This window comes from Euprymna scolopes, chromosome 3, assembly GCF_053919585.1.
Source record: "Euprymna scolopes isolate OS-2025 chromosome 3, ASM5391958v1, whole genome shotgun sequence".
Classification (NCBI taxonomy): Eukaryota; Metazoa; Mollusca; class Cephalopoda; order Sepiida; family Sepiolidae; genus Euprymna; species Euprymna scolopes.
The window spans coordinates 12,890,737-13,034,915 of record NC_136484.1 but is presented as its reverse complement, the minus strand read 5'-3'; the positions used below and the strand labels follow the sequence as shown (position 1 = coordinate 13,034,915).

Sequence of the window (144,179 nt, the reverse complement as noted above, 5' to 3'; positions counted from 1 at the left end):
CTGTTTGGCTACATATGTTTCAGATGTTGTACCATGTTTACAATCTGCGAGACCTTGCGAGGCTGTTGGATCGTAAACATAGTCCAACATCTAAAACATAGCCAAACAGATAAAACGGCAATAAAAAATACAACATATATATATATATATATGTATATATGTGTGTGTGTGTGTGTGTGTGTGTGTGTGTGTGTGTGTGTGTGTGTGTGTAGGCATCCCGGAATGTACCGTTCGTAAAATACGATTACATATGATATTTTGATTAATGATTAATGCAAATTTTGTATTTATTATTACACAAGCAGGACCCGTTTACAGGTGTAGTCCGGTGGAAGCAAGCTCCACGTCGTAAAAATATTTACTATGGTTGTTGTCGGTCGCCAACGTTTACAGTGCATAATGCATGTTGTTATATCTCGAAAACTATTTGTCTCTGCCAAAGTTAACATAGACTGTTTTATTCAGTATAGTCTTAAACCTATGGAATTCGTCAGTTGAAAGGAATGTCTGATCAGTGTGGAAACTGATTGTTGAACAGAGAACTAAACCAAATGCGTCTAACGTACGAAAAGAAAACAATAAGTATATCTGTCGGCAATGTAATCAAAAGGAAATTTTTACTTTAGCGGAATGAAATATTTGGCAGACAAAAGAAGAAAATAAAACTGAGTGAAACGTAAGGAGAAAGCTAATTTATTGGTACATAATTCATGCTTAGAGTGTAAGAATGTGGTTTATATAAAAAGAAATAGTTTTTATGATTTCGAAAGTGCAAAATATGTTTATGTTTTGTTGCCTAATAATCCGAATCTTGGCTACGGAAGCACTCTTTTATTTTGAGATTCGGCGGTCGTTTATGACATTGTTTCATCTACAGGGTGGTCAAAAAGTCAGGTAACATGTTAAAGGTAGAAAAAACAATACGATCCATTATAATCTCTATTCGTTTAATATTATTTCTTGGATGACATTTTTCCACAACGATGGATTGGTCGCCGTGGCCCAGTTGAATGGCCAGCCAGATCTCCGGATCTTATCCCTCCTGATTTCTGGCTTTGGGGCTATATAAAGGATAGCGTTTATGGCAAGAAGCCTGATACAATAGCGTCTTTAAAGTTATTATTGAAGAAGAGATTGCGCGGATATCAGCTGACATGATTACACGTGTTACACAATCAGTGGTTAATCGCTTCCAGCGATTGATAAAGAGAAATGGACGACAATTAACAAAATAAACATATTTCATGATTGTTTCATTTTATATTTCAATGAATGGTACTTAAATATACGTGTATTGCTTATATCGTTTTTCTTTAAAATGTTACCTGACTTTTTGACCACCCTGTACATTCCACAATTAAATGTTTGTATTTTGTCTTTGGTGCGAGAGAGAGAGAGAGACAGACAGACAGAGACAGAGAGAGAGAGAAGGACGGGGAGAGAGAGAGGATTAGAGCGGAGGATAGAGAAAGAGTGAGAGACAGTTGAAAAGAAAATATACATCAAGAGAATCCAGTAAATCGCGCAGGTATAAATAAAATATATATAAGTAAATTACCTACGGAAAATGTAACAGTTTTTGTAATAAGCATAATTAATTACCTAAATAAAGGTAAAAATTGAGCGCGCGAGCAATTTACTCATAGGGCACAGATAGGTATCATTGCGACACCATTTTTGAATGGTACATCAGCGTTCGTTTAGCATGTTTTGGAATATAGGAATGGCCAAAAATAATCCAATCAGAAAGAGTGGAACAAGCCTGGGGAGATTTTATTATTTTTTGTAACAAAAAAGAGAAAGATTAGGTTATGTCAATGGGTTTATGATCCAGTATGAAGGGTTAAACCCCATATATATCCCAAGTGCAGAATTACTCCTGCTAATGACTAGGAGCTGTATGCGTACTTGTTATTAAGAGAAAAAAATCAAAGATGGTTGCGATTGTTATGATGTTGCTCTTGGATGTAATGTAGGATTTATTATAACGACAAAATGTACCTATATTTTCGTGTAAAAAGTTACATAAGATATTGGTTAATAGTCTAGATAGAATAAATTTGTATGCAGCATACGTTGCTTGAAACTTACGGTACTTTGGTCCAGGGAGAAATTTTTGCAACAAACATATTATATATATATATATATATATATATATATATATATATATATATGTATATATATATATACATATATATATATATGTATACATATATATATATATTAAATATCACATATATTTCTATTTGATTGTTTTACATAATCATGCTCCTTTTTAAAGAAATGATGTTGCTTTATCTATACACGTGTGACTTTTCTTTTTGTTTAAATCAGTAAGTTGTCCCATTTCTTTAAGGTGTATACACTTCATTTTCGAAGAACAAATTCAACACTTTATATTTTTAAGGGTTTGATAATCAATAAATGCATAAATTTTGAGTTTTTTTTATTTCTATATTCGTTTTGATAATTTTGTGCGTGTAAATTCTTATCGCATAAGATGTTCTGCCAAAATGACATATACATCTACTTAAACTTCAATTGTATTTGTAGTTGATCGATATTTAAAAGGAATATTCCATGGTATTAGATATTTATATTTTTGTAACATTAACATAAAAAGCGTTTAGAACATCGAACTCCTGCACTGTAAAATTTCAAATATTGTTCAATAGATATACATAAACTGTAAGATGATGCTGGATTGAAAGAGTTACATGAAAAATTGAAAAAAAAGCGAAAGCATAGATGTAACTACTGAAAAATGTGTTAAAACATGAGCGACAACAAACTCACAGAATTTTTTTTTTATTTTAAAATATTTTATTTTGATTTGACTCACTAAGCATGTAAGTACATGTCATCTTGAACACTGAATCTAAACAAAAAATTGATAAATCTGAATAGTGAGAATTTGCTATTATTTTTTATTTAAAAGCCTTTGGACTTTATTTATACACTTTTGAAAGATCTTAGTTCCGATCAATTTTCAAATAATTTAATAAATAAAAGAATATTAGCAGAGATGAAGGCGCGCCCGACCTTGTCCGGTCGTAACATATGCTAAAATATGATATTTTTATTTGTCTAGATTTCGTATATATTATTATAGAGTTGTTATTTCTAAAAGTAAAAAACAAGTATTTGGTTACCATCATCCGGAATCGAAACCGATAGCAAAACTTAAGTATTCAAAGTTGGTGACGTTACCACTTTACCTACATGACACACATATAAACTGATTCAAAATTAAGTAAAATAGATATACAAAATGTATCACGAAGTTTTTCAGTTTCAACTCTATTTTGATCCCGTTAAAACTATTTTAATCGGCTAAAGATCCATACAAGCACGGTATATAACAATATTCTAATTATTTGAGTCCCCTAGCGCCGCTCTGCTACTTTTAGTTTCGGAAGAGATAGATTTTGAAAATATGGAGACGGAGAGACAGGGAGAGACATACATACATAGACAGTTTTATGAATTAGATTTATATTTTTCTGGATTTTTGAGATGAGAAATGATTATTAATTTTATTCAACTCATTCGAACTAGTGTTCTAATCATGACTATTATTTTCACGACATATTGAGATGTAACCTCCCGGTGTTTTCAGTGTCGAATTTGGGAATCCATCTGTCAAGCTCGGGAATATTTCTCTCACTACTCTAATTTCAAAAATAGTATAACAGCAACAGCATTTTACAATGTACCTTATTCATTACGCCACGAATCCTTTCAAGATGTTAGCGAGTTTGTACAAATTTAGTCACGAGTTACACTCTTCTAAAGATTGAAGATTCCAGGACCAATAGGGCGAGATTAACGATACAATTCCGACTTACATAAGACGGCTACTGAGTCATGGTTGATAGGATGTAACTCTCTTGTATGAAATAACGTGTAATTGATGTGCGAATTAGTAATTACGTAAGAAATAATTACATAAAGGGTAATTTATGAGCAATTCAAAATTATGTGCAACAGAAATATTTCAAAGTTCGATATCCTAAGAAAGTCGAAGGTATCATCCGCCGAAACCTTGTGAAAACGACACTAAAGATTACAACAAGTCTGAAAAATTAACATAATTCACATATTTGTTTATGCTTTAAAGGATAAGGTTTACTTTAGAAACGTTTCAACAACTTTTAAGATGTCATTGACAATTTCACTGTTAGTTTGACGGGATATGCATAACACTGAATGTTTATCAAACTAGTGCAATTTGCATGCTCATTAGAAATAGATCTAAGATATTAAAACATTTTGAAATACGCAATTAACGAAAGAGACATCTGGAAACTAAACGCATTGGAATATGAAACATTTAAAAAATAAAAACGAGCCATATATATATATATATATATATATTTATATATGTATATATATATATATATATATATATATATATATATATATATATATATCGTTATATATTGCAACGTAGACCCTTTTTTTTTCGAATAAATTAGCTTTAGTTAAAAAATTCTTAAGAGAAATAAATTTCCGGAAGTATTTACAATTTTTTGTTGATAATTAATTTTAATGCAATACTTTAAGAAGACCGCAAGCAATGACTGCTTTATTTATGTGCTTATAATCGTGTCATTTATGTTGTTTAAATATTTTGTTGTATCAGCAAACTAATTAAAGGCTACTCAACTGTTGCTCAATGGAGAAATTCTTGCAATTTCACTGAGAAATTTTGTCAGTCTATCTCATATGTAAACTCTGCGAGGTGACGAAAGTCTAGTGGCTAACGAAGCAGACTGACGGCTAAGCTGTTAGAACTCAGTTCGTTCCACAAAAATCATATTTAGTTAGGATATTGGCAATTTTCACGTGTCCTCTCCCGTGAGAACCTAATATTTTTTCTTAAAATAATTCCGACTAGAAAAATATCGCTGAATCAATGCCAACGATAAAATCTTCGAATCAATATGATCACTATTCCTTATTCATTATTCTCTGTTGGCATAATTGAACGATTCATTAAAATATTTCATTGACAAAATTATTGTAAACTCGAGAAAATATATAGTTTACATTTATACAGAATACAATTATTTCTTATTGTTACTATAAATATAAAAACAATAAATTTATAACAAATTTTATTTCGCTTCACGTTAAACATAGATCGCAACTTGTAAATAAAGTCCGTTTATCACTGCGTTCAAAATTCATAATGATAAGCCAATTTGTTTAGAAGAACACCCTGTACGTACAAATAAAAAACAAACAAAAAACACTAAACCTAATTTTACTTATTAGACGATAAATCACACGAATATGTTAGTAAGAATTAAATAAGAATGATTATATTGTTTATATAACGCTTGACATAGGAAAAGACACTTCAAGCAAATTAAAATAGGCTACCAATGTATGCGTAATGCTGGGTTATTTTTTTAATGAACTGCAGTACACCGTTATGATAGCCTACTAAAATATGTCCACACAATTTAATTGTCTCGTTTTATTAAGTGCTGGGGAATTTGTCGCATTGATGGAAAACCATACTTTAAAGTTATAAAGTGATTTGGATTTGTGGTTCAAATCCTTCGGTCGGCAGAACAATCATCTTACATGCTGACAATAATGACCCACATATGTATTAAATAAAATATATTGTAGCTGAAATATAACAGAAACTTAATTTTGATATCGCTTTTTACAGCTCACCCATGAAATAATCGAAATACTCATTAGGAATATAAACTTTTCACCTATAATAATGTTGTAGAACATAAACATAAACGGTTTCTTTAATTAAATAAATGAAAACTTACTTTTTCGGAATTTCGATGCAAAAATACTATCTATTACATTTGACCATAAAGATTAATAGAATAAGAGAGGTATCAAATTCTACTCCATTTTAGTAGATTCCAAGAGTAGATGAAAACTTTATATCAATCGTTCCCTTTAGCGACAGATATATTTGAATATATTTGAATATAAATGTGATATTATTTGTCCAAAAATAAAACAGTATTTTGAAACAGAATCCTTTGTCATATTAAAATAAAGACAATTGTCTTAATCGTAAACAATAACAAATAACAGTTAATTATAAATATCATTTTAAAATACATTATGCAAAGTAGTTTATCCTTCAGCTTATAGCCCATGAGCATAATCAGTATAAAAGTATATTCATGTGTAATGTTAAATTAACTGAAACTTGACATTTTGACTTTACGGTTAATACGAAGGTCTGTAAACACATTAAGAGCTTTGGTGAAACGTCTCGACAAAAACTATCTAGTTATTGAATATCAAACCACGTTATCCCAGCCATCCATTATATTCTGTGAATCGTGATTTAAATAAACTGTTGAAGGGTACAAATCCGAAGCTATTTGTATCAGTGCGCATTCTGCACTAAGCTCTGTTCTTGATCTCAATTAATTAATCCGAAAATATTTTAAACTCTACCAAGAAAACGCAACTAAAACCAAACCGTTCTCCATGAAACACCAACGCCTCAATCATTGTTTCAATCAATTCATCATAAACGCTTTTTTTTAGAAAACATGTGTACTCATAAGTACCTTGAAATTACTGTCAGTCAATATATAAAATCTGAAACACGTCCATTATTTTCGCTCGAGAAGTTTTCCTGTTCTTTAATGCAACCATATTGCTTTATAAGTTTGTTTTTTAAATAAATAATTGGACTAAAACTTCCATCGAACTGGTTAAATAAATATTACATTTCACTTTTAAAATAGCGTTGTATACTTTTCCAGAGAATTCATTGTCAAGCCTGAATATCAGACTGTTTTTTTGTGTTAAATACAAATTAACATATCTTTCCACATGAACTAATGGGCAATAAAAAACATGTGAAATAAATTGATAAAGTAGCCAAAAAGTAAGTGTTCACTGTACAATAATGTCTTAACAAAATCTAGTTATCTCCCTCAGAGCAGTGATGATATATGATAGAGTCCCGGCAAAAGCTTTAGCCATTGATTTTTGATGAGTGCTTTCGTTAAGAGTCGCACTTTTACTTGTATTAAGCCATCCGGCGGAAGTGACGTCAGACTCATTTTAAGTTTCGGATGGCCGACACTATAATGTAGCTCTTTTTTTATTTAATATAAAAATAGAAGTGTTGGTCATTATTACTTGATTCCCGCCTTGTATTATACTTAAAAATGACGACCATTTAAGGTTTAGGTGTACGCTGAAAACGAATATCGCATTTAAATTTTCCGCAAATAAGTAGTTCTCCAGATATTTAGCAATGTAATCCCTTATGTTAAAATTTGTGGTCATTGTTGCACGCGCAACCACTCATATTTTGCCATACTTAATATTCTCCTTATTCCATAGCTAGCCATAACATATACTGAACCAACTGGTCACATGTAGCTAGTATTTTTGAAAGCGCTTTGATGTGTTATTTCGATTTCTGAGTTTTATTACATATATTGTTTTGTTAGTTAACATTCGCAAATTACTGTTTGTAAAATACAAATGGTGACAGGAGAGTTCTAAATATAAATATACAGAGGTGAATTTACTCGTTAAAACTTTATTTTAATATCTTGGGCATTCAATTGTGATTTTATTATTAAAGAAAATAGTATCTTACGCTTATATCTGTTCAGCTAATTCTTTGATTACTGGTGATTCTTTTCAATCATTAAAGTTAATATTGAGATAAATATTTTATTGTGTTTGTTTTTATGACGTTTAACGTTAAGCAAAAATGAATAATTTTAATTGTTATTGATTTACACAAGAGTGTCTACAGTTGACGCTTTATCATATACTTTAAAATATTATAATGATCGGGGCATTATATAAGGTACACAATAGTTACTTGCGACATTCTCTTCTTATTTATGTATGTTTAAAAATATATATATTATATTAAGAAGCACCAATCCAAAAAACATTTATTGGCATATATATATATATATATATATATATATATATATATATATATATATATATATATATATATATATATAAATACTAGCATGGGTGCCCGGCGTTGCCCGGGTGTTTGGAGGTGTATGCTGAGCAAAAAAAAGGGGGTAATTTTTTAAACTTTGATCCCTATTATGACCCCTGAAAATTTATTGTTGTGGGCTCAAATCAAGTTATTAAGTTAGATCCATGTCCACGGAAGCTATATCTAAAATTTCAAGTGTGTAGACCCAAAATTGTCGGAGAAGTTTGGTAGAGTTCTCAAAGCTCAAATCGTTGAACTTTGACCCCTTAATCGCCAAATTTCTGGCTAAAAACCGATCACATAGATTTTTCCAAATCTCAGTACCCTGTATATCAAATTTCGAGTCTGTAGACTAAAAATTGACAGAGTTATTTCGTAGGGAAATGTACACAGACACACACACACACACACACACTTTCACTTTTATAGATATATAGATTTAAAATTTGAGTCTGACAGAATGACAAAATTATATTGCAAACCGATATATTAAACAAACGAACTTCAAAGAGAAAAATGGACACATAAGTAAAAACAATTTGTATTAGAAAACATTTATTATTCCACGTCTTTTTTTTACAGACCTGACGACTGAGGTTCGCTCCTGATAAAAATTGTTTTTTATAGTCTTAATTTTGACTTCCTTTTTCATAAAAAACTAAAAAAAAATCAAGAAAGAAAAGAAATTTAATTTTATTTTTTCATTAATTTCTTTCTGTGCAAAGCAATTCTTTCAAACTTACTCTGTTTCCAAAATGTTTTTATTTTATTCCCCTCCCCCTTCATTCATTTTCCTCCGCATCCTGGCAAGTATTAAAATAAACCATTTATAATATTTATTTATGGATTTATTTACTTATCATTTCTTTTGTATCGGTAAATGAATTCCATTTAAAAAAAACTGTAAAAGTCACGTTAAAGGTGATTAAGTTGGAAAGTAAGTAAAAATTTACCCTTTTTACTTTTATACGATTTCTGATCACTTTGAAAAAGGTGTGTGTGTGTTTTAAAAATGTTTTTTAACTGCTATAATCTCATTTATATATATATATATATATATATATATATATATATATATATATATATATATATATATATATATATAACAACGTGAGTATTCATATCGTGGGTTTGTATTACTGTACACATAGATTCGAAAAAATAGTCAAAAACAAATATATAAATAAATGTTATCAAAGGCAAGATAAGTTACTTTTCTACCTAACTGGATATATTTTTTGTGTTTTTATTCAATGTAATATATTTATTCAGCTCGAAAAACATACAGTGTTTACCGATGTGTTGGAAAATTCAAGATGGCGTCTCACACCCTTTTTAACACCGTAAGTTTGGGAAAAGGTGTTATAAATAAAAAAACTATACAAAATACTATTAAAAACCCGCCGAATATATGTCAACCTATGTCACGGTAACATATATTGAGCGAGTTTTTAACAGTATTTTAACAGGGCACATCGTAAAAACTGACCCATTAATTTTCCTGAAGTAAAAACTATATAGTTTTTAAACTTTTAAAACTGTACATTATAAAAAGAAAACTGTTCGAGTGATTTTTTTTTTTTACATGGGTGTCACTCAAGGATAAGGGTTAATAGGTATACATTAGTCATTGTGATTTTAGCATAGTAAACAGTGGGAATTTTGTAACTTGGATTACTTGAAAAAGAAAACTGTTCGAATGATTGAAAATGAAAACAAAATAACAATGTAAATATATTGATAAGAAAAAAACAAAAACAAACGAAGTTTCCGTTTCAGGAACCCGAGTTTAATTTTATGTCGTAATCATTCAACTCGTTAGCGGTTTTATTCAGCGATTAGGGATAACCATACGACATATCTAATTACCAAAGCGATTTTTTTTAATTTTTTTTTTTTATTAAAACTAAACCTGTTTAGTTTTAATGAACCAATTTTTTTTAAATCCAACACTTTAGTTATTTTGAGAGCGTGCAACTGCACCCGAAAGGTTGATTAGGAAACTCCAAATCCTTTTATGACTCGAAAAAAAAAAGGGGGCTTTTTATCGGCTTAAATGATAAACTAATGTTAAATATTAGTATTTAATATAATGAGATATCAATCTACACAATTTGCCATCGATTCTGAAATAAAATGAAATCCTGACATTGTGATCATTTTTGCAGGTGTTATGTGCCAAATATTGAAATAAGAATGTTTAAATTCAATTATTGTAATTTAAGTCTTTAATTTTAAAGTCGATTTTATTTATAAAATATCTTTTTAGAAATCAATCTCAAAAACAATCTGAACAATAAATCTTTTTTGTTATGGCTAAGTTTTTGTCAAGGGTAGAAATTATAATAGACAAGTATTCATCCATGATGACATTTTACCGATTTCCTGGTTTACAGGTATTCTTGCTAAATTTCTTCGAAAGAATAGTTTAACATTCTGTAAAAGTACCTTCCGTTTTTTTGTACTTCTGCAGAGAAGGTAAAAAACCGATAAAAACTGGATATATTTTTCGTGTTTTTATTCAATTTAACATGTTTATTCAGCGCGAAAAGAATATAGTGTTTACCGATGTGTTGGAAAATTCAAGATGGCGTCTCACACATTCTTTAACACGGTAAGTTTGGGAAAAGGTGTTATAAATAAAAAAACTATACAAAATACTATTAAAAACCCGCCGAATATATGTCAACCTATGTCACGGTAACATATATTGAGCGAGTTTTTAACAGTATTTTAACCGGTTTTTTATTTATTACACCTTTTTCCAAACTTACCGTGTTAAAGTGAGAATCGGCCGCCATCTTGAATTTTTCAATACATCGGTAAACACTGTATGCTTTTCGAGCTGAATAAACATGTTAAATTGAATAAAAACACGAAAAATATATCCAGTTTGGTAGAAAAGTAATTTATCTTGCCTTTGATAACATTTATTTGTTATATATTTGTTTTTTGGCAACTTATTCGAATCTATGTGTACAGTAATACAAACCCGAAATAAATTTAAGACCACGAGTGAAATGAGAAAATGAAGAAAATCACATTTACTGTGTAGTCAGCGGGTTTGGTTGCCATAACAACGTGACGGTAGTGAACGTGTGTGTGCGCGTGTGTGCGCGTTTCGTGTAGTTTAGTTTGGTATAATAGTTTCGTATTTTTTTAATTTGTAAATAACAAGTTATTAAAAAATTACACCGTTCCAAGATGGACAATAAATAAAGCCATAATATTTTATGGTAAAGGTAAGAGCGTAGAAACGATTGTTTTTTAGGAGATGTGATTATTGGATTAACCAATCAGAAATCGTCTGTGGCACACACATCTCTGTTTTTATAGATATATAGAAGATATAGATATATATATATATATATATATATATATATATATATATATATATATATATATATATATATGTGGGGGGGTATATCCGTGTACGTATATATGTAAATATATCTTTATCACTGTCTCTCGCTTTCTTATCCACACACGTGTATATATATGTATATATATATATATATAAATATATATATATATATATATATATATATAAATATTAAGTAATGTGATCTATAATTTAAAAGTTTTAAAAAATTTTTAAATTTAAAAATCAAAATTTAATTAAATTAAAAATCAGTTTCATAAGAAGGAACAACAACAAAGTCAATTATCTGTACGATCGTTTCGGAAATCCGTGCTTTTTATTTGTGGTATACATGAAGTCACGTAGAACAATTATACATAGTTTTTTTGGTAAGCACGGTCTCCTCATCAGCAAATTTAGGAGGATTTCTATTGAATTGAAAAGACACCAAAAATAAACCTAGCATTAACAGTAAGGCAGATGAATCTGAAAAATTGAAGTAAAAGGTTTGGATTTAAAATTTATAAGAAAATTAATAAGAAAATTGGTATAGTTTAGAGATAGAAATGAGTAGAAAAATATATATATTTTGAATTTACATAATAAATTTGATTTAAAAATATATAGATATATAATTACCTTTTGGTTTTTCTTTTTTTGAAATCAGGAACTGTATTTAAAGTAGTCATTTAGATGTTTGCTATAGCTTTTTATTTTATTGAATGATGAATTTTAAAAAGGGTGACGTCGTGCAGTAAATTGTTTCCGTTAGCGTATTTTGATTTAGAGACACTACAGTTAATATCTATAGAGAGAGAGTATTTTTATTTTTGGCAAGTTTTTAAGGGGAGATAATTGTCAGGCTTTATTTATTATTTGATTTACGAGTCTAAGGGCGGTAATTGGTTTAACTTAATTTATTAGAGAAAAAATATATATATGATGAGGAGACCGTGCTTACCAAAAAAACTATGTATAATTGTTCTACGTGACTTCATGTATACCACAAATAAAAAGCACGGATTTCCGAAACGATCGTACAGATAATTGACTTTGTTGTTGTTCCTTCTTATGAAACTGATTTTTAATTTAATTAAATTTTGATTTTTAAATTTAAAATTTTTTAAAAACTTTTAAATTATAGATCACTTTACTTAATATTGAATTAGCTCTTGGACATTTAACTATCGAGCTTATTATATATCTAAATTACAACGAGCATTTCCTGTATTTTAATTAAACTAGTAATTTCACTATTACATTAAAATACACTTAGCTCTTTAGACTATTATTCTAATCTCCTTTAAATTATATATATAAATATATATATATGTGTGTGTGTGTATAGGCAGAGATATATAGAAAGAGATAAAGTGGTATATATACACATATATATATATATATACATATATATAATACACACGCACACATATATATATATACATATATATATATATATATATATATATATATATATATATATATATATATATATAAACAGCTATAAAGAGGGAAATCGATAGGTATGAGCGAAAAAATATGTAGCTCACAAGTAAATAATTAAATGCTGCGACCATTATGTAAAATTTAACTCCATATGATAATACATACACACACACACACACACACCCACATATATATATATATATATATATATATATATATATATATATATATATATATATATGCGAGAGAGAGAGAGGGAGGGGTTTAAATTATTACATGCCCCTCTGTACGTAAAGACGTAGAACGAAGAAAATGGATAGGGTTTGAATAAATCGGGATATATTCAAAAGCTTAAAGGGGGGTCGGAGATGGAAATGAATGTCTTTCTGAAATCTGACCTGGCTGAGAGGTAGGCAGATTGTGCCATGGGCAGACCACCCGTCGCCATTATCACCCTAGAGGCCTAAATGGATATGGGCAGTGCCTTACAATGCCGACATCTCTGTGGTATCAGCTTGTTTATCCGTGCAGCCAAACGACACTCCGTTATTCTAATGTATCAGCATTGGCGCGTGGGAGCCATCGCTTTAAAGAGCGTTAAGGGTTTTTAAGCGTCTCGATGGTTGAGATTTACATTTTACTTGGATGACAAACAGCTTCACACACAAGCATCAACTATTGTACAATATAATGCGGATGAACAACGAAACAGGGTGTTCAGTTACGTATATTGCAGCATATATAGTTCGTCAATTTGTAATACAGCATTCTACATTGATACGCTATATACCTAACTATTTTCGGGGTTATTTTGGAATCACACCGAACAAATTGATACGTTATATCATCTGACGAATCAGTCCAGATTTTCGACGATGTTTTTCACATAGTAATTAATTTATGAACCCTTATTATATCGCATTAGGTAATGGTTACAACATTAAACAGTTAAATTTCTTTACTAATACTGTTTTACAAAAAAAAATCATCTCATATTATGTAATTTATTCAACACATTTAAACATGTTTTTTTTTTAGAAGTATCATTTTTATATTTGACACTTATAATTATACTAGACTACCCGTGGCCCGTTAGGTCATTGTGTTAGATTAGCTATGGAATTAATGTATGAGCATAGCACTTGTGACATAATGAAAATAGTTTTTGTGACATAACCGAAACATTTCAATAAAGTATATAAAAATGAAAAAAAAAGAAGATTTCCATGAGTCGTTCTGTTTATAAGTGTTTATTTTTGAAAAAAAAAAGTTACATCTATTCAACTGTAAGTGGGTTTGCCATACTTATAGGTAAATGTTTACTGAACAAATACCATAATATTTAAAGTTAAATTCAAATGTTGATATATCTTTTAATTTAAATGCGAAAAAAACAATTGGGACACTGAACACCTCCACAGTATAACAACACGTTTTAATGTCGCGTAAAAAAACATATTTTCGGGGTTATTTTTTATGTTGGTAGTGTAGAAGAAAATGCATGAATGTTCTTTAAGAAAGGTGTATTGAAAAAGTGAGAATATATTTTTTTAAAATGAAGTTGGTGGGTAAATCGCCGTTGTAAAATGCTCTTATGGTTGTCAACGGGATAAAGTAGATTTATTTGTAAGAAACTTCGTTAAAATATCTTAAACGTAATACAGAAATGAATGATGTAAACAAATTTGGATTATTTAAACGCGAAAAAACATTTTGGACGCTGAAAACGTACACAGTAAAACAATACGTTTTATTGTCGCATTGATTATTTGTTTACGAACGCATGCGCAACCGGAAGTCGTAAACCGGATGTTGGGGTTAAACACCCGGTATAAAGTCCTTGGAGGTTTACAATTATATAGAGTTATCATATTTAGTAATTAGAGTTATTCTTACTTCATTATTCACATATAATTTTATACTTTTCTCTTTTTCTATTATAACATAAAATTACTTCCGATTTTATTTAAATTGGTTTACTCTAATTTGCGTAATAGATTTTCGTTTTGGAGTATATTTTCTATTTTTTAAATTAAGAATTTTTTTTTTTACACGCTATATTCGAAATGGAACGGTTATTGGTTTTACAATCATAATTTATTGATAAACAAAAAACGTACCTTAGACAATATTTATTTTTTTATTATTTATTTATGGTTGAGTTGCTTGAACTTGTGGTAATATGGGTAATGTATAAAAAAGAACCTTTTTTATCTTTAACCACAAACGTTCTGATTCAATTTTGGTCCCAACTGGTATGTGGCTTAGTCTCGAGAAGTAGTCTTCTTTGACAAGATTCTGGGAGTGATCTTCCCTCTTGACCACAAATCGAAGACTTACATCGAATGTGTTGCTAAGAACGTTAGAAAGTAGGTAGTTCACTGCCGACGCAATGTAATGTCTGTACAATAGACTAATACGTCCTAAAACAGAGTACCCTTGCCACATCTGAAGTGGAGGTACTTGACGTACTTTATCCTGCACAGGGAATTTTCTAAACCGGCTTGGAATACTAGTATGTAATATATTCCCACCCTGTTCCCCGCTATATCTTTATCACAGAAGAGACTTTACCAGTCTCCAACCTATCGGTCTTTTCTGTGGCAAGTGCTTATATTACTGTCAACCTAGATAGCTACTGTAAAACATTAATAAGACACACTTTTCTAGCTAGAAACAATTTTACGATTCTTCCAATCTCGATCTCAACGAGAATTTTATGTACAACGCGCTTTCCTTAAAACTAACCGCTGACTACATAGTCAATTTCGATGTAAATAAGTTTCTGTTGATAGGCCGCTGAAATTAAAAAAAAAAATCCATTTATGCCCAAGTCACATCAGTACGCTATGGTCCCACTGACAACTTAAAACTCATTCGCCCTTATATTTGGGTGACGTTTATAAGGAGTAGCTCACTTGATAAATAAATAAAAATGTAATCACATAACGTGTGAACCGACAAGTTCAGGGTAGACCGACATAAATATGGACAGAGGAGAGCAACTATAGTTAGCCATTGTTTAGATTTGAAATTGACAGTCCCGATAATTTCCTGTTTTTTCTGTTTAGATATATTTTTCCTGTACTTTTTCATTTTTAATCCATTTACATATGATTTTTGATTTGGTCTGTATGGAAACCTCTTATTTCCATTTTGTTATCGATTTGGTTTTACCTTGATAAGTAAGGATCCATTAAACAAAAAAATCTAGAGGAATTAAAACCTCCATGAGACGAAGTCAAGTCTATTTAAATATTAAGTATTGGAGAACAATGGATATTGTTTATTTCATCATGATAACATAAAGATCGATAGTGAAAGCAACCTCGAAATTCTAAGAAAATATATCAAATAAGATGTGATCCTTTTAATGTGTGCGTTCCATTATTGAAATACGATTTCATACTGTAGATTAATCCTTACAAATACACGGTCAACATATAAATCTCGTCTCATTTGAAAGAAGGCTACAAGGTCACTGCAGGGGATTGAAATGAAAGCTTGCATTCATACATCTGGCCTTGTTTAAAAAGAGAAAAAATGTTTTTATTGAAAGATTAGATATCTTAACCTACTGAGTACGTGCGTTCCACAGCGTTGCTGATAAAACGAAAATATTTCACACATGTAATACAAATTAAATTAATTATCCCCCGTTTTTTCATTTCTGTTGGATAGCTTAGCAAATTGAAGATGATACCTTAACAGGCCCCTAAACAACCACTTCGTTACTAAGAATAATGTTACACATTTAATCTCAAACACTGTGTTAAACCACTATCAAATATGCTGAATCCTTATAATCGAGAACCAATGAAATATTCACAATAAAATCTAATGGATGTATACTTGATAGATTTTTCATTCTGCGAACTTTTTAAAATTCTTTTTTACCTACACTGACATAATACTACCTAACTGTGGATGGTGTTGCAAGCAGGATTTCTGTAGGTTACCTTAAAACGTTGAAGAGAAGAGGGCTAAATCTATGTAAATAATGCATGGACTACATCAATCAGAAACCTTCTCTGTCTTTATACCAGCTGTAAGGTTATGCTTGGGAAAGCTAATATACAATGCTACACATTTAAATATCCCCACCGTAAAATATTGTATATATATATATATATATATATATATATATATATATATATATATATATATACTAGCAGTTCCGCACGGCTTTACTCGGGTCCTGTGTACTATCCATAAGGTTATGTGTATATGTATATATTAAAAAGTGTGAATATGTAAAGTAATGCCTTTCTGTATAATAGGCTTCCTTAACTACCATAGAGAAGTGACAGACATACGTTTTCACTTTTATAGATAAATAAATAGATAGATAGACAGATAGATTGGATTCAATATATAATAATGATTTAAAAAGTATAAAAAACAAACGCATGCGCCACCAGCGAGAACCGAAACCAACACTTTCAGCTTACTATATATTTTACCTCTGCCGTCAATGACTGGGCTATAAAAACATGCTTACTTCAAAGCTAAAAATTAAAACATGAATAATTAGCTACTACGTTATGCATCTGTAATGCCGGTGTTCGACCTTCACCTGTTTTTTTTTTTAATTTTCACACTTTTGCACCGATTTCTCCGGACTAAAACCCAAATATTAAGTTTTGCATGGATTCAAATACCTTATATATGAAGTTTCATATCTTTAAACACAAAAACTCTAGGAGGAGTTTGGTAGGCAAAATTTGTTAAATAGAAATATATACGCATACATAAATATATATGGAAATAATTTTGTGTTTACTATAAACATTTACGCAAATATTACGCACGTAAAATCATGTAGAATATCTGCATGAATATAATTACATGTAATATTTAAACGATAGACGATTATTCCATTAGAAAACCGAAGCAACTAATAAGGAATTAATTAAAATGAATGTTTAAAAGAATATGCAAATTAGCTAAATATGTTGCTAGCGAATGCAATTCCACAACCCATATATATATAAGAAAATTGTATTTTCTTTTTAAATAAATAGAAAAGAGGGTTTTTAATATGAACATCAATACACAAAAAAGAAACAAATAATTTATAGGAGTATATATATATATATATATATATATATATATATATATATATATATATATATATATATATATATATATCCGTATTCCTGCTTGTTTTTGTGTTCACAATTTGGTTACTATATATAAAAGATCCGTTATTTTCTCTTCATTTATTTCTATATATAGTATGATTATTGCAAAATGTACAATAAATACGTCACCTCATTTGCATATTACATTAAAGAAAATTGGTTTTACCAAATAGCAATATGTTGGTTCATGTTTCTAGTGAGATACTTTTTTAAGTGTTCTATTTAAAAGTGTTATTTAATAAACTTTAAATAGCAATTATATTGATAATATATTTAATTAAATTTATTTAGAGTTATTTTTTTCCAACATTCTCTTTCCTACAAGCTGCTCCAGAGTTATTTCCTCCTGGAAACATCGGAGAATAAAATGTTAAAACCAACTCTTGTCCAAATAAAATAATTTGGTAATCTCAATAAGTTTCCAGTGTGAAAATATAATTCCGTGTTGACAGAAAAAACTGTTTTCCTTTTTTTCTTTTTAAAATATTTAAATAAACAAAAACACATTGAATATACTGAAAAGACTTGATTTGTTTCTTTGATGTTGTTGTTTTTGTTGTTTTACCTACAATTAAAACTTAAGCAACACTTTTAGAAACAAAAAACAAAACTTAAAAAAAAAGCAAATCGAAAATGCCCTTTATTTACGAAAGAAAAACAGTTAAAAAACAGCCTTTAAAAATAAGCAGACGCAAGTCACGAAGGTATTGATATTTATAAACGTTATTTTTCAGGGTCACCGAATCGTAGATGAATGGGTACAATACTTCTCTGAATGCCTTTTCCTTTCATTCGCATTTGAGGTTAGAGCCTGCCTTCGTCGCTATTTTTTGCGGTGGCTCGAACACTCGGTGCTTATTTTATTGAAACAAAAGTTGTTTTTATTTGTTTCTTTATTATTTTGGGGGTCTTTCCAGCGCACGGGCAACAATAGTACTCAATATCCGGAGAATAGTTTCTTTTCTTTGTATCCCTTGTGCCGAAATATCTGGTGGAGAGGGTATCACGCACTTCATTTTCTTGGGGGGGGGCGATTATGTTTACATGTTTTTATCCGTACTATTATTTTGAAATTGGTATGGAGGTATAGACATTGCACATGATAAAAATCATTAATATCTTTAGGATAGCAGGTGTGTTTCAAATGGAACTTCATATCCACCCGGGCAACGCCGGGTACCCATGCTAGTATATAATATAGCAGAATGTCCTGAGGACATATACCAGCAGGAACAGTCTAAAACAAGTCATACACCATCCACAATGACTATGTATACCTACAGCTACCTACCTAGTAAACATTGTTTTTAAGCCAATGATACTGGGTTGAACAGAGCTGATTGGGAATGGTAACGAAATACCAAGGTCTTATGTATACCATGACATCTTAAAAATGATTTTTCGCTTGGAATTTATGAGAGGCGGTGAGTATCTGGCATATGATAGGATGTTTTATCCCCAGCTTACACAAAACGTTTAAAAAAATAATAAAAAGTAATGCTAAGGTCTTATGCACAACAGGGAATGAAATTGTAATCTTAGCGGGCTCTTCATCATTCTAGTAGTTACAGGATCCAAAAGGCTTATGAAATACAATATAAAAAATAAAACACTTTATTAGGACAAAATATGTCCGGTTAAGCAAGGACGAGAGCTATAAAAAAATCCGATTAAAGATACAGTTAGGATTTTAAATATTTCGCAGTTTGAATGTTTTAAATAACAATTGAATATTTAGCATCTAGCCCGGAATATAAACAAATTATAAGAAAACTGAAAATAAAGTAGATTTGAACGTTGCATATTGAGAATATCTCCATATATCTAATTATAATTATAACTTCACTTATTTAAATATACAAAACGCATATGATATTTTATGGGTAAACAGGCAAATACAATCGTTGCTTTTATAATCTAAAAATATTGATTATTGTTAACGTAAGTACACTTACAAAATGTGAATAAACTAATCTAAAAATAAGACGTGCATATATTAGGTTTTTATGACATCAGATTTGTTAAACGAACGTATAAAATCCATGAACACGGGGGATGAATTTGTAAAGTTTATACGAATAAAATATCTACTTATTATCTGAAATGAATTAGTGTTCAGGGTGGAAAGACAAAAAGTGTCGCCCTAGAAAAGACGCTATGATTCTTTTTCAATTTAATGAAAACAGGTTTTCTTTTTTTTTTTTTTTTTGCTGACCATTTTCTGGCCTATTGTTTCGAAATCCCAAGAGCGATAAGAGTCTACTATCGTGTCTAAAAGTGACACAATGTTCATCGAGCGAGATCGAAGATAGGCAGCTGTGTAATCATGCTCTATACCGATACAAGTTCTGGCAATAGGGCCATTGCCAGCGCCTTCAAAATGAATCCCTGGATTGCCATGAATAACAGGGACGATCCCAGAGTAATGAAAAAAAGAGTTTTCGGCCACGGTTATGGTCTTTGGTGTGGTTTTAAGGGAGGGTCTCATCATGCAAGCTCACATCTTCGAAGTTGGCTTGAAAGTCATACCAAAGTGTACCTGCATGTGCTGAAGAGCGTGGTGATATTTTGGTGCAACCAAGAGGTTGCTGGCAGAATCCGGCGGAGAGCTATGACTTTGTACGCTTCTCTCACTGGTCCGCTTCTACTACGACCTTAACTCGCTGGACTATTTCGTATGGTCATACGTCGAGAACATCACCAACATGATCTCTCACAACACCAAAGCCAGCCTAATTGCAGACATCCGCCGATTATACGCCGAGTTCCCACTAACGCTTGTGGAAAAGGTATGTTCCCAGTTCCGGACCCGTATCGAGATGCTGATTGAGGCTGAAGCAACTACATTGAATAAATATCAGATCTACTACACAATCAAGTCACCAGAATTTACTTTTTTCAAAAAAAAAATTAAATTAAACGTTTAATGCTTTTTTTTTTAGGGCGACAACTTTATCGTTTCACCCTGTACACAGTGCTTTCAATAAGTACTTTCATTGATTAAACGTATCGAGAATTCGAATCACATTCAAAATATGTATAGCTTATCATTCATTCACTCGCTTTATACATGCCATAGCCTCTATAGTAGCATCTTCCTTTTTGCCTATAACAATGGACTTAGAATATTTAAACAGCGGAATATTTTCGCTTTATTCCATGTGATATTAATAAAGCAAGTGCATTCTAATGAATTGCTTCTATTTGTATATTAATATGAAAAATTATTGTTACTATCACTAGTAACATTATTGTTATTAATATTACTAATCAACTTATTATTATCATGCTAACTATTAATACTAGTATTACTTATAATTATATCTATACCAGTATATATTTTCCTTCACGGTTCATATATATATATATATATATATATATATATATATATATATATATATATATATATATATATATATATATATATTGTTAAAGGAATATGCAAATCAATTTATCATATCAGACATGAAACACTGTTGTCAATTGCTTAAACTGCAGGTCAATATCACAAAAACAGTGATTTTGTCATTCTGCTCTTTACATATTTAGAATATTGCGGAATCGTTCCATGTCGAAATATCAGAAAAAAACTATCAATAAAACAAACTAAGAAACTTCGTTGCGTAACTACCAAAATATATTCAGAACTCTGCTATTTGACTTGGGATTTTATTTTAATGAGCCAAGTTCGATAAACAAACCATTGTTCTTTTATCTGAATAATTTGCTTTAATGTGTTTAAAAAGTGGAAATAAAGGAGGCGCTTAAAATAGCGTGTTTTAGCCGCCTGATGATCGATTTGAGCGGGAACAGACAGACAGAAAGATGCACACACACATATATACAAACACACACATTTATATATATATATATATATATATATATATATATATATATATATATATATATATATATATATATATACCAGTATATTTGACACCCCCACATAAACATGTTAAGATAAACTATATTAAGTGTTTTAAAAATGGAAAATGTTGTATAGAGATATAAGAATTGTTTTTAAAAAGACGGAATAGGAGAAAGAAACATTTTCACAAGACATACATTAATTAAATGAAAACTAGAATCGCAAAAGAATAAAGGAACAGGAGATATATCAAATGGAATAAACATTACTCTTAAAAAGGCGAAGATTCACAACCCGCTCCTCCATTAAATGTTTGTCTGGGTTTCGTCTGGTTTTGGTTTAACTTCTGACCAATCAAACGACTGCATTTTCCAATTCATTAATTTGTGTTGTTTTAGAAGAATTAGAAACACCATTTATCCATTACATGAACGCAGCAAAGACAATCGGTAAAAGGCAGGCCTAACCGAAGACAGATGTGGCAATGGCCAACATAATACATACGCAATTGCTAGGACAGACATTACGGCGTAAAATAATAACTCGAAAGAAATTTCTAATATCACCAGTCGTCATATTAATTCAACCTGCTGATGCGATGAGGTAAAGTGTGACGGTGATAGTTGTTGTCAACGTTGTAATTGTTGTGATGTTAAGAAAATGCTAGACTGGAACTAATATCATAACTAATGAGAGTCGTAATGAGAATTACATCTATGCAGACCTCTATTTTTTCCACTTCAATGCAATTCACGCTCCTTATTACTTTCAAAAGCAAGTTTGAGCTTTCACACGAATGTGCAAACTCAATATTTTTAACTCATGAAAATCGTCTAAACTTCAAATCTACCATGCCGATGCGAACCTAGAGACCCCTGTAAACACGTGACAATAATTAAACACGTTGGCGTCGTCGAAAATAGCTTTGTTAAGGTCAAGAATCACGCCATGTATTTCTATCGCTTACGTTCTGTCACCATAGAAATTGTAGCTATTTTAAATCTCATGTTTTTTTATTAATAATAATAATAATAATAATAATAATAATAATAATAATAATAATAATAACAACAATAATAATAATAATAATAATAATAATAATAATAATGCACGGATCAGACGAAGAGTAGATGATAAGCAAAGATATTAGCAGCAGCAACAACCGTTCGAACACTATGTATATTAGCAAGTGTGCGCGGGCTCGCGTGACAAGAAATATCAAAAAGATAGCACTTGCCTAGAGCAGTAAAGTACAACCGCGGAAAATGGACGTGCAAAGTAGAAGCAAGACATGTCAGTCCGTAGCCGGCGTAAGGTCGAGAGAGAAATACTGTTTAAAGCCAATGTGTGTGCGAGGAGAGTTAGGAAATGCGTTGTTTTAGAAAAGTCACTAATAAATGCATTTTATTTACCATTTAAAAAAAAATGCTGGGTTGGATTTATTTATTTTTGTTGTTTGCATCTGTGCGACGATTTCAGATGGCGTATGGGCCCGAGAAAATGTTGAATTTAACGATAAGTTCGAGCGTAACAACCGCCTTAAAATAATAATAATAATAATAATAATAATAATAATAATAATAATAATAATAATAATAATAATAATAATAATGTTACGAATTGCTTTCAGTAAGTTTCCAGACGTTTTTGTACAAGCATTTAAAATTGTAAACACTTGAAAATTCAGTGTTATTGCTATACATCTTATGAAGTAATTGCCTAATTTTCATGATTTAAATTCTACATGAACAGCCACAGCAGGAATCGGAATACACTCGACTAAAGTCTGATTCTCACATCTAGTGAATTTTAGAAATGCAATCTGGATGTGATGATATTTTAGAAGGACGACATGCAGTAATATTACGTTTTAAACTTGGAAAAATTGCCAGAGAAACGTATGGGATGCTTTAGACTGCTTTTGGGCCATGTTACATTAAATGAGTATCAGTTTTTGAGTGCTATAGGAGATTCAAGCAAGGCAGGGAGTTTTGTGTGAGATCATGAGAGGTGTGGTGAGAGTAAAAATTTCAAAACACCGGACTTGGTTAGCCAAGGAAAGAATTTAATGAATAAGAACCGTCGTGTGATTAACGAGACAATCGGTGCAAAAGATAAGAACTGTGCACATAATTGTTTGCAAGTAATTAAAGATGCGGAAAATCTGCGCGAAAGCACCAGACCTCAATTCCATCCTTGTCACAGACTATTTGCCAAAGTGGGCATTATAACAGTTCCTCACCCCTCTATAGTCCAGACCTTGCTCTCTGTAACCTTTGCTTATTCCCTAAGCTCAAGAAACACCGTATACACTGTCGCCATGAAATAATTGAAGAGATGAAAGAGGCTGTGACGAAGCTAACTGACAGCTCACACAGTAAGACATCCATGGTGTCTTCCCGAGGTTTTAAGAACTGTACAACAAGTGCATTTCAGCCGGAGGATATTACTTCGATGGGGACTAGAAATTTTTCTCAATAAAATTGGTCATACAAAAAAGATGTTGGAAAATTATTGAAGGCCCATCTGAAGTCCTAATTGTAAAAAAGACGTGAAAATCTTGCCAAATCGTGGATTTCGCCGAACCCGCAACGCAGATGATGAATACCATAATTCTATTTTATTTTTTTTTATTACATTTTCACCCCAAGCAAGGCACATTGCCACTTTGGTGTAGGGGGCTACCATCAGGGGAAACATCTACTGGGGATCTATGTAGGGATTTGGGCAGCAAGATGTTGGTTCACGTTGCATGTCAGTACAGTTGGGGAAGCAGTGACCTGGAATGGAATTCCAAAGTCTAGCAGTTCTGGGGAAGAAACAACTGGAGTAGAAAGATCTTTTACATCTAGGGATCTCTACAGTGTGGGGGTGGGATTTTGCAGCTTGTCGGGTCTGTCGAGGTTGTTCACGTCGTAGGGGCACAAGTGCTTGCAGTTTATCAGAACATTCACCATTGAAATACTTGTAGAACAGGCCGAGGGATGCAACGTTTCGACGATGTACAAAGACTGAAGCTTAGATGCCAGTTTAGGGCCTATCAGATTTGTGACTCACTTTTGAATCCTGTCAAGGAGAGAGAGACTAGTAGGCGATGCACCAGCCCAAATATGACAGCAATACTCCATACATGGGCGAATGGTTGCCTTATAGAGATACAGGATACTTTCGGATGTTAGAAGTTTTCTAGCACAGTAGAGAGAGCCCACCTTCCTCGTAGCGGCCCTGGCAATGCCCTCGATGTAATTGTTCCAACTCATGTTTCCTGTGAACGTTAGGACAAGAAGCTTGAAAGACGTACTCTCAGATAAAGAGTCGTTGGCCATTGCTATAGGTGGTAGAGAAGGTTTCTTGTAATTATTGAATGAAACCAGTGTAGTCTTGGCGGCATTGAACGTGACCATCCACTTTTGTCCCCATTCCACTACTGATTGGAGGTCATCCTCTAGTGTTTCTGCCATTACTTTAGATATATGTTCATTTGTTTTCCTGTCGTGCCTGCTATAGAGTGTGGTGTCATCAGCATATATACCCATCTCAGAGGCAATTTTGTCAGGGAGGTCATTTATGAATATCAGGAACAGTAGAGGTCCAAGGACAGATCCCTGGGGCACTCCCGCATTTATATCATATTGTTTAGATGTACGACCGTCGAGGACAACCTGGATTTTTCTCTTATCTAAGAAGGATTTAATTATGTTAAGTATTCTACCAGTGATACCGTATGATCTAATCTTCCTGAGGAGACCCTCATGCCATACCCTGTCAAAAGCCTTAGATATATCTAGAGCTACCGCTCTGCCCTCTCCCGCTTTGCCCAGTGAATGGTATATGCGTTCAGAGATTACAGTGAGGATGTTTGCCGTGGAACAGGCTTGTCTAAATCCACATTGTTGGTCGGTCAGAAGTTTAGCATCTGTAAGGTGCTGGACTAGAGCATGATTAATTAAGGTCTCAAATATTTTGGCAAAATGTTAGGGGCTTTCATAAAACTATGAAGAAAACAATGAGAGAAATGCAGGACGATAATAAAAAAACTGAAATTTAATGGAATATCCACGAATTTGTAAATCATCGCTCATAAACTTTGATTGATAACTAGTCAAGAAATATTGCAAACACGAACACAAAAAAAAATAATAATAGATCTGAAATCGAACATTTGTAAGTTAACTATGTCCCCTCCCAAGAAAATAACAAACTATGCATTAGGTGGCACCACGTCAAACACGTCGAGAAAATTCAGGGGGCGTAGAAGAATCGATGAAGGAGAGCACTAACACAATCGCAGCTGGGAAAGTTCGAAGAACACTGGAAATTTAGGGGGGTTATTTCCAACTAAAAATCCAGGAATAACAATGGTCGTTGTAATTGACAAACGAACGATAAACGGCTTTTGCGAAAACGCGAAGCTATCTGTAATGTATATCAAATGAGGTTGAAAAATTAATGAACGTTCGGAGACTTTTCTCACTCCCACTCCAGGAAACACGATCGTTCATTGCCAATAAATAATCGCTTGTGATTGCATATGTGAGATTCATTAGTCAGTAAATAATAACATTTATTATTATTGTTATTATTATTATTATTATTATTATTATTATTATTATTATTATTATTATTATTATTATTATTATTAGCTCAAAAGGAGCTTCCACAAAAGTCATCAAAGAGCTCTCCTTGAAAAAAAACACATGTGGTGTTCACTGGAAGCTGCGTAAGAACAAGTCTCCCCAGATTGCCAGTACTCTCCACCTCTTTCGATAACACTTGAAAATGAATTTGTGTTATCGCAACAGACACTTATAATTGATTTCTCGCTAGCAGCGGTCATCGGAATTTGAGTGGCAATAACTTCCGCTAGGTTCCAGTTCTCTCCACACTTGTGCATTATTATTATTATTATTATTATTATTATTATTATTATTATTATTATTATTATTATTATTATTATTATCTATATATTAATTTGCTTGTACGTACGGTGTCACGTCATCATCATCGCAAACATTGATTAATGAAACGCGTCATCATCATCGCAAACATTAATTAATGTGAATTATCTCCCTTTATTGTTCACTCTTTATTAGTTAAAAAATCATCAACCTCTTTTATTTTCCAAAACTTCCCGAACACCAACAACAAATATATATATATATATATATATATATATATATATATATATATATATATATATATATATATATATATAAAATGTAAGTAATACATTTTTAACGATGTCTTCTGCTTATTTTTGTAGTGAATACAGAACGCTTATTCTATTTCATTCAGTAACTAGCGGGGGTACCCGGCGTTGCCCGAGTGTTTGTTTCCGGGACGGGGGGGGGAGTTTTAAGAAATGTTATGGTAGGTAAGTAGGAAGGATCAAACCTGGAGTCATGAGTAAAAGTAGGAAAATAAAGTCTGAAAAAAAAAAACAAAAAAAAACATCTGCAACGTTAACAGTTCGGCCACCAAGAAAAGTCCATTCCAGTTGTTTAGGAAAAAAAAAACGACTACGGTAGGTCGGCGCGAACGTGAAAATATAATGTGAATTGTCCAGCACGCTAACCACTACGCCACAGAGCACTACAGCTAGTTTAGTGATTTTAAATAACTTCACATGAAAGAACTAAGAAGCCAAACCGGTGTTCTCTTCTCAACTGTTCCTTGTGAACGATCCACATACGGTGTTAAGTGATGGCAGGGGGAGGAGGAATTTATTAGAGAGAAAATATTTTACCACTTCCATTGATCTTAACCGATTTTGGCCGTGACTTCTCAGCAGAAAAAGTATAGAAATCTAAGATTATCGAGGAATTTGAGAAATAATAAGCCTATAACACACCTCAGATATTGTTCTGCCGTTTGTGCATATTATATTTGCATGAAATATCTTGATTTTTAATCCCATTAATGTCAAAATCCCACGGGAAAAATGAGTTCATTTTATTTATATATAGAGAGAAGAGAAGATAAATATATTTTTTTACATTTAACGTTACGAGTTCGTTTTTTTTTTTACTGTGCCACTTTATTTTTTTTTAATTTACTTTTGAGTAAGCCTTACATAACAAAAAATATGTTTCGAAATAAATGTTACAAAAGTCAAGAATGACTTTATTAAATAAATCGGGTTTTCGCCAAAGTCACCATTCACAAATACACTCAGTAACACATAGTCAAAACATATTTTACGTCTTGTTCTGTTTTGCTTTTGTTTTACGGCATATCAATCCTTTTTCGTGTTATGCCGAATCGAGTAATTTTGTAACATTTATACATCTTCACGTTGTTGACTGACTGTTTATTCAGCTCGAAAACAATACAGTGTTTACCGATGTATTGGAACATCCAAGATGGAGTCTGATTCTCTCTTTAACACGGTAAGTTTGGGAAAAGATGTTATGAATAAAAAAACCGGATAAAACACTGTTAAAAACTCGCTCAATACATGTTACTGTGACATAGGTTGACATATATTCGGCGTGTTTTTAATAGTATTTTATATAGTTTTTTATTTATAACACCTTTTTCCAAACTTACGGTGTTAAAGAGGGTGTGAGACGCTATCTTGAATTTTCGAATACATCGGTAAACACTGTATGTTTTTCGAGCTGAATAAACATGTTACATTGAATAAAAACACAAAAAAAATATCCAGTTTGGTAGAAAAGTAACTTATCTTGCCTTTGATAACATTTATTGGTTATATATTTGTTTTTGACAACTTTTTCGAATCTATGTGTACAGTAATACAAACCCAATTATTTGTTTCCTATTTAAAGATTATCAGTGTATTTTATTTAACTAAAGAATTTTTCTATTATTTTTATTACATTGTTAGGTGAAGTTTCAGAATAGTTAAAATCATATTAAACCATATTAAGAATGGCTTTCAGCATGATTCTTACAATAGCGGTATCATAGATTTTTTTCCTTATTTTAAAACAAATTAAAAAAAGATACAAGACCATTAATTTTTTTTTATTAAATCGCTATTTAGGTCAAGGTACACAATAGGAATTTAAGAAAACTCGTCCCTTATTGAATAAATATCGATTGAAAACACATTTTATGATCGTTCTTGAAGGAAATATTGTTTTTTTTTTAAATAGACTATAGCCCCCATAATATTTTTTTAAAATAGTTTTACTATTTTAATGGTTTTTTTTTGTTATTTTTTGTTTTGTTTTTTTTAAATAAAATCGATTTTCTAAGTGTCCGTTTTCTATCTAACTGGCTAAGTTCTTAGTGACTTCACTTATTTTAAAGCGTTTATTATGTTCATAAACGAGACCGCATATTTTTTTTCATATTAATATCAAAAGAATTTACTTATTTACTGTTGTTTATAAAAGGGTAAAATCGATTTTTCTACCTCGCCGACTGTTGTTTGTTGTTTAATTTATTTGGAATCGTTTATTCGGTAAAGAAAAAAACCCACAGAAAACAAACAAAAAACATGTCGAGTGTTACGTGAGATCGAGAAATAATGTCCGGTATATCGCATCTTCTTGATAATCGCTAAAAAATAGAAAATTAAAGAAATTACTGAGGGAGATTTGGTTTTAAAAAGAAAATAATAAATTTTAATATTTTTTAAAATATAATTTAGGGAGGGGGGGTAAAAACTATATCTCCCTCCGAAAAACAACCAACAAAAAATGAAATTAAAAAGATTCTTGATAAACGATAGCGGAGTTTTCAATAAAATTGATTAATAAATTTATTTAGTGATTACTTTTTCTCTTTATGATTGATTTTAGAATTTTGAAGTAAAAATTAACAAAATTAAAAATGAGTTAACGAGAGATTGTTAGCACATGGCATCTATCGCGCCCAAAAAATATTTCGCTTTTAATTTATTAGTTAATTTTTGCAAAATTTGACAGGACGACAATAAATCTTGTAATTGATAAAATTATAATTTTAAATAACGTATGAGTGTATTTGGTATGAGAGAAAACAAAAACATAACAAAAAAAAACTATCATAATTAAAATCCAAAACAAAAAGTAACGAAGAATCGAATCGCTCCCTGTTTTTTTAATTTTTTGGTTTTGTTTTTTATTATTGTTTTTATGACTGTAAAAAATATCGTTAAAATAAGAACAAAAAAAAATGTGTAATTAACTTTGTATGAACATAATAAACGCTTTAAAATAAGTGAAACCACTAAGAACTTAGGCAGTTAGGTAGAAAACGGACACTGAGAAAATCGATTTTATTTAAAAAAAAAAAACAATAAACAAGTAAAAATATGTTTTTATAATATTATGGGGGTGCTATAGTCTATTTTAAAAAAACAATATGTCCTTCAAGAATGATCATAAAATGTGTTTTCAATTGATATTTATTCAATAAGGGACCAGTTTTCCTACCTAGCGAAAGGGGACGAGTTTTCCGGAGTCGAGTTTTCCGGGGTCGAGTTTTCCGGAGACGAGTTTTTCGGAGACGAGTTTTCCGGAGACGAGTTTTCCCGGGACGAGGTTTCTGGGCACCCCAAAAGTGTTAACCCTTCTCCCCATAACCGTTTTTTTTTATGCAGTAAAATACTTTGTTTCAATAATTATGGTTTAAATAAATATTTATTCCTTATTAAAAGATTTACAGAATATTTTATTGAACTGAAGAAATATTTATTGTTCATACATATATTTTCCCTTATTTTTTTACATTGTTAAGTGTAGTTTCAGAATAGTTAACCCCCCTCCCCATATTAAGAATAGCTTTCAGCATGATTCTTACAATAGTGCTATCAAAATCTATTGAGAGCTGCTCAATATTCTGGCTTAATGGATCATTTAGCAAGGAAAGAAGATGGTTATTCTGGTGTACCAGTTATTCTACCATCTACATTTACAGGAAGTCCTAGGAATCTACAACAGCTTTATCAAGATGCAATGGCAGTTTTCTGTGACCTATTCATTACTCACACGTGTAATCCAAAATGTCCTGAAATATTAAACAAGTTGGTGTCATCAGAACTATCACAAAATCGATGTCAACAATGTCACACAGTTTTTTAAAATTCACAGTCTAACTCCCCAGAACCTGCTGACTGACCACTATTCTCACTCCAAGCAGCTGATCGACGTCACTGTCACCGCCTCAACCATTACCAGCACTTCCTAACAATATCAACAGCATAAGTTACGATCGCATTGACCTTCAATAAAAGTTTAAACTAAAGTTCTTTGTTTGTTCTACTTGCTTCCATACATTAATTTTTGTATTATAACAATAAGGAATTTCTTACTGATGTATTTTAAAAGATTTTAACTACCGTGGAATTTCCACGGGTCCTGCTAGTTATTATTATTATTATTATTATTATTATTGTTATTATTATTATTATTATTATTATTGCTGTTTTTGTTGTTGTTGTTATCATCACTATTATTATTGTTGTTGTTGTTGTTGTTATCATCACTATTATTGTTGTTGTTGTTGTTGTTGTTGTTGTTCCTATTTACAATGCCTCCCAACGGGACAGAGTTTGACACCAGGGTCGTTTTTTAATGTGGAGAAAAGGAACAAAAATAAAAATTGTCTCAGTCGTGAAGGATTTCTCCTCCACTGACAGAGAACAAGAAATTGAAGTGCGGCATCTGAAGAACAGATACTACGCTTTGATCTTGTCCCGAAGTTATTACTATTATTGTTGTTGTTGTTATTATTATTATTGTTGTTGTTATTATTGTTGTTATTATTATTGTTGTTATTATTATTATTATTATTATTGTTTTTGTTATTACTATTATTGTTATTATTATTGCTGTTGTTATTATTATTGCTGTATTATTATTGTTGTTGTTGTTATTATTGTTATTATTATTATTAATATTAATATTATTATTATTATTATTATTATTATTATTATTATTATTATTATAATTATTATTAGTCGTCGTGGAAAAATAAAAAAAATAAAACAAAAAGCGTTTGTTACAGTCTCAACGTTTAAATCATTAATAAGGACAAAAAAGGGATTTGCCGCGTATATATATATTTTTTTCGTATTGTATGGATATTTTTATTTCATTTACTCATGAATATGTTCAAGATAAAATATTAATTAATACGGTAATATAAAGAGATAAGAAAAGGGAGGAAATAGAAAACAGGAAAAGAGAGAGAACATCGCGAAAGAAGAAAAAAGAAGAAAAGAGGGAGAATGAGGAGGAGAGAAGCAAGGAAAAGGAGAAGAAAGAAAAAAATCACATAAACATTATTATTATTATTATTTTTGTTTTTGTTATTGTTGATGTAGCTGCTATTGTATTACTATTGTTATTGTTGCTATTATTGCTATTGTGTTGTTACTACTAAAATTATTGCTACCGATATAAGTGTTACTATTATCATTGTTAATTGTATTTTTGTTGTTTTAGTGGTGGTAGTGGTAGTAGTAGTAGTGGGGTGGAGGGGAAAGGTCGCGAGGGGATCTTTAACCGTGGTGGGGAAACCTCCTAGAGATGATGTATCAATAAAACTATCGGTGGTTGTGTAACCAACCCCATTTATAGGAGAATGTCAAATCAAAATATCGCAAATAACGATGTGAATGGGACTGAAACATCTTGCAAAGGTCTCATGTCCGGCAGGTGTCCCACTGGTCAGCAGGGTGGGTTTTGTCGTCATCATACAACTGTTCGAAATTCTGAGGATGTGGGCGGGTGTAGGGGGAGAGAGGATCCCAAGACAAGAAGGGAGTTGGAACAGGATATGTTAAAACCATAGTCAGATGGGCAAAGAAGAGCACCGTGAGAACGCTTTGTAAGAACTGGAAGTAGCAAAGTGAAGGAAGAGTGGAAATCCAGAGGAGGAGGATCTAGGAGTGTCGCAAGTTTAGTATCCCAGTTAAAACAGATTAAAAATAACAACCTAATTTCAGTGATTGCAAGAGAAGAGACTGAACGAATGGTTAGGAATGAAATGAATAACGAAACTAAAATTTATGAAACTATCTCTGATGAAAGAACTGAGAGTGTGGAAGTGCAGAAGGGAAATCTAAGCGATAATGTGAGGCGGGCAACTGAGGAGGAATTAAATGTTATGGTTAGGGGAAGTGATGATAAGAAGTTTGAAGGATTTAAGGCAGATGAAATCAATGACTCTTAGACAATGGACCAGTGGAAGGACCAGATGTATAGAGAAGTTCGAGCTTTGATTGTTGTGGAAGAAGAAGTACTTCAGAAGTTATCAGAGGTTATCCTTGGAGACGAGATCATAGATATTCTACACACGAAGAGCAGTAATAGGCGGAAGGTGAAAAGCGAGGTAAAAATAGTTCAAGCCGTATTTCACATCATAAGAAAGAACATATCGATTACGGAACTTAACAGGCTTCTGTATGCAGCATCATAGGTTGTTGTGAATCGTCTTGGCTTAAGAGGGAAATGAAGGATAAAAGCCCATACTGGCAGAGGCGGCTTGATGAAAGTATTAAACGGTGGCGGAAAGACATCGAAGAAATTAGAAAAGGAGTTAAAATAGGACAGAAAGTCTAGAACGAGTTTGAAAGGAGGTATAGATTGGTGGAAGATGGGACAAAAACGTGGTATGATAATTAGAAACTTTGTTGGAAAGTGTGTTGCGTTTCGGCAGAACAAACGTTTCCGGGTCAATCAGTCTCAGCTATATAAAGAATTAAATTGTAGTAAACAGGCGAGAAAAAACAGTCAAAATGCAGATGATGTCAGGAGGTTCTGGAGTGGGATTTAGTCTGTCGAAGGGCGATATAATGAGAAGGCTAGCTGCTTGAGAGAGGTCAGAGCAAAGTTATCAGGAATGCAGCAGATGGAGAACGTTGAGACTACTATTGATGACGTGAAGGCTGGCATATGAAGGATGACAAACTGAAAGACATTTGTTCCAGATGGAGTGATGTGCTCCTCGTTTAAACAGTTCCAATGTCTTTATTCACGTTTAGCTGCTGCCTGTAAAGGGTAGTAGAGTCGGAAGATGTATCTAATTGGCTTGTAAAGGGAAGGGCGATACTGATTTGGAAGGATCCTGCAAAGGGGGCAGCTGCCAACAATTACAAATCAATTACGTTGCTACCACTTACCGGAATCTTTACAGAAAAAAAAAATATGGATATCTTGATTAATGGTGTTCTCCCTGATGAACAGAAAAGGTGTCGAAAAGGCTACAGGGGTACCAAGGAGCAACTAATGATAGATAAGGCAGTAATTCAGGACGCAAAGAGGAAGAGGGTGAATCTGCGTAGCATGGATCGATTACAGAAAGGTTACGACATGGATCCGTGAAACACTATCGATGATGAATGTTGCTGGGAATGTGATAGCGCTTTTGGAGACAAGTATGGCTCAATGGAAAACGCTGCTGGCAGAAAATTGATTTTGTAATGATAATGATGTCACTGCGCATTCTTTTGAAGAGATAGAAGCTGGTGTATAACTTTGGATCTGTTTATTGATGATTTGAAGATATTCGGTAGAAATGAGAATGAAATGGAGAGATTAGTAGAGCTCGTAGGGACATATTCGCAAGACATCGGGATGGAGTTGGGGATAAGTAAATGTGCAGTGCTGGTGATCAAAAGGGGGCTAAATGTTCATTCGAATGTAATAGTTCTGCCAAATTGATAAATTATTAAAGAAATAAAAGATACAGGGTATAAGTATTTGGGAGTGCTGAGGGATGCAGAAATCATGAATGGAGTGATAATAGAGAAAGTCAGACAGGAACGTCTTAGAAGAGTGAAACTAATTGCGAATTCGAAATTGTATGGAGGAAACATAATGAAAGCAGTGAATGCATGGGCAGTCAGTGTTATGAGATAGAGTGCTATATTTTTAGAATGATCTGACACAGAGTTGCATACCTTGCATATCAAAACAAGAAAAATTTTAGCAATGTTTGGTATATTTAACATTCAAAGTAGCATAGCGAGGCTGGATCAAAAGAGGGAAGCCGGTAGAAGAGGATTGAAAAGTGTAAAAGATTGTGTTAGAACTTAGGAGATGTCGTTAAAGAAGCATGTGGTCAGAAATGAGGAGTGGTTGCTTATGGCTGTGGGCAATGAAATGGAGGTGTGTAAAACGTGCTGAGTGTGTAAAACGTATGGATAGAGAAAGGGTAGAGGAACTGGCTTGTAAGAAAATGCATGGGAGGTTCTTCCAGGATATAGCAGAAGTGGCTGATAAAAGATCATGGCAATGGCTTAGAGCTGGGTATCTGGCAAAGAGTACTGAAGCTTTTGTTTGTGCACCATAAGAGAAAGAATTAGGAATACGATTGTTCAAAATGTGATTCTAGGAGAATAAGCGTCTGCAGAATGCCAGATTTGTGCTCAGAATCAATTGCGCACCTTGCAGCAGGGTGTAGCTGATTGGCACAGAGAGAGTACCGTAAAATACACGATCGCATGGGGCTCGTTATATATCACGGTTATATCTCACAGGATTAGTGAATCTCTTGACAAAGGCTTCCTCTCTAGGGCAATTGCTATTGACACATCAAAAGCCTTCGACAAGGTATGGCATAAGGGTCTACTTCACAAGATTTCCAACTATGGTATTACTGGAAATGTTTTCTCAATCATTAAATCATTTCTTTCCGATAAGCTCATAAGAGTAGTGGTCGATGGACAAAAATCAGAGGCCTGCAGTATTAATGCTGGAGTCCCTCAGGGGTCAATCCTGGGCCCAACTCTCTTCCTGATCTACATCAATGACCTCCCTAAACACCTACTTAAATCATTCGTTGACATCTATGCTGATGACACGACCATCTACAGCAACACGTCAAAGGCTGTAAATGAAAAAGTTTTCTCTGATTCTCTCTCCTCTGATCTCGAGCGCGTGGTTCAGTGGGGGAAGACGTTGCTGGTTACCTTTAATGCATCTAAACCCAAACTCCTATCCTTAAATCATCAACGCTCTGATCCCCATCTGCCATCAATTGGGATGGGTGGCTCTCGTCTGAGAGAGGCCCCGTGTTTTTACAAGCTTCTGGGATTGACCTTTACTCCTGATCTGCAATAGAACACGTAAATCAAGTCTGTTGCCAAGGTCGCTGGAAAGATGGTGGGATCCTTCTACCGCTCCAGAAGATATCTCACTACTGATGCAATTCTCTATCTATATAAAAGCAAAGTACATCCAAGGATGGAATACTGCTGTCATATCTGGGCAGGAGCTGCCAAAACCAGCCTATCCTGCCTTGACAGAATACAAAATAGACTTCGTGGCTTGGTGGGGGATGCCCCTTTCTCTACCCTGCAACCTCTCTCCCACAGAAGAGACGTTGCGAGCCTATCCTTGTTTTATTGTTATTTCCATGGCAGGTGCTCGTCTGAACTCAAATCTCGTGTCCCCCCCTCGCCAATCTTTCACGAAAAACACCCGTCTAGCCGAATCCACTGTGAAAAATTTCCCCCACTCTATATCTGTGCCTAAATTAAAACGTGGATTCCATGAACAAAGCTTCTTTCTTAGAACTGCACGCCTGTGGAACACTGTTTCGTCTGCCTGCTTCCGACCGGACTACAGCTTGGATGTCTTCAAGTCCAACGTTAACAAATTCCTAATTGACGGCCCACTTAAGTAAACACTTCATCAAATCTCCACACTAACGTAATGAACTTGCAATAACTCTTATCCCTGAGTGGCTTCCGGGCCTTGAAAAGTGGTGACCACTGTGTAAAAAAAAACTCTGGCTATATTAGGAGGTTTGTAAGAAGGTTGAGGTGAATTATGCTTGAAAGTCGTTTGCGGAAATGTCTCATTCAGTGAGAACAATCGATAATGTAGACGGATGGTGGGATAAAGGTGTTATAACACCAAGCAATTGTTATATAATCGTCCGGATCCGGTGGTCATTGACAAAGTCTAAAAAATACTGGCAGATTGTAGACTTCTCTATACCCTGGGACAGGAATGTGTAAGAGAAGGAGAACGAGAAGTGGGGCAATTATGCTCCATAGGCCTGGAGGATAAGGAGTATATACGGGGTTAAAACATAAATAAGTCCAGTCGTACTTGGTACGCTAGGAGCAGTATCAAGTCGTCTGGAAATACAATTGAAAAAAACTATGAATCCCCCGGCTTCCTGGTCTCTGTTATTATTGGTACCACTGACATCCTTAGGAAATCCCTTGATCTTTTAAGCTCCGGGTTTGGAGCTGGGATTGAGGGGAATTCCTCTTGAAATGAATCCCATCTATGTTCAGAAGGACGTTGATAAACGAAATGATTATTATTATTATTATTATTATTATTATTATTATTATTATTATTACTGTTGTTGTTGTTGTTGGTGTTGTTGTTTTACGTGGTGCATTCAAATTATTATGCTTCAAATATGAAATATTTTGTTCATGTCTAAATCCACTCAACGGGCATCAGTGATCGCAATTTTTGTAGATCAGGTGTCAACCCGACTTCCTTAAATACCAACCATCACAACACATCGTATGTAAATTCATCATTCTCACTCAAAATATGTTCAGAGACCTCCCTTTGATTCCCTTGTGGGGAATTTGCTGGAAATAAATGCGAATTAAATTACCTTGATATATTTTCTTTAAAGAAAACATGAATATGCTGTCAAAGAATTGCCGTGTCTGTCAATGTCGTTTAGATCCTATAACTTGAAGCATATTTAATTTCAACAACTGCGCTTTTAACTCCAGACTCAAACAGGCTTTTCAATTTCTCGCCTCGAATATAATATATATATATATATATATATATATATATATATATATATATATATATATATATATATATATATATATATATATATATATAAAGGAAACCAAACATGTATTTCTTCCAAGATGCTGTCAGGTTGTTTGTAAAGACATTTTAATTAATCTTTCCTTTTTCCGGTAATCAGTAGATAAAAAATACATTCAATCTCTCGGGAGACATCACCCATGGACTGGTACAACGTTCAAATGACTGCAAGCGATAACTTCACATGTAGGTCAACCACACATGCGCACACCTACCACATTTAGGTGATGTATCAATTTACAATTCACGTGGTGAGAGTATCACGAATACAAATCGAAAATACCGAATCGACATGGGACTAATCAGTGTATTTTCTTCTCATGCACCAAATGTTCTAAAAAATGACGAAAATTTACGCAAGTATATATCTAATAACGCACACGCAAACAATATAGATCCCTTACTATTTTTCTAAGCTTTTATGTATTAGCAACGTTTTACAATGATTTTACCCCATTAATAGTACAATTCTTCACGCGGAATATCGCTCATCAGCAACATCGCTTTTTCCTCCTATAATCAAAGTAGCAACCGGTATCCGCTTCTCCTGGTAAGCGTAGTTTGCGTTTTCGCAACAACCGTTACCAAAGACGAATCGCTGATAACAGCTGTTGACTTTCTCCTGAATTTTACTCTCCGCAATGCCCAGTGCTTTCCATGCTTCTTTAGTGGGAGTCTGTACGGTGCTCTTTTCCATCGATCTTTCAGTCCGCCTTTAGCATTCCTGGGGAGATTTGAAAGAGGATAAGAAATGCTGATGCCACTAGATCTGGCTTTACATATATTTAGCTGCAGATTATCATTAATATTTACTATACTTATTATAGACTATAGTCTTATTATTCGCCATTTGCTATTTGTTTATTGCTTTTAAGGACGATTGGTCTTCAAAGAAATCTGGGGTAATTGCTATGCAAATGTTTCCACTATTCTTCGTGCGTTCCAGTAAATGTCTGAACTTTGATCTACATTCTCGATCGGTTTACTCTGATTTAACCATTCGCAACTCTTTAATGCCCTTCAAGATGTGTATGCCGGTCCATGGAATTTCTAGCAGTTTCATTTCCTTTCGGTTCCTGTATTTTTAATTTGCATGCAATGTATTTAAATTTCAACTCACTCGCTACTGGTTGCTTTTTGAATGTTATGTTTGCTGATGTCAGCATTCGAAGATTTTCCCAGAGATTTTTATTGTTAATAGTAAGTAATAGTATTTGCACTCACTGTAACGTTGTTTTTCTTTTTTACTCATATTCAGTACTTACAAAGCATATCGTTAGTTGGACGTAAGGTGCTACTATGTGGGGCCATGTCTAGGAAAGATTAACAAGGTATTTGTTTATGTAACATTTTAAATTCTGCATATCAGTACAGTCAAGGAAGATTCCCCCCTTCCTTTTTTCCATCGTCTTCTTTTAATATCGTCTTTCTAAATCGACGTTGCTGGATCGTTGATACGATTCGGTAACAGAAACATGCATAACTAAACAGATACAACGGCAATAAAAATATATATATATTATATATATATATATATATATATATATATATATATAATAAAAAGTTGAATGTCTATGTGTGTGTGTGTGTGTGCGTGTGGTCACGAATAGGCTCCAATATGGTTGACTATTTTTTTAAAAAATGATTATCTATAATGATAGAAGATGTATCGTGACACAGGAATGGGTATGTTTGATCTGGCAGAACGGTGGTTCATTAAAATTGTGGGATCTGGGTTCGCGCCTGATCCACAAAGTATGAAAATAAAAAATTAAAAAAAAAAAAAACGTTTACAAGTGTCTTTGATATAGATGTACATAAGATTACTTTGATAAGTATGTTCTGCGCCTGCCCTCCATACGATGCAAACAGGCACATACTTTAATAAAGACTTTTCATATCTATCTGCGTAATAATACTTTGATAATTATGTTTCAGTTTGAAGAAATATGGTATAATAAAATTATGGGGTTTTCGTTCGCACCTGACCTCCATAGAATGGAAATATGTCACAAAGTTTAACAAGGTTTTTTTTTAATATAGATCCACAGAATATTGTAATAAGTATTTCAGTGTGAACAGGTATGGCATAATAAATTATGGAGTTTATTTTATTTTTACTTTCATCATATTCTGCTATTGTTTTGATACCCCCAAATTCGAAGCCATCTCTTTAAAACTCTTCCTTTTCATAACCTACCATACTTTCATGAATCAGAGTCCGTTTTCTGGAGGCTGTTTTTGAACCCAGTCAATGACGGGTACTTTTGCTAATATATATATATATATATATATATATATATATATATATATGAGATGAAAATATTTTTGTGTATGAGAGCGAGAGAGAGTGAAGGGGTGGGAGAGACTATGCGTATGTAAGTATATGTCTGAATTTATATAAATGTGTGTGAATTTATCAAAGACAGAGAGTGAGACTGTGCGAACGACAGAAACAGATACGCAAAAGAAAGTGTAACAATCAAAGGCACAATGTGAAATGACTTTTAAAAAAATGCCATTTAATCTGGCCAGATGACGATTGGGCAGATGCCATTTCATGGATATTCATGATGCTATAACTGTATAGGTGTTCTTGTATTTGCATATGCAACCGTATTTAACTTCTTGCATTAGAAAGAACGCAAATGCTATAAGCGATACAGAAATAGACACACTTGGAATATTTTTCTTTCTTTTTTTCAATCTAGCTGTGTATTTTTTGTTTATTTAGATGCATGCCGGAGTTGATAGCTAGGCTTCCAATTGCTATCATCTTTTATATTGTGCCACTCCTCGTGCGTTTATGCGTGTGCGTGTCATATCACATGGTACACACATCGAACTGACGACCACGTTTCCAAATGGCAGGGCAAAATTCATTTCACAGACAAAATTAAAACGTTCGTCAAAATTTGACCGGTACAAAGTTTGTAAATTAAAATAACGAAGTAATTGATAGAAAATGAAATATTGAAACCTAATAAAGTAACACCTGTTTCTTCTTGCAATAACAATTTTCGGAAAATACAGTAGATTTGCGTTTTATGACAAATTATATAGAAATTTTATTCTGCAGATTTAATTCCCTTTCATGAGAACCAGCGTCACTTTTGATGCGACAAAATTTACCATTGTCCCGGACCAGAAGAATCCCTTCAACTTAACCGCTTGGAATGGATACTACGCTCTCATCCTAACAGAAAAAGTATGAATAACTAAATTTTTTTTTTTTTTTAATTTTATACTTTGGAATTTGACGGAGTTGCGCAACCAAAAATATTTATGAATAAATATAAGAGAGTCCAAAAGGAGTCCTCACTCAATAATGCTTACATCAAAATTATGAAATTTGAATTTTTTTCTTCTAGTATTAAACTTCGCAAAACACTAGCGTTGTGCACGTATTAATATTGGTGGATTTTTACATGTAAATAAAAAATAAAGAAACTAATAACGTATGTCATAAAATTATTGTATTGTTTTTGTACAAAGGAGTAAGGAATTACTTATAAAGGCCTGAAAGCCCCCAAGATTAAGAGTGAATAAAATTACATTGGCCACCAAGAAAACAGCGTATTGGTATGTTGGGTATCATTTTGCTTGCTGCAAAAAAAAAGCAGTACGTAACCTTGGATACGCAATTGTCAAGCTGTCCTGACTACGATCCGAACCTGGATTACCACGTCCACAATGCGAAGTATTAACCGCTAGACGATTACGGCTAGCAATCGACACGTAAACAAAATGCCAAATTTAAGATAAATTTAAAACTGGCAGTTCATGTGAATGTGAACACCATCAAAAGTAATAGAATAAACACTATATATTTAATGACAAACACAATTTTGTTATTATGAGAACACCAATAAGATCTCATTTAAAAATACTAAATTCTTTAAAATTGATGTATAACCTGGTTATCATCAGAAATAAATGTTTGGTTGAACAAACAGCTGAGAGTTCGAAGTGAAACTAAATAACGTGTATCTGTTGTCATTTTTTTTTAAATTGTGCATTAACAATCATAAATATGAGTATCATGTAATGTTTTAGCATATCTGACTTACTTACCTTGTCGCGAGTTCAAAAGTAAATGTGGCGAGTGTTCTTTTCATGAAAATGATCGAATATTCGTATTTTTATAATAATATGGTAATATTTAAGTACTTCTAACATGTCAATTAAGTAGATATACTTGTTTTCTGTTTAAATTGATACAAAAGTCATTTTTTTTGTAATCGATTTTTTTATGTTCCAAATTTCGCTATGATAATGTACTTGAACTATTTCATTTTCATTTTAGCGTAACGTTTATTGACAAAATATATGCCACCCCATTTTAAATGGATAAGATTAAACCGTTAGTTCGATTTACTGATTCACATTCGGACATCGATAACACGTGTACAGCTTTAATATGAGCAGTCATCTCACTACTCAACTCATTATTTAGAAAAAATATAAAAATTATGCGCATTTCAGAGACGACACACTGTCTCAGTTGCAATAGGTTTTATTTGGGATACATTTGAGGAAAATGAAACAGATGAAAGTCATTATAACAACAACAACAATGTGTTCATATTTAAATAAATGGTTCATTAATTATACACATTTTCATTTCTAAATATATTGATCGAATCCATTCTGAAAATTAAATATGTAACGGTTAGTAAATAAAGGCAAACTCACAATCAGATTTTAACTCGTCGAATATTAAATACAAATAGTTTAAAACCTCGTCAGGAAGAAAAACATCCGCGTGTTATTTCGGTCAAAGTGACTATAGTTATAAAATACATTTCTAATCAATAAAGTGTTTCCGAGCCCAAAATAATAATATGGAAAGGTCACTCTTTTTCAAGCATACAAGAGCATCTAAAATCCCTGGCTTGTTTTGTGAACCCAGGAAAGAAAAGAGAAAAAAAGAAATCGGTTGAGTGAAAAATCAGCCATCGATGTACAATCCCATCGATCTCACTCCTTAAAACAAGTAGAACAATATTTTCTAAAAGAATGTACATTCATAACGCTAATATTTTGACATATATTCATTATTTAAAATACAGAATACATTTGTCTATTTTGATTTAATCTAACTTGAATAAAAATGAAATTAATATTTTTTATATTAAATTAATAAAATTAATATTAGAAATGCTTTAAATATTATGAGAAAATATTTGGAAATAATGCCTTACAACACGAATATTTAAAAGGACATTTTTCAAGTGTTTAAATTTAAAAAACATTATTTTTGGAATAATATTTCTAAGGATATATTTTAGGAAAATACTGTAGGAAGAGGGAATTGTTATATGATAAACACAGACAAAATAAATAATGAGCTAAAAAGCATAGGCTAACAAAATAGATACGGCATATGCATTTTAATATGGCAGGTTACCTATAATATCAAGCAAGGTAGCTCAGTTCAAAATATAACGGGTCGATACGGAACAAAGTGACACCATATGCGGAGACAATTATGAGTTTACTGAAAGCGTTGAATGCATGTGTATGTGTTTTTTTTATCTAAAATTGTTTGATATTAATGAATTAAATGGATATGAATAATGCTTTAAATATTATGGAAAAAATAAAATATTTTTAAGTACAGCCTCACGAAGTTTACAAACTTATTGAAGCAGCTCGTATATCGTTTTTTGCTAATGAAATGAATTTTATATTATAGATATATTGAGTAACTTTCATAAATAAATGTTAAAAATTAAATTAAGTTGAATTATTTTTGGAAACAAATTAGAAAAATGTCGACCTATTGTGACTAAGATTCGACCCTGGTTACCTCGACCACAACGTGTGTGTGGGAAGGGGGTGTCCTAACCACTAGACGATCGCGGGTAACAATCGGTGCTATGTACATCTGCTGCTAACATATTGTAGAAAATTCTGATCTACATTTTAAAGAATCATGAATGATAGCAATTATAAGTGAATCTCATGCAATACTTAATTACTTTTTTTTTACATGGAGTTCACCACTTATCAAGGCCCAGTGGCCACTCAGGGATAAGGGTTATTGTGTGTACAGTAATCAAAGGGGTAGTGTAGCATTAGTATTGGAGAATTGGCAAGGTGGCATTACTTAGTTGAGGGGCGGTTCATCAGGATTTTGTTTGTGTTGGACTTGAATACATCCAGGTAGAAATTGGGAGGGAAACAGGCAAGCGGAACAGAGTTCCACAGGCGTGCAGTCCTAAGAAAGAAGCTTTGTTCATGGTATCTACGTTTTGATTATGGCACAGATAGGGAGTGGGGAAAATTATTGACGGTTGTTTCAGCTAGTCGGGTGTTTTTTGAAAAAGATTGGCGAGGGGGGACCAGACAATGGAGCTCAGACGAGCACCTGCCATGGAAATAACGATAGAACAATGACAGGCTCGCTACGTCTCTTTTGTGGGAAATAGGTTGCAATGCACGATATTTTCTGTCTGTTACTCGTACGTACATCATGCTGGATTTTTTTATTGTTTTGTTTTTACATGCAAACGAATTCTAGCCAAGCTTACAATTTTATATATATATATATGTCATAAAACGACTGTGTGAATGCATTAACACTGTCTGTTATTAGGCGAATATCCGTTAGCAATAGTTAATAAAACGTGTTATAATGGCTTTTAATTAATGACTTATATTATAATTGTCGCGCCGAAATCATCTTAGCTGAAAAAGTGTCTAATTGCCACGAGTTCACGAATGCTAACATTTAATTATAACTTAATCCCATCGCTACTACACTTTGCTCGTTTGTCGCGATAGCTTTGTTGGTAGAGCTGAGGGCGGTAGATTTTAAAATACGATCGATATCCCTAGGGAGAACGGTCGAATGCGTCTCGAGAGAGTTTTCTCCTTTATGTATATACTAGCATTTCAGCCCGGCGTTGCCTGGGTGTTAGGAGGTGCACGTTGTGCAAAAAAAGGTGGTAGTAGGAAGGCAGGCTCCAACCCGTACAACAAAGGAGGAAAAGAACGGAGAAAACCTGACGTCTTTGCTGTTACGACCATCGCCAAACTGAAGTGACGTAGGTTAAAATTAAGGCTAGACAATCGAAAGGAGTGGATGGCTTTCGAAAATATCGGACAAAAAATCGGACTTCCCCTGTAGAAAAGTGTCCAGTTGAAGGTGAAGATATTAATGTTTTTAGGCAATGTTTAGTTATTTGTCGTCTGAAATGTTGAACTTCAAAACAATACTGATCTTGTATAAATCCCTCGCCTCTATCGAAAGTTATAATCAGACATACAAACATACGTACATACATTTATACATTGGTAACTAAAAACTTTCGGCCCAAACCGATTAAAAAGCGTGCCCTATCTCTCAATACCCTTTATGTAAAATTTCAAATGTTTAGACCAGAAATTGTCTGAGTAATTTGGTGGATACCGCAGAGGTCATTTTGTTTTTATTTGAGCCCTATTATGACCTCTTAACATTTATTGTATTGGGCTCAAATAAAATTATTAATTTAGATCCATGTCAAAGGAACCTATATCTAAATTTTTTTGTAGAAGCAAGTCGGCACTAGAAAATAATGTAAGCTTAAGCCAACGAGGGTTTAGCAATAAAAAAAACAAACAAATTAGCTCATTTCTCGAATCCAGTAAAACTAGAATCGTGTCTTTCGAAATCAAAAAAACAAGATTCTTTTCTAAAAAGAAAAAAAAACTGAATATTAAAAATTAATGCATCTAATCAGACATTTTGTACGTCATGATTTAAATACAAGTAACACAAGCTTGCTTACATAAAGTGAATTACCCAATAACGTTGACTTTATTTGTAAATAGATTTTATCGTTCATACATTCAATAAAATGCTTCTTAACTCCATTTATGAAAGTTATAAAATGATTGACAAGTAGTAAGATTAAAAAATAACGGAATCTAAGAGATTTGCTAAATAAAACACGTATGACATTTGTATAATTTTATTATGTCTTAAAGTTAAATAAATCGTTTTCGAAAGAAATTGTTTGAATTAAATAAACTTAGAGAACTGTTCATTTAATTACTGTGGAATTTTGTTTTATACATGCAACAAATAAAACAGTACGAGAATGTCTGGCGATTAAAATACCCCAAAAACTACAAGTTTAAAATAACATCTCGCGAGACGGATTCGAACCATCGACCTAAGGATTACAATTATGAAGCAACATCTACAGTCCTCCGCTCTACCAACTGAGCTATCGCGAGTGACTTAACGGTGTTGGCAGCCAAGGATATAACACAAATAAATGTCGACTGACTTGTTGAGCTACTAGTTCTGTGATTCATAAAATTAGGTCAAAATTAACGTTCGGCGAGAACTAGTAACATTCCATACAGCGTTTAAAAAAAAAAAAAAAACTCAATTTAAAAAACCTCAAACTCAATTAATCTTGCGAAAATAGCTACGCCGTACTTAAATAAAAAGGACTTATATATAAAAAAAAAAGAAAAGAAAATGAAGTCTAATCTATTTTCTGATAAAAATAAATTAATGTTCGTCATAACTATATATAATGTAACAAGAGAAACACAGTTTATACTGCTACTTCAGTCGCATGCTTATCTATCGACTGCTAATGTTAACAATATAGGTCGTACTTTACTTAATTGCTATATGACGTACGCGCTTCAACGTCGACTATTAGCCGTGATCGTCTAGTGGTTAGGACCCCACGTTGTGGCCGTGGTAACCCAGGTTCGAATCCTGGTCACGGCATGTCGATATATTTTAAAATAATGTGCTCTTTATTCTGTATTTGCTATGATTTACAATGTAAATATGCGCAGTTCTTACAATAACAAGAATTAGACTTTGATAATATAAATGAGCAATGCCAGCTTACATTTAGTTAATTTCGCAATTAATGTATTTGTTATTAACTTATTACTCCCATGTATTTAATATCATAATAGTTAATTATGAGTATAATAAAAATAATTAAGTGATTTTTAGGCAGTAAAAAAAAATAATGTGCGTTTAAAAACAGCACAAATAAATACAAGAAGTTCGCTAAACCACAGTTTAAATTAAACATGATCAGAATTTGTAATTTTTTTTTATTTTTATGTTAAATTTACTTTTAAATTGATCGTTTTAAGTGATAGAAAAACTAACAGACCGTGTAAAATTGGTTTCGAATCAAATCTTCCTTAGGTACTTATGATTTCTATAAAAAAAAGCAAAATATTAAACAAAATGTATCTGCCATAGATTACCGGCGATTAACCCTGCGGTGCGCTAGCTGCATGAATAAAATAAAATGCAAATTCCCACGAGACGTATTTGAAACACGAACCTAATGATAGCTACCCTATAACTTCTACAGACCCCGGGTTACTAACTGCTCATCAAAGTATCCACGTGTATTAGTTATAGATAAATAATGGCAGTAATATTGTAGTATTGCCTTTGAGATTAATTTAAATTAAATTAAAATTTACTTAGGCAATCAGTCACAAGAATGAAATGCTTCACTCAATTATAACCAAACTTATATTTCATGAATTACTCATATTTCATGAGGTTACGATTATTCACGTAATTACTACATAATACGTCATAAAAATTAGTTTTTATCTCAAAATTATGTTTAATCGTGTTCTGATAATAACTAGTTCTGTTCGTCAATAAATGTGTAGCGTAAAAAGAGAAACAAATTCATTTTATTACATCAAATGTGTGCATATACATTAGCTGCCAGCCTGGAAAATGTAGGTCATAGTTTAGTAGAGTGTTATATGTAAATTCAAGCTAAATCCATTGTTTGCCGTGATCGTCTAGTGGTTAGAACACCACGTTTGAATCCTGGTAAGGGCAAGTCGACATTTGGTCTTAAAATTAAACATTAAATCGTCTATATTTTTCAACTTTCATATCTGTAGTTGTTGTTTATTTACAAGGATACACAAAACCATAAAAAAGTTACTAACACAGATTTAATATACAAACAAAATTAAAACGAAAGATTAGAATAGTTGGTTACATAATCATTATGATCTTTTCATATTTCTTTTCCAAGTGTTATGAACTGATGAGCTGGGTAAGCCCGATAAATAATACTGCACAAAAGATTATAATAATCGTAACCTACAATGATTCATGAAATATAAGTTTGGTTATAATTGAGTGAAACATTTAATTCTTGTTACTGTTTGCCTAAGTAAATTTTAATTTAATTCTAATTAATCTCAAAGGCAATACACCAATGTTACTGTCATTATTTATCTAACTAATCCACGTGGATGCTTTGATGAGCAGTTAGTAACCCGGGGTCTGTAGAAGTTATTATAGGATAGCTATAATTAGGTTCGTGTTTCAAATACGTCTCGTGGGAATTTACATCTTATTTTATTCATGCTAGAGCAGGGAATCGCCGGTAATCTATGGCAGATACATTTTGTTTAATATTTTGCTTTTTTTTTTATAGAAATCATAAGTAACTAAGGAAGATTTGATTCGAAACCAATTTTACACAATCTGTTAGTTTTTGTATAACTTTAAACGATCAATTTAAAGGTAAATTTAAGACAAGCATAAAAAATGTACAAATTCTGATCATGTTTTAAACTGTGGTATTACTAAAAACGATCAATTTAAAAGTAAATCTAAAATAAACATAAAAAATTTACAAATTCTGATCATGTTTAATTTAAACTGTGGATTAACGAACTTCTTGTATTTATTTGCACATTATTTTTTTTACTGTCTAAAAATCACTTAATTACTTTTATTATTTATTATTTATTATACTTATAATTAACGATTATGATATTAAAGTCATGGGAGTAATAAGTTAATAACTAATAAATTGATTGCGAAATTAACTAAATGGCATTGGTCATTTATATTATCAAAGCCTAATTCTTGTTATTGTAAGAACTGCGCATATTTACATTGTAAATCATAGCAAATACAGAATATGAGCACATTATTTTAAAATATATCGACATGCCGTGACCAGGATTCGAACCTGGGTTACCACGGCCACAACGTGGGGTCCTAACCACTAGACGATCACGGCTAATAGTCGACGCTGAAGCGCGTACGTCATATAGCAATTAAGTAAAGTACGACCTATATTGTTAACATTAGCAGTCGATAGATAAGCATGCGACTGAAGTAGCAGTATAAACTGTGTTTCTCTTGTTACATTATATATAGTTATGACGAACATTAATTTATTTTTATCAGAAAATAGATTAGACTTCATTTTCTTTTCTTTTTTTAAGTACGGCGTAGCTATTTTCGCAAAATTAATTGAGTTTGAGGTTTTTTTAAATTGAGTTTTTCTTTTTTTTTTCTTAAACGCTGTATGGAATGTTACTAGTTCTCGCCGAAAGTTAATTTTGACCTAATTTTATAAATCACAGAACTAGTAGCTCAACAAGTCAGTCGACATTTATTTATCTTATATCCTTGGCTGCCAACGCCGTTAAGTCACTCGCGATAGCTCAGTTGGTAGAGCGGAGGACTGTAGATGTTGCTTCATAATTGTAATCCTTAGGTCGATGGTTCGAATCCGTCTCGCGAGATGTTATTTTAAACTTGTAGTTTTGGGGTTTTCTTTTTTTTTAATCGGCAGGAACATAGGACACAAATTCTCTTACTGTTTTATTTGTTGGATATATAAAACAAAATTCCACAGTAAATAAATGAAAAGTTCTCTAAGTTTATTTCATTCAAACAATTTCTTTCGAAAACTTTAAGACATAATAAAATTATACAAATTTCATACGTGTTTTATTTAAGCCATAGTTTAGCAAATCTCTAAGATTCATTATTTTAATTTTACTATATCTTAATCTTTTTATAACTTACATAAATGGAGTAAAGAAGCATGTTATTGAATGTATGAACGATGAAATCTATTTATAAATAAAGTCAACGTTATTGGGTAATTTACTTAATGTAAGCAAGCTTGGGTTACTTGTATTTAAATCCTGACGTACAAAATGTCTGATTAGATGCATTAATTTTTAATATTCAGATTTGTTTACTTTTTAGAAAATAATCCCCTTTTCCGATTTCGAAAGACACGAAAATTTCTCGAATTCCAGTAGAACTAGAAGTTCTACTGGAATTCGAGAAATGAGCTAATTTATTATTTTTATTGCTCAACCCTTTTTGGCTTAACTTACATTATTTTGAGTGCCGACTTGCTTCTCCAACGAAGCTCTGTTACGCCCACTGACATTTATCGTAATGTTGTTTACATTACATCATTACTTTATGTAAGAGTTGTGGGCGTTTAATATTTAGAGTACATTTAGGTATTGTAAATTTACTTATTTTATACCGTACTGTTGTTGGTTTAGGAAATTTTGAATGAACATACACATTATGAGAATGAATCTCACAAACTTAGTACTCCATGGCTGAGGCAAAATAATTCCACAATTACTGTGACGGGTCTCCCGTTACTCGGGCCAATAACCGACCTCTTGCTTCTCCCGAAACTACGGCTCATGATGGGAAGTCTACCGAGAGTCCTTCACATGAATTCTCAACGCCTCTGAGTTGAATTCTGCAAAGCCTTGTATGCGCCGGAAAAGAACGGCACACAAAATCAAGATTTTCTAACTACAAAAGGTTAATCTCAGAAAAGTTACAGATTTTTTTTATATATGCACATCCTTCAGTTAACAAAACCATTTTAAGTTTCACAAATCCCTTTCTTCGCAACTGGATGGCGGGTCAGGATAGGCGGAGGGAGGACGTAGAGTGTAAGGAGCTTATTTATTCTCGAGAATTCGGCTCAATCTGTTAATTTCGAGCGGGTATTCGTTTTTTATAGAGGGTCACAGGGTGGGTCAGTCGATCCACTCAACCAATCATAGTTCAATACGTTCTTCTAAAGGAATCCCCAGCAATTTTCGCCTGTGCAATTTAGCCATACGTCCAGAGTTTTGTAATCCAAGACCAAAAATGAAATCATTTTCACACGATCTCAAGGGGTCAAAACCTATCATTCAGAGAGCTAGTCTGAACGGGTGTTCTCCAGATTAACCAGTACAAGTCTTGTTAACCATTAAAATATATATATATATATATATATATATATATATATATATATATATATATATATATATTTCTTTTCAATTACAAGCATATCACTTTTGATACCCGCCGTTGTCCGGGATTCAATTAGACAATCTTAGCATATTTGCCCGGTCTTCCTCAGGTCCCAGGTCGAATTCGTTGTCCCCGCTTACAGGAAGATGATACGGAGAGATGCGGTCCTGACCGAGAGTATCGACCGAGGTAGGCCAAGAAAACTCCCCGTCGGGGAAGAGGGGGGCTTAACGGATATCAGAGAAGAAGGGAATGACAGGGTGCCCCTACGCCCCTTCAGGGAAGGAGAGGAATGGCTCGTTTGGCCTGTAGATGAGATAGAAATGGGGTAGAGAGTAACCCGATCTGTGAGAAGCGGGGCTACTACAACCAAGTGACTGGTCGATATACGGACGCGGCGAAGCGTAGGTTGGGAAGAAGAAAGGATAAAGTAAGACCACCCCCTGACCCACCAGAGAAGAGAATGGCAGGTCAGGGTGTCAGATTGGAGATCGCCTCCAACCTGCGCCGGAGCGGCTTAGGGAAGAGACAGATAGAGTAACGACCTGATGGCCCTTACAGACCAAGGACCCAGACCAGCCGAGAGAGGAGAGGGCGCCTGAGTTGCTGGACCTGTGATCAGTTCAGTCATATGGCATGAAGACCAGTCTTAGGAGGGGGAGAATCAAATTCCTCTATCCTTATTGAACGAACGGCTGTCAAAGCGAACGGAAGGGACCAGCGGAGCGCTGCTTCCCAAGGAAACGCCTCTGAAGGGCATGCTTAGGGGGGCACGGCTCGAGAGAGAACGAAGGAGAAAACGTTTGACTCCTAAACTAACTCGGATAATAACCCCATTTTATTGAGAATATGGAACAGTCATTCCTAATTGTGCAATTACGAATATCAAGCTTTGACGAGTCAATCTAATTAAAGAAAAGATAGATAAAATAATCGAACAAAGAAAAATTGAACAGAATAAAAGTATTATTCTAACAGGTTTTGTAGAGATATTACTTTGAGAATTGGATTGATTTTTGAAAAAAAAAATTCTTTTCTTCCTCCTCGGTCTGGAAAGATTTCTCATGAATAATTAAGGGCATTATTTTCAGCGATTAAATTGACTTTGAGAAGAAAATATAATTTTACCTCAGTCGGGCATGATTTCTTATTCGAGAAATAAGAGTTAAGAAGCTGCTAATTGAGTGGGATTAATTGAACATAATTATCAGCATCACTGAGCTAGATAATAAATTAATTGTACCGCATCCAATTTAGCTTAAAAGCGAATTACACTTTCTTTTAGATAGGTTTTTTATTTCGAATAAATCGTGTGCGTGCTGTTCGTATTTGGAAGACAATAGTCAAGAACAGAATTTCTTACAAGATATCGGGGCGTTAACTGACCCTACGTAACTGCTCGGCTTGTGAAGGCCGTTAAACTTTAGTCATTTTAGCATTAATTAATGGAGGGGGGCGTTTTAAGAAAGGTAGGGGCTGACGGCGGGTAAGGGGCGTATGCCGTTGTAATCATTGTCGGGTGGCTCTCGGTTTTTGGATCTGGCTAGAGTGACCTGACCCCGATGGCGATGCCTCTGCCCTTTAAAGACTCGGTGGTCATTCATAGGTGTGGTGTACGAGAATGAGTGGGGGAGTAAGCGTACTTTGAATGATACGTATGCTGGTGATGATGATAGGTATTGTTGCCTGCAATTATATGGTGTGTAAAAAGAACGAATGTGATGAGGAAACGAGGCGATAAGCATCTCGAGGTTGGTTATGCAGACGGCAAGAGAGACTCTGGTCCGAAACCGCCTGTGATTCCGGAGAATGCGATTCCTCGTGCTGACATAAACGAGATCGGTGTGCATCCCAAAGACCTTCCCGCCGAGATCCAGTATGCTTGCAGGACGTTGAGCTGTGAATTGCCAAGAGAAATCCCATCAGTAACTTGAAGGAGGTGAGAAAAAGTCCTCAATTCAACAAATGCTTATGAGGGGATGAACTGTAAATTTTAAGGTGAAACCTCAACTGCAACCGGTGAAGGTGAGAGAAATCCTCCTAGCTTAATAAAAAGCGGATCCTTAAATAGCCCGTTAGGGTTGTATACCTTCTATTAAGAGACTGTGCTGTTAATAACAAAAAATCTTATAGATTGTGACTGAATTTCTGAAAAAAAATGATGAGAAAGAGAAAATAACTTTTATAGACCCTTGAGAAAAATCCGAGTGCCAATTTGAAAAAAAAAACACAAAACTTTTTTTAAACAGGGGAAGATAACTCTTATGAGTTTAAAAAAGAATGGCAATTTTAAATAAGTAGATAATTACAAAATACAGGATTCACGAACTGAAAAAAAATTGTGAGTGACATTTATAAATGCTGATTTTTGTTGAGTTATTATTGTAAATTGTAAAAAAAAAGAACAAACAAACATTTTAATAATGCATGATGAAAAGAAAAAGAGACTTAATAACCCTGAATGGGACCGTAGACTTCTGCATTTTTTACTTCCAATGAACTTTTGATTTTCTTTAATCCTTTGTAAAGATTTTGATGCTGAACTTTTATATTGAAAAAAGGGGGGAAACTATTTACATGTTATCTTTTAACCAACAATGGAGAGAAGGGGCGTGAGAAACCTGGTGGCGAGCTGTAGAAGGGCGGAGCGGCATGTTGAGATTAGACCTATTGGTTATATACGAAGCAATACGTCTAAGGGGGGCGGATGTTACATGACTGTCTGGAGGGAGAGATTTCCTCACCATTGGGGAGGTTGAGACCCCCCACCCACTGGGGGGCAAATAGCTCCCGCAAGACGGGCATGTTACAGTTGGATTAATCAACATAACGCAAAAAGAAGTGTAATTTTTAATTGTAAGTGAAGCCGTTCACCGCGGGCACACACACACATAATTGAACAGATATTGTTTTCTCATGGTTTTCCCTCTTTAGAGTTTCATCTTTAATATAATTTTATGTGTATAAAATTATAAAACAGTTCAATTTATCATGAATTTTTTTTTGTGTGAAATAATAGAAAAAAATTTGTTTCATGATTTTGTACAAATAAGTTCCTGGGGCAATGTTTATGATTCATCTTTTGAAAAGCGGAAGTTTTTTCATATACCTCGATAAGACAATCCTTAAGTAAAACATATAAATAAAAAATTAAAATAAAATTTATCTGCAAAAATTCAAAAGAAATATGATAAAAACAATATATGGTGATTAATTGTAGTAATATATGTTACAAAATTATTCTGAATAATCTTTCTAATTTGGTTTTGTATATTTGTTCTTGTTAATTATTTTTTTTCATAGTTTTAATGCATATAGCCAACAACTGAGTACATATGAGGCCATTAAGATTGTAAATCAAAACAAAATATAGGAAATAGAGCTCTAAAGTTTGTTAAAACCACAGGCGCCGATCTGCCGTGACTAGGATTCGAACCTGGGTTACCACGACCACAAAGTGAGGTCCTAACCTCTAGACGATCACCACAGATATCGACGTTGCTTTGGTTAGCATAAAGCTATGACCTCCATTTTATACAACCAACACTACATTTCTAAATTATAAATGACTTCTTTATCCACACACGCACACACATACAAATACATAAACACACACACGCACTAATTAACTGACATGTTTCTACCCTATTATCAAATGTGTAAATTAACTATTTAATTTATAAGTATCTGTTAAATTGTGTGAAAGTTATTTTGCAGTGTTACACACAATTTAATGGGTGATATTTATTTTAAGTTTTGTTGAATGTATACACGTACACAGAGCAGTAGTGCTCAGTCAAACCCAATGGTAATTTGATAAAACCATAAAATCATGAATATGGGTAATATATTACGGAAATATTCAAATAACACCCGAAAAAATATACTGATTAATTGAATTATCATATGACCTGTCGTTAGTTGTGTTTTTCTTTAATTTTGAATTCAGTCTTAATATTAATTTCTTTTTTGTAAATATATATACGGCTAATGTCCCGCTAGTTAATTGAAATATCATATGACCTGTTTTTAGTGTTTGCTTGTTTTTTTTTTTATTTTAGTTTTTGAACTCCGTCTTAATATTCATTTTTTTTTTGTAAGTATATTTTTAAAATGTTGAATTCAGTCTTAATATTAATTTCTTTTTTGTAAATATATATACGACTAATGATAGAAAAGTCATGTAGATTGTCAGTGATAGATTTGTTTTACAATAGACAGAACTACGAAAAGGTGGCCCCAAACCAAATATATAACAATTAAATGCAATCAAAGACAATATAAGTTGCTCTTGTATTTAACAGGTGTTGTGTTTTTACTTTATAACGTTTGTATTTTCGAAAAACAAGTAGTGTCGAGCGCTACGTGAAAGAAGTAAAAATGGCCTCGAAATGGCTCTTCAATATTTGAAGTCATATTAATCGTAGCTTAATTATTGTTACCGTGATATTTATTGGGTTAGTTTCCTGCCATTATTTTGTTTAATTTTCTAGCTTTGGGCAATTATTGAAACTTAAAGATGAAAGAATTACACTAAGGTCTTCTCTCTTGTTCTCACGTATAACTAAACTTTCGAAGCAAAGCATTTTTTTAAAACAATAAAAAAAGCAACATGAAAGAGTATCTTAAAGTTCTTTTGATAGTTTTTTTTTATTTATTATACATGTCGAATATTTTGTAGCTCTGTCTATTGTAAAAGAAACCGTAATTCATTAACAAAAAGGAAAATAAAAGGGCGCATTTTGGGGGAAAAATCGACAACATGCCGTGACCAGGATTCGAACATGAGTTACCACGGCCACAACGATCACTAGACGATCATAGCTAACAGTTCAAGCTGATACTCCTCCTCCTCCTAAAACATTTTATTAAACTCTGACCTATTTATTCCCGAATGACAACGGTAATATATACTCACTGTTGAAATAATAGAATAGACCATGTTTCTCTTATATTATATTAGCAGGGCGTCCGGCGTCGCCTGGATATAAAATACGCTTAAATATTATATTTTGATTAATGCAGATTTCGTATTTATTATTATACTAGCGGGAGGTACCCGGCGTTGCCCCCGTGTTTGGAGATGGGGGGTGTTAATGAAGACTTAAGAATAAGCGAAGTAAAAAAAGAAAACAGAAAAATGAACGTTAAAACTTATCTGAAAAATAAACCGGGGGTACCCGGGCGGTGTGTGGTGTGGGGGGAATCAAAACAAAAAACAAAAAAAACTAACGTAAGGCAAACGAACGATGTTAAATATAAAAATCTGAAAAACAAAAACAAAAAAGAAAACAGAAAAACCGAACGTTAAAACTTCTGAAAAAAAAAACACGTGAAAAATGGCTTAAATAAGCCTGTTTCAATATTAGAATTTAAAAAATCGGTGAGTGCCCGGGTGTTTTTGAGTGTGTGTGGTCGGTCCGAGGTGGGGGGGGTAATGAAAACCTAAGAATAAGCGCAGTAAAAAAAGAAAACAGAAAAACGAATGTTACGTGAAAAATGGCTTAAATAACACTGCTTCAATATTAAAATTTTAAAAATAAATAAAAAATCTCACACCACGATTGGAACCCAAAACGCGCAGATAATGAACCAACGCTATAACCAACTGACCCAACACAACACACATGAAATTATGTCAGTTCTTCAACTATTTAAAGTAAATCAGGTCATTACGTCGTCTGACGCATGCGTAGAACTGATCTCGTCATGAGAGGGTGTTTTTTGCTGACCCCCCCCCCGTAGAAAAGTGTTGATTTTAGGGTGAAAAAATTATTATTTTTAGCCAATTTTTCGATATTTGTCGCAGGAAGGACGGGGCTTTCACCTAAGACCAGGTTTGTCAATTTTTGTTCAGTCTGTCGAAAGCTTTTAGCAGACACACAAACATACACATACATACATACCTTTTCGCTTTTATATTTATAGATAGAAGATTATATTTAACCCAAAATATAGTAATGATTTAAAAAGTTTAAATAATTATTCGTGCGCAACCGCCGAGAATCGAAACCAAACGTTTAGCTTACGATTTACTTTTTCCTTTGATGATAATACCTCTGCGAGAGAAACACGTTTTTTGCAAGAATAACAATTAAAACATGACCAATAACTATTATGTTCCGCATGCATATTCGTAATGCCGTGGTTCGACCTTCACCTAGTAATTGTTTATTTTTTTTTAATTTTCACAATTTAGCACCGTTTTTTTCTCTGCTAAATTCACAATATAAAGTTTCTGCATGGGTTCGAATAACCTATATATTAAGTTTCATGTCTGTAGATTGACAGAGGAGTTTCGTAGTTAATGTTTTAAACAAATATATATATATATATATATATATATATATACACACATATATATATATATATATATATATATCTTTTCAAGGGAAATAAGGTAAAAAGACCCGATAAAGGTGCTCGATGTGTTAATAGAGCGGTATATGATTTTTTTATTTTTTATTGAGCCCATAATAAATTTACATTACTGTTTCCATTGGATTTTCACCCCAGGAGATGAGGTAGAATAGCAATTTCATCGGAATTCCGATGAAATTGGTACTCTACCTCATCTCCTGGGGTGAAAATCCAATGGAAACAGTAATGTAAATTTATTATGGCCTCAATAGAAAAGTATATATATATATATATATAAATATATATATATATATATATATATATATATATACACGTACATAAATATATATATATATATATATATATATATATATATATATATGTATAAAGAGGTTGGTATTTACTATAATCTTTTTACGCCAATATTGCTCAATTATAAATCATGTACAATATCTGCATTTATATAATTACGCGTAATAGTTAACTAAATATCATACTCCCATTCGAAAACGAAAAAAAAACTAATAGGGAATTAATTAGAATGAATGTTTAAAAGAATAAAACTTAGCATGGCTCTTTTGCTAAAAAAAATGCACTTCCGTTACCCATATAAAACAAAATTTATGTTCTTTTATAATAAACAGAAAAAAAGGGGCATTTTTTTTCTTTTTTTGGTCTTTAGGCCAAGCTGAAAATATAGTGTCTTTTCTGATGCTCCACTTAAATTAAGTTAATTGCGCCTTGGTCAATGCAGGGGAAAACTTTAATACTGGGACAATTACTACTTGTTTTTGGATACTCCCTTTTTACCCTTGTTTTATGGGAGCTTCCCACTTTCACATTAAAAACGACCTTGTGTCATATTTGCTTTCGTGGAGAAGCAAATAAATACCTAAATAATGAGAAAAAAGGAGTGTTAAATATGAATATCAATACACAAAACAAAACATATTTATAGGAGTATAGATATTTATAGGAGTATGGATATTTATAGGAGTATAGATATTTATAGGAGTATGGATATTTATAGGAGTATGGATATTTATAGGAGTATAGATATTTATAGGAGTATAGATATTTATAGGAGTATGGATATTTATCTGAGTAAAGAGAGATATTTAAAATCAAGACAACTGTATTATCACAAAATCAATTTTAACTGATTTTAATCTCAAAAATGTATTTGATTGAAGAATATTTATGCAGTTCTTTGTGAAATCGTTAAATTTAATACTTTATTACTTATTATTTGTTTTGAAACGCCGTTATGCATTTTACTCGTATTCGCCTAAAGTAAATTTTCACCTACTTTTTAAAATCATAAACATAATAACGTCACCATATCTGTTCACATTTATTTCTAATTCCTTTATGTGGTACTTAATACGAACTTGTAATTCGCCGCAGCACGGGTGGTAGATGTGTTGAGGGCATGCATGAATTCTATGAAGTTAATAAATAAAAAGTAATACACTACTAAATAATATAAAATAAACTTTTTTATTTCGTTAAAAGAAATTGTTTTTTTCGTGTGCGGCAAAGTGGCAGTCGAAATGAAAGAAGGAAAGGAGGAAGAAGGTGAAAACTTGCGAGCGTGAGTAAAAATGTCCGACTATGTGTTTTGGCGAAGTGAGACAAAGAGAGAGTCAAGCAATGTTCTTTTGCGTGCGAGAACAGTTGTCATTTCAGCTACTGAATTCGCTCGTTGAGCGTTGCTGTTGGTGTCGGTTATCCCTTTCTTTGACGAGAGTTCACCGTAGCTTTTATATTTCCTTAGCGGCTCCCAGAGGCTTGAAAAGATATGTGTTTTTTTTTTTAATCGAGTCCTGATTCGTCACAAATTCATATTTTTGACAAAAGTTAAACAACAGAAAGGTGCTTTCAGCTACGTCGACCATTTCTGAAGTGTCCTGCTTTTTACCAAAGAGGTTTGGTATAGGTGAGTGCTGTAATTCCCACGCAAACGAATTTATAATTTTTTAATGAAAAAATATTTTTTTTAGAAAAATAAAATAAGAAACAGCACAGATGACAGTACTGCAGAAGTTATACGATGGCTATCCTTGTCAATAATTCTAATTTGTATCGCACGAATTGACTTTTTAAGTATTTTCATTTTTGTCTAACCATCGTCGCAAGAAATACAACATAGAAACCTGTTTTTTTAATTTGTTGATTCTTTTTGCCGATAGCAACACTGAATAACGGAAGTAAATGAAACTCTGTATTTATTTTCTGAACACTAATTAGTTATCCTTCACTCTTAAATACAAAATATAAAATAAAACGTATACGTATTTCATTTAAACTAGAGTTTAGTTAGTAAACTCCTCTAATTATTGTCTATTTGTAAATTGTTAAATAATTTACTTGAAATATCGGTCCATTATACCTTACAGTGGCACAATGTTCAGCGAGGGGCATCGCTGAGTCGTCGCTGTACAACTCATGCTCTCTACAAATCCAATTCATGAGTACAGGACCATTGCCCTCACCCTCAAAATGCAATATCGGATGGTTTAACGCTTGAGGGGACGGCTAAAAGCGTCAGACGACCAACGTCTTTGATATAGTTTCAAGTGAGAGCCACATCATACCACCTCACATCTTCAAAGTCGGCTTGAAAGAACACCAAAGTCTACCCGGATGTGCTGAAGAGTGTAATGATCTCTTATGGAAATCTGTTTATTTCTGGTAGACCGTGATTGTTGCAGCAGGACTCGGCGCCGCCCCACAAGTCTTTGCTTCAGAAGGAATGCTACGACTTTTTAATATTCTTTTACTGCCCCCCTTCCCTCACCGAGCTGGAACCGCTAGATTACTTCGTTTAGCCATACGTGGAAAACATACGAACATGACTTCCACAGCATCAAAGCCGGCCTGATCGCTGAGTATTCGTGGAAATGGCATGCTCCCAGTCCCGGACTAGAATCGAGGCGCTGATTAAAGCTGAAGGCGGCTACATTCAATAGATTAAGCTCTACTACATAATCAAGGTCCCTGAATTAATTTTCTCGATAAAAGTTTTAAAATAAAGCTGTAGTGTTGTTGTCTTTAGGGCGACAATCTAAAAGTCTTTCCCCGTTATTTTCCTACTTTGCTGTACGGGTTCGAGCCTGCCTTCCTACTACCACTTTTTTATTTTTTTGCTCAACACACGCATCCAAAGACCCGGACAACTCCGGATTGAAATGCTACTTACGAAATAAAGTAAAGCAATGGGGAAATTTAGATAATGGAAATAAATTCAAATTACTTGTTTTCAAAACAATGGAAAGAGCCTTTTATGATTATATTCCACTGACAGATACGCAGGCATAAATAAGCTCGTCAATGCTTAACATGGTGCGAGGCATGACGTTGGTAATCTCCCAAATAATGTGTGGGAATTTCTCTAGCTGCATCAAAGAAAATCGGTTTAATCGCTTAGTGTTCAATAAAGTCGATTGAGTGTCTGTTTAATATTTCAATCAGCATTTGTGTTCAAATGATTTTTACGGTATTTTCCTTAAGATCCAGGTCTTGCTTTATATTCAGCAACCGGTAGTATACGAAATTGTAAGCGAATTATCTCCCCCCCCCCCACACACAGAGGCACACACCCACTCTCACACACATACAAACATACATATACAAACATACACCATTGCCCTGATATATTATATTATTCCTTCTTTCCTTAGAGTCAAGGTGTGAAAATGTGTATAAAACGTATAAAACGGTGCAAGTTGATCATTCAGTTTGAAATTATGTGAAAGTTATTGCATCATTATAAGAATAAAGATAATACCTGCATTTTCTTATTTAAACGTTGTTTACTAATAAACGTTTAAAATGCTCGGCGAGCCCAACTAGTTATTATATAAGCTAGACAACATCATTATGTGCGATATATATATATATAAATATATAATATATAATAAACAATTTGTGATAAATTGTAATACGATAATTTATGAACATATTCTTATCCGCTTTGAAATAATTTATTTTATTCCATGTTAACTAGTTTAAAAAAATATTTTTGTATACTTTAGTAATTATAGAATAGCAACTCATTGACATTGTTAGTAAATTACAAAAAACAGAATATAAAACGTTTAATTAAAAGAGAAAAAAAAGCATACGTTAACCTGCCGTGACCAGGATTCGAACCTGGGTTACCACGGCCACAACGTGGGGTCCTAACCACTAGACGATCACGGCTAACAGTAAACGCTGTCAGTATTAGCTCAAAGTTGTCTACTAAACTCTGACCTACATTTTCAAGACTCAGCTGATGTGTATACACACACAGCCGCTGTAATAAAGAACATTGTTTCTCCTTCTCATTAAGGCTGTAATGACGATCATAATATAATTATTACAAGAAAATCAATGTTTTTTTAGATGCAAACTAAATTTTATTGAAGTCTAGTGTCGTAGTTATCGTTTATAGCCATTAAATAAAATCATCAGTTACTTTCAAACGCAAAGCAGCACTCTGCTTATGTGTGACTAAAGTTAATTTCAACCGCATTTTGATGAATCAAAAACGCAAGCTGATGTCGACATTTATTTATAAACAGGCCATATGTTTGTAACTCGCGATATCTCAGTTATTAGAGCGGACTGTAGATGTTATTAAACAATGGGTATCTTAAGGCCGAGGGTTCGAATCCGTCTCCTGAGATTTTACTTTTAAGTAGGTGTTTTTCATTTTAGCATGATATTTGTTGCCAAAATATAGAAGCACACATTCGGCTGTTGTTTAGGTTGTTAATAAATTTTGAGACTACGATTCCGTGTAAACATTGTTAATCCGACTGTATATTCCTTTAATCCAAACGAATTATTTCACCTATACTTTTAAATAAAAAAACATACTAAATACATATATGGTTATCTTTAACTAGTTTAGACACGCTCTCTTTTAACCGCTCGTTTGAAAGAACATGTCAATTATTTACTTCAAGGTTCTATTATTTTATTCTACATGTTGTATTTTTAAATATACATTGTTTCTAATAAACCTTTTTTATTGTTAATAATGTTCAATTCATTTCAAATATAGAAATTGTGTATATTTCAACCTACTATTTCTAGCTGTTTCTTAATATATAATTTTTCTTACGCGAGATGTTAAGATTAATGTATATCGTTTAATATCAGCAAATATGAATAGTATATAAAAAGTTCCTTAATTTGATTTAGCGTATGTGCTTATTATTCTGTATGTTATAAAGTTAGTGTGTGTGTGTGTGTGTGTGTGTGTGTTATTTATTTCGTGGGTAACGCTTATAGTGGCAGCCGTTTAATTCATTTCTTGTAATGAATATTTTTTTTTTAATTCAATTTTTACCCCAAACCAAGCACAGTGCCACTTTGAAGCAGGGGTCTACTATCAGGGACTTAATTAGCAGGATATTTATGAAGGGAGCTGAGTAGACAGATGTTTGTTAACATTACACTTGAACTTCTGCATATCAGTGCAGTTGGGAAAGCAGAATCCCGGAAGGGAGTTCCAAAGATCCGCAGTTCTGGGGAAGAAACTATTGGAGTAAAAGGCTTTCTTGCACCTAGGGATCTCTACTGTAAAGGGATCAGACTTAGTAGCTTGTCGCGTTTGTCGGGGGTAGTTACGTCGGGGGGGTACAAGTGTTTGCAGTTCGCCAGAACATTCACCATTAAAGTATTTGTAGAACAGGCAAAGCGATGCAATATCTCGCCGATGGCACAGAGGCTGAAGCCTAGATGACAGTTCAGGACCTATCAGGTTGCCGACTCTCTTTTGAACCCAAGAATTATTTATCAGTTTTGGTTTTGGTTTCGATTATAGTTGATGGCACTCCCGTCAATAAGGTTTTTGTAAAAAATTATACTAAGACTTTTTCAAAAGTTTTGGTTTCTGTTTTGATTATAACTGAAGGAACTCAAGTTATTATATATATATATATATATATATATATATATATATATATATATATGTACACACACATACATACATATATATATATATATATATATATATATATTTAGTAGAAATGGTAATTAATAAAAACCTGAAGAAAGTGCTCAATACTGTTGAAGAGAAAATATGCGTTTTATTTTTTATTACCGTAATTATTCTGTTAAGTTACATTATTGTTTCAGCTACACTGCCGTTTTTTTGGGGGGGGGGGGTGCCGTCATGTAGCTTCCTCAGACTTTTACAGAAAATAAAAGTCTGTAAAAGCCTGAGGAAGCTAAATGACGGCCAAAAAACGGCCGTGTAGCCGAAATAATAATTTAACTTAACAGAAAAATATGGTAATAAAAAATAAAACATACATACATATATATATATATATATATATATATATATATATATATATACATATATATATATATATATATATATATATATATATATATATATATATATATATATATATATATATAAGTCAATTTTTGGTACAACAAAATGGAAGGAGAAATTTCAGAGGAAACATAATTTAATTTAAATACCAAAAAACAAGAAATGGGCAGGTGAAATTAAAATTTCCTTAAGGCCTTATCGTCTGACCCTCTAAGAGGAAACGTCAGAATGATAGATTAAAAACTAAGAAAACGAATGAGGGAAGAGGGGAATTTTGGTTTCAGTTGGAAGAACAGTGAAAAAAAAAAAAAATTCTCACTGTTCAGGTGGTTTTAAATCAATGAATATCTCCAACTGATGTTTCAGAATCTTTTGTCTACACAGGCTAGGTCGAGAGTTGTTAATAACTAACGCCTCAATGATATTGAGATGATAGTTCGACCTAGCACTGTATAAAACAGAAAACCACCCATCGGAATATTGATCGGCACACCTATTTATACTCAACAGGTGATTGCCAATGGCGGACTCATGAGCTTGGGAGTGCCCGGATGTTCTCGAAACCTGGTGTAGTTGAATATCCCGAGGGATATGTTGGGATATTCTCATTTCTAATCTTTGGGATGTTTTGCCAACGTAGTCAGCTCCACACTGACAAACGAATTTATAAACAACAGAGTTCTTTTGAATGGTTGGCAAAACATCTTTACGAAAAGAAGAGAAAAAGGTTCGAGTTGTGTAAACTACTCTAAGCATAGTAGCTGGAAAACAACGTTGAGTAGCAGAAGAAATCCTTTTAACAATATGAAGGCCATCAGGACTCAACCATGGTAATTTTAGATAAATGGGACAACGTGATGGACCAATATGTTTACCACTATTAAATGTAGTAATTTTACGTTCAATAGTAGATTTTATTATATTAATGGGATATCCATTATTAAGAAAAATATTTATGATTTCACCAAGTTCCGTATCAAGAAATGTAGAAATACATTGGCAGTTCAATGTGTTTTCCTACAAGATGAAATCCTGTTTAATTCTAATACATATAATTCGTTACGTAGTAAACACCTTTTACTTTGGGCCACGGTTTGGAAAGAACTATCTTTCTTTGATAAACTCCGTTTTTCTAGGTTTTTATCCATCGGCGATAATTTTACCCGTATTAAATGTACTTCTTAGTATTTTAGTGGTGAATGCTCTGACGAACTGCAATCACTTGTGCCCCCACGACGCGAGCACCCTCGACAAACCCGACAGGCTACTAGATCCCACCCCCACACTGTAGAGGTCCCTAGATGTAAAAGATCTTTTTACTCCAATAGTTTCTTCCCCAGAACCGCAAGACTCTGGAATTCCATTCCAGGTCCCTGCATCCCCAACAGTACTGACGTGCAGAAGTTCAAGTGTAACGTGAACCGACACCTTGCTGCCCAAATCCCTACATAGTACCCCAGTAGTTGTTGCCCCTGATAGTAGCCCCCTACACCAAAGTGGTAATTTGTCTTGTTTGGGGTGAAAAAAAAATTTAAAAAATGGATAGTCCTTAATACACGGAGTTTCGAAGAAATACTTTTCTTCTCATCAGAGGTTAGAAATTAGAGTGAAAAGCACATCTTATTTTTCTTTTATTAATATTATTAGAACCATTTATTTTTTCTGCTTGTACACATTTTTGTGAATTATTCGATGGATTTCTGCCTTTGGATAATTATGGACCATCTTCTTCCAATTACGTGATTCCTTGGATCTTACTTGAACAAATAGAAATTCTGTTAACTTTCTTGAAGTTTTACATTTGGATTTTACCGTCACTGGATTTTTTTATTTTCCACCAGACTATCCATTCGTGTGTAATCACATTTTTCTTTACCATATTCCCTCTGCTTCACTTTGTTTTTGTTTTCAAGTAAGATCTTTGACTTACTTGTTGTTTCATCAAATACTTCTGCATGCAAAATCCGATCTCGCATTTTGCTAATTCCTACCCTCTGATGAGAAGGAAAGTATTTATTCGAAACTCCGCGGATTAAGGACTATCCATTTATCTAGTGATTCCTTTTCAGATTAAATGTGTTTTTAACTCATTCCAAAGTGGTTTTAACATATTTTATTAACTGTTTGCTCATATTATAAGCTCTATTTCCTCTTTGGTTTTATCGAGCTTTTATATCTGGCTGAGATAATTTTATAAATATTAATTCTTTAATGTTTATAATTTACTTTAATTTTACCGTCTTGGATCATTTTGGTAAATTCAATTGTAATTTTCATATTATATATATATATATATATATATATATATATATATATATATATATATATACACACACGCCAATTTGGGGTCTAAACACTTGACATTTTTAAGGTAGGTTATGTGGGCATAGATCAGACTTTTTAATTTATTTTAGCCTAAAAAAGAATGTAAAGTGGTCAAAATTTAATCTCTGTGGTGCCTACCAAATTACTCAGCCAATTTATGTTCTGAACATTTGACATTTTGCATAAAGGGTATTCAATGATAGGGCAATATAGTTAATCGGTTTGGGTCGAAAATTTGAGCAGCCAAGGGTCAAAGTTCAAACGATTTGACCTTTCCGGTATCTAGCAAACTATTCAGCTAATTTGTGGGTCTAAACATTTGTAATGTATGTATAACCGGTATTCAGACATGCGGCAAACATTTTAATCGTTTGGGGGCAAAAATTATCTTGCCAAATGGTCAAATTAAAATAGTTTACCCTCGCAGATTCTACCAAATTTCTCTGCGCATTTCGGGTCCAAACACTTGAAATTTAAGATGTAGGTAACTTGGCCATGGGTAAAACTTTGTATTTTGATTTTAAACCAAAATAATAATGTTACGAGGTCAAAATTGGGGTCATAGTTTAAAAAATAAATTTTGGCCTAAACATTTGAAATTTCTTATCAAGCATCACGTAGGGCAAGTTATGAACAGTACATAGGACCCATGAAAAGCAGGGATGAACTGCTAGTATATGTATAAAAGTGAAAATTACTGTCTGTCTGTGTGTGTTTGTGTGTGTACATTTCCCTACCAAGTAATTCTCTCAATATGATATCATATATATTTGTACCAATTTTTTCACCTATATTTTAATAATTTATAAGGCCTGTGTTTTATATACCTGCAACGCCATGTAAATTTATCATTTGTTTAAGTTTTGGTTATTTTGTGACGTGCAAATATGATTACAGCTGTTTTAATCAGGTGTAAAATAAAGAATTGTTAAATGTTTTTCAATCCGTTAGCCTTTCTCCTCAACATAGAATTAGGATTATGATAAATTTATTTAATCTTACTATATTGTAATTTTAATTTTTAATAGAATGTCGGAAATTAGTATCATTTCTAAATATAAGTATTCATATTTTTAGAACTTGTGCGGATTTAAATGTTGTCCGTACTGTCGACAATCCTGCAAAAATATTAATGGAGAGATTGAGAAGGGTAATGAATAACACCATTCAGTAGTGCGAGAAAGGCGCATCGAAATGGTATATAACATGGCTATATATATATATATATATATATATATATATATATATATATATATATATATATATATATATATATATATATATATATGGCGATTAAGCTACACTGAATATTCAGCGTTTCATCCACTCTAAGACACTTCAGCGATTACAAGACCCCCTAAGATGTGATATACCGGACATTATTTCTCGTTCTCCCGTAACACTCGACATGTTTTTGTTTGTTTTCTGTGTGTTTTTTTCTTTACCAAATAAACGATTCCAAATAAATTAAATAAACAACATAGTCGGCGAGGTAGAAAAATCGATTTTATCCTTTTATAAACAACAGTATATAAGTAAATTCTTTTTATATTAATATAAAAAAAATATGCGGTCTCGTTTATGAACATAATAAACGCTTTTATTAAAAAAAAACATTAAACAAGTAAAAATATTTTTAAAAAATATTATGGGTGGTGTGCTATAGTTTATTTTAAAAAAACAATATCTCCTTCAAGAATGATCATAAAATTTGTTTTCAATCGATATTTATTCAATAAGGGGCCAGTTTTCCTACCTAGCGAAAGGGGACGAGTTTTCTCGAGACGAGTTTTCCGGAGACGAGTTTTTCCGGGACGAGTTTTCCCGGCACCTATATGAATATATATATATATATATATATATATATATATATATATATATATATATATATATATATATATATATATATATATTACGTCAACTTGGAAGAGACATTATACTCATTTCAGTTTTATGGAGAGAAAATTCAGAGTCTTATTTTGAAGGAATCATAATAATGGACTGTTTCATACGTTAAAAACTAAATAGAAGATTATGTTTAAAAAAATATTCAATCAGTAATATTTTATAAAACTATCGCTTGCAATACAAATCTGTGAAAAGAAAATGTTAAAGGTTATACTTTTATTGTAAACAGTTTGTGAAATAATGTGTAAGGTATATTTTTTATTGAAAACAGCTTTTTTCGTATGCACACATGTATTATTGTATCACAAAGAAATACTTTTGCGATGTTTGAAACGAAATAACACTCTTCTTACTCCTACGTATATTTATAAATTATTAATTCCATAAATACTGTACCATTAGCTGATGATAACATTTATGAAAATTGTGAATTATTACCAAATAAAACAAAAGTAATTGCAAAATTTAGATAATAGAAACACATTCAGGTTATTTGTTTGCAATATTAAAGACAGTCACAATGAAAACAATCTATTATAATTATATTACACTCACGGACACGAAGTCATTAATAATCTCCTTAAAGCTTAACATTTATTAAAGTTTATTAAATTCACGATGACGCGAAACATGACGTTGGATCCTCCCCAGTAATTTGTGAGAATTTTAGCATGTTCTTCAAATAAATTTGTAAAATCTCGTAGTTTTTAATCAAAACGAGTGATTGTCTGTTTATGACTAGTATATATATTGATATAATATTAATTAAGTGAGCATTCGTATTCAAATGATTTTTAGGTTATATTTCTTATAATCGAGGTCGGATTTTGTTTTTGACAATCCACAGTATATGCGTGCGTGCGTGCGTGCGATGAAATAATTCGCTTACAATTTAAAATTGTAAGCGAATTATTTCATCGCACACACACACACACACACACACACACACCATTGCCCTGTTATATATTATTTTTCTTTCTTTACAACTCTATAATCAAGATATGTAAATGTGTATGAAAATTATCAAAATATTTATCATTCAGTGTGCAATTATATGAAAGTTATTACATTATTATTAAAATAAGGTTTATCAGAACAATTTATTATTTAATTGTTGTTTAATAATAAACGTTGGAAAACTAGTTGTAAGTAATAATATTAACCAGAAAAAATCATTATACTCGATACATTTCGGAAATGTAGAAATGATCTATTACCAAAATAATTGTGAATAATGGTAATAGGATAATTCATGAACATACTCCTATAAATCTTTGTCATTATTTATTTTATTCCGTGTTAATAAACCTCTTCATAATTTTGTATAGTTTAGTAAATATAGGGTATTAAAGTCACTAGATTTTTAATCGTTACTCAAAATAGAATATAGAACGTATAATTTACAGAGAAAAGAAACTAGTCGTTAACCTACCGTGACCAGGATTCGAACCTGGGTTACCACGGCCACAACGTGGGGTCCTAACCACTAGACGATCACGGCTAACAGTTAACGCTGCTAACTGGGAAAATAAAGTTATCTACTAAACACTGACATACATTTTCATGACAGAAAGCTGTTGTGATGGACGCAGGCGAAGTAATAACATGTTCCCCTTTCATATTAATGAAGCAATGACGATCATAATATAATTATTACAAAAAACCTCAATTAAATTATATTTTAAGATAAAAATTTAATTTTGTTGAAGTATGGTATTACATTTATCGTTTATAAACATTAAATAAAATTATCAGCAACTTTAAAAGGCAAAAAAGCATTCTGCTAATGTGCGATAAGCGTAAATTTTAACCTCATTTTGATAAATCTCAAACGCAAGCATATCACTGTCGAGATGTATTTATAGCTTAGGCATGTGACTGCTGCTACGAACACGTAACTCGCGATAGCTCAGTTGGTAGAGCGGAGGACTGTAGAAGTTATGAAACGATGGGCATCCTTAGGTCGATGGTTCGAATCCGTCTCGCGAGATTTTTTTTAAGAAGCTGTTTTCCATTTTTACCGTAATGTTTTTGGCTAAAATATTAAAACACACACTGCTGGTGTTTAACTTGTTAGTAAATTTTAAGGCAGCGTTTACGTATAAACATTGTTAATCCGACTATATATATGTCTTTCATTCAGATGAATTACTTCATTTAAACTTTTAAATGAAAAAATATATTAAATTTATGTACGGTCTTGTGGAACTATAATTTACTTTAACTATTACTATTATTTTATTCTATATGCTTTATTTAAAATATGCATTGTTTAATATAAAATAGTCTTTTATTATTATATCCAACTCACGAACACGATGTCATAAATACTCCTGTCAATGCGGAACGTATATTAAATGTTATTAAATTCACAATGACGCGACGCAACGCATGGACATTGGTAATCTCCTAAGTAATATGAGAGAATTTCTGCAGCTGCCTCCAACAAATACCGGAAAAATCGTTGTGTTTTTAATAACATCGATTGTCTGTTTATGAATACTATTTTATTCAGCATTTGTTCATATAAATTTTATGTGATGTTCCTTACGATTGAGGGTTTGTTTCATTTTCGACAACCAACAGTATACTTTTAAATTGTAAGCGAATTATTTCATCACAAACAGACAGACAGACACACAAACACACACACACACACACACACACACACACACACACACGCGCGCGCGTGCACACTTTTGTCCTGGTATATTTTCTTATTTTTTGTTATAGCTGTTTATTTTATTATTTTGGGTTTGTTTTACTGTACACATAGATTCGAAAATGTTGTCACAAAACAAATATATAACAAATAAATGTTATCAAAGGCAAGATAAGTTACATTTCTACCCAACTGGATATGTTTTAGTGTTTATATTTAATGTAACTTGTTTATTCCGTTCGAAAAACAAAGTGTTTATCGACGTATTGGAAAATTCAAAATGGCGGCCGACTCTCTCTCGGAGACGGTAAGTTTGGGAAAAGGAGTTATAAATAAAAAACAGTCAAAATACTGTTAAAAACCCGCCAAATATATGTCACGGTAACATATATTGAGCGAGTTTCTTACAGTTTAAAAGTCTGTTTTTTTTTTTATTTATAACTCATTTTCCCAAACTTACCACCTTAAAGAGAGAGTCGGCTGCCATTTAAAATTTTCCAATACATCGGTAAGCACTGTCTGTTTTTCGAGCTGAATAAACATGTTACATTAAATAAAAACACGAACATTTATCCAGTTAGGTAGAAAAGTAACTTATCTTGCCTTTGATAATATTTATTTGTTTTATATTTGTTTTTTGACAACATTTCGAATCTATGTGTACAGTAAAACAGACCCATTATTTTTATTACAGCTTTTTCTTACAATCTTTACAGTCAAGGAGTGTAAATCCGTACGAAAATTAGTGAACTATGCCAGTTTATCATTCATTGTGAAATTATGTCAGAGTCATTGCATCGTAACAAGAATAAAGATAATCAGGACATTTTCTAATTTATTCTTGTTTTATAATACATGTTTGAAAATAGCAGTTGGCCGGCGAGTCAAACTAGTTATTATATAAACTAGAAAAAATGATTATAAGCGATATATTATGGAAATATAGGAATGAAATATTACCATAAGTAATGTGATTAATTGTAATACGATAACTTATGAAATTATTCCTATCCGGTCTTGTAAATTATTTATTTTATTCCATGTTATTACTCTTTTTTACAATTTTGTATAATTTAATAATAAAGAATATCAAAATAATTAACATTGTTTGTAATTTACAAAACAGAATATAAAGCCTTTATTTTTAAAGAAAAAAAATATTCGTCAACTTGCCGTGACCAGGATTCGAACCTAGGTTACCACGGCCACAACGTGGGGTCATAACCACTAGACGATCACGGATAACAGATAACGCTGTTAACTGTGCTATAAATTATTTAGTAAACACTGACATACATTTATTGGAAAGATTAACCCCGAAAATATCGTACAAATTGAACCAATAGAAAAATTGTGACAGATTTTTAAGCTGAAAACATTGAAAAAATTTAACTCGTAAAATTCAATTGATTTCATACGTATGGAAAATGGCTGCATGGACGCACGCTAGCACTTTGTAAACACTGTTTTGTAAAAACTAAAAAAATAATATTTCTTTTATTTTTTAAACAACGTTAATAGTTTTATTTTTTAAGTATATTCCATAAAGAAAATAAACAACCCACTTTAAAAAGAGAAATTACGAGTGGTTTTATATTTTATTCGCAGTTTTGTGTTAGGGGTGTTAAAAATTCCTCAAAAATTCTGATACACCTACACAGACACACATACACACTAACACTTGTCCTGTATATATTATTTCTCTTTCATTACAACTCTATAATAAAGATGTGTAAATGTGTATAACAATTATCAGTCTATGCAAGTTTATCATTCGTTGTGCCTGTGAAATTATGGCATCATTATAACAATAAGGTTAATGAGGGCATTTTATTATCTAATAGCTATGTAATAATAAACGATCGAAAACAGTAGTTGTATCGTGAGCTAAACTATATTATATTAACCAGAAATAATCATTATACCTGATATACTACGGAAATGTAGAAATGATATAATACCAAAATTATTGCAATTAATGGTAATAGGATACATCATTACATTATTCCTATAAATCTTCTCCGTTATTTATTTTATTCCGTGTTAATAAACATCTTCATAATTGTGCATGGTTTAATCAATATATGATATTAAAATAACTAGTTTGCTAATCATTAACAAAAACAAAACATTGACGTTAAATTTAAAATGGAAAAAACTATTCCTTAACCTGCCAATTCGAACCTGGGTTATTACAGTCACAACGTAGGGTCCTCACGACTAGACGATCACGGTTAACAGTCAATGTCGGATTCAGCGACATAAACTTGTCTAGTAAACTCCGCCCTTGTGACAGACAGTTGATATGTATGTACACAGACGACGTAATAAAATGATCTTTAGGGTCTGCCAAACGATTGTGAAAAATGGACCGCATGTTTCCGTGACGTCAGATTTGTGTTAACTATACGAACTATGGAAAAGCAGAAGCGACTTAATGATTTTTAAAACCTTTGTTTATCTTCTTCAAACTGCAATTTATAATTAATATTTGTTATAATTTTGTTAGGTTTTAAGATTTAGACAGTTTAACGATTAATAATATTATACACATTTGTAAATTAAATATGAAATACGTTTTTACTGAATGTTCATTTGGTTACCTACGGGGTTCCATATTTTGTTCGGTAAAAAGAGACAAACAAAATATGAGGTGGGGGGGCTACAAAATGCATAATATTTCTGCAATACGATTTTCAAATTGGTTTTAATCTGACAATAAAATAACTGGCAAGAGTCATTTTTATATTAAAACTTAATATTTAAAAAAATGTAAACACTATTAATTAAAACTCTATGTTGTAACGGAACATTTGGAAAAATGGAATTTTAATCGTTTTAATCTTTTAAAAATTAATTAATTTTTAGGAAGTTTCTTTTCCTTGGTAGTTCAACTGATTATAGTATATAATTATTCGAAAAAAATGCTATTTAAAAGAACATAACAATATTAAATTTATATCATTTTTTTAATTGCAAATAAAAGGTAATTCTTTGTTTTATACGTGTATTTAAATTTTTAAAAAATACATATGTTTTACTTATGTGAACGCTTATATTTCATAATAAATAGAAATTTCGATAGATTGAAATATATATATTTCATTACATTTTGAAAAAATAAATGGGGGGTTTAAGAATAAAGATTATAAGGGCAGTTTTTAAAATTAAATTTTTGCTTACTAATAAACGTTTTAAAATAATAGTCGTCCGGCGAGCCTAACTAGTTATATAAACTAGAAAACATTATTATGTGCGATAAATTGTGGAAGTATAGGACTGAAATATTACTATAATATTGTGTAATACGATAATTTTCGAACATATTCTTATCCGACCTTGAAAATTATAGAATATCAAAATCATTGACATTTTAATTTACAAACACAGTATATAAAACGTTTAGAGAGAGAAAAAAAGCATTCGTTAACTTGCCGTGACCAGGATTCGAACCTGGGTTACCACGGCCACAACGTGGGGTCCTAACCACTAGACGATCACGGCTAACAGTTAACGCTGCTATCTAGGGGGAATAAAGTTATTTACTAAACACTGACATACATTTTCATTACAGAAAGCTGTTGTGTTTGCACGCAGGCGAAGTAATAAAATGAAATTTGTTCCCTTACACATTAATGAATAAAATCACAAACGCAAGACTATCACTGTCTACATTTATTTATAAGTAAGCCATATGACGGCTGCTACCGATGTCTAATTCGCGATAGCTCAGTTGGTAGAGCGGAGGACTGTAGAAGTTATAAAACCGTAGATATCCTTAGGTCGATGGTTCGAATCCGTCTCGCGAGATTTTATTTAACATTGTTTTTCATTTTAGCGTAATGTGTTTTGCCAAAATATTAGGACACACAATCTGTTGTTGTTTCGAGTGTTAGTAAATGTTGAGATGATGATTCCGTGTAAACAATGTAACACTGATGTACATTTCTTTTATCCAAACGAATTTATTCATCTACACTTTTAAATAAAAAAAATATACTAAATTTATGTATGATCTGGTTGAACTATAATTTACTTGAAGGTTCTATTTTTTTATTCTACATGCTGTATTTTAAAATATGCAGTGTTTCCAATAAAACAGTGTTTTATTATTATATCCCTCTCATGGACAGGAAATCATAAATAATCTCGGCAATGCTTATGTTGGGTTTGTATTACTGTACACATAGATTCGAAAAAGTTGTCAAAAACTAATATATAACAAATAAATGTTATCAAAGGCAAGATAAGTTACTTTTCTACCAAATTGGATATATTTTTCGTGTATGTAACATGTTTATTCAGCTCGAAAAACATACAGTATTTACCGATGTATTAGAAAATTCAAGATGGCGCCTCACCCTCTCTTTAACACGGTAAGTTTGGGAAAAGGTGTTATAAATAAAAAAAACTAGAAAAATACTATTAAAAATCCGCCGAATATATGTCTAGCTATGTCACGGTAACATATATTGAGCCAGTTTTTAACAGTATTTTATCCAGTTTTTTATTTATAACACCTTTTCCCAAACTTTCCGTGTAAAAGACGGAGTCAGACGCCATCTTGAATTTTCCAATACATCGGTAAACACTGTATGGGTTTCGAGCTGAATAAGCATGTTACATTGAATAAAAACACGAAACATATATCCAGTTTGGTAGAAAAGTAACTTATCTTGCCTTTGATAACATTTATTTGTTATATATTTGTTTTTTGACAACTTTTTCGAATCTAAGTGTACAGTAATACAAACCCTAAATGTTTATTAAATTCACGATCACGCGAGGCATGACGTTGGTAACCTCCCAAGTAATCTGCGAGAATTCCTCCATCTGCGTCAAGAAAAATCGTCTTATTTTAAATATAATCAAATAACTGTCTGTGAATACTATTTCATTCAGCATTTTTGTTCATATAATTTTTACAGCATTTTCTTTAAGATCGAGGGGTTGCTTTTTTTTCGACAACCAATAGTATACTTTTAAATAGTCAGCAAATTTTTGCATCACATACAATCACACACGCGCGTCCACGCGCACGCACACCCTATTGCCCTGGAATATTTTATAGCTTTTTTAATTTTATTACTGTTTATTATAGCCTATTCTTACAATCTTTACAATCAAGATGCGTAAATTTGTATAAAAATTATCAAACTGTACAAGTTCATCATTCCCTGTGAAATTATGTGAAAGTTATTGAATCAGTATAAGAATAAAGATTATAAGGGCATTTTTTCAATTAAATTGTTGCTTAGTAATAAACATTTAAAAATAGTAGTCGCCCGGCGAGCCTAACTAGTTATATAAACTAGAAAACATGATTATGTGCGATATATTATGGAAATATAGGACTGAAATATTACCATAATATTGTGTAATACGTTAATTTTCGAACATATTCTTATCCGGCCTTGAAAAGTATATACTTTATGTTAAATTATTTTATTTTATTCTCTTTTTATAATTTAATATAATTTAGTGATTATAGATATCAAAATTATTGACATTGTAATTTACAAAAACAGTATATAAAACGTTTAAAGATAAAAAAAAAGCATTCGTTAACTTGCCGTGACCAGCAAAAAAAAGCATTCGTTAACTTTCCGTGACTGGGTTACCACGGCCACAACGTGGGGTCCTAACCACTAGACGATCAAGGCTAACAGTTAACGCTGCTATCTAGGGGGAATAAAGTTATTTACTAAACACTGACATACATTTTTATGACAGAAAGCTGTTGTGTTTGCACGCAGGCGAAGTAATAAACTGAAATTTGTTCCCTTTCACATTAATGAATAAAATCACAAACACAAGACTATCACTGTCGACATTTATTTATAAGTAAGCTATATTACGGCTGTTACTTAAATCGTACTCGCGACAGCTCAGTTGGTAGAGCGGAGGACTGTAGAAGTTATAAAACCGTAGATATCCTTAGGTCGATGGTTCGAATCCGTCTCGCGAGATTTTATTTAACATTGTTTTTCATTTTAGCGTAATATGTTTTGCCAAAATATTGGGACACACAATCTGTTGTTATTTCGAGTGTTAGTAAATGTTGAGATGATGATTCCGTGTAAACAATGAATTCTTTCATATACACTTTTAAATAAAAATTTTACTAAATTTATGTATGATCTGGTTGAACTATAATTTACTTGAAGGTTCTATTTTTTTAATCTACATGCTGTATTTTAAAATATGCATTGTTTCAAATAAAACAGTGTTTTATTATTATATCCCTCTCATGGACAGGAAACCATAAATAATCTCGGCAATGCTTAACATATATTAAATTTTTATTAAATTCACGATCACGCGAGGCATGACGTTGGTAACCTCCCAAGTAATCTGCGTGAATTTCTCCATCTGCGTCAAGGAAAATCGGAAAAAAATGTCTTGTTTTAAATAAAATCAAATAATTGTCTGTGAATACTATTTCATTCAGCATTTATGTTCATATAATTTTTACAGGATTTACCTTAAAATCGAGTGTTTGCTTTTTTTCGACAACCAATTTTTACTTTTAAATAGTCAGCAAATTTTTGCATCACATACAATCACACACGCGCGTCCACGCGCACGCACACCCTATTGCCCTGGAATATGTTATAGCTTTTTAATTTTATTACTGTTTATTATAGCCTATTCTTACAATCTTTACAATCATGATGTGTAAATTTGTATAAAAATTATCAAACTGTACAAGTTCATCATTCCCTGTGAAATTATGTGAAAGTTATTACATCAAGAATAAAGATTATAAGGGCAGTTTTTAAAATTACATTTTTGCTTACTAATAAACGTTCGATAATAATAGTCCTCCGGCGAGCCAAACTAGTTATATAAACTAGAAAACATGATTATGTGTGATATATTATGGAAATATAGGACTGAAATATTACCATAATATACGATAATTTTCGGACATATTCTTATCCGGCCTTGAAAATTATTTATTTTATGTTAAATTATTTTATTTTATTATCTTTTTATAATTTAATATAATTTAGTAAGTATAGAATATCAAAATCATTGACATTGTAATTTACAAAAACATTATATAAAACGTTTAATTTAAAGAGAAATAATAAAAGCATTCGTCAACTTGCCGTGACCAGGATTCGAACCTGGGTTACCACGGCCACAACGTGGGGTCCTAACCACTAGACGATCACGGCTAACAGTTAACGCTGCTATCTAGGGGGAATAAAGTTATTTACTAAACACTGACATACATTTTCATGGCAGAAAGCTGATGTGTTTGCACGCAGGCGAAGTAATAAAATGAACTTTGTTCCCTTTCACATTAATAGAATAATGACGAAGATAATATAATTATTATATGAGAATTAATATAAATTATGTTTTAAGATGAAAAATTTATTTTATATGAAGTATAGTATAACAGTTATCGTTTATAACCATTAAATAAAATTATCAGCAACTTTCAAAGCATTCGGCTAACATACGCTGAGCGTGAATTTTAACCTAATTTTGATAAATCACAAACGCAAGACTATCACTGTCGTCATTTATTTATAGCTTAGGCTCATGACTGCTACCACGAAAGGTGTAACTCGCGATAGCTCAGTTGGTAGAGCGGAGGACTGTAGATGATAAATATATGTATGATAGATATCCTTAGGTCGATGGTTCGAATCCGTCTCGCGAGATTATTTTTGAATAGTTATTTTCGATTTTAGCGTAATGTTTTTAGTTAAAATATTGAGACACAAAATCTGCTGCTGTATAAATTGTTAGTAAAGTTTGGGGCAACGTTTCCGTGTTAACATTGTTAATCCGACTGTATATTTATTTTATTAAGATAGATTGTTTCATCTGCACTTTTAAATCAAAAAGAAAATACAATGTGTGTGTGTATATATATATATATATATATATATATATATATATATATATATATATATATATATATATATATTCTTAAAAAAAACACTTTCAATTTTCGTTAGTGTTCAAATTATTTCACATCTAGGAATTGTGTATATATAAACTTTCTATTCTATCTAATCTTAGCTGTTTTTAAATATATAATGTTACTGACCCGAGATCTGAAGGTTAATATATATTGCATGCCTATCCTAAAGATAAAAAGTATATACGAGGGGTGTGCAATAAGTAATGCCCCTGACACACTTGCTATAGCAGTAGAGCAAGGAAACTTGGCACAGTTATTAGTCTTTCTCTACATAGGAACCACCCAGAGTTATTCATTTCTCCCATCGTTTGATGCAGCTCTGGAAACCGTTTTTGTAGAACACCCCAGGTTGATCATCCAACCACGACGTGACTTCAGAAATCAAGGCTGCATCATCTGGGAAACGCTTTCCTTTCAAAAACAACTTCATGGCTTGGAAGAGGTGAAAGGCAGGGGGTGCAAGGGCAGAAGAGTAAGCAGGATGTGGATTTTTGCTGATCTTGTCCCGCCTCTTGATTTTGATAGCTTCCCTTAATTTCTTCAAAAGTGAAGCATAATATGCTCCTGCAATTATGGTACCCTTTGCCAGGAAATCTGCCATGACTACTCCGTCCTGGTCCCAGAAGGCTGTGAGCATGACCTTCCCAGCAGAGGGCTGCATTCTTGCATTCTTTGGAGGTGGTGAGTCCAAGTGCTTCCACTTCATTGACTGGGCTTTGGTCTCTGGATCATAGTGATGGACCCAGGTTTCATCCTGTGTAATCACTCTTTTGAAAAACTTTGCCTCATCTTCTTGGCACATCTCCAAATTCATCCTCGAGCACTCGACGCGTTTTAGCTTCTGGAATGGTGTGAGCAACCTGGGAATTTATCTGACAGGCACCTTATGCTTATGCAAATGGTCATGAATGATAGTTTCCACAGACCCTGTACTAAGCTTGACATCTTGGGCTATTTGGCGAATAGTAATGCGCCGATCTTCCAAAATGGCAGCCTCAACTTGACGGACAGATGGCTCATCAATGGCAGTAGGGGGTGAGCAGATCTCTGAGCTGTTTCCACAGCCTTCCGGCCATGTTTGAATTCACCATGCCAGCGTTTTACAAGGTCATATGATGGGGCATTATCACTATAAGTTTCTTTTATTTCATCAAAAGTCTCCTGTGGTGTGCGTCCTTTCAAATACAAAAACCGGATCACTGCTAAATTTTACTTAAATATGATTTTATGAGTAAAACGAATAAATACGAAGGGAAATATTTTGGAAAAGTTAGTATAGCAGTAATAGCATAGACTACGGGATACAAAATTAAACTGTGTGATTAACAATTAGAATTTGATATACCATGTTCTATAAAGGACTTCAGTTAATAATATTTAATTACCTACAACTTTACTGCTACATTTCTATTAACCGCATCGTAAATTTATTGTAATAATAAGTAAAAAAAAAATGATAATAACATAGTAACAAAAGTCAACACTCGTGCAACGGATAATTCACGGAAGGATTTTTTTTTTTTTTTTTTTTTTTGCGTTGCGGTGTTTATACTATTATCTTAGCTGGCGCCATTTTCTTAGCGATACATGTTTGGGAAGACATTTTTAAACACCGAAAGTTAGATTTTGATACTTTAAAAAACCGGGCACGAACATCTGGTCTGATCCACTGCATTAGTCCCTCGTATTACACATTGCTCACAAAATAGTCTCAAAACTAAAAGGTTCGCACGATTAATCAAACATCAACCCCTATGATAACGCCGAAATGTACCCCCGTGTCTGTTAAAGAAATATATTAATGGAATGTTTTCTTGCGATCTCGAAGAACTTTTACCCGCATGATGTAAATACCCCGGACCCATACAAATACCCAACAAGTCCTTAAATAGAAAAACGATCGTTGACTCCCAGTATCAATCAAACAAAGTAAATAGGTCGACCATGAGATTTCATCGATATTCAAAGGACAGGAATAAACCGTCCTGTTGTCCAGAATAAGTTGTTATGCCAACACAAGAACGTATTTCCTTTAGGACAAATTACACTTAATTGACTCCTTAATCCACAAGCTGAACATGGGTAAGTAAACCCCTAAATTCCTCCACAAACAGCATCCGAGTGTTAAAATATCTTGTGAAGTGTGGCTATTCTCTAACCACTGCACAGCACTATTTATGCGAAGTTTTTTGGCTTCCCGCTTAGTCAGTAATTCTCTTAGGGCTATGCTTCGTCCCCATTGAACAATTAATAAAAAAAAGCAGAATATCCACAAATGTTTAAGATGGCGAAAATCGCCAATATTTATTCTTCCAACATGGAATCGTAACCGCAAAGCAATAAACACAACGCTTACAAAATTTGGCGTCAGCAACTACCTGCCCCACTATTAGGGCAAATTCACTATAAGGAATAAGAATCAAGCCACTGCACTAAAATGCATTCAAAATTCAAGAGCGACTTGTTTTATCGTTATTTCCATGGCAGGTGCTCGTCTGAACTCGAATCTCTGGTCCCCCTCGCCAATCTTTCACGAAAAAACATCCGTCTAGCTGAATCCACTGTCAAAAGTTTCCCCCACTCTTTATCTGTGTCTAAATCAAAACGCGGATTCCATGAACAAAGCTTCTTTCTTAGAACTTCACGCCTGTGGAACTCTGTTCCGTCTGCCTGCTTCCCACCTGACTACAACTTGGATGCGTTAACAAATTCCTAATGAACCGCCCCCTTAAGTAAACACTTCATCAAATCTCCACACTAACGTAATGTACTTGCAATAACTCTTATCGCTGAGTGGCTTCCGGGCCTTGATAAGTGGTGATCACTGTGTAAACAAAAAGAAAAAAAGTGAGGTGCTGTAAAATGGGGGAGGGTAACCTTTCTCTTTCTCCCCTTTCATTTTTTTAGCGAATAAAATTTCAACCCACAATATTATTTGAAACTGACGAGGCAGAAGCTCAAATAAATTCAATGTGAATATTCACTTGTGCCAAGGCAAATCATAAATCAAACATTTAACAATCTCAATTGAAATCAAATTTAAAATTAAAATAATTATTTAATGTGTGAAGATAGACCACATTCGAATTTATTGTGATTTTTATATTTAACCATTTGAATCAAGGAAAAAATCATCTTCAAAGTTTTCCATTTCCATTTTTTTTTTACTTCTCCAATCTCTGAACCGGAACTCCCTTCTTCCATTAAAATCAAGGACAAGGTAACCCACGTGGGATTTTAATTCAAAGAAATATAATTTAATATACTTGTACTCTACGACTACAATCTTAAAGTCGAATTAAATCATTATCTTGGTACAATTTCGAATACAAGGAAAATGTCTTTAATTTTTTTTTGTGTATGTGGAACACATCGTTTTATTTGAAACATTAAAAATGAAGGAAAAGAAAAAAAAACACTTTTCCGATTTAACGAAACAGAAAAAAACTGGGTTTTTTTTGTTACAAACTAGACTTTCTAGGAATTACATTTTTCAATTCAACTTCGAAAATCTTCTCGTTAATCGATTACGTAGAACTAATAAAAGAAGAAATAAAGATAATGTGTTCAAATTATTAAAACAAAATTAATAAGAACGGCTTATCGTTTTGAAAAATAATAATCCTAACCCGCTACAAAAGAAAATAATGAAATGAATGGAAGGAAGGAAAAAACTCAATAGCTGAATAAAATAAACATGGCGTTTATTTTCTGTTGAAAATAAATGGTTTAGGTGGAACCCGTTTTCAGTCCAGTATGTAGAAAAAGAAAGAGAGGGTTGACCTCAGAAAAGCCGCTCGTGCATGGTAGCAGTCGTTCACGTGGAAGTGTCTTCAGGCCACAAGCTGTGGACGCGAACTTGTCTGGTTGACGAACCAAGGCAAAAAGGGAAGGAAAAGGAAGTTGAACGTTGTTGTTGACTTTTATACCGGAGTCAGTGTTCTGACTGCGCATGTCTGGATTTTCTTTAAAGGGAGTGACGTTCCCCATGTCTGCGTATGTGTACGCACATGTGTGTACGTTAGCGTGTGTGTGTATGCACGTTAATGTGAGTGTATGTACGTGAACGTGAATATATGTGCGTGTGTATGTGTGCGTGTGTGCGTGCGTACATGTGGGTGTGTGTTTGTGAGGAAAAACATGGTCGAACAAGACTCCCCCTCCTGAGGAGAAAAACATATATATACAAGAGAAACGTATTTCGTTTTTTTATGTATATATTTTTTAATAAGTTATGTATGGTTTGAAATGTTTTGGCCAATGAACTTTTCGACCTGTTTTTATTGTTGTGTGTGGTGGTTGCTTTTTGTAGTTTCTTTGCCAGTTTGTGAGTGTGTATATTCTTGTATTGGACTAGGAGAAATGTGTAATTGTTCATCTATAAATGCAGGTTGAGGTCTGTCGATTGCAATAGTGTCTTCTTTACCTCTTTTTAAATTGGTAAAATACTTTTCACTTCTGTCAAGAACTAGATATGGTCCGGAATAATTTGGACAGAGTATTTTTTGACTGCGTCGTTCCTGATAAAAACGTATTTACAGGTGTGAATATCGCTTGGAACGAAAAGGTTCGTGCCTGGCTTTTTGGTTAGGGTGAATTTTGATCGTGACATTTTATGTTTTAAATCCGTTACAAAAGTTGTCGATGGGGAAATGTCTGTATGATTTTCGCAGAATTGTCCCGGTAAAATCAGTGCTGAACCGAAAACTAATTCTACAGATGTGCTTTGCAAATCTTCCTTCAATGTGTTGCGAATTGCTAGGAGAATGTGTGGCAAGTTGTCTGACCAGTCCGCTTTGTTTTCGTTCATAGCCAAAGATGCTGTTAATTGTCTATGAAACCGTTACTCCATACCATTTGCACAAGGGTAGATGGCAGTAGTTTGCATGTGCTTTATTCCCAACAAATGGTTGAATTCAGCGAAAAGAGTTGATTGAAACGGTGCACCCCTGTCCATTTTGATTACGGAGTGCACATCGAAAATCGCTATCCAATCTTGTAAAATCGCTCTGGCTATTGTTGCGGCTGATATGTCTTTCACTGGTATTGCTGTCGGCCATCTTCTGAATCTATCGACTATAGTAAGGATGTGGGTGTGTCCTTTTGAAGTGGGCAAGGGTCCAACCAAGTCGATATGAACATGAGTAAACCTACCATCTGGTACACTGAAAGTTCCTGAAGGTGATTTTGTGTGCCTATGAACTTTGTTTTTTTTTTTTTTTTGGCAAGGAATGCAAGTTTTTATCCAACTACGGATGTCCGTATTCATATTTGGCCAAACAAAACGTTCCCCTATTAATTTCACGGTAGCGCGTTTTCCTGGGTGGGACACATTTTTGAAGTGCTTGAAAACTTGTCGTCTGAGGCTGGGTGAAATATAAGGGCGAGCGTGTTTTTGTGAAACATCGAAATAGAAATGTGTTGTTTCGAACGGTATCGGCATTTCTTTCAGGTTCAGTGAAGTTTTGTCCATTATAGCTGGGAGCGTTGTATCGGCTATTTGCTCTTATACTAGTAATTCCATACTTAGTGGAGTGGAATTTAAAGAAGCAATTGTTGAGCGAGCTAAAGCGTCAGCTACAACGTTTTCTTGTCCTTTTACGTACCGTATATCGGTAGTATATTGAGCTATATAGTCAAGATGTCGAATTTCTCGTGGACCGTATTTGTCGAATTTCTCGTGGACCGTATGTGTAGACCAAATGTTAGGGGTTTATGATCCGTATAAATGGAAAATGTTCTTCCTTCGAGGAGATGTTTTAAGTGCTTTATTGCAAGGTAAATTGCAAGTAACTCTCTCGAGAAAGTGCTATATTTAATCTGCGCTTTGTTTAACCTGGCAGAGAAGAATGAAATAGGGGTCATTTTGTTGTCAGACATTTGGTGAATAGCAGCTCCTACTGCTATTTACGATGCATCCGTCGTAAGTGTAAGTTACGTTGCATCGCTATCTATGATATATCTAAGTTTAGTGTAGTTTGCCAAGGCAGTTTTCGATTGTTCAAAGGCCTGTAGTGCAGGTCCTTCCGACACTAACAGTTGGTTTTGGGTTCGTTTTTTTAACAAATCCGTTAAAGGTGCGAGTAACGCGAAACAGTTAGGCAAAAAGCGTCGGTAATAGTTAATTATGCCTACAAAATGGCGCACTTGTCTGACCGATGTCGGTAGAGGGAAATTTGAAATGCCGCTTACTTTTTCAGGCAAAGGGGAGATTCCATCCTTGTCGATTAAATATCTGATAAATTGAACTTCCTGGTGGCCAAAAACACATTTATCGGTGTTTAGTTTCGAAAGTTTGTTCCAGGTGTAGCCGGTGTTCTTCGAGGTTTCTGCTGGCGATTAAAACGTCGTCCCCATGTGTGCATATGAACGGCAGAACTCAGAAAACTTCGTCAATCAAACGTTGGAAAGTTTGACAGGCGTTTCTAAACCCGAAAGGCATCCTTAGGAACTCGTAAAGGGCAAATGGTGTGGTCAGTGCGGTTTTATGAATGTCTTATTCTGCGACTGGAATTTGAAATATGCCTTTACGAGGTCCAGCTTGGAGAAAATTGTGGCGCTTTGGAGTCCACTGGCGAAGACATGGTGATGGGGTATATGATATCTATCCAGAATTTTTTTCGCGTTTAAGCGTCTAAAATCTCCGCACGGGCGCCATGTGGTGTTGTCAGCTTTCTGCACCATGCGGAGTGGTGATGACCAAGCACTTTCCGGGAGCCGTATTATCCCCATGTGGAGTGGGTTTTGAAACTCGGAGTTTGCCAATTTATATTTATCCGGTTTCAAACGTCTGGAGGTTGAATAGACGGGCCGTCTTGTGGTCTTAATATAGTGCTTAGCGTTATGCTTGACGGGGCCCGTGTTTTTAAACGGCTGGAAAAGTTGAGGAAATGTTTGGAGTAATCGGCGGACGTGTAAATCTTCGGGTAGGGCAGCGCTGATTCCGGTGGTTAAAAATTTCGAGGTAGTTCTCACCGAAATCTTCGTTTCGTTGTCTGTCAATGTGTGATGAGGCATGTCGACAGACATGTTGAAATGGGCTAAAAAGTCTGGCCTCAAAATTGGAGTGGTCGCCCTGCCTATGGTGAAATTCCAGAAAAATTCCTTCGTATTGTCAGGTTTTAGTTTAAAGTTTTCTCGCCAAAAGTGAGTATTTTTGTACCGTTGGCAGCTTGTAGGCTGAAAAATAGGGTCCCTGTCGGTTGGCTATGCGCTGTCGCTATGACGCTGATTTCCGCTCCGGTGTCTATTAAAAAGTTATATCCGTGGATTTTGTCACGGATATAAAACAGACGACCTTTTTTTGTGCCCAGCTACAGTCGTCGTCGTTACTGGCTGGAAGGTTCGTTTCGCTGCGCTGGATTTTTTAACGCGCAGGGTGTAGAGCATTTTCTCGCGTCGACGCCGAATCTCCTGTGGTGGAAGCAAACATCTTATCTATCTCGTGACGTTGACCGGTTCCTGCTTAAACTTCTTCGCCTGTAACTTTGTCGCGTGTCGTTGTAGTTTCTGGGATAATGTCGACGCGTTTGAAGTACGTTGGCTAGCTGCTTTGAAAGCTTTTCAACCGTAGACTTTAATTCGAATAATTCTTCATATCGGTTTTGGTCAGGCTGCCGAATGTTTAATGCCATGGGTTCGTTGTAGGAGTCCGTCTGTTGAAGTTTCATTTTTTTGTTTTTGTTTTTGTTTTTTAGTGAAAAATTATTTTTCGTGCGTGCCGTGGATTTGTGTGGAAGAGTTTAGTTTACACCGCGTGTTTCGTTCAAACATTTCATTTCATATTAAATTAAGGGGTCACCATCGTTTGTTGCGAACCAGGATATAATAATCCTAACCAGCTACAAAATAAAATAATTAAATTAATGGAAGAAAGGACAAAAACTCAATTGCTGAATAAAATAAACGTGTCGTTTATTTTCTTTTGAAAATAAATGGTTTAGGTAGAACACGTTTTCAGTCCAGTATATTGTTGTTGACTTTTATACCGGGTCATTGTTCTGAGTGAGTATGTCTGGATTTACTTTAAAGGGAAGTGACGTTGCCCATGTGTGCGTACATATGTGTACGTTAGCGTATGTGTGTATGCACATGAATGTGACCGTATGTACGTGAACGTGAATATATGTACGTGTGTATGTGTGCGTGTGTGCGTGCGTGCGTACATGTGGGTGTGTGTATGTGAGGAAAAAGACTGTTCGAACAAAATTAAGAATGTGAGAAATTAATTTCATGAACTGCATACTCCCTGGCTGAGGCAAAAATAATCCCACAATTACAAAACCATACCTTTAAACTCAAATTTTATTCAGTTATAATATCAAAAAAGTCATTAGTTCAGGTATAATCCTTGCAAAATAGTGGGTCAGTTTCTTGGAGTGGTAGCGTGGTTTTCCTTCCAAAAGGTACATGATAATTCATGGTGTTCTCGGCAAGAATTCTGGTGCCTTTAATTGCCTATAACTAATGACCGTAAATGATTTGATGAGCAGTTAGTAAACCGAGGTCTGTAGAAGTTATTATAGGATAGCAATCATTACATTCGTGTTTCAAATACGTCTCGTGGGAATTTGCACTTTATTTTATTCATGCCAGCAGCCAGCGTAGGGTTGATCGCCAATAATATATGGCAGAAATTATTTTGTTTAATATTTTGTTTGTGTGTGTGTGTTTTTTTTTTATAGAAATCATAAGTACCCAACGAAGATTTGATTCTAAACCAATTTTACGCGAATGGTCAACTGAAACGTACATTTAATACAAACATGAAAAATGTACTCATTTTAACCATGTTTAATTTATTCTAATGTTTAGCGAACTTCTTGTATTTAGTTGTGCTGTTTTTAAAAGAACATTATTTTTTTACTGCCTAAAAATCACTTAATTACTTTTATTTTAATCATAATTAACGAATATTATATTAAATACATGGGAGTAATAAGTTGATAACTAATAAATTAATTGCGAAATTAACTAAATGTGAGCTGGCATTGCGTATTTATATTATCAACATGTAATTCTTGTTATTGTAAGAACTGCGCATATTTACATTGTAAATCATAGTAATAAAGAGCACATTATTTTAAAATATATCGACCTGCCGTGACCAGGATTCGAACCTGGGTTACCACGGCCACAACGTGGGGTCCTAACCACTAGACGATCACGGCTAATTGTCGACGCTGAAGTTCGCACGCCATATAACAATTAAGTAAAGTACGACCTATATTGTTAAGATTAGCAGTCGATATATAAGCATTCGGCTGAAGTAGTAATATAAACTGTGTTTCTCTTGTTACATTATATATAGTTATTGACGAACGTTATTTTATTTTTACCAGAAAATAGATTAGACATCATTTTCTTTTCTTTTTTATATATAAGTCCTTTTTATTTAAGTTGTGCGAGCTTTTCCTAGTCTCACACAAAGTACAGCATAGCTATTTTCGCAAGATTAATTGAGTTTGAGGTTTTTGAAATTGAGTTTTGTTATTTTCTTAAACGCTGTATGGAATCTTACTAGTTCTCGCCGAAAGTTAATTTTGACCTAATTTTGATAAATCACAGAATTAATTGCTCAGCAAGGCAGTCGACATTTATTTATGTTATATCCTTGACTGCCAACCCCATTAGATCACTCACGATAGCTCAGTTGGTAGAGCGGAGGACTGTAGATGATACTTTATAATTGTAATCCTTAGGTCGATAGTTCGAATCCGTCTCGCGAGATGTCATTTTAACGTTGCAGTTTTTGGCTTTTTTTTTAATCTGCAGAAATATAGGACACAAATTCTCGTACTGTTTTATTTGTTGGGTGTATAAAACAGAATTCCACGGTAAATAAATGAAAACGTTCTCTAAGTTTATTTCATTCAAACAATTTTTTTCGAAAACGATTTATTTAACTTTAAGACATAATAAAATTATACAAATTTCATACGTGTTTTTATTTAAGCCATTGTTTAGCAAATCTCTCAGATTCCGTTATTTTAAAGAACGTTTACTTTAATCTTACTATTTGTCAATCATTTTATAATTTCATAAATGGAGTTAAGAAGCATTTTATTGAATGTATGAAAGATGAAATCAATTTACAAATAAAGACAACGTTATTTGGGTAATTTACTTAATGTAAGCAAGCTTGTGTTACTTGTATTTAAATCCTGACGTACAAAGTGTCTGATTAGATGCATTAATTTTTAATATTCAGTTTTTTTTTCTTTTTAGAAAAGAATCTTGTTTTCCGATTTCGCAAGACAGGATCCTAGTTCTACTGGAATTCGAGAAATGAGCTTATTTTTTTTTTTTTTGTTGCTGAACCCTCGTTGGCTTAAGCTTACATTATTTTCGAGTGCCAACTTTCTTCTCCAAGGAAGCTCTGCTACGTCCACTGAAATTTATCGTAATATTGTTTATATTACATGATTACTTTATGTAAGAGTTGTTGACGTTTAATATTTAGAGGACATTACGGTATTGTAAACTTCCTTATTTTATACCGTACTATTGTTTGTTTAGGAAACTTTTTGAATGAACGTATACATTATGAGAATGGATCTCACAAACTTAGTACTCCATGGTTGAGGCAAAAAATAATTCCAAAATTACTGTGACGGGTCTCCCGTTACTCAGGTCAATAACCGAACTCTTACTTCTTCCGAAACTGTGGTTCGTGATGGGAAGTCTACCGAGAGTCCTTCACATGAATCATAAGTAACTAGGGAAGATTTGATTCTAAACCAATTTTACACGATCTGTTAATTTTTGTATAACTTAAAACGATCAATTTAAAAGTAAATTGAAGATAAACATAAAAAAAATTACAAATTCTAATCATGTTTAATTTAAACTGTGGTTTAGCGCAACTTCTTGTATTTATTTGTGCTGTTTTTAAAAGAATATTTTTTCTAACTGGCTAACAATCACTTAATTATGTTTTGACATAATCATAAGTAACAAGTATATTAAATTTATGGGAGTAATAAGTTAATAGCTACTAAATTAAAAGTTTACTCATGGCAAGCAAGCTGAGATTACTTATTTATATTATCAAATTTTAATTTTTGTAGGTCACAATTGAGCACGTTTAAATTGTAAATCATAGTAAATATAGAGGGCATTATTTAAAAATGCATCGAACTGCCGTGACCAGGATTCGAACCTGGGTTACCACGGCCACAACGTGGGGTCCTAACCACTAGACGATCACGGCCAATAGTCGACGCTGAATTTCGCGCCCCAGATAACACTTAAGTAAAGTACGACCTACGTTTTTAAGATTAGCAGTCGATATACAAGTGCGCGGTTGAAGTAGTAGAACTGTATTTCTCTTGTTACATTATATTTATTTAATTGTTGACAGAATTTTCTTTGTATCAGAAAATCATTTAGACCTCATTTCCTTTTATATTTGTTTTTAATATAAAAGTCCTTTTTGTTTAAGTACAGCGTTTTTATTTTCGCAAGGTCAATTGAGTTTAGACCTTTTCTAATTTAGTTTTATTTTTTGCTTATACGCTGTATAGAATGTTATTAGTTCTCGCCGAAAGTTAATTTTGACCTAGTTTTGGTAAATCAGAGAACTAGTAGCTCCAACAAGGTAGTCGATATTTATTTGTGTTATATCTTTGGCGGCTACTTGGACCACTCGCGATAGCTCAGTTGGTAGAGCGGAGGACTGTAGATGTGACTATATAATTGTAAGCCTTAGGTCGATGGTTCGAATCCGTCTTGCGAGATGTTATTTTGAAGTTGTTATTTTTTTAATCGCCAAAAATGTAGGACACAAAATCTCATACTGTTTAATTTGTTGGATGTATCGAACAAAAGTCCGCAGTAAATCTATATATCTACTATATGGAAAAATGCACGCATGAAAAGTAATATTCTTAAGATTTTATTAAACCTGGAAAAGTAAAGGACAAGAAATTCAACTTGGAAAAGTAAAGAACAAGATATTCTAGTAAAGTAAAAAATAAGAATTTTTTAGACTTAAAATATTGCAGCTAAAAATAAAATTTCAATATTGATAAATATTTTATTTATTGTTTGCATATGTTGTTGTTTATTGTTGAGTTAGAAAGGGTGTCAGTCGCTGGATTGAACTTATTTCCCCCCTATTATTTGCATATATTTATGTAGTGAAAATTGTTTGAATAAAATTAATGCATTAGTTAGTTAGTTAGTAGATGGAATAATTAATTTAATAATTTACATAAAAATTAATAATTTTATTATATCATAATTAGGATCATTTAATTCTTTCTAACTCAACAATAAACAACAACATATGCAAACAATAAATAAAATATTTATCAATATTCAAATTTTATTTTTAGCTGCAATATTTTAAGTCTAAAAAATTCTTAATTTTTACTTCACTAGAATATCTTGTTGTTGTTTTCCAAGTTGAATTTCTTGTCCTTTACTTTTCCAGATTTAATAAAATCTTAAGAATATTACTTTTCATGCGCGCATTTTTCCATATAATCCATGATTTTTCCAGGCATTACTATTGTATTAATATATAAATTTATAATATTTATTAATGATTGTCAAAAAAAAATAGCTCTCAAACACACGTTTATGCAATATTTATCATTCAATCACAGTAGTTCCGAGCTAGGGTCTCTACCGAGACTGCGGTTCATGAATTCGTGATCTGTATAGAGCGTAAACTAACAAAAAAGAAGATGGCACTCGGTGTCTTTTTGGATATCGTTGGAGCTTTTGACAACATACTCTTCAGTAGTATGTTCAAGTCGCTACGAGAACTCAATGTGCCACCAGTACTCATCCGATGGATTGAGTATATGGTGAGGCACAGAACAGTTCAAGTAGAACTACTGAGGGCAACTGTTAAAAGGGAAGTAGTTAAATGAAACCCCCAAAGTTGGATTTTATCACCTTTACTATGGAACTGTATGCTGAATCCTCTTTTAAAGGAGTTTAAAAATAGGAATATTTATGCCCAGGCTGCTGCTGATGACATCGCAGTGCTGGTCGTGGGTTCAAAAGCATCATTGGTCAGACGCATTGCCAAAATGGGACTACATTTTTCATCAAATATGATAACGAAAAATTTGAGTTCATTCAAAGAATATGTATATCATAGAATTCACTAATATTTTTAATCGATAAATTCACCATTTTTTGCTATAAAATCATAAGGAGAGTTAAAAAAAAATTAGTTATTAAAAAAAAAGTTCGGTTTTTTTAATTATAAAAAAAACGATACACGGGATTGAACCTAAAATCTTTCCACCAACCCCCGGTACTCTAACCGTTACGCTAACATGTCATATTGGTAAAACCGCAGTAAAAAATATTTATATACAAAAAAAGTTATGCAAAATAAAAAAAAAAGCGTTAGTCACTTATGTACTTACTCTCCTGTTTGTGAACCCACATATTTTGTTGTAACTTTTTTTCTACTGAACCAATTTTCGAAATTTGTTTTTTTCAAAATGTAGCTAATGAGGTGTTCTATCCAACTATATAACCTGTTTGAAATTTGGTTGCGAACGGAATTAGTGATGGGGGTTTGAATGTGTCTCGATTCATTCAATTTCGGACTTAAGCACCGTGGTTGAATGATAACAGTAAAAGTGTCTGTCTTTGTGTGTATGTGTGTCTGTGTACACGCAATAACTCTGTCAATTTTAAGCCTACAGACTCGAAATTTGATATACAGGGTACTGAGATTTGGGAAAATCGATGTGATCGGTTTCCGGGCAGAAATTCGGCGATTAAAGGGTCAAAGTTCAACGAAAACTCTACCAAACTCCTCCGACAATTTTGGGTCTACACCTTTGAAATTTTTGATATAGGTTTCTTGGACATGGATATAACTTAATAACTTGATTTGAGCCCTAAACAATAAATTTTAAGGGGTCATAATAGGTGTCAAAGTTAAACAAAATTGGCTGGGTTTTTTTGCACCTATGTTAGTAAATGCATATGTTCTCTAAACGTATTTAATTTAAACTAGTTTCTTAATATGCATCCGAAACCGATTTATTAAATATTAACTTTACATAACAAAGCTAACATATAACAATTATACACATTTCATACTTCTTTCTTTTAAACCATAGTTCAGCTTATCCTCATATTTCTTTATTTAATGCAATTATAAACAAATAAATACCAGATAATTGGGGAATTTAGCCTGTGTTATATTTTTTCAATCGTGATGCAAAGTGTCTGATTAGATGCACTCATTTTTTATATTAAGAGCTGTGTTCCTTTTAGAAAGGAGACCCGCCTTTCAATTTCGAAACATGCGATCCTAATTCTAGCCAAATTCGAGAAATGAGCTCATTAATATTTTGACGAAAATTTCTGGGGGTGTCGCCAAAACTCGTCTTTTTGGGAAACGACTGGGGTAAAAAAATGAGAAAATAATGTCATGCAACAACACAAAGAGAAATAAAAGGTAATTAATTGAGACCCTGTAAACTGTTAGAATTATAAATGTTTATTTAAAGAAAAAGGTGGCTGGTTGCTTTGAATTCCAAAAAGCTTGTAAAATAAATTTACTAAGTAACAAATAGAGAGAGAAAAAAAAAGGGAGAAAAAACCAAAGACAAAAAGACATTCAATATAAAAAGGAAAAAAGGCAACTGGGCAAAAAATCACTTTAAAATGGTCTCTCAAAAGGGAGACTCTTCAAAATATATAAAATGTTCTTAATATCAAAGGCTTACTTGAAGTCTGAATGAAAAGAGAATAAACATTTCAAAACAGGGAGTCCTTTAAGACGCGTTTTTTCACAAATAAACGAACCTTCAAAGGTTTTTTTAAAATGTCTCTCTCGCCCGAAATAAGGTTCCAAACAAATGGTCCACTCTCCTTTTCATGAAGGGTTGTCAGTGTCTCTCTCTCCTTATTCCTCCTTTCTTCGGAGTAAGCAGTTTACTCCAAAATTCCGACACTGTTCTTATAGTTGGGCTCTCTGCCCAACGTTTAAATAAAATGAAATTTATCGACGGCACGTCGAATGTTCCTCTTTGAAAGGGAGGTGCCTACACACACTTCAATACAGTTCTTATAGTTGGGCTCTCTACCCAACGTGTAAATAAGATGAAATTTATCGACGGCACGTCGAATGTTCCTCTTTGAAAGGGAGGTGCCTACAAACACTTCAATACATTCCTTTAAAAGGCACTCCACTGTCAGAAAAGGATAATAAATATACAAAATACGTTGCCGAAAAACGGTCAGCAACGGAGTCTAAAGGATGATTCTTCCAAGATGGCCAACCTCCAAACTGATTTTTTTTAAAAGGGCACATAAAACGGGGCATTGTGGCGTTGCGAGAAGTTCCACAAGGATCCTGATTGGCCAATAGCCAAGGGCAAAAAGGAGGAAGAACGGACCGGTCGTTTCAAATTGGGAGAGAGATAGAGAAAGAGAGAGAGAGAGGTAAAAAGGGAGATGGGGCGAGAGAGAAGCGCACACACTCACAGGTCAGTTAAAGGCCGACTACTAGATACGGGAAGGGAAGGGAGTCACAAAGCCAGCGAGTCAGTCGCGCAAGGCAGCCCATCTCCCACCCCACTTGCACTGTGTGATGGCGACAAGAATCTTTAAAGTAAAATTTCGGAAAATTTTTTTTATTGGTGACGAGTCTTTTTTTGTTTAGAAAACGGTGAAATAACATACACATATTTTACCTACTTACATGTGTTTTCCTTGAATCCTAATGTAGTCAGACGTTTTTGTTTACCCACACTTAGATCCCACTCACACTTAGTGAGTGACCTGCTTGGTTTCGGCAAACCGAAAAACAGTGGATTATCTATTATTAAGAAAATTTTAGGATGGCTTTACTATCCAATTTTTATGATTCCCCTTGCCATTGGAATGTTATGCCTGCAAATATTTCAATAACACCTTTTTAAGTTTGGGTTGATCTTAAGTTGGATAATCCCTCGAGTGAATGCGGTATTGTGGGGACTGAGATATTTCTCGTTAAGAGTAAGATAGACAATTTAAAATGTTTTAGATGAAGGATGACCAAAAACATACATTATCTTCACACGTTTGAATGGCTGGAGCCTAATTTGCTCATTATGTATTTTTATATGTTGTGCAGAAAAATATTTCCAAATAGGTAGAGAATGATATGTCATATACCAGTAACGCACCATCTATTTTGTGTAATTATCATTCTGACCATTTTTACTCTTTTCCGAGTTAAGCATAGACCCGCACTGGCTCCCATCTTATCTCGCAATTACTTATAACGTCACCAACTAACTTCGGAAGAACCCCCCCATCCGATTTTGTTTTATATCATAAGTTGCTTAAAACGTGATTAGTTAAAGTTCAGAATAAAATCACGCTTTCTCTTAACAGTTAATTTAAAAAAAAAATCTTCTGAACGCTATTAAAAGTTAAATTCTTCACTAGTTTGGAGACGGAAGCGTTGTTGTGATAAGTGATTTTCTCTACTAATTCGCACTTTTTATTTTAAGATTCAAATATTAATAACTACATTTTATTTCAGTATTTAATTTATGTATTTCTGTTGTATTAAATGCTAGATTTTTTTTTCTCGTCCATAAATGTTTATCTACCAAGTTGATCTTAAATATTGTATAATCAATCCATTATATTATCATTTTCAGTCCCCCATCCCTAATTTCTGGCTCCCATCTTATCTCGCAATTACTTATAACGTCACCAACTAACTTCGGAAGAACCCCCCCCATCCGATTTTGTTTTATATCATAAGTTGCTTAAAACGTGATTAGTTAAAGTTCAGAATAAAATCACGCTTTCTCTTAACAGTTAATTTTTAAAAAAAATCTTCTGAACGCTATTAAAAGTTAAATTCTTCACTAGTTTGGAGACGGAAGCGTTGTTGTGATAAGTGATTTTCTCTACTAATTCGCACTTTTTATTTTAAGATTCAAATATTAATAACTACATTTTATTTCAGTATTTAATTTATGTATTTCTGTTGTATTAAATGCTAGCTTTTTTTACTCGTCCATAAATGTTTATCTACCAAGTTGATCTTAAATATTGTATAATCAATCCATTATATTATCATTTTCAGTCCCCCATCCCTAATTTCTGGCTCCCATCTTATCTCGCAATTACTTATAACGTCACCAACTAACTTCGGAAGAACCCCCCCATCCGATTTTGTTTTATATCATAAGTTGCTTAAAACGTGATTAGTTAAAGTTCAGAATAAAATCACGCTTTCTCTTAACAGTTAATTTTTAAAAAAAATCTTCTGAACGCTATTAAAAGTTAAATTCTTCACTAGTTTGGAGACGGAAGCGTTGTTGTGATAAGTGATTTTCTCTACTAATTCGCACTTTTTATTTTAAGATTCAAATATTAATAACTACATTTTATTTCAGTATTTAATTTATGTATTTCTGTTGTATTAAATGCTAGATTTTTTTTTCTCGTCCATAAATGTTTATCTACCAAGTTGATCTTAAATATTGTATAATCAATCCATTATATTATCATTTTCAGTCCCCCATCCCTAATTTCTGGCTCCCATCTTATCTCGCAATTACTTATAACGTCACCAACTAACTTCGGAAGTACCCCCCCCTCCGATTTTGTTTTATATCATAAGTTGCTTAAAACGTGATTAGTTAAAGTTCAGAATAAAATCACGCTTTCTCTTAACAGTTAATTAAAAAAAAAATCTTCTGAACGCTATTAAAAGTTAAATTCTTCACTAGTTTGGAGACGGAAGCGTTGTTGTGATAAGTGATTTTCTCTACTAATTCGCACTTTTTATTTTAAGATTCAAATATTAATAACTACATTTTATTTCAGTATTTAATTTATGTATTTCTGTTGTATTAAATGCTAGCTTTTTTTTTTCTCGATACTACACTTTTCTGATACTACACTTTGATTTTATAGCCAGGTTCATTAGTTACTGATGTTTTTTTTCTTTGAGTTTTATAATTATATAGATATTTATTGACGATTGGAACATGAGTATACTAAGAAAGAAACTAAAACATTCTGAAAATAATATTTTTATTAACGTATAATATGCCTGTTATCGGACATAAACATAAAATATAATAGTGCATGAAATATAAGTTTGGTTTAAATGCAATGTATCATTGTATTTGTGTTCGCTTACGTTAATTTTAAATTAATTTTGATCAAGCACAAAGAAAATAATCCAAAATTACGGCCAAAATTTATTTAAAACTCATTCAGGGGAATGCTATCGCGATGTTCGATAATGTTGTTCGCAATAACTCAGATTATAGAGCGGAAGACTGTATATATATATATATATATATATATATATATATATATATATATATATGTATATATAGTATAGCTATATATATAGTATAACTATATACATACACACACGCATATATATATATATATATATATATATATATATATATATATATATATATATATATATATATAGTTTCTTTCTGAAAATTATAATTGCAAAAGATATTTCTACTTTTTGTTTTTAAATTACAGGTTTTGAATGATTTTTATATGCACGATTTAAATAATTTCCATGCTCCAAGAATGTGAAACTTTCGGCATAACATATTTTTATATAATATTGAACAATAAGTTAAAAAAAAATTTAAAAACAGGAGCATAGAAAAATAAATAAATGAAAAAATGGAACAATTTATACAAACGTTCAGAATATGAATGTACTGATACACGTCTTGGGAAAAAGACAACTATCACACCCCTTCCTCTCTTTTAATTATAGGACGTCATTTTCACAGCCTTTTGACTGCCTGAAATTTCTGGCTTTCGTATATTCAGTGTTTACAAAATTTTAGTTTGTTGCGTTTTACGAATGGAAGAATCACTCGGTTTCTGGGCTAATTAATTTATGTTTTGTACAAACGATGTGTTCTTTTATTACATTCAATATCTTCGGATTTTACTTTACTAATTATCTTTGAAATAGACCATAAAACTAATATCTATCTTTTAAAGGATTTTAACAATGAATTTATTTAACTTCCAAATTTAGCTGAATTGGGTCGCTCGCCGTGAAAACAATTTTTTTTTACGTGTACAAATACCGTTTTGCTTTTGGAAATTAAATTTAGTCCTTAATCTTTCAAATACCATAAAAAAAGTAGTCGGAAACCTACAGAAAAAATTATGCTAAATCGGCTTTCAAAACTATGTCCCCCAATCTTTGTCCGCCCATTTTTGCCCGTACCTATATCTATGTCTGCTGTTTGTTTTCTTCTTACTGCCTATAAATCGCTTCATAGTTTTTTTATAATTATAAGTAACGAGTATGATATTTAATTCATGGGAATAATAAGTTAATAACTATTAAATTAATTACGCAATAAAAGTTAGATGAGATTACTTTAGGCACCGCCAAAAATGGCCGAAAAATCAAGTTGTTGTTGTTTTTTAAAACTAAATTACATTTATTAAAATCCATTATTTCTGAGTAACTTTTTTTTTCCAGAAAGATAAAACCCTGAATTTTATCATATAGAAAACAGAATAATGTAAAACGTTTTCTACTATTTTTAATTCAATTTTAAATGTTAAATTTTCCCCAAAAGTTAACAATTGACATTTTTTGTCTTGCACAAAAAACGTACTTAAATATTAAAAAAAAGGGTTTTTGAAATAATTAATTAATTTATTTATTGTCTAACTAAGATTTAGGATAATTTTCTTAGAGAATATGCAAAAATATTATAATATAAGTACCTGAATTTCAAATAATTCCACTTCTTCATATAGGTAACCAGATATTTCGCGTCGACGTAGAGTTCAGATCGACTCTGTTTACGTTTTCGTTTGATGATAAGAAAACTATGGAAGACCAAACAGGCCAAAAAAACTTATTTTTCAGTGACGAAAATTTCAATGTATTATTAAGCTGAGGCTGGCCAGTACCAGATGGGTGACCATTTGTATGAGTTTGGTTTTTAATGTGTATGTGTGTGGGGGCCAGGCTCCCCAAAATGGGGGGGGACAATTTAAAGCAGAATAAAAAAAAATTATTTCAGCGCGTTTGGTCCACCGTAGTCGAAAGGCGGCAAACGTTTTCAAACGGGATCGAAAAAAAGGATGCTATTTTTAACACAAAGGGCACAATATTTATCGAATTTTTTTTTTGTATCGATTATTCAAAGCATGCCCTGTTTAATAATGGTCATGCATTATTCGGCTCGCTAAAAAAAAATTGTTAATTTATTTATCAAAAATTTTAAAATTGCTTTTTTCGTATAAATATTTAATTTTTTTTTTGTTTTGCTTAACTTAAATTAATTATTTTACTTAATGTATTCACCGAATTTCACACTTCAAAACTCAAAAGTGGGATAATTAAACACAATCGAAGTTCTGATATTCAGACGTCAAAATAAGGTATGCAAACATTTTTTTTTTCTATAATTCTGTCCCTTACAACAACACAATATGTTTTGTTCAGTTTCAGATGATTATTTTAAGCATATTTGTTCCCACTTCAAAACAAGGGGGGTGTAAGCAAAAAAATATATATATATATAAATACTGTTTATGAAAAATAAGTACACTGTTATAAAGTTCATTCTTCTCCTAATAATCGCTGAAAATTTCGTATTGATCGGATAATTACCTGATTGTTGGTAGATTTTTAAAAAGACGGTCCGTCAAAAAGAACTGACATGCCCCCCCCAGTTTTGGCGGTGCCTAATTTAATATGATCAAAGTATAATACCTGTTAATACAAGTAACAACTGAGTACATTTAAATCATAGTAAATATAGAGTACATTATTTTTAAAAATATCTACCTAGATTCGACCCTGGATTACCACGGCCACAACGTGGGGCCCTAACCACTAGACGATCACGGCTAATAGTCGACACTGAATTTCGCACCCCAGATAACAGTTAAGTAAAGTACGACCTACGCTCTTAAGTTCAGCAGTCAATAAATAAGCCTGCGGCTGCTGCAGTAGTAGTATGAACTATGTTTCTCTTGTTAGATTATATATATTTACTGACGGACATAATTTTATTTTTATCATGCTTTTTTTTAATCAATTACGCCTTGTTTTCTTTTATTGTTTACTGTAAAAATCCTGTAGAAAATAGAGCGAATTATTAAAAAAAAAAAAAAATCGACCTGCCGTGACCAGGATTCGAACCTGGGTTACCACGGCCACAACGTGGGGTCCTAACCACTAGACGATCACGGCCAACTGTCGACGCGCCTTTTGAAGCGATAGATAACAGTTTAGCAATGTATAACCTACATTTACAAGCTTAGCAGTTGATGGATATGTACACATGTAGTGTAACTAATTTGATTCTAATTTATTACTATACACTTTTCTGAAATTATAAGATGTTTTTACACGCCAGATAACATTTTACGAGTGTCACCCAAATCTCTAACAACATTTATTTATGTTATATATTTATGTTATATATGTGGCTGGTAGTGTCAGCCGGCAACTAGTCGACGCTGTTTTGTAGGCGGCAGATAACACTTTACTCACTCGAACTACATGACCAAGACTGGCAGCTTATGTATATGCACAAAACTGAAGTATTAGTATGAAGATTATGTCCCCTGTTACACTGTATATGAACGCACCTCTGTATTTTTATCAAAAAATAATTAGACCTTATTTTTTTAAAAATTTTATTATGGATTTTATTATTATTATTATTATTATTATTATTATTATTATTATTATTGAAGTATAGCGTAGTTTTTTTCGTCCAAATTCATTAAATATAAAAGTTTATGAAACTATAAGTTGTTATCAAACCTTGTGTGGCATTTTACTTATGTTCGCTTACAGTTAATTTGGGGTTCATTTTGATAAATCACAAATAAGATAACTTTGCAATCAATTTAAAAAGATAAAACAGTTTATATAAACATAATAAAATGTTTAATATAATAACCTTTGGTTTTGTTTCATGTTAACGAAAAAATATATAAGTAAATATGCATCATTTTGATTTATTTTTTACGGACTATATTCTCATCTTTATTAGTTGTTGTTTCACGACGTTTCAGCGAACTTCCTCTGGCTTTCATCAGGTTGTAACCGCGAGGGATAAGAACTTAGAATCTTCACGAAGGCCATAGGGATAGTTGGCCGAAACATTGTGAAACAACAACTAAGATGAGAATAATTGTCCGCAACAAATAAATTAATATAAATAATACTCATTTCAATAATAAATTCCAATTAAAATAAAATATAAATATGTATCAGTATTCACATTATTTACATTCATTTCACTACGGTTTTCATCGTTGCGGTGATTTTTACAACGTTTCGGTCGATGTAACCTCCAACTTTCTTCAGGTTTATCTCATTGAACTCGGGATTATTTCCATCGGATTCGGGAATTTGGACGGAATTTCGAGCGGATCCCTTTATTCACTTCACGAGGGTAGCATGCTCTTGTTCACACTCCCATTCCCTTTTGATTTCTTTATAAGGTCAATCCTTTCAGACGTGTATATATATATATATATATATATATATATATATATATATATATATATATATATATATATGATTGGTATGTAGTTTTCTTGAAGCATTGTGTGGGATAGGTGTGTAAAAGAGGTTTAGAAGGTTGTCACAATGCGAGGAATAAATTATAGTCGCTGTTGGTAAGAGGAGACGAGAACAAGTGGCGATTTACAAATCAATAAGTACATATATATATATATTGTATATATATATATATATATATATATATATATATATATATATATATATATATATTTATTCATTCAGCTGTATGGTAAGCTGTCTTACTTGTAAGCCTATGCGACGTATTCCATTATTATTAATTTCGGAAATTTTTTTGTAAAAGGGAAAATGTTTTCCGAAATTAATAATAATGGAATACGTCGCATAGGCTTACAAGTAAGACAGCTTACCAAACAACTGAATATATATATATATATATATATATATATATATATATATATATATATATATGTGTGTGTGTGTGTGTGTGTGTGTGTATGCACTTATTGCTTTGTAAATCGCCACTTGTTCTCGTTTCCTCTTACCAACAGCGACTATAATTCATTTCTCGCATTGTGACAGCCTTCTAAATCTATTTTACACACACATACACACACACACACACACACACACATATATATATATATATATATATGTATATGCAGATGTATATATATATATAATGTAAAACTGTAAAAATACAATTTATATTAAGTTGTTCTCTTCTCATCAGAGGTAAGATATAAGCAAATTGATATTATAACGAAGCTATGAATTTGCTGCCATTAATTGAAACAACATTGCATGAAAGCTTAATCATAAAAGATTGTACAAAGGGTTTATAAAATGGGGAAAAATAAATAAATCAGATGATGCATTACAAGTTAAGGATACAAAAAAAACAGATGAAATGATTTGGAGAGATTGATTATATGAAAAAGATGATAGGAGATAAGAAATTCCGGAATAATACTGTTGAGACGCAGAATAAAAAACAAATACACACGTATACATACAAACATACACAAACGCACACACACACACTCACACACACACACACACACACACACATATATATATATATATATATATATATATATATATATATATATATATATATATATATATATATAGCTACACCAACATAAATATGCACACACATGCATATACATACACAGGCAAAACAAAATAATGGTAGAAAACTATAAGCCAAGATCAAGTAAGACAAAATAATGAAACAAACTAGTTAAGAAAAACACAAAGCAAATCCCACTATTACAATGTTTTCGGAGAGTCCAAGGAACAATCATAAGGTTAAAATTAAAAATGCATTACGAAAAGAAGGTTCCAGACAATTCAGGAGAACAGAGAGCGTATGTTACGTATCGGGTAAGAAAAACAGGCTATTTGGTTGGAGGAAAAAAATAAGATTGTAAAGGACGAGATATATAGGTTGATATCTCAGAAAATGCGGAAGTTATTTCAAATTAGCGAATAGTGTTATTACGAGATTTAATAAAGATGAAGAGATGTTAAATCTATTGTGTTCATGTGTATGTCATGGATTGAAGTATGATTAACTAATGTTTCACATTTCTATAATTTTATTGTCATCAAAATCGATAAAGTCGCCCAGTTTTTAATCAAGTCGACTAATTGCATGCTGTAGTAAGGATCGATACTGGTGCTTCTCATGGCTTCCCGCAAAATACATTGGAGTCGACAGTGCACTAGAGAGAGCCTACTTATAATTTTATTATTTTGATATGTAATGCCTTGAATTTTAGTTTAATATTCAAAAGTCAAGTATCATGCTTCAATTGTTTATTTATTCATCATGTTTGCATTTAACCCTAAACGCAAATGCAAAATAAATCAAAATAGAAAAGATAACGAGATGGAAGCTAGAACTTGCTTATTTTAACTACAACATTTCTAATTGCAGCAGGAAATAAAATGCTGTTGCGGACATCCTATCTTAGATTTGTTCCTCTACAACCTGTGCGGACAGGTTACATAGCTTGCAGAAGGACAGGTTACATAGCTTGCAGAAGAACAGATTACATAGCTTGCAGAAGGACAGGTTACATAGCTTGCAGAAGGACAGGTTACATAGATTGCAGAAGGACATATTGCATAGCTTGCAGAAGGGCAGGTTACATAGCTTGCAGAAGGACATATTGCATAGCTTGCAGAAGGGCAGGTTACATAGCTTGCAGAAAAAGACAGATAACATAGCTTGCAGAAGGACAGGTTACATAGCTTGCAGAAGGGCATGTTACATAGCTTGCAGAAGGACAGGTTACATAGCTTACAGAAGAACAGGTTACATGGCTCGCAGAAGGACAGGTTACATAGCTTGCAGAATGACAGATTACACAGCTTGCAGAAGGACAGATTACATAGCTTGCAGAAGGACAGGTTACATAGCTTGCAGAAGGATGGGAATAAACAAAATACTACATTTCGTCAGAAGCAAACTGTTCCTCTGTGCATAACGTGAGAATCATCAAAATGGACTGTCAGATCTGTTCTGAAGTAAAACCAATGCTCCTCAGAAATTGGACGATTTTAAGCAAATCGTGCTTTTCGAAGCATTGCTACTAAGGTAACAGACACGTGAAGAGGTATAACGGTATCATCTGACAAACGGTGAGATTGGCTGTACAATCGGGAAATGTACCTATTATTGAGAATAACTTTTAGATGTAGCCCTATACAGAATTCGCTTATTGCTTTCCACCTCCACTTATTGTGATCCATACGAACGTCTCTTCAATTTTCTAAGAGATTAACTACTGGGAATTCCACGAGAATGCGATTAACAAGCGCTACATTTGTTCTCTTAAAGCGTCATATATGCGGAACTAAATAGGAACTCTTACTCGAGACCGTTCCCGTATAAACATCAATCAAAACTATCTTCCTGTACGTTAAAATTATGTTGTATATCCTCATTGGATGATAAAACGAGCAGTTTTGAGATAGAAATTTATCATGCGCCGACAACAAGCAGAACTTATGTAAGTGCTTTATAACTAAAAAATTTGGAAATTACAAGAGTAATTTTAGAAAAAAAAAACTAGTCATGCCGTGACCAGGATTCGAACCTTGGATACCACGACGTAAAGTTGTAATCGATAGACGATCACGGCAAACTGTTACCGCCGATTGCACACGGAATAAAAGCAACTATTACAAATTGATCTTCATGTTCAAGAATGACAGATGATGTATATGCACGGGACTGAAGTAAGAGATGGAAGCTTATTTCTCATTTTTACTATATGTTTAATCACGAACGCAACATAGTAATTACTAGAAAGTCAATTCGACCTTATTTTTTAGGTTAAAGTCATTTTTTTATTGAAGTATAATGTTCCTATTATCACCTTCAATACTAAAATGTAATAGATAATGAAATATAAGTAGTGTCAAAACAAAGTTAATATGTGTTTGCCTAAAGATTATTTTAACCGCATTTTGATCAGTCATAATAGGTACGGCTAAAACAGAAGGAGGGGGCAAGGACTTTTTGAGGGATCCTCTCTTTAAACATCTCCCACAATCAAGTAATTACCCAATCAATACAAAATGATTACCGATTATTAAGTGAAGTATAAACTGTAATGTATGCCTTTTCCATAATCGTAATTTATATATACTTTTTGCTTACGAAACCCCTTTCTTTATTTCTTGTTACAAATATGCTTTAAATAATCAGCCGAAACTGAGCAAAATATATTGCATTGTAGGGAGGGTGAAAATTGTAGATAAAATAAACAAACAAACAAAAAACTATACATGTATAAGATCCGAAGGCTTAAAATCCGAATTGTAAATGTGTTTATTTTTCTATTATTTGTGTTTTGAAATTCGTTAGATATGTTAATAATAATGATAATCTTTCAGATTAGCAATATATATATATATATATATATATATATATATATATATATATATATATATATATATATATATATATATATATGCGTGTGTGTATGCATAATTTTATTTGCGCAAATAACTACTTTTAAATCCTTAAAAATAAATCAATAATTTTCTTTCAGTGTGCTCAATATTGCTAATATACTATTCAATAGGAAATGCTTTGAGAAATCGATACCAAAAAAAGAAAAAAAAACGATAAATAACTGCGCATTTTGCTAAACATAGAATAATTTATTTTCGGAAATTTCTTATTTCTTACTGCGGTGGATCAAGCGTGATACTAGATGCAGGAGTTGTTTTCAACATATACGACAGCTAACATTCCAAAAATTGCCACACGTTTGGTACTGGCCTGCCTCATCGTTGCTCGGAGTTAGGCAACACACACACACACACATATAATATATTTGTAGTCATCGACATACAGTCCTGTCCGTTGTATCACAAATCATCAGTGCCGCTGGATTAGCACCTCTCCCAAGCCCAGGATCCAACCTAGATCCGTCGTGTTCACAGTCGGCAGTTATACCCCTCGACCACGGCAGCTATGCCCGCAACTAATCCGTCCGAATGTCTATTTAAACAAATATCCGTCCGCTACTTGTATAGTACTCCGCCTATGGAAAAAAAAAAGAATTGAGCCCTTCACTTGGTTGGCAAAGCAAACTTTCAAAATACATTTAGTCAAATTTAAATGATAGTTTAAAACTATCCGGGCCTCCGTGGATAGTTTTAAACTATCATTTAAATTTGTTTTGTTTTGTTGTTTATTTCACTAGGTAAATCTATAGAGTGATATAAAAAGTTGGAATTGTTTGAAATCACGGTACTTATAGCATAATATTTTTGAATATTCTGATAGCAAAAAATCACAAATTTATTTCGACGAAAGAAATTGGGCCAGAAATTGTTTTTAAATATTTAAATCTGTCTCGGACCAGTTTTTATATTTAAGACATAAATAAACAATATATAATTTTGCACATCTTTAATTTTGGGGTCCCAGTCAGGAGATAACTACAGCAAATAGACGAAGCTGTTTGCGTTCTTCTTAAAATTCTCTACACAAATCTGACTTAAAATTACAGAATGGATATTTCTACTTATATAAAAAAAAACTACCTAGTCTATGTGTTTGAGAGTTTGTTACCTGCGGCTTCCGGAACTCCTGGCCCGCTTTTTGTTTTATTTATTTATTGGTTTATTTATTTTCTTATTTTGGAAATGTCATGCAAAGGTATCTTTTGTATGGGAAGAGTTATTACAAACGTTTTGTATCGGAATTCTTCCAATAAGTATCGTAAATCGATAATCGAAAAAAAATCTGATTGAAAAGGAAAACAGAATTTGAATTAAATTAACGAACTTGTAACGCCTAACATTACGAGTGTATTTGAGAAGTTTTATCACTGCACAAGCAGGCCGATTTTTTTTTTTTTATTTACGCTCTATTTCCTGATTCCAGACCTGGTTTTACCAGGAAAACTCAATACCACAATTCTCCCTTAGGTGTTTCAATCTTCTTCCTTATTTGCATGACAATAATGGTCGTTTCATTGTTTGAGGACAGGTAGTAATTGTTTATTTTATTTATACTTTGCTATTGTCTATCAAGTAAATCCTTGACTTACCGCACATGTATTTAACCCAATTCTCTGTGTTTCTTTAGATGTCTAAGTACACAGGCTATTATCGAAGTAAATGGTCTTTCATCATCCAGTAACGCATAAATTAGTACGTGTAGAATGAAAATATAACTCTTCATCTTGAAAGAACTACATCTAACTGTAATGCTTATTCCTATATTAATATATACATAGTTTGATTTAGAATATTGACTTTAGGATTTGAGCTCACATGTTTTATTCGGTTTTTGCGATAACGGATTATCTTGATTATCATTAGACAGCAATATATTTCTAAAATTTAATTTTATCCTCCACATACAGGGATGCCCTGTTTTTTTTAATATTTGCAGTCATGTCTAAAAAAACAATCTATATGGAAAACATCCAATTGTTGTAATTCATAGAGTCATGTAAATTTATGAGTTTCTTGTGTTCCATTTTTACAAAAAAATTAATGATTATAATTATTGAGTAAGGTATATATCTTCATATTTGTTTATATAAAAACTATATAAAGATATACAGTGTAATCACACTGACATACTGGTTCTCAGAAGATCAGTAAAATTCAGCAGTGTTGAGCCTGGTCAATACAAAAATTGGCGACCATTTGTAATTCCAGGTGTGTAAGTGCTCTTCACTAATCTTGGTATTGCTTCTAGTCGTCCTGGACTTCTCCTTGCCAGTTGAAGCAGGCAGTACTAAGTAAGAAGAAAATAGAGACTGCAACTTTATTTAACAATTAAACGCGCAAGCACATTGTCTATCGGGACAGAACGGTATCCATTATCATAGATTAGGATTCGAACCTGAGTTTCCGTGGTCACACCGTAGAATCCTAACCACTAGACGATCGCGTCACTTGTTTTGCATTGCAGCTTTTAAGGAGCTCCTACAAAGATCAGATCGACACAATGTATGACATTTCTAAAAATGATTTCGTCTTTGTCTTTCTGAAAGAAGGTCTTTTTGAGTAGTGATAGAAATATATTCGAAAATAGTCAACCGATTATTGGAATTCACTTTATGTAGTACCTCAATCTCATGCATTTTATACCTATTGGCATAGAATAGATTCTCGACAAACTGCTGGCCAATAGCAGAGTTCTAAGTTGCAAATGAAGGGAGAATCACCGATCCTATACTTCTCTGTCTTGTATACAACGTGCTTATTTATACGAGTCTTCAGATACAATGAGGTTGTCCCAGCATAACATACATTACACTGGCAAATTACGTATGGATTAAAAAAATCATACACAATATTACGTTTCATGATGAAAGGGCGAACTATCCTTGCGAACAGAAAGAATGTAGGTCTGGTAATATATAGCAAAGACAGGGAAACACAGGATAAACAATTACTAATACTTCCAACAATCTGTTTTGAAAATTTTATATCATTAACCCTTATCTATGTCAATTCAAATAAACAGAACATTTTAAATGCCCAACTATTTTAGAGGGTATGAAATCTAAAACATACTTTGTTCATGCAGCCATTAAGGTATTTAGTTCTCTCCCATTAAAAAATTTAGTGGAACGTGGGATTATGATGTCAGGTTACACCGGCACAAAAGTCTAGACACCCTTCAGAATGCCCACGTACATGCAATTCAGGCAATAATGAGCATGCCTATTTTACTTGACTTTTGTATTTGAAACGTTAATTCAAGTCAGTATGTAAAATAATTATATAAAATCAACAGTATGTCCTCTACAGTATAATGTAGACTCCAATGTATACTAGATTATATCCCTGGGTGGAGGCATATAAAGCTTTGTCCAGGTGCACCGCGGTGGTTACGGACTATATCAGGTAATCATTCGGTTGTGATTCATGGGTGATTTCTCCGATATCGAATACAATAACAGTATGAGACGTGTGTTGAGTCATATATTTTTTATTCTACAGGAAATTATTCAAAATAAAAAATTAGGCACAAGGCTACTCAAGAATTGAGAGGGGGCTATGGTCATCCTCATCATACACCTTCTAGCTAACCCTAGCTAGAGTTCTCATTCCCCTAATACCGAAGACACACTGGGGGGGGGCGTGCTAATTCTCATTCAACCTCGGTTCTAATAAATGTGGAATAGTCAGACAATCAGTCTACGTGCTAACCTTTATTCTTGTTATTAAGAGAGCAATCCTGCAACAATCCACGAGGAAAACGGAATAACGAAATAAAATATCGATCTCAGAAGAGAAAATCTATCAATGACATGATCTGCTCTTTTACACATATTGATCGATTATATTTTTCACTTTGGGTATCATATTTATTCAGGTTTAGTTTTAGCTAAAAGAAAGACATTACATTAATTTCTGATGTTTTTCATATATCTCGACGAAGACTGGGAGGGATCTTAGTTAAGTTTTGTCTCAGAATACCCTCGATATCAGTAAAGCCATTTTTCAATGTGGTCACTTAGCAACATTGATAGAACAACGGGCGGTAACGATTCTACTGTGCGATAGTTGATATGTAGGTTAAAAATTCGCGCGTAAATGTCTTTATTTTTTTCATTAACTGCAAATGAATTTTATAAGACTTGATAATTTACATGTTTTTTTTTTCTTCTATGACGTGGTCTGTAGGTTCAAACCCCGCACATAATTTTTTTTCATTAACTGGAAATAATTTTATTTATAAGATTGGAAAATATTTGTGTTTCTGTATATTTTTTAAATGTCTCTTATTTTTTGTAATACACTTTAATGATAATATAATAATAACGCGGTACTTTAATAAAACTTTAAAATTGATTATAGAAAAAATTGGAAACTAAGCAAAGATGATTTCTTCATCGGAATAAAAAAAATAGAATTGACTTTCACTAAAGCCACTTAAAATAATAAAACGTAAAATACAACGTTTTTTCTTTAACTTAGTTTGCTTAAAACTAATTGTTTGGTAAAAAATGATTATTTTCTGTAATAAAAAAATCACAGATTATAATACTTCAAGCAATTACAGTACAAACACAACTTAGCATGTTTTTTATATTAAACGCAAAAGTTCTTAAATTTAATATCTCTCTACGCGTGGGTTACCTTCTGTGGTTGCCACGGATTTTTCTATATTTTTGTAACCCAAATTCAACGTTGCTTAACTTCGCGGATCTGACCGGAACCGGTATATCAACGTCACTATGCAGTATATATACATATATATATATATATATATATATATATATATATATATATATATATATGTATATATATGCAATATATATATATATATATATGTATATATATATGCAATATATATATATATATATATATACAATATATACACATATATATATATATATAATTATATATATATATATATATATATATATATATATAGACGTGTTTGTAATATACTGAATTTTACTGGTTACGTATAAGACAGTAAAATTCATATACCAATGAATTTTTAAGCCAAAAGGATATAAGCTACAAAATTATCACAATTCATTTGAGCATGCATATACTGCATTAACAAAACCAAGACTTCAAAAAAGAATTGATAGCAATCAAAATGTATTTCATTGTAAGTTACAATTGTTTCAAGACTAGTTGGACAATTTCAAGCATCATGGCGTTTGAAAATTTATTCTGGACGCATCCTTGTCAAGAGCTTATTTAAATATTAATATTTAAATAAGCTCTTGACAAGGATGCGTCCATGATAAATGTTTTTGCATGCTTCTTTTCCTTATATTATCATAGAAATCGGTGAAATACCGCCTTTTTTTCAATCAAATCGATTGATTGCTCTAGTCGTGGCCCCATGACTGTGCACCGAGATGAAGCTTACATGCCTCCCTGTACTGACTCTTTCAACAATACATTGTTGTCTACTTTGCACTGTAAGAACCTACTGCTGATTAAAAAATTCTTTCTCTCTCTTTATATATATATATATATATATATTTATATATATATATATATATATAGGCATACATATTGGCTTGCATTAAAACATAAAATGTAAATGTGGAGCATTATTTTTCAATTGTGTTCTAAACAGAAATTTTAATTTCTAATTTGGAGTATTTATGACAACTAGTGAAATGCAGATATCGAGAAAGCCCCACAACACTTCATGAAGCTAGAGTAGCACCAGAAAAATATCATGTTGACTGTTGCTGGTCTGCGACCGGTCTTATCCAATAGAATTGTTAAATGCAGGCGAAACCGTTTTTCCGTTACAGACATAACTACACTTGTTCGACGTTGGTCTACGTGTGTTGATACTGATGGTCCTTATTTCGATCAATAAATTTTTGTTGCAGCCGAGATATTTTTATCGGAGCTAAAAAGTTTAAAAAAAATCACAAGAATGTTCTTATTATATTATAATAAGTGAAATTTAAGTGAAGAAATGCTGAGGTAGGCTCATCTCATCCAATACCATTTAATTTATGTCATTGTATTTAAAGTTTACATTCAAGTATCAACTTATTATTTAATTTCCGCTCAATTATATTCGAATTAGTCCTATTGATATATAATATTCCTATTATCATTAAAAGGATAAATTATGAATTGTCTAAATTTTAAAAGTAAATTGAACATGACTATCTTTTCACTGATAATATATTGACTATAGACCTAAAATATATTTAATAATAAATAATTGATTTACTTGTATCATAAATCGTTTTAGCGAGTAATCTCACTAAAATACTCTTTCTAATTTGTGCTTAAGATTACCCTAGAAACATACCTGTAAAATTAATTGCAGACATAATAATGCTTAACATCAAATAAATATTACTTATCAAATATAAGTAACATTATTCCTATGATCCACATTTTCATTTTATGAAAATACAATATATGATATTGATTCTAGAGAATGCTTACTACTGAATATGTTTTATTTAGAAGAATTTCAGGAACTTTGTATATCCGTAATATGTCTTGATTTCTATGAATTAAGTTCAATACAAATTAGGCACATCTGAATATTTAAATAAAACGCTGTCCTCATACCATGGTTAAAATACTAAACATAAAATGAACCTTAAGGAAACTTTATTAATAGATGCCTACTTTCTATTAATAGAATTTCATAACTATCGGAGATATTTGAATTTTCACGAAGAGGCTGTATTTAAAAATTCATAAAGATATGTTAGTTTCTTTATGGGTGAATTCTTTGCACGCAAGTCTATGAAAATGTGCACACGCTTAGATTTGTGTGCGTAAAGATAGCGCAACCAGCAGACACGTAATAAGCATCATATAAATCATAACTTAGAATGTCAGATATTAGAAAATCACAACTAGCAAACGTGAATAATTGTATGTTTACATCTTTATGTATTAGTTAGTTATTTGTTATTGTTATAAGCCATATCTCAATCTTTAATAATATGTCATTCGAACGAAGTCGGTTCAATAGACAATATTTTAGACAGCGATTTATTTACGTGGGTGTAATAATTAGGGCTGTGACAACAGCATATTTTTTCATTGTTTTGACTCCTGAGTATATATCCGTTAATGTCTTATATGTTTTTATATAGACTGGTATGGTTCTCGATTGAGTATGTGTCTCTAATTGTGTCGCATATATAATATTCTGGTGGTACAGTCCTTTCAATAACAATATCATTCAATTTGACCTTTACTCCTGATCTGAAATGGAACACATACATCAAGTCTGTTGCCAAGGTCGCTGGAAAGATGGTGGGATCCTTCTACCGCTCCAGAAGATATCTCACTACTGATGCAATTCTCTATCTATATAAAAGCCAAGTACGTCCAAGGATGGAATACTGTTGCCATATCTCGGCAGGAGCTGCTAAAAACAGCCTATCCTGCCTTGACAGAGTACAAAATAGACTTCGTGGCTTAGTGGGGGATGCCCTTTTCTCTACCCTGCAACTTATCTCCCACAGAAGAGACGTTGTGAGCCTATAGTTGTTTTATCGTTATTTCCATGGCAGGTGCTCGTCTGCACTCTAATCTCTGCCCCCCTTGTCAATCTTTCAGGAAAAACACCTGTCTAGCTGAATCCACTGTGAAAAATTTCCCCCACTCTATATCTGTGCCTAAATCAAAACGCGGATTCCATGAACAAAGCTTCTTTCCTAGAACTGCACGCCTGTGGAACTCTGTTCCGTCTGCCTGCTTCCCTCCTGACTACAACTTGGATGTCTTCAAATCTAATGTTAACAAATTCCTAATGAACCGCCCCCTTAAGTAAAGACTTCATCACATCTCCACACTAACGTAATGGACTTGCAATAACCCTTATCCCTGAGTGGCTTGCGGGTCTTGATAAGTGGTGATCACTGTGTAAAAAAAAATTGGCATGCATGTTTTTATTTACAGACTAAAAATTAAATAGTTTGTAGCATGCATTGATGCTACACAATAATATAAACTTTTGTGATGAAATAACATAAGCCTATGATAAATATATTTGTTTTAAAACCTAGAAATATTAACACATATGTTGGTAAGAATTAATTAAGCAATAATCTTGAAATTTTGATGAATGGAAAATTTTATTAATAGAACAAAAATTTGGCTTTTGAAAATTGAATTGCTAAAAGGTTGATGTGAATCTCTTGTGGAAACTCCCACTAATTAACATAGGTGGGTGAGTGAGATATGAAGGTATCACTCACCAATACTGAGGAGTTCTGCAACGACCGCCAAATAGGCAAAACGCCTATGTCGCCTCCAGTAAGACATGCAACACGCCACCGGCTAGAATATCTCCAACTGAAGACATGTAAATATGTATATAACTTCTCTTCCTAATATATTATTGTCACACCTTTACTTTCCGTGTTCTTGTTAATTATTTGTGCAGACACCACAGAATCTGACATTTAAGTTTGAAATAATTGGACGTTTAAAATATTAAGCACAGTCAAAAGAAACCAAATGCTGGCTACGAACTAGTAAAAATATTAAGGGTGTATTGGAGGTAAGTGTACTTTATTTTTATAAATTGCTCTTAATATTTGCTTATCAAATTATATACATGTTGTTAAAAAAGAATGATGAATACCTGTCATGTTAATAATATAATCCTTTTCGTGAGATGTTAAACTTTTGACAAATTTGTTTTCCGATACGCTAGAGAGTTTGCCCAGTTGTGTGAATTTATAATTAATGATGTTTTATCTACTTACATTGAAACAGTGAGTGTACGCAAGTTTCCAATAAAAAACAATATTTCAAAAATCAATAACTGCATGAGGACATGTTCCCTCTAACGTGGTGTGCTTAAAAATAATTATAGCTATACTATCGAACAATTGAGCTTAATGAGAAGTGCGTGTTATTTATATATCTTATTAATATCTCAAATACTCAAATTACATATGAAACCAAAAAATCTCTCTCTTTTTATATATATATATATATATATATATATATATATATATATATATATATATATATATATATATATATATATAAATATATTCCAGGTAAAAATACCCAAAAGTAAAACCCACTATCTTTAACTAGGCTGTTGATGGTGCTAACTAAAAATAGTAGAATATTATTTTAATCAATTTAAATAAACAAAACTACCATATGTTGTTACAATAAAATTACTGCTTTCATCCAAAAGATTATATTAGGCGACAAACGCCCCTGTTTCTAATGAAATCCAATCTTTTAATTAACATAATAATTTTATTGTAGCGACATATGGTAATTTCTTTACCTAAATTAAATAAAATAGTATATGTATATATATTTATACGATATGACAAACGCATATTTAAGAACATAGATACACAGGTATACAAACACATACATATATATATATATATATGTGTGTGTGTGTATATATATATATACATATATATATGTGTGTGTGTATAGATAGATAGATAGATAGATAGATAGAGAGAGAGATAGATAGAGAGATAGATAGATTTACAGATTATGAGGATTTTTGAAGAATGGAAACGGTGTAGTTTATTTTTATTCAATATTTAAGCGGCTCTCCAATCTTGTTTACAAAATAGTATTTTTATCTACTTTACTTTGAATAAACGCGGAGGGCCGCTTGATATATAAAACTTAAATATGGAATGAAAATAAACAACATCAAAAATCCCTCACAACCTTGACAACACTATTCTAGTAGCATACTAGAACTTTTAAACACACACACATACACAAACACCCACACACACACACACACACATATATATATATATATATATATATATATATATCAATTAAACTTTATCAGATTTAATTAAAAAACAATGAAATATTTGAACGTGATTTTAAAAATAAAGTATTCTTTCCAAGATAATGTCTTATAATGTATGTTGTGTTTACACCGATTTCGTCGAACTTGTCATCGTGGATGTGAAATAAAACGCAAATTGATTAATCTGAACAATTGCCGATGTAGAATCATTTGCTTATTATTTCAACTCCACGATGACAAGTTCGATGAAATCTGTGTGAACACAGTAATAAGAAGATTACTTTATTTTTTAAACGTAAAACTTGAAACTACATTTCGTGTGACCATACATATAACACCTTTTTACACACAAAACATGATGTAATGTATAAATTGACATTATATGTATATATATATATATATATATATACATATATATATATATATATATAGTCATCCACATACAGTACTGTTTCGCTGTTTCACAGCTCATCAGTGCGGCTAGACAGGCAAATATATATATATAGGGTGACACCCCGAAAAGAGAGGGCATTCAATTGTTTTTCTGAGCCTTTTACAGTCCACGGGGAACAAAAAGGCCAAAGACCCTAGTGTTTTGATGTGATGCTTTGAATATAAGAAGCTAGTTATGACCAACGTTTTATTTCATTAAGACAAAACACTAAGAAACGGGGGATAATTCGAGTTTGGGCCCATTTTTGGGGGTTAGCTAGTATATGCGTGTGTGCATATATATATATATATATATATATATATGTACATATATATTAAAATATATGATTTTTTACAGTATACGTCTTATATGTGGCGATAGCAGGTTTTTTATCATATGGGATTTACTACGAATGAATCCCGGAAATCCACTCGATAAATAGGGTTAATCAATGACTTGTTTACATTGGACTTGAACACGGCCATATTGTAGTCAGCCCAAAAGAAAGTTAGCAGAAAGGATTTGTATATGGGGGAATTCTAAGAAAAGCCTTTGTTTATAGAATTAGCGATTAGACTTAGGCATAAATATAGTTTGTTAGAAATCATCGATAGTGGTTGTGTTTGGACGAGGGTATTTTTGTGGAAGTTTGGCAAAATGGGTAGTGTAGATTGAAGCACTTGTCATGAAAATAAGGATAGAATATAAACAGACTCGCAGCGTTTCTTTTTTTGTGAAAAAGGTAGCAACGAAGAAAAAAGGACATCATTTATTAGGGCTTGAAGCCGGGTTTGAAGTTTTTCAAGAGAGGTTCGAATGTTCCGAGTAGCTCCTGCTTAGAAATGACAACAATACCCTCTTTTAGGACTATCCGGCTTTTATACATTTAGAGGATTGCGGGAAAATGACATAACAATTTTTCCAGCGACGTTGTGTAAGTCTTCCATTTCAGGTCAGATGTAAAGGTTAGACCTAGAAGTTTGTCAAAATCGGAGCCTCTATTAGGCAATTTATTCATACCGATTGTGGCCAACTGGGGATCAGAGCGTTAATGGTGAAACGGAAAAAGCTTGCGTGCATAAAACCTGCCCAGATACTTTTTACCATATTTCACCAGATGGTCAAGGTGTTAAGAGAATGACTCAGTGAGATCTTGGTTTGTTTTTTACCTTTGAAGTGATGCTGTAGAATGTAGTTTCATTTTCGTATATATCGAGAAGTGAACTTGGATTGAGATTCGGGGGATCATTGATTAAAAAAAGGAAAAAAGTTGGGTCCAGAATAGTTTCCTGAAACATTACAGTGTTGATTTATTTAACTTCGGACTGCTGCCCATCGAGGACTAAACCTAGCGGAGTGAAAATATTAGATGCTTGAGAAGAAATTTGCAGATATTTAATAGCTGGACATCTTGTAAAATAGATATTTATACTTCTCTCCGTCAAATGCTTTTGTTATGTCAAAAGTTAGAGTTCTTTAGAGGAAACTCAATTTACAGATTCACCGATGTTCTTTTTTTCTTAGGTGGTTGAAAATTTCACTATATAACACGGGTTCAACCAATTTACCCATGACCCACAGAAGATTAATCAGTCTTTACTGAGATGCAGATGTCTGATCTCTTCTGTTTTATTTAATATTGGTCAAAATATTGATATTGGAAGACAGTAAACTTTTACGTATCGATTGGATAGCTTTGCACAAACGGGTGCCACTTCCTGTTGCGGTATTTAGAGAACTATATCTGGAATATTGTCAAGACCATATTCTTTTCTGGCATTAAAATTTCTATATGAATATAGCAACATACCGACCACATATGTGGATATCGTTCAGATTATTTTTAGCCTTGAGAGGCAATTCAGGCGGTAGGAGAACCTGTTCTCAGTGTTGAGTTTGGCACAAAAGATTGGCTTTTCCAGATGCTGACGAAATCATCTCAGGCTCGTTGATGATAGTCGGGATAAAGATCCCGTATTGTTATTCACCAAAATTAATGGGAATAAAGCCTATGGACATGATTGATTGACCATATGATACTTGTATTTTGTATAATCATTCTGTAGTCTTTGCTCGCAGTCCTCTAATCGAGTTTAGTTTTAAAATAACAATTATGTTAAAAGCAATTTAAGTGGTGGTTTCTGTGGTCAATGCCCGCAACATATTAACGAGTGTACTAAGGCTAGCTGTTTTGTTTGTGTTAGCATCCTGATCTCCATTAATGATCTTCCAAATCACATCCTTACATCATTCGTAGACATTTATGCTGATGACACTACTATCTATAGTAGCACATCTAAGACCGTAAACGACCACGTTCTCTCTGATTCTTTCTCCTCTGATCTTGAGCATGTGGTACAATGAGGAAAGGAGTGGCTGGTTACTTTTAATGCATCTAAAAGTAAGCTTTTATCTTTACATCATCAACGCTCTGATCCCCATCTGGAATCAATTGAAATGAATGGCTTTCGTCTTAAGGAGGGCTCATGTTTTGATAAGCTTCTGGGTTTGACATTTACTCCTGATCTTAATTCAATACATACATTAAATCCGTTGCCTAGGCATCTGGAAAAATGGTGGGATCCTTCTATCGACCCAGTAGATATCTCACTGCTGATGCAATTTTCTCTCTATAAGACCCAGGTACGCCCAAGTATGGAGTACTCTTGCCACATCTGGACAGGAGCTGCTAAAAAGAACTTATCCTGCCTTGGTAGAGTTCAAAATAGACTTCGTAGGAATGTCTTTTCCTCTTTCCTACAAACTCTTTCTCACAGAAGAAATGTTGCGAGTTTCTCTCTGCTTTATTGTTATTTTCATGACAAGTGCTCGACTGAGCTCCAATCTATGGTCCCCCCGCCAAAAATTTCAGAAGACACACCCGTCTAGCAGAAATCACTATCGATAATTTCCCCCACTCTTTATCTGTACCTAAACCTAAAAGTAGATTCCATGAGCAAAGCTTCTTTATTAGAACTGCACGTTTATAGAATTCTCTTCCGTTTTCCTGCTTTCTAGCTGATTACAATATTGTTGTCTTCAAGTCTAACGTAAACAAGTTTTTGTTGAGCCGTTCCATATAAGTTAACAAATTCACCAAATGTCCATTACTAACGATTACTATATTGCCCAATTTCTACTGTACACTCTTTAACCCTTATCCTCGAGTTGCCTCAAGGTCTTGATAAGTGGTGTGCCAATGTAAAAAAAAAAAACACTTATCAATATTCTGTGGATCTATATTAAAAGACCTTGTTAAACTTTTTGACATATTTCCATTCTATGGAGGTCAGGCGCTAACGAACCCCCCCCCCATAATTTTATTATACGATATTTCTTCAAACTGAAACATAATTATCAAAGTATAATTACGCAAATAGATATGAAAAGTCTTTATTAAAGTGTGTTCCTATTTCCATTCTATGGAGACCTGGCGTGAACGCAGATGCCACAATTTTATTATACCATCCCTATTTAAGGTACAGCATACTTATCAATGAATTATTATGTACATCTATATCAAAAACACTTGTAAACGTTTTTTTTTAATTTTTTTTTTTATTTCCATACTTGTAGACCCGGCGTGTACGCAGACCCCACAATTTTAATGAATCATCATTATGCCAGATCAAATATACCCATTCCTGTGTCTCGATACATCTTATATCAGTATATGTGATCAGTTTTCTATAATAGTCAACCATATAGGAGCCTATTTGTGACCAGACACACACACAGACGTTCAGCTTTATATATATATATATATATATATATATATATATATATATATATATATATATATACATATATATATATATATATATTAAAATGGGGAGTAGTCACCAACAATGTGTATTTTTTAACATTATTTTATTATTCCCTGTCTTGGGATTTCATTGAGGATTATGTTTGGATCATTGTAATAATGTTTTCAAGTCATTGAAATCGTTTTTACGATTGTTTCAGACGTTCTGTGAAGCGTCTTCGTCAGAAATTATTTATTTGAAAATAATTTCTGGCGAGGACGCTTCACAGAACGTCTGAAACGCGCGTAAAAACGATTTCAATGACTTGAAAACATTATTACAAGGATCCAAACATAATTCTCAATGAAAAACTAAGACACGGAATAATAAAATAATGTTAAAAAATACATAGTTGGTGACTTCTCCCCTATTTAAATATACATCTTTCTTTCGGTGGAATTTCTTAACCCATTTTATATATATATATATATATATATATATATATATATATATATATATATCTATATATATATATATAATATATATATATATATATATATATATAATTGGATTCCTAGCTGTGGAGGGCTTCATAATGCATCTTATTCACTATATGATATAGACTAGTAAAAAAGAAATAACCCATTAATTTTCTAAGTATGTTTAATGATATTTATGTCGACTTACTTACAGTTCTCGAATTCTTTCATTATCTGATTTTTTATTCATATGTAAAACCGATAAAATATGCATCAGCAAGTTTAATATTCATTATAATTGTTTCAAATAAATTCAAATCACAACGTTCGATGATTGATTGTTCAATAAAGATTTTTTGAGGTGGGACTTTACTAAAAAGAAACGTTAACATTATTTTCGAATATATTTTTATGTTTGCTATGCATATATTGCACTTGTATTGGATAACAATTCCACTTGTTGCAGCATGCGATGAAAAATCTTCCAATAAAAATTTGTAAGATGAGTAGAGAGTGTGTATTATACGGGAATGCCGACATTAATTAAAGCAACATTTGCAGTAAATATTAAAACTAGTAATTTGAACAACATCCGCTACGGATGTATGCAAAAATTGCGCTCATTTTTTGAACGCATATTAATTAGTAATTGTCCATACTTTGCAAAAAATATAAATATAAATATAAATGTACGATTAAAGATTGTGCAGTTTTAGGTCATTTAAATTTCAGAAGAGAATAGAGACCTTGTTACAAACAAAATGCCAGCACCAATCTAGAGAGACGGTGAATTGTCAACGAAGAACAGAGTTACTAATCTGAAGAAATCCTGAAACGGAGACCAAAGTTCCGTCGCATGTCAAGACAAAAAGATATGTTCAAGACTTATTAGAGGTTCAGTATATTTTATGGAGTGATTCCAGTTCTGATTTGTTGGTAGCAGAGCGAAGTTTTCTCTGATTGGTCAGTTCTTACAACCTTCGTTTCCATGGCAAGTACTCGTCTGAGCTCCAATCTTATTCCCTTCCTCGCGAATCTTTCAAGATAAACACCAGTCTAGCTGAAACAGCTGTCAATAATTTTCCCCAATCTTTACCTGTGCCTAAATCAAAACGTAGATTCCATCGACAAAGCTTCTTTCTTAGAACTGCACGACTGTGGAACTCTCTTCCGTGTATCTGTTTCCCACCTGACTACAACTTAGATATCTTTAAGTCCAACATAAAAAAACATCCTGATAAACTGCCTGCTTTAGTAAGACTCTTTATCACATCTCCAATACTAACGATTACTACGGTACTATCCCATTGATTACTGTACACGCAATAACACTTATCCTCGAGTGGCTTCCGTGCATTGATAAGTGGTGACCTACAAGTAAAAAAATAAATAAATACATCTTACAATTTTTATAATCTTTGTTTTACAAAGGAGTAGTCACTTATCAAAGTATGAAGGCCACTCGAAAAGAAGGATTAATGAGTGTACGTTAGTCATTAAAACAACAGCGTAATTATAGTTAATTATCGAAATAGGACAGAAATGTATTATTTTGGGGGACAGTTCGACTAGAACATGTTTTCATTCTACAATTACTTAGAATTAAAGCTATGAAAACAAGTAGGCTTAAATCTGTCCTCTCTCAAACTATTCTTGATTGGGAAGAGATGATATGCAAACAGGTAAGAAGAAAGAGAGATGTAGAAACAAATAAAGATATAGGAAATATATAGAAACGAATAGGACACACCAGAGAAAGAAACAGAGAGGATAGTTTTCAAAGAAATTGGTACACAAACATTTTAACTCGTATATCTTGTTGGTAATGCTCCTGGACAACGCCACGTAGTCATAATAATTAATTCCTAACATACGTTAATATAAAATATTTATTTTATATAATAATACTGATATTTATTAAGTTATTAAATTACTTTCATGCCTTGATCTTAACGCATAGTTGTTATTGAAAGCCTATAATTTCAAACAGTGTAAATAAAAACAAACGTCGAAGACCAAAATATGAAATTGAAATAATTACAATTCATTAAATTAAAATATAAATAAAACTGAATTCCATTCAAACATGTTATCCTTATCAGTTACTTAAATTTATTTTCACACTTTTACTATATTACTGTTTTAAAAATTATTTTTTCTAGTTAGATTTACATTTCTTTTTGAAAATCTATTCGTATTTGTATCATTTGGTATTTTATAAATATTAAATATATCATTTAAAATATGTGATCCAAATTATTGGTATTTTTTAAATATAAAAAAGGTTAATATTACAGAAAGATCAGCAATCCCTTGCTGAATAAGATATCTACCAGCACATGTCTTATAAGATAAGTTTGACATCGTACGGTTTCATAACACGCACACTATATTTTTGGTTATGGTAATATTGTATTATAAGCACTGGTTACCTATGCTTATTTATTAGTGATGGGACTATTAATCGAAGTCGTAATCGAGAATCGAAAAATTTTTTGGAGCATCATAATCGGCATCATAATCGCATCAAAATCGGCATAAAAATCGGCATAAAAATCGGCATAAAAATCGGCATCATAATCGGCATCAAAATCGGCATCATAATCGCATCAACATCAACATAAAAATCAGCAAAAAAATCAGCATCAAAATCGGCATCATAATCGACATCAAAATCGGCATCATAATCGTATCAAAATCGGCATAAAAATCGGCATAAAAATCAGCATCAAAATCGGCATCATAATCGGCATCAAAATCGGCATCATAATCGCATAAAAATCGGCATAAAAATCTGCATAAAAATCAGCATCAAAATCGGCATCATAATCGGCATCAAAATCGGCATCATAATCGCATCCAAACTCGGCATAAAAATCGGCATCAAAATCGGCATCAAAATCGGCATCATAATCGCATCAAAATCGGCATCATAATAGGCATCATGATCGGCATCATAATCGGCATAAAATTGGCATCATAATCGGCATAAAAATCGGCATCATAATCGGCATAATAATCGGATTCATAATCTGCATCAAAATCGGCATCATAATCGGCATCAAAATCGGCATAATTATCGGCATCATAATCGGCATCATAATCGGCATCAAAATCGGCATCAAAATCGGCATCATAATCGGCATCATAATCGGCACCAAAATCGGCATAATAATCGACATCATAATCGGCATCAAAATCGGCATCATAATCGGCATCATAATCGGACTCATAATCGGCATCATAATCGGCATCCAAATCGCCATCAAAATCGGCATAATAATCGGCATAATAATCGGCATCATAATCGGCATCATAATCGGCATCATAATCGCCATCATAATCGGAATCAAAATCGGAATCATAATCGGCATCATAATCGGCATCATAATCGGCAGCATAATATGCATCATAATCGGCATCAAAATCGGCATAATAATCGGCATCAAAATCGGCATAATAATCCGCATCATAATCGGCATCAAAATCGGCATCACAATCGGCATCAAAATCGGCATCATAATCGGCATCATAATCGGCCTCAAACTCGGAAGTATATATATATATATATTGATATATAAACAATCTGTAAAACTAAAATCTCTAAATCATCCCTTAAAAGTGTATTTTTATGTTCGAGAAAATATCTGCACATATAAGATTTGTTTTTTACAATAATTTGGGAAAATATCTACTTCATATTTAAATATTCAAAGATTTATAAAAAATCTGAATCACAATCGGTGTTTGTATCGGAATCGGTAAAATATTGGAATCGTCCCATCACTATTATTTATTTTGTGTATGTTTTTGTGCGAAAATATCTTAGAAAAAAACTGTAAATTTCAGTTTAAATTTATATGGGTTAAAAAAAAATGAAAGATATATAAGAATCAAATTCATAACCGCGATTCAATATATAAAAATACATTTCAAACTGTCGAGTGGATGTATATGTATTATTCTTGAGGGTAAGATAGCGCAATTCTTATGTGAATGTCAAGATTTTTTATTATTATTGCATTTTAACTCCAAAAGACGCTAATCTCTGGAACATAATTTGTAAGGGCACTGTATAAAATATTTGATGTAAGGGGCTATTATTTGGGACATAGATTGTAGTGCTACTATGTAGACAGTTGGACAGCAAAATGGCTGTTAACATTACCCTTTAACTTCTGCATGTCAGTACAGTCATAGGAGCATGAACCCGGAATGGAATTCCAAAGTCTAGTATTCATAAGGCTTTCTTAGATGTAGGAATCTCTACTGTGTAGGAGTGGGATTTTGCTGTTTGTCAGGTGTGTCGGTGTACTTATATCGACGGAGAACAAAGACTGGTAGTTCGTTGGAACACCTACGATTAAATACTTGTAAAACAGGCAGAAGGATGCGACATTTCGTCGATGGGGCAGCGGTTAAAGCTGATGGTGCAGGACTTATTAAGTTGGCAACACTCTTTTGACTCCTGTCTAAGAGTGAGAGCAGATGCACTAGGCGAAATGTTGCAACCTCCATTAATGGATGAATTGTGGGCTCGTAGAGGTACAGGATACTCTCAACCATCATTAACTTTCTAGCACGGTGGAGAAAACCTGCCTTCATTGCAGCAGCCTGAACTGGTTTTCCTAAATGCATACTGTTGGCAGCTGTGTGAACTAGAACGTCATTAATTATGGACTCATATATTTTGGAGAAAAGAGAAAGTTGGCTAATGCGCCAATAATTAAATGGACCAGTTCCATCGCCAGAATTCTTGTAAACTGGTTCCACAGAAATAGTTTTCCAGCAGTCAGGAAGCAAGATTCGTTAAGGCATTTATTGAAGAGTTTGAAGAGAACCGGAGCAAATAGTACAGCCAGGATGAGATCAGGTCCACATTCTATTCAGGTGTCTAATTTTATATGATATCATGTACTTAAGAAGGGGTGATTTTTCAGATTCCTTGGTCCAACCTTGGAGAAGAACCGATGGCCAAGAATGTTAGCATTCTCCGTTGCGTGCAACCAACCTCATGATTGTTGAATAATGGGAGAATCTGATTGCCTATTATTAACTACACTGTTATATATTTTCCAGAAGTCACCCGTGTCTAATTCCTGCACTTCAATGCGTTTTCTATAGGTTTCTGTATATTCGCCTTTAGCTGAGAGAAACTAAATAACAAAATAATTATTTTCTGCATAGGCAAACAACATTTTTGATGCAGTAGAATTCGCCTGGGTTATCAGCTAACAAAGTTCGTATGACTGTCCGGAGAAATTGATCTGAAAAGCTAAATTTCTCGAAAACTTGACGTCATAGCACTGTGTGTTGTCTAGAGAGTCTACCCCTTGCCTCTATGTCACATATCCATTCCGTCAATCATGCAAATCGTGTTATTTTAAAGATTTGGATTATCATGACATGTACTAAAAGTGATTATTAATCACTCCTTACAATGATACAAGAATATATTGAGTGGCATATATAGAGTGAAAGTTGTAAAACATGAATAAGTCTTGTTATGGGCGAATATTGATTTACTTTCATGAGTTTCTGTAGAATATACAACTATTAAATTTATACCAGTTCCAAAATATCAACATTTTACGTTTAGTTATTTATTAAATTACCCTAAGTTATAGAAAACTCTGGAAATGGTCGCACCTTTGAAGCTCGGTTACTGGACCCTCCGGGGCTGAACGAGTCTCACTGTTCCGCAACCACCTCCTCATCGTTCACATATGACTCCACATTGGCCTACCTTGGTTGCTTTCTTCAGCAGACAAGCTAAATCATGTGAGGGAACGCCACTGCATTGTGGTTAGCTCTTAATTCAGCGAAGGCCAAGGGGAACACCCCCTATTGAAAATTCGAAGCATAACGCCACAGGCAGTTCAGTGTGATGCTCCTTACCGTCTCTGGCATCTACTGCGGTCGAGCTGGTCCCATGATCTCTCCGGATTACAGTAGCGAGATCAGAGAGAGGGATATTGATGCGTGGGCAACTCAGTTTCTCCATACCAATGCCTACGCTTGCGCCCTAGACAGACAACTTCAGCTAAACGTTTTAGAAATAACCGTAAATTTCGGCTTGTCCAACAGTTGTATTCCAATACCGATTGGTTATCTGAGACGGCATTGCATGCAATACAAAAGTCACACAAGGACATCACATGTTCTACATAATAGGTTTTAATTTTATTGCTTTTTTACTTTGGTCTCACGTGTTCTTAAAATGCATACATTAGGACTGCAATAAAATATTTAAGTAGGTTTAAAATCTTTAAAAAATCTAAAATATTGGCTGCCAAACACATGAATGAACACAACACGTTGGTTGCACTCAAACAATATACGGGCGTAATTGGGGTTGAAACATACTGAATATTTGATATTCAAACTTATATTTGTGTTAAATGACGCAAGTGTTGATGCTTTCTACAACACGCGCCATTCTATGTCCAATATGTTTTATTATCGAGTAAATCACGAGGTTAGACTTTCAAATAAAAACAAGACAACAGCATATACCGTAATGATTTATTTCACAGATAATGTCCTTCAAAGACAGGAGTACAACATACATAAGCAATTATTGTGTATAAAAGGGGCGATGACTAGATTCACGAAATTAAGCTGGATTAAAGGAAAACGATATATTAAGAAAATACAAGATATTTTCATCTGTTCTCCACCTGCATTTGACAACAAAGCTTCAACTAGCAAGATTTCGCATGCCAAAATTACTACTTGTCTGGAAGTCCTGTCAAAACCTAAATCAGTTGCAGAATCTGTCGATATATTGTGAAAACAATGTTAAGATCAACAGACTGTGGCAAATATCGTACAGAAAGCTGCAGCTCCTGCTTCAAAGAGGAGATTTTTAACTCGCGCATGCGTTAATCGTGTTTTAGTAGCACACAATTTGTTTTCTTGTTGCTAGTATAATTCAGGGTAGATAACTAATGAGTGGCGTGCACGTATTTACAGCGGGCATTCATGTTTCACAAGTATAAAGTTTACCCTTTTAAAATAAATGGTTATGTTGCTGACTCAAGTAAATTAAGATAACGGTGTTTCATGAATTTGATAAATAATAGTAATAATAATAATAATGATAATAATAATAATAATAATAATAATAATAATAATAATAATAATGAATGAATGAATGAATGAATGAATAAATAAAATAATTGTTTAATTCGAAACAAACTGAACAAAATATCTGTACAGTAGTTATCAAAGCTTGGGAGAACCGTGGGAAAAGTGTTACAGAGTGTGCAGTAGTCAATGCGACAATGTCGTAGTAATTGGTAGTAGTGGAAATTTGGTAAATTGGATTACTTAATGAGACAATCATCAAGAACTTGTTCATGTTAGATTTGAAGACGGTCATATTGTAGTCTGCTGGAAAGCAGGGAAACGGAATATTTGCACAGGCGTTCGTTCGAAGAAAACACCTTTGTTCGTGGAATCCGCGTTAGCTTTAGACACAGATACATAGTGGGAGAAATTGTTTATATTGGTTTCAACTAGACGAGTATTTTACTTGAAAGTTTAGCAAGAGTGGAGCTCCGAGGAGCACTTGTCATGAACATAATCATAAAACAGAGAGAGGCTCACAACGTCTCTTCTGTGGGAAAGAGGTTGCGGGAAAGAGAAAACAGCACGCCTCACTAGGCTATTTTGAACTCTATCAAAGTAGGATAAGATTTTTCTAGCAGCTCCTGCAACAGTGGCAACTCCTCCATCCTTAAACGTACCTGGCTCTCATACATGTAGAGAATTGCATCGGTAGTGAGATATCTATTGGAGCCGTAGAATGATCACACCATTGTTCCAACGACGTTGGCAAGGATTTTCCTGCGCGTGTTCAATTTTAGAGCAGGAGTAAAGGTCAGACCCAGTAGCTTGACAAAATATAAAGCTTCTCCAATACGAGAGTCATTCATATCAATTGATGTTAGAAGGGATCAGAACGTTAATGATGCAAAGATAGAAGCTTGTTTTTAGATCCATTAAAATTTACCAGCCACACCTTCGCACCACGTGCTCAAGATCAGAAGAGGGAGAATCAGAGGGAATTTCATCATTTAAAGCCTTTGAAGCGTTCCTTAGATGGACGTGTCGTCAGCATAAATGTCTACGAATGATTTTACGACGGGATTTGCGAGATCGTTGATGTATATCAGGAAAATAGTTGGGCCAAGGATGGATCTCTGAAGGACTCTAGCATTAATATTGTGAGATTCTGATTCTTGCCCATAAACCACTACTTTATGAATCTATGAGAGAAAAATAATTTAATAATTGAAAAGACATTTCAACACCACGGCTGAAAATCTTATGCATGAGACCTTTAGGCAACACCTTATCCAAGGACTTTGGTATGTTAAGAGCAATTACCCTAGAAAGGAAACCTTCGTCGAGATATATGAAAAATATAAGAAAAAATTTATGTAATCTCTTTCTGTTAACTAAGAATCAATCTGAATAAATATGATACACAAAGTGAAAAATATAATTGATTAATATCTGTAAAAGACCAGATCATGTCATTGAGATATTTTCTCTTCCGGGGTCGATATTTGTTTTCTTTATTCCGTTTTCCTCGTGGATTGCTGCAGAATTGCTCTGTGAATAACAAGAATAGATGCTAACACGTAGACTGACTATCTGACTATTCCACATTTATAAAATACTAGCATGAGAACCGGGATTGAATGAGAACCAGCACGTCTCCCCGGTGTGTCTGCGGTATTAGAGGGAGGAGAACTCTAGCTAGGGTTAGCTTAGACCAAGTAAAGGTACCATAGCTTCCCCTCACAATTGTTGAGTACCCTTGAGCCTAATTTGTGCACCTGAACAAAGCATTATATACCTCCGCCCAAAGACATAATCTACAATACATTGTAGTCTACATTATACTGTCGAGAGCGTACTCTGTATTTTATGGAATTGTTTCATATAATGACTTGAATTAATGTTTTAAATGCAAACGTAATGTATAAGAGAGATATTCATTAAAGAGTTAATATATTGCGTTAACCACTTCTACCGGGGAATTCGGAAGGAGTACCCAGAGATTTTTGCGAGTTGCACCTGCCATCACAATCCCACTTTCCACTAAATTTGTGTAGTGGGAGAGAATTAAATGCATTAATGACTGTATGAACAAAAATGTTTCAGATTTCACACCCTCGAAATTATTTGGGCATTTAAAATGTTCTGTTTATTTAAAGTGCAATGGATACGGCTTAATGGATTGGTTGGTTGGTTGGTGTGTTGTTTTTGTTTTACGGCATATCAACCCTTTTCGGGCTATTTAATGCCGAATCAAAAGATTTGGAAGAAAAAAATTTTAATAGAATATATTTGTTGTTTTCAAGTCGGTTTCTATTTAACCCATAGTTGGAACCCTAACAGGTACTACCACTCTGGGTCAGAGTGAACCTGGGAGCAATGGCAATTAAAGGGTGGTTCCATACTCCCTAAAGCCCACAAGCTGGGGTCTTACCATTGGGTATAGTTTAAGGTCATATCCAGGACCCTCATGGAGGGACTTTTACCCTCTGCAGGGGGGGGGGCAGTCGGTGTATTCTAATGCCCCACCGACAGGGCCGACGTGTTAATGGAATAAAATCATAAAAAAAACAGATTGTTAGAAGTATTAGTAATTGCTTCTATTGTGTTTTATTGCGTTTAGTAAATATTACTAGATCTGCATTCTTTCTGTTCGCATGGATAGTTCGATCTTCATCTAAAATAGTAACATATTCTATGGATGTTTAATCCATATTCAATATACTCTTATTTTTTTTCATTTTTCTTAAACTTTTTCTTCTAGGGGATGGGACATCCAACCAGATGTCTGACATTTACCCCTATTTTAGTGAGGCCAACCAAGAGATCTTTTCAGGATTCTAGCCGTCCCTTTCAGTGCAATCGTTTGTATTTCACTTGCACTTGGTTCACCGGGTATGCTTGCTATGTACTTTTAAAGTTCTTTTTCATAAGCCCAGTTGCTCCTATGGTGACTGGTATAATTGAAACGTCTTTTAATTTCCAATTTCGTTTCATATCATACATAAGTCCTTGATACTTTGTAATCTTTTCCCTCTCAACTCTGTTAAGCCCTGTATCATTGGGTACACTGACCTCTATTACGGTCGCTTTTTTGTTTGCTCTGTCCCAAATCACTATATCTGGTTTAACAGCTGCATTTTCAAGATATGTAGCAGTAGGGATTATGTAGTCATAGTGAATAGTGTAGTTGTCATTCCCAACTGTTCGTTCGGGTGTATGTTCCCAGGAGTTTTTACTACACTGAATGTTGAGTTTCTTACATATCTTCCAGTGAAGGTATTTGCAAACTCCGTTATGGCGATCTGTATAATAACCGTCTCCAAGTAGGACTTTGCAACCAGAAATCAGGTGGCCCACACTCTCAACCTCAGTGCTACAGAACCTGCATTTATTATTGTTGCTTAGACCATACATCTTTTTGAAGGCGTTTGTCATGAGGCCCTGGTCTTGTGCAGTTAATATCAACCTCTCTTGGTCGTAATGGAGGGATCCTCTTTTGAGCCAGTCCAGGGAACCATCCCTATCAATATATTCTTGGGATAGTTCAGTCGGTAGGTATTTTGCCCGTTTATGGTTGGTCCATTCTTCTGTTTTAACACTATGGAACTGGCTAGTGTATTTTTTCCGACTTTTCTGGGCTATGTCAGTGGCAGGCTTGTTTGGGTTCTCAGTATCATTTGTAAGGCAATCTTTGCCAAAATAGTGGCAAGTTGTGTTATAGATGTTGTGCTACTTGCTCGATTCTGATAATGGTCTTTAATTTTCATAAGCTTGGGGCTACAGGAACTTATTATGTACTGACCTATGCTGACGATTGTGGCTCTGTGTTGATGATTGACTTCCGAGAGCCCCATACCTCCTTCTCGCCTGGGTAGGTACAAACGAGGCATGCACTGATTTCGATAAATAACTCGGTACAAGGTTAGCATTTTCCTTGTCTTTGTGTCAAGCCAATTTATGTCTTTCTGAGGCCAGTCAATAATGCCAAAACTATATGTTAGTACTGGCATGGCAAGTTGGTTAATTGCCGTAATTTTGTACTTGTTTGTGATTTCAGTTTTGCAGATTTTTCTTACCCGGCGTAAATATTCTTGGCTTAGTTTCTCTCTCATCTTTGAATGCTGGATGGACTCATTTTCATCAATGCCGAGGTATTTGTATGTTTCCTGTTCATCCAGTTCTCTGATTACACTATTTTCATCGTGCTGTATATTTTCAGTAGATACCTTCTTGCCAGCTTTCAGAGTACACATAGCACACTTATCCAGTCCGAGCTTCATTTTGATGTCATTAGAAAAAGTGTGGACAATTTTCAGTAGATTATCTAAATCCTTATCCGAGCTAGCATAAAGCTTAAGATCATCCATGAAAAATAAATGGTTTATTAACTTGGAGGATTCTCTTTGGCGGCTGCAGCTTAGATTATAAGCACCTTGGTAGTTCTTTATAAGCTTACTTAGAGGATCAATTGACAGGCAAAATAGTAGAGGAGATAAACTGTCTCCTTGGAAGATACCTTTTTTTATTCTTATATTTGGGATGGATATCCTTCCCCCGTTATGGTTTAAGGTAATGGATGTTTGCCACTCCTTCATTTGGGCAGCTAAAATTTCTCGTATGGTCGCTGGATTTTATATAATTCAAGGCATTTTAGTATCCACGAATGGGGTACACTATCAAATGCTTTCTGATAATCTATCCATGCCATATTTAGATTTCTTTTTCTTTTCCTGCAATCTTTCAAAATGGTCTTATTAATGAGCAATTGATCTTTGGTGCCCAGCCATTTTTCCTACATCCTGTTTGTTCCTCCTCAAGATAATCACCGGATGAAAGATGGTCATATATGCTGTCAGCTATTAATCCAGTGAACAGCTTGTAAGTCGTGGTTAGGCAGCATATTGGGCGATATTTGCTAGGGTTTTTGGTTTCTGTGCTTTTAACTATTAAGCTTGTATCGCCTTTTAATAGCCATGATGGTGTCGCTTCATAAGTTTTCAACATTCTGGTGAAACATCTGCTATAATGATCATGCAATGCTGTTAGCTGTTTTAACCAGAAGTTAGATATGTTGTCGATGCCAGGTTTCTTGTGATTTGAAGCTCGTACCAGCTTTGATCTTATCTTATCTGGCGTTATTTCTGGCTCTGGCATTTCTCTTTTATTTTTGTTTGCATTGATAATATCCCCGATCCACTGGGCCTCTTCGTTATGTACTTCCTCTTTTTCAAATAAGGTTCTCCAGTAATCGTCTAATTCCTGTTTACATGGGGGATCTTGGATTTTAATTTCCTCTCTTATTAGATTCCTGTAGAAAGTTCTGGGATTGTTTGCAAAAAGCTTATTCTGTGTCTTTGCATGAATCTTTGCCATGCGATGTTTAATTCTTTGGGCAATGGCTGGTATTTTGCCTTCCAGTTCCTTCACTATGCGTCTGATATTTTTACAATTTGTTTTAAATTTCGCACAGATTCTTTTGACGATGTTTCTGAGTCTACCTTCCACTGTGGGAGTATTCATGAACTGCTTTAATTGGCTAAGTTCCTTTCTACAGGTGTTTATTTTTTTATCAGCTTGGCTTTCCATTTTGGTGTTGCTTTGGTTACATTAGGTATTTTATTTCTATTTTGGTGTTTATTCAGAGGAAGTATTTTGTTGCTAATGTACAGCCCAGCTGCATATGTGATGTTATTTAGCTGCCTGAGGTCTATTTCTTCTGGAACAAGCCTTATAAGAGCAATATTGACTTTGATGATCAATGACTTAAAGAATCTTGAGGCTTGTATTTTAGGTAACCTAGGCCTTTCTTCCATGCTCATATTGTTGACTTTTTCTATTGTGTTACAGAGTTCCTCTTCTATTTCTAATTGCTCATCATCTGGTTCTGGAAGCAAAACACAAGGTGGAGGTTTTCCTGGTGAAGGAGTTATTTCACACGTTGATGGAAATGCAGATGTGTTACCTGCTTTATAGTGAGAGTGAGCTGGTGTAGAGGATTCTGTAGGCATTTGAGTTCCTGATATAGAGTGATGCACTTCTGTTGGACTTTGTGCTGTAAGGGTTATCTGTTGGGTAGCTACCGACAACTGTTGCACTGATCTAAGGTGGTGGTGTTGCAGGCTCACATTTGCGGTCTCAGCAAATTTGGTGGGATACAGAATAGGTTTCTCTCGTGGGTTAGCCTGTGTGCTTATTAGGACTGTTATTTCATCTCTCATGTATTTTAGTTCTTCCTCATTAAACACTCGTTCTTTTAAAATATTATATTTTTGAGAGGTTAAATTACTCCGTGGGACATTCTTCTTCCATGGACAGAAATAGAAGAAGATTTCCCTCCAGGTTTCTGTCCTTTGCTTTTGTTTTACACATTTGCTCTTGGCATATTCAATGGCCCAAATTAAAGTCCACTTTTCATCCTTACTCCATCTGGACTTTAGTCTTTTTTCAGTCTCCTCTTCCTGAATAGGGAGGTAATCATATTCAGCATCTTTTAGGGCTTTATGCTTTATATTATTTTCGTCTTCTTCTGTTATGTATCTCGTCATTTGTGATACAAGGGATCGCAGTTTTGCAACTGTTGTCTGCTTTTTGTCTTCAGGGAGGTCAGAATTCTTGATTTTCTCTTGTAGGATTTCATTCGACGTTCTGCTCCATTTTTCAAACTTTGAATAATGGTAGCAATATAATAATACCTTCTTTTGTGCAACTGTCCAGGGTTGGGTTTTTAGGCCTCTTCTGTTTCCTTTTCTTGTAGTTGCACATGATGGTTTGGAACCAGGATCTAATTCACGATCTGTTGGCTGATCCAAGTGGACCTCTGTCATGGTAGTGGCATTATCTGAGGTAAGAGGGTTCACACCTTCAAATACCTTTTCTCGTCTGGTGTGTGAACGAGGTAAGGGACCCTTTTTATCCTGTGCGACGGCCAGCCAGTATGTATTATTTTTGCTATTAATTTTCATTTTATTTCCTCATTGTCAGCGGCTTTTGATTTAATATTCAAAGCTACCCCCTATAAATAGAGGGGTTTCCCCTATCCGCAACCTGGGGACGCTCTGTATGGCTTGAGGATACAGCATAACAATATACCAGTGTGATGCTTCTTATGCTCGGACAAATTCATTGTATTTGAAGACTCGAATAAATAAGCAGGTTGCATACAAGACAGGGAAGCGTAGGATCTGTGATCCTCTCTTCATTTGCAACTTAGAAATCTGCTATTGGCCAGCATTTTGGTCCCTAATCTATTCTATGCCACTAAGTATAAAATGTAGGTATTTGAGGTACTACATGAAGTGAATTCCAATAATCGGTTAAATATTTTCGAATATGTTTCTATGCTTATTCCAAAACATTTTTAGCGGCAGAAAAAGTCGATAAAAACTTAAACTCCATTTACGAATCTGACTCGCTCTCCCTTCTCTTTTTTCTTCTACGCCTGGTCATTATAATTGTCTTATACACAAATAAATTTTACTATTTTTCTCTGTTTAAAGTTAAAAGTATGATAATGATTATGTTTATGAGTATGCTGAAATGAATTAGGGAGGTTTATCTATAAAGGATGCTCTACTTTTAACTAACAATTTGGTGCATGAATTAATAAATTTGGAAAAATGGAACTCTTGCCAGAAGTTATATTTCCGATGAGACTTAATATTAGGAAGAGAATCTCATTAACATTGTTTGCTGTTAACTTTGAATTGTGATTTACCAATACTTATGAAATTATCAGTGTATTTGCTTGCTTTTGTTTATTTATGTTTTTCTCCACTTCGGAATTATAACATTATTTGTTGTGATGGAAATTATCTATTACAAGCAAAGTCGCTCAGGATTGAATGATGATCAAGGCATGTTTCACCCTCGCATATTTTATTGTCATTTAATTAAGTGAAATCGCCTATTCCTCAATCAAATCAATTGATTTACTGTTCTAGTGGGTACACATCGCGGTGCATCAGGAGAAAGCTTTGCATGCCTTCACGCAGTAACTTAGACTATAATATATTTTAGTCTCCATTTTACTATAGAAAACTTATATTGATGTTATAAAATTATTTTTATATATAATGGTTTCAACTAAAATTCAAAATGAAAACGACAAGTATCATAGCTGACTTGTGCTCTAAACAGAAATATTCATTTCGGACGCCTTTCTGCCATATCAAAGAACCTACTGTTGATTTTATGCCTGGTATTTATTCTTGCGTTGTAATAATGACTTAGAATTAAGTTCAAAATGAAAAAGTCAAGTGTCATGATTCAAATGTGCTTGAAAATAAACAATCATTTCGAACGCGACTTTCTCATATAAAAAAAAACACACACACACACACTGTTGATTTTATATGCCGGGCACCCGTGATGCACTCGTGATGTAAGACTGTGATAACTTTGATCAAAATCTCCATTTCCTTTTTTATGGGATTTTTATTATAGATCATCGAGATAGAGAGATTCGATTGCATATGAACACATATCGAAGAATACTGCCAGACCCATAATTTTATATGAAATGAAATTTTATAAAAATCGGCCCAGCCGTTCAGGAGTGCTTAAGGAATTAACTCACGCAGTATATATATATATATATATATATATATATATATATATATATATATATATATATATATATATATATATAATTCCGACTATATTATTACATATTCTATATATAAGATTTTACTATATTGTCATGCCTAATTTATCAACTAATGGAATTTTATGAAGTAATGTTATATAGCAAGAGAGGTGTTGAGTGACAAAGACATTCAATGCTAATAACTTTATTCGTGTATACATATGCATATTATGAATGCACTATTTTTCAAACAAAAAAAAACATCTCGTATTAGGATAATCTTGCTTTATTCATATTAATCTCAGTAGAATTAAAAACAATGCCAATTTTTACGCGTAAAAGTTATTCATTTTCTTACTTTAAAGCTTAGTTTCATTATTAAATAACCATAAATCCATATCTCGTTCCACTGTTATACTGGAATCAGATTTGTCATCTGAGAATTAATTGTGCGTAATTTCAAGTCTTAGCGACTCCATTAAAACCTCAAGTTTCACAAGATCATCAATGTTGTTACATACTGATTCTTATATTAAACAACTTCTTTCTTTTACTCTGATATATTTATGTAAAACTAGCGTCAAGGTTGAAATTAAATATTTCAATAGGTTTGAATATTAAGAAAGTATGAATTATTGGCTGTCAATTCAATGGATGAGTGCGTCCTCAAAGGCGGCTCTCAAACAAGACACATGTTTACTGGTCTTTTAAACCTATCGATATTATAACATTTGAAAAGCATTCAAATAAATACATATGAAGCGACGCATGGCAAGACAAACGTACGACATACATAAGAAACCATGATGTATAAAGTAAACTACATTCAAGAAATTATCTGGATTACCGAGACACCTAATGTATGGAAAATATACGAGCAAATGAGTTACCTTAATGCGATTTCTTATCTCTTTTATGTGCGAATCTTTGTCTGGTTTGAAAAACTCTAAAAACATTAGAAACGTACGTTCCGCATGGGACGACACCTCAACATTGACAATATTTTATTTTGATCGTTTAGGTGCGGCCTATAATTCCGGGAAGATTAATAAATGGGTGACGTGTGTATATATCCCTCCATTTTTCGCGGGTACTCTCAGATAAATTAAAATGTGTGGATGTTTACCTTAATAACAGAATAAATTTATAAAAACAAAGGGTTTTTTAAACCAATGCGTCATGGGAAAAGTTAATAAAATGTATACATTTTACTGAATTATACCCAAACTTAAACCAACTGAAAACATAAAAAAGAAAGATTATGAAACGTGTGACTAAAAAATCAAATAGAGACTAGCAGTTACTACTGATTTTATGTGATTTTTTTTTTACCAGAAATGGTATCTAAAGAAAAAAAAACCCAATAAAACCTACCAGGGAGACTCATACATACTCATCGATGGTTTGGTTCATTAAAGAAAAAAACAAATACGCAAACACAAACACACACACACACAAACATACAGGCATACACAGAAAAAGACAGTTTTAAGGCTTCCAAACCACATCATAAAGAACGTATAAACGTTAAAGTATAGACCGTACAAAGGCTTTCAATTCACGAATAAGAAGATTTTAGTATATAAACTCTAGGTTGTTGGTTATATATATACTAGCATAAGTGCCCTTCATTGACAGGGTCCAAAAGAGCCTACAGAAAATCGACTTCGATTGATGAAAGTATGATAGGCTATGAAAAGGAGGGGTTTGTAAACAGATAGGTTTGATACTAAAAAAATTTTACCCTAAGCAAAATATGATGAAAGTAAAGATTATTTTCGCGAAAATATATACTTTTTTATATCAACTTGGTTTGCATTCGTAGCCAAGAGTGGCCAACAAAATGATGCTTCTTTACAAAGAGAAAATGTTATATATATATATATATATATATATATATATATATATATATGTATATATATATATATATATATATATATATATATATATATATACAGGAAATATATGTTACCATAGTCAATAAAAGTTACTTTTCTGATAGAAAAGTTCATTGGTCTGTATTTTTAAGGAGGTTGTAATTTTTTTTTGTATTCAAGTACCGGTTTAAAAAAAAAATCAAAATGGCAGCGACTTTGAAATGGAGAGGCCCATTTTCAATTTGAAGGAGGGGCACCTGAGATCTGTGTTAACAATTTAAGAGAGGTCAATCAACATAAGGAATATTTGTAAACATATTTTAATGTTTTCCGTTATTTTGTGCTTGAGCAATATTTGATTATGGCATGTGTATATGTGTGTTTATATAAAATTCATTTAAGTAGTTATCGCCTCAAATTTCGTTTTAATTTCGGTTCGCTGAAATTATTTCAAGTAAAGAGCATTAAAAACTATTTCAAAACAAAACAAAACATGAACTGAACTTTTATTGACTATGATAATATTTATTTCTTGTATATTTATTTTTCCGGGTAGTCGTTTGGTGGCTTTTCTGCTAAACACTTTTACTAAATATTATCGATGAAATATCGAAAAACAAAGAAAAAAAACAGTTTTTAAAAACAATGAAGCTTTACTTAGTTTAGTAAAATAATCCGAAACTGCAAAATGGGATATTAAAAAGTAAACACGTAATTACTTTAGTTTTAAAGCAAGGACTCGATATAAATATTAATAAGAAGAAAATGGTGCCCTTTTATAGCAGAACAGCTTCGTTTCAGTTTTTCAGAATTGAACGTCGGATTCAGGGTTGTACTATTGTAATGTAAAACACGCAGAAAGAGGTGTAATCAACTGAATTACTTTTAGTACACTGAGAAAAAAAGCTTAAACAGATATATAAATAAAAATAAAAAGGTTATGTAAATGGTTTCCTTCTTTTGACACGATATCAAGTAACGTTCTCATTTTTTATTATTTTTCTATTCATCTATTTTCAAAACAGGGCCACGTGCAATTGGAGAATGGCAAAAACAGAGTTATGCAAAATTTGTGTCGAAAATTGTCTAAACTTCCGACTTTTTTTCGCTTTTACTCAATTTATGAGGTGAATTTATTCGACACAATATGATTTAACTAAAAAAATAAGTAAAAGCTAACGTGAATTAAGATTAAATTTAAGGTGTTATTGTGGATGCTCACCATTTTAAAAAACCTTGTTAAACTTTGTGGCATATTTACATTCTATGGAGGTAAGGCGCGAACAAACACCCAGTAATTTTATTATAATATATTTATTCAAGCTAAAACATAATTATCAAAGTAACTTAGGCAAATAGATATGAAAAGTCTTTGTTAAAGTTTGTGCCATATTTCCATGGAGTACAGTCGCGAAAGCAGAAACCACACTTTTATCATACCATCTTTATTTAAATTTAAACATATTATCAAAGTATTATTATGTACATCTATATCAAAAACCCTTGTAAACGTTTTCTTTTCATTGTTTTATTTCCATACTTTGGGGGTCAGGCGCGAACGCAGACCCCACAATATTTATGAGCCAGCGTTCTGCCAGATCGAACATACCTATTCCTGATCCTATCATTATATGTAATCAGTTTTTTAAAATAGTCAACCATATAGGAGTCTAATCGTGACCACACACACACACACGCGCGCGCACACACAGACGTTTATATTATAGAAGATACACACACACACACACACACATATATATATATATATATACATATATATATATATATATATATATATATATATATATAATTACATCCTTCCAGACAGGGGTTATTTGTAAATATTGAAGGATATTAAGTAAGAAATAATCTATATGTCTAGAGGGTTATCGACAGGAGCAAGTCCAAGACATCATCCTGAAATCTTGAGTTTTGCATTTTTAACGTTAATTCAAGCCATTATCACTGCCCAAGTAGAAAGGTCCGCCAGAGACAACCATTATTCTTTAATATAACAGTGTCGTTTTCGAAATTAATGTCTCTGTTTAGAACACAATTGAACTCTGATACATGATCTTTGCATTTTAATCTTTTAATCAAACAATTATATGAAATAATTATATGAAATTAACAATAACCCCTCTGCAGTGCAACTGAGACAACATAATATTGAATAACAGTGAGGATGATTGAAAATAATCGAGTGTCCGGATTTCGAATCCAAGAAAATATAGGAGGACTAAATATTCGTAGATAGTCATACTTCCTGGGCATAAGTAGCGTCTCCCTGCTAATATGATTCTAAATTCTCATGTGACCACGTATGAAGAAAATACTGCCCTTCAGTGCGACGAATAAACTAGTAGAATTAAACACGCAAAACATTTTAAATAAAATGTGAACTAGCTTGCCGTGACCAGGATTCGAACCTGGGTTACCACGGCCACAACGTGGGGTCCTAACCACTAGACGATCACGGCCAGCAGCCAATTCTTATTCTTACTAGAACGTATTATAGAAACAAACTTATGTGTTTAAATGTCATGGCTGATCAGCCGAGAATATCAGATGTATGCTTACCGAAGCCTTCAGGACACACACAGAAAGATGCTTGCCAGTTTGTTTGTGTGTTCGCTAATTACATTTAATGGATTCAGTGTTTTATCATTTTTGTATTTGAGCCTGAGTAGTGAACATGTTCTATTGATCTTTTTCTCGGGCTATCTTTTAGAGATACATAGTCTTAGAAAATGGTTTAAAAACATTCATCTTTAATTTACCTGCACTAAGGTCCCCAATCTAAACAAAGACAACAACAGTAAAAACATACATTACCTTTACGACTAATATTACTACTACAAAAATAATAATAATAATAATAATAATAATAATAATAATAACAACAACAACAACAATAACAACAACAACAACAGCAGCAGCAACAACAATAATAATAATAACAACAACAACAACCGCAGCAACAACAACAACAACAACAATAATAATAATAACAACAACAACAGCAGCAACAACAACAACAATGACAATAATAATAATAATAATAATAATAATAATAATAATAATAATAATAGTATCTCGAATTGTATGGTGCATCTCGAATTGTTTGTTTTGGACGACTGCAAAAGACCACACACACACACACAGATATTTAATATAAATTAATTATAAATGATATTTTATAGCGACGAAGGAAAATGATGTATATATATGGACGGTGCACTAATATATACAACCAGCATCAACAATTCTATCTACATGACCCTGGCTAAATTCATTTCAGGAAAAAAAAAAGTTTTCTGTCTTGAACCACCCGTCAATTAAACTCTTTCGAGTAGCTGCTTTCAAACTAAAACAACGCAATCGTCTTCAAGTCGTATAGATATAAGCAAAATAAATAGCAGATAAAAAAAATGTATTAAAAAAATCAAACTTGACTAAAATTTAGATGAACAACTAATTTTAATTGAATTTTCGCAGTTTATTATTTAATGATCGCACAACGCACAATATATGAACCTCATTAGTTTCGTGAAAATATGAGAAACACATTTTTTGCTAAACTTATGCTTTTAACCACATTTTTTAAGAAATATTTCAATTTGTTACCGTTATATTATAATACGCGTGAACTTCAAATCATATTTTTCTAATCTAAAAGTAAAGAACAAAAAATTAAAACCGGGTTGATTTCTACACACGATTAGTTGGAGGAAAAATGTATGTTTATAATTTTTAGTAAGAAAAAAATCCGCCAGATTTTAATTTTATTTAATCATTTATACAGTATTCTTTTAGCTTATTTTAATAGATACCAACATATAAGAAAAGATCGAGTAATTTGATTTCTGAAATTTACGTTGTAGGGAGTTTATATCGAAAAAAAGTTTTTGAACATTTTACAATAGTTTTATTTCATTTATTTTAGAAAAATCCTTGGTAAAGAGATCTCATCAATGCATTTATAGCTTTACTGTAGGAGAAACTTATATGATATTTTTATAGAAAATTAAACAAGACTATTCTCATGTACATTCAAACACATTTTAATTTAATAAGCATTTCCTGTTTATTACAAAAATAATTAAACGAAATTATTACAATCCGCCTCATTAGTACATTTGTAAAAAATAAAAATCAGCTGCATATGTGGTTTTATTTTGATGAGATGTTTTTATTCATATCGTAAATATCTTCTTTTTCAATTAATCTGTTATTTTCAATTCAAAATGTATGCACATTTTCTCTAATGAAGTAGTTTAACATTTTAATTTAATAATTATGAAACTGAAACTTATTTTAATAAACATTTTAATAAACATTTTTACAATTAATTTATTCAGACTTGAAAATCGAATTATTATTTTTTACTGTAATTTTTTAAACGTAAATATATATTTACTTCCATTTACAGATTAAAATTTGTATTTTAGGGTTTGTTTTACTGTACACATAGATTCGAAAAAGTTGTCAAAAAACAAATATATAACAAATAAATGGGGTTTGTATTACTGTACACATAGATTCGAAAAAGTTGTCAAAAAACAAATATATAACAAATAAATGGGGTTTGTATTACTGTACACATAGATTCGAAAAAGTTGTCAAAAAACAAATATATAACAAATAAATGGTGTTTGTATTACTGTACACATAGATTCGAAAAAGTTGTCAAAAAACACATATACAACAAATAAATGGGGTCTGTATTACTGTACACATAGATTCGAAAAAGTTGTCAAAAAAACAAACATATAACAAATAAATGGGGTTTGTATTACTGTACACATAGATTCGAAAAAGTTGTCAAAAAACAAATATATAACAAATAAATGGGGTTTGTATTACTGTACACATAGATTCGAAAAAGTTGTCAAAAAACAAATATATAACAAATAAATGGGGTTTGTATTACTGTACACATAGATTCGAAAAAGTTGTCAAAAACACATATATAACAAATAAATGGGGTTTGTATTACTGTACACATAGATTCGAAAAAGTTGTCAAAAAACACATATATAACAAATAAATGGGGTTTGTATTACTGTACACATAGATTCGAAAAAGTTGTCAAAAAACACATATATAACAAATAAATGGGGTTTGTATTACTGTACACGTAGATTCGAAAAAGTTGTCAAAAAAACAAATATATAACAAATAAATGTGGTTTGTATTATTGTACACATAGATTCGAAAAAGTTGTCAAAAAACAAATATATAACAAATAAATGGGGTTTGTATTACTGTACAAATAGATTCGAAAATGTTGTCAAAAACAAATATATAACAAATAAATGGGGTTTGTATTACTGTACACATAGATTCGAAAAAGTTGTCAAAAAAACAAATATATAACAAATAAATGGGGTTTGTATTACTGTACACATAGATTCGAAAAAGTTGTCAAAAAACACATATATAACAAATAAATGGGGTTTGTATTACTGTACACATAGATTCGAAAAAGTTGTCAAAAAACACATATATAACAAATAAATGGGGTTTGTATTACTGTACACATAGATTCGAAAAAGTTGTCAAAAAACACATATATAACAAATAAATGGGGTTTGTATTACTGTACACATAGATTCGAAAAAGTTGTCAAAAAACACATATATAACAAATAAATGGGGTTTGTATTACTGTACACATAGATTCGAAAAAGTTGTCAAAAAACACATATATAACAAATAAATGGGGTTTGTATTACTGTACACATAGATTCGAAAAAGTTGTCAAAAAACAAATATATAACAAATAAATGTTATCAAAGGCAAGATAAGTTACTTTTCTACCAAACTGGATATAATTTTCGTGTTTTTATTCAATTTAACATGTTTATTCAGCTCGAAAACCATACAGTGTTTAGCGATGTATTGGAAAATTCAAAATGGCGGCCGATTCTCTCTTTAACACGGTAAGTTTGGAAAAAGGTGTAATAAATAATAAACTAGACAAAATACTGTTAGAAATTAGCTCAATATATGTTACCGTCAAATAACTTGACATATATTCGGTGGTTTTTAATAGTATTTTGTCCAGTGTATTATTTATAAAACCTTTTCCTGAACTTACCGTGTTAACGAGAGAATCGGCCGCCATCTTGAATTTTCCAATACATCGGTAAACTCTGCATGTTTTTCGAGCTGAATAAACATGTTAAATGGAATAAAAACACGAAAATTATATCCAGTTTGGTAGAAAAGTAACTTATCTTGCCTTTGATAATATTTATTTGTTATATATTTGTTTTTTTGACAACTTTTCAGAATCTATGTGTACAGTAATACAAACCCGTATTTTATCTTTCAAACAAAATCACGATTATAACCAAAACTAATAAGTGGTTATGAAAAATCTTTGAACAATCATGACCGGTAATTTTTGCTGATACCTCATAAACCAGTTTTCACTGATGTGTCCCCTTAAAGAATCAAATGTTACACACCATTATGGCATTAACGATCCCTATACTTTTGTTTCAGTGAGAACTTTACACTAATTAGCCTCGAATAACCTTTGGGCGTAGATAAGTGTTGGCTTGTTAAAATAATGGAAGTATCATTAGTCACTAGTATTTAACAAAATATGGAAGGAATGAAATTTTAGAACCAAACATTAAGCATATAAAAACTATTTTTATTCGGTAACTGCTCATCCATGAAATGCGTGTTTGGTGAAACAAGTTGATTTACTAGTAACAAGGCTTCGGTATGTGTACAACGATATGCTGATAGTGTGACTATGCGTATGTATGTAATATATGTATGTGAGTATATATGAGCGTGGCGTTATATATGTGTCCTTATTCTTGTTAGTATATGTACGTGGGGAGTAGTTATTTTTTGTTTGCCTGACTTTTCTATTGCGTTGGAAAATATACGTGAGAACATCTGTATTTAAATCATTGCCAGCTCCTAGACAATGGGTCAGATGAATTGGTGAACACACAGTCCAAAAGTCCTGTTCGAGGTGTGGTAATTTTTTGTCCTCTGGTTGTAACTTATTATAAAAGTGTATCGTCGGCTTTTTTTCACATAGACATGTTATTTTGGAGTGTTGAAAGAATTTCATCTTATTGTTTTCGAAATGACGACAGAATCGAAACCAAACCAGAACAAATAAATCTTAAAAGCGATATGCTCCTGAAAGTTGAAGGATGTTTTTTTTCAGTGTCGGCGGCCAAATTACGATTGCTGATTACCTAGAAACTCTGTCTAGTCCTGGCTAATAGAAGCACAGCATGCTGCCCCCATGAAGCAAATAAATAATTCAGTTAAAAATTCCGTCTAAATTCTCGAGTTTGACAGATATTTTTTTGAGTTTGACACGATATACTCGAAGAGGTTACATTGGAAGAAACGTTTTGAAAATGACACTGAATATTAGAACAGTAGTCCGAAGAATTCAAATAATACAAACAAAAATGTTAGTTATTGTTTGCAATAACAATGAATGAATTGAATGACATTTAA

General features: G+C 32.8%; 18 non-coding genes across 18 annotated transcripts; 8 read left to right on the top strand and 10 right to left on the bottom strand.

Moving 5' to 3' along the window:
* Window positions 1-45,710: 45,710 nt before the first annotated feature.
* On the bottom strand, window positions 45,711-45,802 carry Trnay-gua (transfer RNA tyrosine (anticodon GUA)). Its single transcript is given in 2 exon segments — window positions 45,711-45,746; window positions 45,766-45,802. It is a non-coding gene; the product is annotated as a tRNA-Tyr (tRNA).
* A 439-nt stretch (window positions 45,803-46,241) lies between these two features.
* Trnah-gug (transfer RNA histidin (anticodon GUG)) lies at window positions 46,242-46,313 on the top strand. The gene has a single exon. It is a non-coding gene; the product is annotated as a tRNA-His (tRNA).
* Window positions 46,314-48,546: 2,233 nt separating this feature from the next.
* Window positions 48,547-48,618, bottom strand: Trnah-gug (transfer RNA histidin (anticodon GUG)). Its single transcript has one exon. It is a non-coding gene; the product is annotated as a tRNA-His (tRNA).
* Window positions 48,619-49,037: 419 nt separating this feature from the next.
* Trnay-gua (transfer RNA tyrosine (anticodon GUA)) lies at window positions 49,038-49,129 on the top strand. The gene is given in 2 exon segments: window positions 49,038-49,074; window positions 49,094-49,129. It is a non-coding gene; the product is annotated as a tRNA-Tyr (tRNA).
* A 12,034-nt stretch (window positions 49,130-61,163) lies between these two features.
* Window positions 61,164-61,235, bottom strand: Trnah-gug (transfer RNA histidin (anticodon GUG)). The gene has a single exon. It is a non-coding gene; the product is annotated as a tRNA-His (tRNA).
* A 7,793-nt stretch (window positions 61,236-69,028) lies between these two features.
* Window positions 69,029-69,100, bottom strand: Trnah-gug (transfer RNA histidin (anticodon GUG)). Its single transcript has one exon. It is a non-coding gene; the product is annotated as a tRNA-His (tRNA).
* A 397-nt stretch (window positions 69,101-69,497) lies between these two features.
* On the top strand, window positions 69,498-69,589 carry Trnay-gua (transfer RNA tyrosine (anticodon GUA)). Its single transcript is given in 2 exon segments — window positions 69,498-69,534; window positions 69,554-69,589. It is a non-coding gene; the product is annotated as a tRNA-Tyr (tRNA).
* Window positions 69,590-73,693: 4,104 nt separating this feature from the next.
* On the bottom strand, window positions 73,694-73,765 carry Trnah-gug (transfer RNA histidin (anticodon GUG)). The gene has a single exon. It is a non-coding gene; the product is annotated as a tRNA-His (tRNA).
* Window positions 73,766-73,979: 214 nt separating this feature from the next.
* On the top strand, window positions 73,980-74,071 carry Trnay-gua (transfer RNA tyrosine (anticodon GUA)). The gene is given in 2 exon segments: window positions 73,980-74,016; window positions 74,036-74,071. It is a non-coding gene; the product is annotated as a tRNA-Tyr (tRNA).
* Window positions 74,072-76,138: 2,067 nt separating this feature from the next.
* Window positions 76,139-76,230, top strand: Trnay-gua (transfer RNA tyrosine (anticodon GUA)). The gene is given in 2 exon segments: window positions 76,139-76,175; window positions 76,195-76,230. It is a non-coding gene; the product is annotated as a tRNA-Tyr (tRNA).
* Window positions 76,231-77,373: 1,143 nt separating this feature from the next.
* On the bottom strand, window positions 77,374-77,445 carry Trnah-gug (transfer RNA histidin (anticodon GUG)). The gene has a single exon. It is a non-coding gene; the product is annotated as a tRNA-His (tRNA).
* A 398-nt stretch (window positions 77,446-77,843) lies between these two features.
* Trnay-gua (transfer RNA tyrosine (anticodon GUA)) lies at window positions 77,844-77,940 on the top strand. Its single transcript has 2 exons — window positions 77,844-77,880; window positions 77,905-77,940. It is a non-coding gene; the product is annotated as a tRNA-Tyr (tRNA).
* A 9,364-nt stretch (window positions 77,941-87,304) lies between these two features.
* Trnah-gug (transfer RNA histidin (anticodon GUG)) lies at window positions 87,305-87,376 on the bottom strand. The gene has a single exon. It is a non-coding gene; the product is annotated as a tRNA-His (tRNA).
* Window positions 87,377-87,843: 467 nt separating this feature from the next.
* Trnay-gua (transfer RNA tyrosine (anticodon GUA)) lies at window positions 87,844-87,935 on the top strand. Its single transcript is given in 2 exon segments — window positions 87,844-87,880; window positions 87,900-87,935. It is a non-coding gene; the product is annotated as a tRNA-Tyr (tRNA).
* A 1,411-nt stretch (window positions 87,936-89,346) lies between these two features.
* On the bottom strand, window positions 89,347-89,418 carry Trnah-gug (transfer RNA histidin (anticodon GUG)). The gene has a single exon. It is a non-coding gene; the product is annotated as a tRNA-His (tRNA).
* Window positions 89,419-89,852: 434 nt separating this feature from the next.
* Trnay-gua (transfer RNA tyrosine (anticodon GUA)) lies at window positions 89,853-89,944 on the top strand. The gene is given in 2 exon segments: window positions 89,853-89,889; window positions 89,909-89,944. It is a non-coding gene; the product is annotated as a tRNA-Tyr (tRNA).
* Window positions 89,945-99,336: 9,392 nt separating this feature from the next.
* Window positions 99,337-99,408, bottom strand: Trnah-gug (transfer RNA histidin (anticodon GUG)). Its single transcript has one exon. It is a non-coding gene; the product is annotated as a tRNA-His (tRNA).
* Window positions 99,409-139,085: 39,677 nt separating this feature from the next.
* Trnah-gug (transfer RNA histidin (anticodon GUG)) lies at window positions 139,086-139,157 on the bottom strand. The gene has a single exon. It is a non-coding gene; the product is annotated as a tRNA-His (tRNA).
* Between the last annotated feature and the right edge of the window lie 5,022 nt (window positions 139,158-144,179).